General features: G+C 36.2%; 1 protein-coding gene across 1 annotated transcript; it reads left to right on the forward strand.

Annotated features, from left to right (window-relative positions):
• Window positions 1-22131: 22131 nt before the first annotated feature.
• Window positions 22132-93490, forward strand: CDH12 (cadherin 12). Its single transcript, XM_066326290.1, has 8 exons — window positions 22132-22291; window positions 41568-41755; window positions 54230-54483; window positions 77023-77159; window positions 83964-84085; window positions 84683-84800; window positions 88706-88957; window positions 92452-93490. Exons 1-8 carry the CDS (start codon window positions 22150-22152, stop codon window positions 92946-92948), a joined length of 1710 nt encoding a protein of 569 aa, XP_066182387.1. The 5' UTR covers window positions 22132-22149; the 3' UTR covers window positions 92949-93490.
• Window positions 93491-144179: the final 50689 nt, after the last annotated feature.

A 144179-nucleotide genomic window follows, 5' to 3' on the forward strand; every position in this document is an offset into this window, starting at 1 on the left:
AACGGCACCATCTGGTGGATCTATCCTTTGGAAAACTTTTCCTGGAGAGTGAAGTCATAACTTAGAGGCTGTTCCTCTGCCATAAAACTGAATATTTTGCAAGAAGTGCTAAAAGTTAAATAAAATGCAAAGAAATGTAACAGTTATCAACAACATAGTTTTCACCATTGTTCATTTTGCAAAATTACCATTATTTTTTGCATAACAAATGCCATGTGAATAATCAAGAAAACAAAGAAAATTAGTCAGAAACAATTTATTAAGTGTTTACTTGAACTCTCTGTTCATAGCTATGAGCATCTATTAAAGAACCTATTCTATAGTTCTGCTAAATAGTTTGCTGAACATGGTAATGGAGTACAGGAAACTCAAATAATATATGGATTCAAGGAGTTTTTGGGGGGATACCAATGCCCTCATTTACTCTTTCATTGCATTGCAACTCAGCTGATTTGAGGACGTCTGTATTAGTAGCTCTTGCTTTTCAAGTACAATGACAGTCATCGGTAAGTACATTCTGTTGGTTACCAGCAGCATTGGGAATCTCAGTTATCCAGTCAGTTGTTCCCATACAGGTTACACAGGTGACCTTTATCCATGGGAATCTTTGAGAACAGTGTGTGCTGGCACCTTCTGCCCATGGTATTTGCCCTGCTATGTTGCACTACTTGGAACTTACCAGGTAACTGTATAAACCAGATACACTCCCAGATCTCATTTCTGCCAAAGAGCATGCAGTCAGTAGGATCCCTTGGTCCTGTATGGTCATCCATGGGAAGAATATTTCAAGAACATGTAGTCTTTGTTTATAGTGAAAAGGAAAATATCTCAGGTGACTTTTCAAAAAAATTGCAATTATTATGAATAAAAATAATAGTCAAGACAACATAAAATAATATGTATAACCAAGCCAAATCTTTCTTTGTGTGGCCACAACCAGCATCAGATGTGTGTTTAAGAGTTTTCAGTGAGAAATTCTTAGAATTACTTAAGGACAGTAATTTTCAGCTACAAAATTCAGTTACCGTTGGGAACCCCAGTAGTCTCATGCATGTAATAGAAACTTATTGAAAGTGACAAAAGAAAATTAATTAGACATTTTTACAAAATGGTCAAAGAGCATATTCCTTCATTCAGTGTGGCCTTCACATGCCTACTGAATTTTAAGAAAATCAGACTGTGTTCTGCATTATATTTAGCTGCAGTAACAAAGAAATGAATGAGCCTGTTTTCTCCATCTTCCTATATGTTTCTCTTCAACCATTAAAGCAAATTACTATTAATTTCCTTTTGTAAAATTTTTGCTGATTAAAAAGGAAAATCATAGAGGCCTTCAGACTAAAGAAAATTAATAAATTAAAAACAAGAAAATCATAAGTGGCTTGACACTGCTTAGATTTATCTTCAAGGTTTCCATATTATTTAGTTAGCATATTTTTGTCAATATCTCGACATGAAGCCTGTTGTTTGCACTATGTGCAATGAGGCCAGGAAAAAACCTTGTTGTGATGCAGTGTGAAATATTTCATTTGCAATACATTTCTAGAAAATACAGTCTCACATTTATTCATCCCATAATTGATTTAAAAGATTGAAATATGTAAAAAATAGTTATTTTTTAATGCAAATTTATTTTATAAAATAAAATGGAAATTAGTATGAAAACAAGAGATGTAGTCTGGTTAGTGTTGAAGAATGAAAAATGACTGCAGATGCTGTATCCAGAAGCACTGTTTTGTGGGAAAAAGACAATATAAAATGGATTTTTTTTTTTTTTTTTTTTTTTTTTTTTTTTTTTTTTTTTTTTTTAAAGAGAGAAATCTGAGAAAAACAGAAGGTTCCTCAGGAACATTTTATCATTTTATCAAGCTAGATCTGGGCGAGGTTCAAGAGTGGAAAACCCAGAGGAGAAAGAAACAGGGGCACAAGGGAGATGGTTGCATAACAGGCACAGTAGGGTACGTGTCAGGAGAAACAGGGAGGGTAGGCAAATGTAGTAAGTAACTATGGGAAACTGCAGTTTAGACTGGATGAATTTCCTCTGTGTGGCTCGCTAGATGGAGACTGTAGGAATGGCACTAGGAATATGGCTGGAAATTGTAAAAGGTATGAGTGTTCTCAGCAGCCAAGGAGAAGAGCTGCAGTCAGTCAAGTTAAAGTATCACCCTTCTCTAAAGAAAGATTACTTCTAGCAGCTCAGTGGATGACATGGCATTTTTATTGTTTTGGATTGATTTTGCTTCTAGATGGTACCTTGTCCTATGACTAGAAGCCTTAATAAATTTGAGAGGAAAATTGAGAATTTAGTGCTTTCAGATGCTGGAAATTTGAGTACCTCCATGTAACTTTGCAGATAGAATGCTTCACTTCATCTGAAGGGTTTCAGAGTTGTACACAAATGAAAAACCAAAACTGACCAACCAACCAAATTAAACAAAACAAAAAACCCCACCCAACCGAACTAAACCAACCAATTAAACAACAACAACAAACCACCCAAGAAAACCACAAAACCTCTACAAACAAACAGTTATTCTGCTGCAGAATTATTCAACTAGACTGCAGTATCATCATATGATCTCATTTGCTGTAGATCTTTAGCAGTAAATAAACCAAAAATGAATGCTAAAGACAACTGCTGTCTTATGCCTGAGGCTTGCTACTAATTTTATCCCTGTAGATTTCGATCTCATTTCAGTGATCAGTTAAGTTGACAAATGTGATTGTGGCTCTTGGGGAAGAAAATTATGTCAAAATGTTTAGATCTGGGAAATAAACGATAATTTATTAAAGGTTGGGGGGCTTTTTTGTCTTCTTTAGCATCTGTGGCACACGGGTTGAATACATTTCTAAAAACTTTTGAAAACTTTTTGAGCCAGTTTCAAGTGAATTAGGTAAAAGAACCTTGGTTGCTATGTGTTTTTTTTTAAGTGCTAAAATCTTCAAAGTGATCTAGTATGTTACAGAAATGTAGCAAGAAACATAAGATCATAAATTACTTGAAATCTAAACACTCCTTTTTTTTGAAGACATTAAATCTTTCTTTTCAAGGGGGAGCAAAATATTTTAGATTTCTTGTATTTATCTGAGATAAGTGGCTTTTGTTTTTTAAGAATGTCCACAGGGTTCAATCACATATTGTGGATACAGAATGCATTGCCAATTATTTATTTGAAGAAAGGAATGCTTGAAGAATCATTCAGGTAATGCTTTGAGTCAGTATTTCCAACAGAAAAGCTGCTGAAAACCAATTGATAGCTCACAAAGTCAAATATGAAAATTTAATTTCTATCCATTTTCTCTGGGTTATTATCAACCTGATGGGAAAACATCTGGTTTTATCTAGAGTGATAGATTTTGAATTTCAAGAGTATTTAAATATATGGTCCTTTGCTATCCAAGGTAATGATAAGTTCGTTGACAGCTTTAGGATGAACAGGATCTCAGCTTTCCCAAACAGGACTTTAAAATGGAAAGTGCAGCATAAAATGAGCTGAAATAGTCTTAATTGGATAGAGGATAAGGATAATAATTACACTTTGCCAGAAGATACACTTTTTTACTAGCTACGAGAACAGTTTCTTTTGTCAATCATGGCTAAACAAGAACTGTTGGGAGTGGACGTCTGGACTTACTGCTGGCACAAAGGGAAGAATGGCATATACATGAATACAGCCTTTAATATCACCTGGAATAATCCCAGGCTGGCTCTTCATCTCATCTGGCATCCTTCCAGTTAGAACCTTTGCAGCCATAACTAGCCATAGCCATAACACAGTCAGACTATCCCATGAGGGTCAGGCTTATTTTTAGATATCAGATGAATGAAAATGTAATTGATAAATGAACACTGCCTGTATTTTGGGACAGGCGGGTACACTGACTTTTTGAGTGTTGAGATTGAAGTCTCAAGTGCCTGGAGTAAAACTTCAGTACCCACAATTAAGACACATTGATGAAAACAATAGTAATTTTAAAACAGAGCAATCTTAGAGTTATAGTCTTCTGTAAACAGAGGAAGAAGGGGTTTTGTCCCATACTTCAAACATCCTTCTCCATATTCTCCATCATATTTCTTAGTTGCCACAACACTGCCTTGAATCTCTCTTAAGAGGTTAAAACTGAGTCACAAAAGGCAAGACTGCTACTGAAGTCAATTTTGTGTCAGTGGAAAGTTCACTCACTTAAAAATTCAATTCAAGATGTCTTGGAAGTTTACCAGTTAGCCAATTATGTATGCATAAAAATATGTCAGGGAAAAAAAAATAATGCAGTAGTCCAATTTGTGTAGAAGACTCAACTTCTTTTTCTACCAGCAGTGTTCTTATTCCAACTATCATAGATAAATGTATGTCTTTCAGGCTCACAATAATATTGGTTCATGTTTCTGAAACCACAGATTTCCATTGATCAAGAGTGCTCGTATAGAAGAAACTGAGATGGAATATAATGAAAGAAAGAGTAACATTGCATGAGTCAGGAAGCTGTTTTAGAAAACAGGCATATACCCTTGTGAATCATTAAATGAAATATAAAAGTACATAAGCAGTTTCATGTACAAAATTTTCCAGAAAGATGGGTAGTAAAAATTTGAACTACCTCAGGCAAAAAAGAAATCATCTTAATTGACAACTGCCACAGACACCTGAGTGTCTTCCACTTCTAATACAACCTTGGAAACAAAAGCTTTCTTGCTCTTGCCTGTTTACTGTGAGCAAAACTGCGATGGTTTTCATGTATTGATAAGTGTTGTGTTAACTTAAAATCACATTTTTGCTTCAGGTTTTTTGTTTGTTTCAAAAGCCACGTATTCTTCCAATTTTTAACAAACTGACCAAAAAGAATATTGCATATTTGCACAGCCACAGGTTGCTTTCAGAAGATTTTTTTGACAGAATATATTTTCTTTCAAATATATGAATTTGAGGAATTTGAAAAATAGGATGTGTTGCTTTATGTCTTACTTTTGGATGGTGTGGTATTCTGCCTAATGCTGCATTTCCAAATTGTGCATATTATTATGTCATGATCAATGATGTAACAGAAGATATCTCTATTGCCATCACACTGCAGAGCACCAAAAGTCATTGCACATTAAACTGTCATAGAACAGTATCTACCACTGAGGGTGTGAAAGTTCCTGTTTTCATTTCCTCATGGACAACCTAAGAAATAGTAAAACTATTTTGTTGAACAACAGTCTGGTGTTGAATTAGGAACAGGACCAGATCTCTCTGTTACGATCTTCTGCTTCAGTCTTTTGTCATGCTGAGAAAAACTCTGCACACAGTATCTTGAAATTGAGTTGTGCTTAGTAAGGTAGAAAGAAATGAAAAGCATGTTTCTCTGACCTTTTGGCAAAGAACATCCTCCCAGTTATGCCTGGGAAGTGCATTCCTCCGGTGAAACACTGACATTTTCTTTGGTTCATTTGACTTTTCCTAACAAAACTGGATGTTAGTCCCTATTCTGGCAGCACACAGTCTAGAAACTTGCCTGCTGAGAAGGATGCTTGAGGTTTTGTTTACTAAGACTGTATTATCAAAGCATTATATTGAATTATGAAGCAGATTATGGAATTATGAAGCAAATACAAAATTTGATTTATTGTTCAGATCAACAGAAAAATCAGACTGGTATGCTAGAAGATTTTAATATGATTTTATAAAAATAAATCAAAAAACTAATGCAAGCACATGAAAAGGAGGGAGTTGTCACACTAAGATCTGAGATGAGAGGCATGCTCAGTTTTAAGTGCATATATTTAAAACTTTCGTATACGTCTATGTGACTTTGTGGTTTGAATTTCTTCTCTCCCCAATCACTAAAATGTTCTATTTTCAGTGCCATGAAATTAGCCAAATATGAGAAGTTGTAATACAATAGTATTTTCTATCCTCAGTTTAAACTTCATAGATTTTTTTTGCTAATTAAGTTGCAACTGCTCCTGATGTGAAATAATAATGATACTTATTATATGTAAGGCTATAGTATTTAAAGGCTCTGAAAATAATGTGATGTCATACTAGGCAGTAGCATGATACAATAGAAACAGAGATGTGTGAAGAAACAGTGTATGATGAGAACTTGGGATCCAGAGCATTTGAAATCCTTGTGGTTTCAAATTAGCTCTTATCAACTACCTATTAACAGTAGCATTGCATCAAGTGCACACCTACCCTCCACCTTAGCTTTAACCCAAAATAACCCAGTTCACACACTGAAAGAGCATACTGAGAGCAAGAGAAAGCTTTGCTTCAATAGTGCACTCCTGAGCCAAATTCAAGCACTTCTATCATAGCCATATAAACAAGGAGATAATAGTTCTTGGAAGGGAAGCCCGTTTATGCAGTACATGTCATCACAAAGCTAGGGCAGAAGGAATCTCAGATTCACTTAATGCATTTCCTTGAGGATCACCACATACATGTCATTCCTAATCGATGTCCAATTTGTTCTTGAGAACTTCCAAAGATAACCATCCCTCTAGTAAAAGAACAAAGTGGGATTAATTATGTGTTGACCATTAACATGAGGGCTCTATTTAAAGTCTGTCCACTCATAACCTTAATGCCTGCATGGTTTTCCGTTGTCAGTTGTTTGTTCCCACTCTCTCTCAAGAGTCTCTTCTGCAAGGATGATTCAGCTCCATGTTCAAGGTCCACCAGCTACTGTGAATTATTAAGGAAATCTGAATCTGACCTCAGATTCTACCTTTGTAAGTCATTTGGGAATTCCTACAAGAGAGCTGGGATTTTCTGAGCTCAGATGAGAAGAGTCAACACAGTCAGTTCTGTTTAAACTGTCTTTGTTCATCTATCATAAATTTCCGACTCTTTTCAGTTCCTTATACTATTCCTGTAGAAAGCGAAATTAGTTCATTAGCTTTTTTTTTAGGAATAATTTGTCTAGTTATTGTGATGAAAGGTAAGATGTATTTGGAAATTGTATGTTTCATGGTCTAAATCAGTCATGGGTAGGAATCAGACCAGGACTTACACAGGGGCTTATTATCCTGAGTGTTTTCTAATGCCAGATTTCTTCAAAGTAACAATCCCTCTTTTGCCATTTTTCTTAATCTTGCAAATGAGTTTGTATGAGGGGAACCTCTTGTCAAGCCTGAGGATATCCATATTGTTCCATGTTTTGGAGCCCCTATAGTCATACCTCTATGGTGGGTGTGAAAAACGAGATTCACTTTTCACGTAGATTTTAAGAAATTGGTTTAATAAAAGATAAGACAATCAGGAGATAAGGAAAAAAAGCAAAGTGTGACTGGCCAGGTGACTTGGCATTTAGCCAAGTCCATAAACTTCTATTTCACAGGCTTTCTTTAAATACCCTTTCTGTTGTATCAGTCTGTTGAATATTCATATTTTTCCATAAACTAGTTTCCATATTCCAGGGACTGTTTCGCATGGCCCTTACTTGGGCCCGCCTTTTTAGAGCATGCGTGTTTCTTGGCTGTGTCTTCATTATCACCTCCAGCTTGGGCCATGGTCCATGCTTTCTTTAGATGCTGATAGCTGGTGTATCAATAGCAGAGTCTTCTTTACATGTTCACTGGATGTTATCCCAGACAAAGAGACAGTTTAAGCAAGTAATATATCAATACTACCACTATGCCTAATTTTCTTTACTAACAGCAGAAATAAAAACTTATATCCTTACCACAAAGTTATTAATCATATAGCACACATCTTGAGAAAAGCCAACTTTATAATAGTCATTTAAAACAGTGGATATGTGGAGTTACTGTCTCCTCTCACCAGAGAAGGTTAGTGTAGTTGGATATTGATGTAGAGAGCTGTGTAGAATAGTATTGACATTATGAATTAAGTCACTGGCTGAATCAGATTATATTTTAAATCTCAATGTAAATGTATAGAGTAAAATTCTATGGATTCTTCAGTACTTTGATCTTCAAGTAGCAGGAAAGTCTTCAAAGCAATATTCTGATTAAATAGTTAAAGCCAGCAACTTTCACAGAGAATCTCATTGCTTACTCAGTTGCGCAGAAGTCACTGACGTATTCTGAAGTTCTTTTTGCATGTTATCATGACTGTCTAATCCAATATACAAAAAAAAAAAAAAAAAAAAAAAAAAAAAAAAAAAAAAAAAAAAAAAAAAAAAAAAGAGAGAGAGAGAAAAAAAAACCCCAAGCAAACAAAAACCCACAAACAAACACCAAAAAAAAAAAAAAAAAAAACCACACAAAACCCAACATTTTAAGTAGGTAGGAAGAACTATGATACAGGCAATGCAAACTTTAGAAGTACACCATCATCCACATCTCCAAATGTCTTTTCCTTGAAATGTTAACACACAGATACGAAATTGAGTTACCAATTCTTGAGCCTGAGTGCATGACTCTAAATATAACTGCAGAAAAGACCTTGATAAACTTCTTTATTTCAGTCAAAATTTAAAAGATTTTTTTACCAAATACTGGTGTGGAAGTTAACTTTCCTTAGTTAAGATACCTGGGTGAACATAGAATTAAATTATTTCTAAACAGGTCCCATATCTGTTGGACAAACAGCCCAGCCTCCATATACCAGTAGAACATCTACTGAGATTCAAAATCAGACCTCTTTATCTGACATTCACAATGAATGACATTTATTTCACAGTAATTTTTTTCTTGTATCCTCTGTAAAGCTCAAGTTTTCTTATTACAGCATTCTGAATAAATCATTTGACATTTGAAGAATTGATGTGTGAAATTCCAGCTCATGAAAACTTCAAACCATAAAATAGCAGAAGTAACACTGTGACTTGCTTTCTCCTGAGTTCTTTATGTGATGGCCATTTTTGGTATGCTTTCTTCTGGGGGCAAGAGGGCTTGGAGGCTGTCAGGAGGCGTGTCACAATTTCAGGTCCTTTGCCACACATTGAGAGTTTCCAGGAGCTCTTCCATGAGAAAAGTGAATGCTTAAAAAATCTTTATCTGGTACTCTTTTACCTGGCACGAGAAGAATCTATGTTGTTGAAAGGGCATGCAGCTGATATTAAGAAATCCTGTCCAAGAAACCATCATGACAACCATCAGGTTGCATCAGCTTGGAATCAATTCCAGTGTATCACTTTCCTTGCTCAAATTGAACTTAATACTTTGGATTTTCTTTGAACATTTGAATCTGAAAAAATATTTTGATCACACTGAAACAACTTTACAGATTAATAAATTAATAGCAACTCTTTGTGCTGTTATTCTAAGGTTATGTCATTTTTCTTCGAGCTTTTAAGATTTCAGTGCATTGAGTAGGGCTAAAATTTATTATTTTGCAATTCCATTGAAGAAGGTATTTCCCAGGACACATATAATTTCCTACAGTGTTTTTGGAAAAGTTGTCTGGTTGAGACATAGCATTTGATATCATAAAGGTTCTTCTAATATGACTTAAACTAAACTTCTAATACAACTTTCACCTCCCTGAAAAACATAAACTAAGGTAGCAAAAGCATATTTTTATCAGCACAGGAGCATCTACAGTGGGAGATTTGCCAGCACAGCTATAACGATTAGAGAGTGTACTGGTTATTTTTATCTCACCTATCCTAACCATAAAGGTATACTGGCACACTTAAGTCCCTGTAGAGTCATAACCTGAAAACTAATCAAGTTATCAAGATGATAAAAGCAGAAGTCAAAGCTAATTTTTTCTATTTGCTAAATTCCATATATAAGAAGAACTTCAGCTATATTGGTAAGAGGAAAACAATCTTAAAAACAGAAAGGAAAAAATTACTCTCTAGAGGTGAATTTCTCAAACAGATAGATATTAAGCCTAGTATTTGCTAATTGCTTCCTGCATAATTTCCAGCAGTTACTTTACCAGGCCACTCCTTATGTGCATACCGGGTATAGACTATTAGCTGCTGTTTCAATCTCCTAATTTTCTTAGAAGTGTAACCTCTGTAAACATTATCACAGCCTTGAGACTGTGTAAGCAGCTGAATGTCTTTATAAATAAATGAATAGCCTAAATTAATATAAATAAATAAATTAAATAAATATTCAGTGAATAACAAGCATTATTAGCTTAGCCAGACTGAGTTGTTTAACTCTGGCTGACCCCAACAGATGATAGTACCAAAAAAAAAAAAAAAAAAAAAAAAAGCTTCACCAATTTTTAAGCTGAATAATTAGCTCAAATCTCCACAGCAGGTTTCCCTTGTTTACCTTCATCATCCATGAAGGAGGCAGGGATGAGCAATAGGAAAAAAATAAAGTCAGCTTCCGCACTCCCAGGATTTTTGCCAATATAAGTTAAATGTTATTCTAGACATACTTGAAATATGCTTGATTGTGCACTAAATGCCGAGATTTTCAACAGCTGCTTTTAGCTACCAGCACAGCAAAACTATTAGTAAAAGGCTGCCATTCTTCATCAATTACAAAAGGGAATGGCAGTATTGCTTTTGTGGCCATGAGTGCTTCTGACAGCTGAGAGAAATATCTATGTTCAGGGTGATGTCTGGAATGCAAAACAGGAATAAAATGTGCTTCCCTGATTGTGTCTAGTGTTCAAGATATTGATGGAGCCAGCAAGCCTGTGTTATTATCAGGGCTGCACAGCCATGAATACATAAACTGGAAACTGACTTTTTCCAAGTAAAATATGTCTTTCTCACGTTACTTTTGTGCGAGTCAGCGTCCAGAATATATGTTCAAAACTTATTATTGGTAATTTTTCTATGAAAGATAAGCCCCAAAAGGGCAATGTCAGCATCTCTCTTTACAAATGCACATGTCTTCCTAGCACTAGAGTTTTGCTGAAACTACTAGTGGCAAGTCAGGGGAATATTTATTGAGACACGGAATCTCCTGATCTGAATTGCAATGTAGTGCTGCAGTGAGCCATAAATTAACTTCTATTTTTTTCTTTTTTAAACTTAAAACAAACAAACAAACAACAAAAACAACAACAACAACAACAACAACAAAAAAAAACAACAAACAACCAGCTATGAAATGTGTTGATTAGATTTTTACTTGAATTCTGATAAGAAGATGGATGATATTTGGGTTGCCATGGTGTTATTTTTAGAATTGTTTAGAAAGAATATTGCACAAAATAGTTTGTTTCTATGCCAGCAGCTGTGCTCTCTCTTCCGCCTGCCCATAAAAAAATATTTTCACAATCATCTAATTTCTTTCAAAAGTATTAAATAATGCATGTGGAAGAGGAGAGGTTGTGCAGCAAGATGATGACAGCTCTGACTCTACAAGGAAATCGTGTCTTTACTCATCATGAAGTAGATAAAAACACCTTTGGTAGTCCATTACAAAAAATAATTCCATGAAATTCACACACAACGTCACATACACATTTCCTACTTACAAAAGACAAGAAAAAGATGAACACTAAAAATGCCAAAATCAGAACCCTGAATTTCAAAGGAGAGCAGTTGAAGTAGGAATCTGCTTGACAGCATCACCAAAGAAGTGACGTCTTTGTTGTTGCAGAAATTCAAAATTACTGCTCCTATCCAGCCTTCTCTTACCTCTTCAGAGCCTCAAAGCAGGCCAACCTCACTTCCTGTGTAAAACAGTGCACTGTTACCACTTAACTGAATTTGGGCATTTGTAACAAAACTTAATGGGATTTGCATGTATAGTGTAAGCTGTTATTAACAAGAAAAGACATAACGTATATCACCATCTCCTTTCTAGTTTGTCTTTACAATTCTATTGACTGCACATTTTTTTCAGGAATCGTGTCTAAATAAGTATTCTCGTAGCATAGAATCATGTCATTTTCCTTTAAAATGAAATAACCATTTTATCTAGCCCCAGCTGAGTTTTCTGTATTCTTTGTCATGCTCTTCAGGTCAACAAACTAAACATAAAAAGCTTAGATGTCATGCTTTGAAATTGATCATTCTGAAAGGTAGCAATAGCTCCACAGAGAACAAGATATCCCACCCCACTGCCACTTTGGTGAAGGTAAAAGTTGTTTCCAGGTTGAAATAGCACAAAGGGCCAATATTTTAATCTAGCAAAAAAACCAAAACAAAACCTAAAAAACTCTACCACATGAAAGATAATCAGTGAATTAAATACTCTGTGTCAAAATTTTGGAGGGTCTAAACCTTAAAGTAATTTTTTAACGAGTTTTGAGATTCATAAGCAATTTGAAAATCTCAAACCGGGTATTAGAATATTTTGAAATTTCTTTCTAGTACTCCTTGGATTGGAGGAGATTTCATCAATATTGCTCTTCTTTCAAAGATTCTCTTTATTTTTGACAACATAGGATTTTTTACCAATAAGAAACTGTCAGGGGAAAAAAAAAAGGTAATTGTTCTAGAAGTCAAATCAATATTTCATAAACATTTCTATTCAGTTCCTTCCAGTTATTCTGAGCAACAAGGCTTTTATTAGTGCTATTTCTGTCAGTTTTGCCAACAAGTTAAAGATCTTAGACTCCATCCTATTTGCACTTATTGATGAACCTCTTTTAGTTTTAGCTAGAGTAAAATTCAGGTGAGTATGCTTGCTGTGATTTACAGTATTTTAGTCCTCAATACCGCTTGTATTTTTTCAAAGAAAACAGAATCTTTAAAATTCCACACCATTTCTTGGGCTGTGTGAATGGTTTAACATTATTTTTTTTTCTTTCTAAAACAAAAAATAACTAAAGCACATTTTTTTCCTGCATTTTATAATGCCTTACATAAAATATGTGTTGCTTGCACACAAAAAAATTAAAAATATATTTAAATGTTGACTAGCAAAACAGTATTTCCAAAAAAAGAAATATTGTATCTTTTTTGTTAATTTCATTTTTCCGTGTAATAATGTAAGTATATATTTTAGTTAAAATGTCATGAACTGTAGTTAATTTGATCCTTCCTCACTACCTTTGTGCATTAAAGATTTACAGCTCTGGTGCCCTGCATTATTGCCTGGAAAAATATAATTTTATTTTAGAGTCTACTTTTAAAAATATATTGGTTTCATGCTTTACAATGAAATAGAAAGCTTGTTAGATACAAAGAGCAATGCTTGATAATACTGAAAGGATGAGAAATCAATTTTACAAAGCCCATTTAAAACATTAAGTATGCATTTAAATAAGTAAATGACTGGAGGCATAAAAAAATACAAACCAACATGCCAGATCTCTCATAAAATCATAAGCTTTCCGTATTATCTGTAAGTTGAAAAAGGTCTAACAGATGAGTTAATACAGCTGAAGATGCTGTCAATGTGAAATGGATTCTTTTTCATATTCAATGCCAGCTATTTATCAGACATTTTATGTCTCCCTTAATAAAATTTGGTTTGTAAATCAACATTTCTTCCTCCTTTTGTGTAATAAGGCTGGACTACCTGGACCATGTACCTAGGAATATCCACACTAATAATCCATATGTGCAGGGATCATCAAGCACTTTGGTCAGTGACAGAATTTTCAGGCAGTTTGATGGCCAATGTCATCTTCAGTCACATTGCATCATCACGTTTTTGAGTGAGGAGTTAGAGATATGGATTCATCTGCGGTGTTTATTTTCATTCATTCAATTATTATTTGTTAATATGTTCTTTCTTTTAGAAATTGATTTTAATGAAATTTGCTGTCAGCTTAAGAACATGATGTGCCCATTAACTCTAAAAAGTGATTCCTAATCAAATAACACTCATATTTTTTGTATTTTCCTCAGGCGATAGAATATCTCTAGGAAAAGCTTTTCACTCTCTATTGGTTAATAAACAGTAACAGGAGAAGTCTGTTGCTGCCATCACACAGCAAGTGTTTTCACAATGCTAGTACCAGACCTTTCAGCATCATTGTCAGCCTGCATATTGACAAGATTACGTGGGCTGGGCACTGAAAAAAATATCCTCCAAACAGTTAACTTCACTGTTACTTTCCAGCTAAGTCATAGGACCTGTCACATGGAACATCTCTCAGTGAGAATCCCAGAACTAAACTCTGACAAGTCCATTAAGGTTCATTTTAAATTCTGAGCATTCTTTAAAACTTGCTAATTTTCACTGCAGAAAAGGTCTTGCAGTATATCATAGATAATCTTGAAAAAAAAAGTCAAATTACCTCCAAATACACAATGCTGCTTAAAACTGAAATAGTGGAGATAATGCACATCACTCTGCTGTTTCTCATGTAGGCAGCCTTCACTCCAAATCAGCACTGAAAATTCCAACATTGAATTTCACAGATCATAGAAAACATTTTTTCAAAGCTGATAGGAAAGTGTAACAACGTGGCAGTTTGTTTTGCTGAAGATTATAGTTTGAAAACCATTTTCATTATGGTGCAGTGAGGAAATGCAAGTAACTAGATTAGCAACCAGCAGGAAGAACAAGATATTGCTGCAAACTCTTGCCATTTGCAGTGAGTTTTCTGCTTTTGTGTGCATTTCTTTTGCTCCTTTGGTTCGTTTTAAGTTATAATGTAAAGAAAACTACACTAGGTCTGGTCTATAGTTATGGCTGAAAACAAAGTGACAAGGTGTATTTCCCCCACAGTACTTCTATTTCTTACTGAGCTGTATTAGAAGGGCAAGAGTACACAAGTCTGGATTTTAAAGGCAATTACCTGAATTAAACACCTAATTTCATTCTACAGTAGAAATATGAATTCCAAGTTGAGGAGATTGCAGTGCAGTTCTTTAATGTATCTAGAGCTTGGTTCACATGATCTTACCAAAGATTCAGGAGCTGATCGAACAAACACTTGTTTTAAAGTCAATTCTCATATTTTTCTTTCATGATTCTCTACTTTTTCACAAAGTTGTGGGGTATAATCCATTTACAAAATTTAATATTAAGTTTTCCCATACCTTCTGTTTGTGTTACATAAAAAGATTTGCAAATAATGCATGCATGATAAACTATTTATAAGTATCTTCTGATGGTGGATACCTTTCCCTTTCTTCCCCTTCATACCTCAGCTATTACCTAGATGGTTGCTAGCATGGAGCTGAAGAATTAACAGTTTTATTCTCATCTTTGTTCCAGTGGAATAAGAATTGCAACAGAATCCACTGGCAACTGGACTAACGTGTCTGAAATATCCCTGATCACTGCTCTATGACAAAAATATGATTACCTGTGTTTCTTTGCAGGAGCATATGTGCTGCAAGTAAAGGCGACAGATGCTGATGATCCTACTTATGGAAACAGTGCTAGAGTGGTTTACAGCATTCTTCAGGGGCAACCATATTTCTCCATTGATCCCAAGACAGGTAAATAGTTTATCAGCAACAGTAGAAGATTTAAGTTTTGGTTTTTTGATTCATGTAGGCAATATCAATGAATAAATATGGACCTGGTTGATATGACCAAAATCCAGAAGAGTAATTTTCCACATGATTCAGTTTTAAGCATTGACTAGCTTTTAATGAATTACAATGTGTTGTAGAAACAAAAGAAACATGCTCCTCCAATCAATCCTGGAATATCTAAAATATGTCTACATTGAATGATTATTTTTTTCAATGCTTTACCATTTCCCTATAGATAAAGCTTTATCTTCTACATGTTTGGTTTTTGTTTTGTTTTGTTTTGTTTGTTTGTTTGTTGGTTTGGTTTGATTTGTTTTGTTGGGTTTGTTTGTTTGCTTGTTTTTTCCCCAATGATATAGTTTTTGTGTGGTTTTTTTTTTTGTTTTTAACTTGGGTCTTCTCAGCATTTTTACTTGCTAAACATACAGTCAGAAATTCTCCAGCAATTATTGTTTTGTTACACTGAACTATTTTGAGACTGTGGAACAGCTAATTGTCTCCTTGCCTCCTCTTTTACTGGGTCGTATTATCTTTGTCTGGGGTTACTGGCTGGGTGAGCAGAAGAAGATAGTTTGCTTAAAGAGACTGAAGTATTTGAGAGGTTGGTAGACATGTTAATTGGGTACCTTGTCCTATATTTCTAAATGCCATTCTTGAGTCTATATTTAGTAACTCAGTTGATAAGTGACAATGTACATTGTGAATGGCATACATTGTGGCATCCTGAGTGTGCTACAGGGAAAGCTGTCCATATGCTCCCTTCAGTAAATAGCTTCACATTCTAATGTAGCTGTACTTGAGTGTTAGATTCAGGGCCTTTAGCCCTGATGGTGCATCATTGTAAGGCTGTGCGTGCACCATCTCCAACGTACACGTTCCTTTGCTCCATGCTCCATTTAGCAGGAGATCATACTGCAATTTGCAGTGAGCAATTTTACTTTGCAAACTGAACTTCAAAATGTATCTTCTTCAGGTGTCTGGGGAAATAAAAAGTAGTTGCGTTTATACTTAATTTTTCATTTCAGTTTTGTAAAGAATGGGTATAAATTCAGTGGCAAGAAAAAGCTTTACTGGAGCCAAAATTGGAGTTTTAGTACAAGTTCCACAAGAAAAAAAGCGTAGTTAGTTACACATGGGAAAACTGTTTTTCCCATGGCACTTCAAGTGGCTGTGTCATGCATTCTCATCTGTTACTCAGTAGTGAGTCAACCATAGCTGATGGCCTGCACCCTACTAGCCCTGGAATATCATACAAACCTGGCTATTGCCTTAAATTAATTACTCATGTGCTAGAAGAATGCACACAGCTGTAGAGGAAGATTGGTAAAACAGTAGTCCAGCATGGTTTAAAATCCTATACAAGAAAAAAAGCATATGTATTCATGCTTCTACATGCATCAATAATATGCTGTAAAGTGTCTTATGTTAGAAAGTTTACATCATGAGAATTAATCATGGGTCTTGCAATGACTCTAGAGATAAACACTATATGAATAACACTGCACAGGATGGTGCTTAATGATTTGTTCTAAAATCCAGAAGTCCAGGCTAGTACTACAGATCTGGTCTTTCCAATTATTTATTTTATAACTGAGGAATTTATACAGTAGTTTTTCACTGCAGCTTTACCGCCAGAAATCTGTCCTGAGTGCTTTTGACAGGAAAGGGGAAGAATGTTATTTTGGTACAATGACAAACTCAGAACTTTCAGCAGATGAATAAGCATTTTCTGTGTTGTTGTTCACTTGTTTTGCCATCTCTTGCATTCCAGAAACAATTTTGAGACATAATCTTGTAGATATTTAAAGAACCGATAAACATCTGTACTAAGTTTCTGCCCTGTATCATGTTTCCAAAAGTGATGGCCTGCTTAGGTATAGTAAGGGATGAAGAGTAAGTGTTTAGTGCTGCACCCCTGGAATACTCTTCCAGTTTTCGAAGAACTTGTCCTTACAAAGTTCTTGGGTGACTAGCAGGGTCAAAGTCTGAAAGTTTTTCTCCCCCACAACTTTTCTACTTCCCAGTAGATTTGACTTGTCTAGTACTACATACCTACATAACTGCATACCCACTGACTAGAAATTCCACAGCAAAAGTTTATTTGGTTAAGGACCATCTCCTCTTGCTCTTTTTCTGAAAGAAGAGCGTCTCTTAACTATATTGCATAAGACAATTAAGAGTTAATTTCTATTCATATTCTCCCTGTATCGATTCTTTTCTAGATTGAAGACTTTTTTAAACAGAAGCCATTCCATAGCAATAATCATCTTTCTCCTCCTCAGGGTGAGAAAGTGCACATGGTATTCAAGAAGGCAGCTGATATGGATTTATACAGCTGTTTAATAGCACTTCTGTTCTCTATTCCTTCCCAAACTGTTCCAAACACTGTTTGTTTCTTTAGCTTCTACTGCACAGATGTTGATATGTTTGTGGAAATTTCTGTTATTATCTCACATTGCATAGTAACAGTGAAACCACTGACCATAACTTTGTGTGTGAAATAAGGATTGTGTTTGTCAACCACATGACATTACACATATTCCTTCCACAAATCACTCCTAATAGGTGTTACACATTTGCTCTGATATGAAACTAGTACTCTTGAATTTTTAACCTGTATGGGCTTGAATGTCATAGCTGCCCCTTTTACTCTTTGTCTTTATTGACTTCCTAATAATTTTCCATGTTTTAGTTGGAGACAGGCAAATCATGTGGAAGCGGGGCAGTTTGATTGTGTTGCTATTTCAGGGAGGTTAAATGAAATACATTAGCTTCTAGAGAGCAACTGTTTGAATGGCACTTTCTAAGGCCTCCAATCTGATATATGGGGGGCACTTTTAAATGTTATAAAATGTTATAAAATTGTTATTCTGATTTTAATGTGAGGGTTTTTTAACATGAGAACTTCTCTCAAAACAGATAACCTCTCTTCTCTTTCCTCTGTATGCTCTCTCATCTTGTGAAAATGCCCATTTCCACCATTAAAATGTCCTTCTCATCCAATTTTCTGATATGATTATGAGGTCAATATTCTTATTTATGGCTGGAGGTCACCAAGTGTTGTTAAACTTGACATTCTAGTCCATCTTCTGACAGCTATACTGTGATATAATTCAGTTATATTATTGAAATCCAAATTGGTATCAGCAAGAGTATTGATGTTAATATTTATGCAGGAATTTTTCCTTGGAACCTGTGTTTTCTCTTCCACTCTTCCACAAAAGTGAGTCATCTCCTGCTGAATTATGGGTCAATAACTTTCAAAAGCAAATCTTCTGGCCCAAGTCCCATACATGTTATTTCCATTTTTCAGCAAACTTATGGAGTCCATATTTTTCTGCCCAATTGATATTGACGACATCTGAAAAGACAAAAAAAAAAAAAAAAAAAAAAAAAAAAAAACAAACAAACAAAAAAAACCCCAAAAACACAAACAAACAAACAAACAAAAACCCAAAAAAACCAAAAAACAAACAAACAAAAAAAAACCAAAGTTTGTTTGGTTCTGCAGTTGAAAAATAATGTAAAATCTCAAGGTAAAAGGATTTACAAAAACTCACTACACCATTACATGCACATAAGGCACTCTACATTTTAAATATCTCTTGATTTAAATTTAGATATTATTTGCCATGCTGAAGTTGAAATGCCAACATTTGTAGCCCTTTCCTTCCCATGGATTCTTATCTCTATTTTATTCTTCTATTGTGCTGGTAAGATAGGTTAAATTTACATTTGTTCTGTCCATATGAACCGATTTTGGAAGAAATTATATTTTGTCTAAGCCTTTGAAACAGAGGAGACAGAAAAAGGAATATTGTCCATGAATTGCCAGATGTAAAAATTATTTTCATTGATTTTGTTTTTTTCTGAAGATAAAAGTTTTTTTTCCAGAAAAATATATAGAATGACCTTACATTTCCAGACAAGAATAAACAGTGGGTGATTTGGAACTTTACTACTGGAGTGATAGCCCATTCTTCATTTTCTGAAAAACCCCTGGAACATTTCTGAGAAAGCCACTTAGTTGTACCCAGAACACCTATATCAACCAGATAAACTGCATTTTTCCTTCACAACCTGCTGTGTGCCCATGCTCAGTTTTTTCTGTCATCTTTTTTTATAATGTTTTTGAACTTCAGAAAAGCTTTTGATACCATCTCTCACAGGATCCTTCTGGACAAAATGTCCAGCACACAGCTAGGTAAACACCACATCATGTGATGGGTGAGCAACTGGCTCAGGGGTCAGGCACAAAGGGTTGTAGTGAATGAGGTGACATCAGAGTGGTGACTTGTCACTAGTGGGGCTCTGCAGGGATCCATCCTCAGCACAGTGTTCTTCAACATCTTCAGGAATTACTTGGATGCAGGACTGCAAGGAACACTATATTAGTTCACTGATGACACTTAATAAGGAGGAGCTGTTGACTCCTTTGGGGGAAGGGAGATCCTGCAGATTTTTGACAAAATAGGAGCTGGGCAATCACCAAACACATGAAGCTTAACAAAGACAAGTACCAGATTCTGCAGTTGGAATGGGGCAAACCTGATTGTGTATAATTTCAGGAATAAGGGGTTGGAAAGCAACACTGTGGAAAGGAACCTGGATATCCTGGTCAACAGCCAATTGAATCTGAGCCAGCAGTGCCCTGACAGCCAGGAGGGCCAACCCTGTCCTGGGGGGCATCAGGCCCAGCATGGCCAGCCGGGCAAGGGAGGGGATTGTCCTGCTGTGCTCTGGGCTGGGGCAGCCTCACCTCCAGTCCTGGGGGTAGGTTTGGGTCCCATGATGTAAAAAAGACACTGAGCTCTTATAGGGCATCCAAAGAAAGGCCATGAAATTATTGAAGGGCCTTGAGGGGAAGCCGCATGAAAAGTAGCAGAGGTCACTTGGTCTGTACAGCCTGGAGAAGAGGAGACTAATGGGAAGCCTCATCATGGTCTTCAAAATCCTCATGAGGGGAAGAGGAGGAGCAGATACTGATCTCTCATGACGAGTGACTGGAGGAAATGTCATGAAGCTGAGCCAGGGAGGTTTAGGTTGGATACCAGTGAAAAGTTTTTCACCCAGAGATTGGTTGGATACTGTTTTGGGCTCCGCAGGGAAGTGGCCACAGCACCTGCCTGACAGAGTTCATGAAGCATTTTAGACAATGCTCTCAGGCACAATGTCTGAATCTTGGGGTCTCCTGCCCGGAGACAGGAGTGCACTCAGTGATCCTTATGGGTGGCTTCCAATTAAGCATATTCTGATTCTATAATTCTGTGTTGTTTCATTTTGTTAGGGTAATAAAGGAGGTCTTTCATTCCCACAGATCTTTTTGCCTTGGAATGACCATACCAAGGATATTGTGAAATACTCTGGAACATATAGTCTCCACAATGACAAATTAAGCATTAATTAAGATCAAGAGGTTAAAGAGGAAACCTAGTAAATAAAGCTCATCCTATTTGCAAAAATTTTCTTTTTCAGAATGTCATGAATATGAACACATTTTTTGCAGTTTTATAATTCAATATTTCAGTTTGGAGCAAATGGCATGCAGTATAATGCATGCCATCCTGAGGCTGGAAAACAGTGATTCCTAATAATGTTGTCATTATCATCATGTTACAGCTGGCAAGAAAGGAATTTGTTATAAAGTTCAACTCAATGAGAATTCTTAATAGGTTCCAGAAATAAAAAATTTAGGTCAAAGTTATTACTAGACTCTGAAAAAAAGTATTATAAACTAGTGGTTCCTATTCTGGCTTGTTAAGACAACAGTGCTTAGCTGCTTTAAAGATAAAAATAGTCCTTAAAGTTTGCTTCTTGCCATTCTAGACCCATTTTCACACCAGGTAAAAAATCTGCTTCTAACATCAAATTGTTTAATACTAGAAAATAATACTTTCTAAAACCAAATAATAACCAAGAAAATCATACTTCCAGCTGGTTTATTTTTCAATTTTGCATGTTATCTGCACCAATATGCACCTAGACATTTTCTGATAACTATTGTTGAATAAATAGTGTTTTAGAATATTATTCACATTTGTAAAATTTTGATTAAGACAACTGTATTTTCTCTTACATATTTGATTTCAGGAAAAAACTTTCAGTACCCCAAACCTTTTAGCTTTATACAACCTCATCAGGTAATTTTTGTGTTCAGTAGTACTTCTCCTTTTCTCTCCCTCTCTTTCTCTCTACAAGTCTTCCTTTTATTCTATGTATTCTTAGTATATCAGAAGTGAGATAACGGCATGTCTGCTTAGACAGCTGTTATCCAAGGTCACTAAAGACTAAAAGTCATGTCTTACTGTGGTATTCAAATTACTTTTTAATAAAGAAAATTCCTCAAATTTTCACTTCATGCTCATGCTATATCAAGAAATCTTTCTCTAGGAAAGGAAAAGTCTTCTGATAAAGACCTCCTTTTGTACAGGGGAACATTGTCTTAGCCTACAGTAACTTGAATTTATTGTCAAGTGAATGGTTGGAAACAATTGAAGATGCAGGCTCTGCAATGCAATGTCACCTCCTCCTACACTGCCTTACTCAGTACAAGGCAGTGTTCCTCATCCCTGACGTGACAAACCTATGAGCACAGCATTCACATTCCTAATGAAAACACCTCATTCTCTTTAATCCATTCATGTCCTAATTGAAAAGACAAAACAGTCATTTTGAGTGGTTGAATGGCTGACAAACACCCTTTTGAAAAGCCTGAGTGATTTGCCTGTTTTCCTGTAACCTCCTCTCATCAACCCATTCAGAAGAATTCTATTCCTGGTTCAAGAGATCCAGTCTTAATTTGTAAGAGTAGACAATCACAGCCCTTTGTTTATTTGCTCCTTTTCTTCACCCTTTCTTCTCATAGGTGTGATAAGAACAGCTTTGCCAAATATGGACAGAGAAGTGAAAGAACAATATCAAGTTCTAATCCAAGCCAAGGACATGGGAGGACAGCTGGGAGGACTAGCTGGTACTACCACCGTAAACATTACTCTCACGGATGTCAACGACAACCCACCCAGATTTCCTAAGAGTATGTAACATTCCAAAACATTGATTTTCAAATAAGCATGACTAAAAGTATTAATTTGGACAAGTCCTGTGGGTAAGAAACTGAGATCCTGGAAGAACAGTATATGTTGAAAAAATCAGATATCCTGTTTTTTAAAATAGTATAAAACTCAATTTGAAAGTATGAGTTGAATGTTTAAGAGGATATATACCATCATTCCACAAAACCAGCCTGAGCCAAAGAGTTCATTTCATTTACACTATAAAAATTGTTGGGGAAATACTATTTTGTCAAAGGAAACTGCATGAACTCTTTCAAATTACAGAAGGTTACAACCTGAGTCTTCCAGGTAACAAAGGCAGATCTAGCTCATGCTAAGTGTTACTGTTATGATATTCAGGTACAGATTTTTATATATCTTGGCCCAGAAGATGATATCTTTCCCTCAAAACCCTTGCAGCCTAAAACAGTGATCATTTACTGATAATTTATTATGTTTCACATCAGTTAGTTTAAATTAAGCTTTTCAGAAGTATGCTAATTTAAAGAGTTTCATAGTCTGTGTGTGATTAGGATGGTTTTCACTTACTTGTCTCCATAAATTTACTGAGATTTTGTATATTCCATAGCTTCAAAATGCAGAAACTAATCAAGCATAAATCTTGATAACTATGCCAAAATAATTAGCTGCTAAAATTTGTTAGTAAGGCAAATTTGTATTATAATATATTGGATGAATCCAGAGTAAGATCACAGCAGCTTTTTACTTTACATCTCTCCTTGCCCATGAATTGAAATCCCACTGTATGTATTATGAATGCCCCATAGGTACAAAACCATATCTGCAACTGTGAAGTTTTCTCTCATATAAAAATTCTTCTTCTTTTACTCAGTCTGAAAATGTACTGTGTTTTTGCAGGCATGTCGGAAAGGTCTTGTGTACAAGAAGGATCCATTTGGCCACTTCTTTCTGTCTCTTACACTCATGTCTAGATGGTAATCATAAAACAGGCCAAGCAATACTTCATAAAACTTCCTTACTTACTAATTATATTTAGTTCTAATGGTGTCTTTGTATTTAACTACCCTCAATGTATTTTTCTTGCAGCAAGTTTCCCCATAGCTTTGAAACTTATGTTAAATTTCAGAGTCTACATCCTCTGTCAGAAGTACACAGATTAATCATATATAACAAGCAGCTTCTCTTCATTTGTTTCGTATCCGTCTTTACATAAATGCCTGCATGTTTACATCTTCAAAGAATTCAGAAAGTACTGCAAAATATCAAGGGGTTTTTTTGGTGTTTTTTTTTTTTGTTGTTTGTTTGTTTGGTTTTTTTAGTTTGTTTGTGTGTGTGTGTGTGTGTATGTGTGTGTTTTAGGTTTGTTGTTGTTGTTGTTGTTGTTGTTGTTGTTGTTGTTTTTTAGTATGGGAAATTCTCTCTGAGTTGAGAGAATCTGCTCCTACTGTTTTGCCTGTACGTGTCAGTCATATCTATCCTTAGCTCCCCTGGACTCCCTGGAGAACTTTTGGAGAAAAAAAAAAAATCTGTGTTATACCTCCAAGCCTTCTTGTGCCACAGTGGTTTGAAGCAAAATATTGCACATCATAATTGTTCCCTTATTTCATTCTTCAGGCTCTTGGGCATGTAGCAGCTAATCCAAATGATTTGTTACTGTTGTGTCTGTTTGTTCCACAACTACTTCTATAGCTAATTTAACCTTCTCCTGAGTCCCCTATAAAGTTCTAGGATAGAAAAAAAATCTACAGTTTTTCTCTACTAAAAATAAACAAAAAAATGTATTAAGTTTTACATTTGTGATCTTATCTTCTCTGAGCACTTCTGTATCTCAGTTTTGGGCTGTCTTTACACAGTTCCTCTCAGGCTTTTGCCTCCAGATGTCTTAAAAAGCAATTATTATTAGCTTGTTTGCAGAGATTTATTCAGACTCATTTTTTGTCTTCTTTATTGTGGTTTTATAGATAAAGCAGGTTTTATGGTTCTTTCTATTGTTCTTTCTGAGACACAACTTTATTTTTTTGAAAGATATGTTCTTGTTTTTATTAGCTATGCTGTTTGCCCTTACAGATTTGCCTTTTAATGGATATATGCATTTGCTGTGGGTCTTCTAAATTATATCCCTAGATAGCATACACACCACCCGTAGTGATTTAACAGTCTCAGCTATCTCATTCAGAATTTCTATAGCAATATCCTCAGGTTTTTTTATTTCCACTTTATTCTTATTATTTATTTAACTGAATACAACCATCTTATAATCCTAGTTTTTATTGCTCCTGCACGAATATTGTATTTAAACTAATTGTAGTTGTTGTAAAAATTAGAATAACGAGAGAACTTTTCCTGAATAGCTAACATCAATCCTATTCTCCTTTTTAAGTCTTAGTTGACAAAGATATCTTTTCAACCATCATTATTTCTCCATTGATAAAGTCTGCTGTGACCTTCCTGTGTATTTTGCTCCTTGATAATATGTTGCCTGACTGATTTTCTTCTTTCCCACAGATATTGAACATAGGTATAATGCTGATATCCTTGTTTAGCATTAGTCATTAAAGTTACCTATACTAGTTCCCATTTTAACCCTTGGCTTTATATTATGGCTTTCTTTCTCTTCTTTACTGGTCCTTAGTTTGATTCTGCATGAACTACCACTTTTGCATTTCTTACTGGGCTATCATCTCCTTTTGTAGCCTTCTCCAGTGGAGAATGCAGAATTCTCATCACTATACTGTTTCTCTATGTTTTTCTATGAACTGCATACCTTTGCATTTATTTTTTTTCTAATTTTTTTGCTTTCCAAAGCCTGAAAATTCTTCTGAACCTTTCACTAGGTATCACAACAGTCATAGAAAAGTTCTTAAACTTTCATAAGCCTATTTTTCTCATGGCCAAAATGAACTTTGCAATTTTTCTTATTCTTTAACAAGTGCTCCAACATTCCAATACTGACTCACTTCTTCTCACCACTTTTCTCAGCCAGTCATTTAAAGCTCTGCCTTTCAGTCTTTTTGCTCTGACTGTACATGGTGAGTTCAAACTGTGCTACTATGAATGTCCTTACCTTCAGGTTTCATTTGCTAGCCTAAAATTCAATCCTAAAACTTTTTTATTTTGTTAAACCTCCCATGGTATCTCCTTTTATTTTAATTAAATGCTGTCAAAGCACTTGTGGAATGCTCCAAATCTGATCAATAAGGCAATAATCCCAGAGGCCCCCTTTGTACCATCATTCCTACTGTCCTCATCCTCAGTGCTTGTTAAACTGCCCACGTTGGCAGTCTACTCCTTCCTTTCAGCTGGAATCTCTGCTCTTGGAAGGGTACCATGGGTGCCACAGGAAATAATGTAACTGTCTGGAGACTAAAAACTCAGTACATTGGCAAGCTTCAATGTGCCCAGTGCTCACTCTCATTCTGGTTTTCAGTTGCATATTTTACTTCCTTTGTTGTTAGGGGCCTTAGTATTTTATATTGTATGCTTTCATCTACCGTGGTGGTGCAAAAACGCACAAGTTTTACATAATGTCATATGGTTTTCATGAAACATAGAAACATGGAATATATCATCCTCAGTGAAGAAGATAGACTCCAGGTCTCACTTAATGCATGAATTGCAGTTATGACATCTTTACCCAGTGGTGTGAAGAAGAAGAAAAAAAAAAAAATCACACAAAAGCTTGTCCTGTACTTTGCGTGTTAGTAAGGTTGAAAACCTTTTCTTACTATTATATCAAATGTCACAAAAGACAAATTACAGCAGTGACTCTCAACGAAACAGAAAAGAATGGATTGGAAGTTTGTGTTGATATTAAAAGTAACAAACACTTGACATGGCTTACGAGCTGAAATGTCATTGTGGGGACTCCAGTGTATTGGTCAAGCCCTTTATTTTTTTGAATGGGTTACAGGCAACAGTCTCGATCAGTGGGGATTTACTTAGACAGCCCTGTTTGGTTAGGCACTATGTGAGTTGATATGTGGTGTGCCTGAAATTCACAGAGACACAAGGCTAATTAAAACTAAGCAAAATAAATAAGAGAGAAAAATTGCAGTATAAATTATATGTTGAACATAGCAGCTGTATTTTTCTTTTTGTGGTTTTTTTTTTTGTTTGTTTGTTTTGTTGTTTTTTTGTTTTTTTTTTTTGTTTTGTTTTGTTTTGGTTTGGTTTGGTTTGTTTTGGTTTGGTTTGGTTTTTTTGTTTTGTTTTTGTTTTTTTGTTTTTTTGTTTTTCCCCCTTGAAAGCACTGCAATGATTCGGAGTAATTACCTGCCAGGAAATGGAGTTTGCTATTTGCTTGACTGCCATAGCTAAAAGGATCCTTATGTAGAATTTTAGTTTATGTGAAAATAAGTCTTTTATATCTGGTCTGTGTAGGTGCCAAGTTCAGGCCTGGCAAGAGGTCAGAGCCTCTAAGTGTTGCTGGAATTGAGACCTCTAGGATCCCATTGCTCTTCATTGGTCAACAAAACCAGGAAATGCAGACTGGAAAAGAGGACCAAAGGTCTCTTAACAAAAACCGCTGCACGGTTAATGTTTTTGCATCACATAATGAGGACCACAGTTTTGCAATGGACTTATGCCAAAGAAGCTATGCTATAGACCACCCAATCAAATTAGACAATATTAAATTTCACAGGATAAAGCTTACATTTATTTTCTCAACTTAGTAAAGCTGGGAAAAAAAAAAAAAAAAAGATTTCACAGCAGAAGTAAGAGAACATATATTATTAATATTTGAAAGGAGCTACATTGATAAATAATACATTACAAGCTTGCAAAAAAAAAAAAGTATCATGAAACACCTTCATCTCATTGAGGGTCCTTTAAGGAGACAGGCAGGTTTGGATGGGTTATCAGCATCCAGTGATGAAAAACCACTGACTATCCTGCTGAACATGGAATTTTTTATTTAGAACCTGTGCTTTTGAACGTATTCAGTGGGGACCTCCCACCTTGCATGTCTCCTAGTAATGAGAAATGTAACAGAGAGGAATCCTCTGAACATATATTTCTGTCAGAGTTGTTTGACCTGGAGGTATCTATTGGCCCACATTTCAGAAAACTGACACTTCAGTAAACGGATATTTTCTTTAAAACTTGTAAGAAAAAACTAATCGGAATGATTTTATTAGTAAAAAATTATCTCCAGAAGTGTTTTCTGTCTTTCCTGGCTCTTCATTATTACAGTAGCTTTCTGCATTGCTGTACACGCTTCATTGTTAAGATAGGTTTTTTCCCTAAATATTAAAATAAAACTTTCATAACAAAGTTTGATTTTTACCAAAAGAGAAAAAAAAAAAAAACCCAAAAAATACTAAGGCAAAGACTGAAAAGCTAAATACTTTTCCTATCATGACAACAATGTTCAAGCAATTGTACAAAAATTTGGTAAAACACAACAGTGCCATTGAGCAGAGAGGAGTGGACAATAGCTATGTACATGTAGGCATGCCTCTTGGTCCAGAAGGGGGCTGATGGCCTTTCTCTCTCAGCTACTTATGTAAATGATAGCTGGCTAAGTAAAGAGATATTTCAGCACATCATTCCTGAAAGCTAATGGGCTAACCTTTCACTCATCAAGCAGTGGACCAGTCTGAGCAAGCTGCCAGTACAGCATTGGCTTGTTTCCGATTCTTAAAATAACCTTCAAGAAAAAATGGATGGGTTATATTTACTTCAACATTTAAATGACAAAAAACTGTGTAATTACTTGGTATAAATTATGCTTTGTGGAATCAAACCAATTAAGTGAAGTGGTGGATTAATATTTTGTAAGTTTATTATGCTTCAGTTTCCCAGTCTCTTTTGTTCACTGCTGACAGAGTGAGTGTGAATGTAATTTAGAGAAATAAACCCTTATATGCAGAGCAACAAAAGGATACGTGAATCATTTTAGTCAAAGGAATAGTATATCTTTTTATTTTAATATGACATAAATATACTTTTAGAGAATAAAGCACTGACATAGAAGAAATGTAATTGAATTTTATAATTTAGACAGTTTATATTCTGATATTAGCAAATCAAAGACTATTTCAAGTGTCTTATGAAGTCAGCAATAAGTTTGATTTCTTTTTAAGGTGTGTATTTTTTAAGGTGACACCTCCTGAGTTTGCTTTTTTGAACTCTAAAGAACTATTTGGATGAAGCTATATTTTCAGCTAACAGAAGTCAATTTTGTGTGAGAATGACTGAGTTTTTTTCTAATAGAAGAGAAATTAATCAAGGTTTGAATCCAATACTTGAATTTTGTCCACTTGAGCATGTCTTAGCTTTAAAAAAAAATGCATCTCTGATGGTCAAAAACCATTATATCAGGGCTGCTTTGCAACCACATTTAAAATATTCAGATGGCTGTAGAGCAAGGCCTAGACACTTTTTTTTTTTTTTTTTTTTCCCCTGCTGTCATTGGTCTTTCCAAAAGCACCTCAGTGAAATCCATCAAGATAGCAAGATAGTTCGCATATTTCCAGAAATGCTAATATGTTTGGAAACAGAAACATAACTATTTTTCTTTCTGGAAGTAACACCTTGAATAATGCAAGGTTAAAAGATCATTCCCATGACCTTGAACATCAGTCCACACTGCAGGAGTTTGCAGATAATTGGATTTGGATTTCACCAGTGGCCTGTACAGAGCATTCCACAGAATATATTAAATCCTTTATTGGAGACAGACAGCAGAGGAAACAATAATCTTAAAGAGAACAGTTAATAAAATAGACAATTCAGAAACAAACAGGAAAATACCTTTCATTCATGCAATTTCAGGAATTTCAGTATAAGAGAAAAAGACATTTGCAAACACAAACTTGCCCTTTATTCTCTTAGTTATATAACCTTGGCATGGCCCTTGAATTATCTATTAACTGCATGATCTATTATATAGGCATATTACGTATTGTATATTAGGAATAGTCTTTGCATATTATTACTTCTTAGATTGCATCTGTTTTGTGTGATCATTTATTGGTTTGCAGCTCATTTTAATAGGCATACTTTCAAGTACTACAATCTGTAGAAATATTTAAAAAGAAAGAACAACTAAGTGCTGAATTGGGAATAGCCTGCCTATATAAACTTATGCATACACACTTTGTAGATTAAAAATTCTTATTCATATATTATTAGAAGCTTAGTACATCACAAAAATTGCACATGCATTAATTATCCTAGGTTTTACTACATTAAATCTGGTCAATTTTTAACTCAGTAACCTAAATGTGGCTGATTCCATTCAAGTGGCTTTGAACAAGTCTAGCTCAGATTATGTTGAAAAATTAATTTAGAAGCAGACTGTGAGCAACAAATCTTCTGGTCCACAAGAGACAGAACGGAAAATATTTTAATCCATTGCTTTGGATGAGTGGTTTATGAGAAAAAATGGTATCTGCTTTTAAAGATTTCAGAAGAATGCAATACAAATCCCACCCCATAGTGCATTAGAAACCTAATAGAAAAGATCATGTGATTAATAAATTATTCTGGTCATTAATCCAAAAAAAAAAAAAAAAAAAAAAAAAAAAGAAGCAGAGATTTGGCTTAAAACTAAGTGAGGAAGATTTATTCCCTCCTTATTTGGACAATTTAGAACCAGAAAACTTACTTTTCTTTAGGTAGAAAACTTACTCAGAATTAAGGTTTAGATCTGCTAAATTAAGCACTTTAACAAGTCTGCACAGGTTTTTCTGGAAGTTGTTCTACCCCCTGTAATTTAGATATGGAAGTATAGATTCTCTTGGTATTTCTGTTAAAAGTTGTACTTTATATACAGCACTAGCATCTTTGTTGGCTCTCAGAATCAAAATGAGTCCATCTTTCCTTGATTAAAGAATTTGCCTGGCAGACAAGATGCCCTAATTCAGTTCCAACTAATTACTTATGTTATACCAATTGGGAAATACCTGCACAGGACAGGTGGACAGATTCATTGCAGACTAGCCTGCAGGCAGAGATTAGTTGAGAGACTGAACCAGAACTTGCTTTGAATGAGAAAAGGAGGGAAGGTCAAATCCTGACTTCTCCATCTTTGATTTTCTAACCTCTATGCCATAAGACATAAAAGGAAAAAAACCCACCACCTTTTACTAAGGTTACATACACCTTGGTCTTGTAAACCAAGACTAAACAAAAACTACATTGTTTGATATCAAAAAGTCTTATGGAAGTCTGATTTTCATTTACCTGTGAATTTTGATTAATTTTAAACTTAATTCATGCATCAAATGTGCTGTAACAAACCATTTCAAACAGTGATGGAAGATAGGAATGCAAAGACTCCAGAAATGGGCTCATGCAATTGCAAGCCAATCCCAAAAACAGAACCGGTTTTGGGTTGCAATACCTTTGATTCAGTACTACTTTAACATCAGTAAAACTACAGTCAAATCAGGCCAGTAATAAATACCCACTGAACAGCATTTGCACAGGATTCTTACAGGAATCTGAAGAGAACCAAGGGTAGGTCCTCTTTATTCTGAGTTGCTTCCAAGTCTCACACCTCTGTACTATTCACATTTCTTTCTCACCTGTCTTGTTCTCGTTTGATGTCTCTTTCTTCCTCATCCTGTATATCCTTATTTTCAACATGTATTCTTGTATTCCACTGTCCCATGAGAGACACATACTTATCCTTGATCTTATTTTCATCGTATAACTAGATTGTGGCCATCTCCTCCTTCAACTCCACAAGTAAGGTTTGGGTTTTTTGTTTGTTGGTTTTTTCCCCAATGGTAGCACTGTGAACTGAGTTTATATTTTGATGAACCACTTCCAGCTCTGACTTTCTCCATATTTTGCTATTCTGAAATCATGAGTCTTCACCATCCCATATATACAAACTCTTTACATCTGCATCTTACTTGTTTATGCCACTACCCTGTCATACAGCTCAGTGACCCTAGCCTGTTGTATCTATTTCACTCATTTGAGTTACACATTTGACAGGTAATCATAAAAAAGTCTCTGTATTTTTCTTTTCCCTGCACCACCATTTAATCAGTGAAATAACAGATATTTTTACATAGACTAAAAGAAGAAATATAATGGCTTATTGTATTTTGCTTTTCAAAGCAAAAGAAGAGCATGAGAATATCCAGGAAAGTTCCTGAAGATTTACATTTTCTGTTAGTCTTAAAACAGTCCAAGGCACAGGTTTGACCAATGCCAAGTAAAGCTTTCTCAGAGAAGTTCAGGACATTTGGAGAAATTAATACAGATCAGAAACTATTTTCTGCAGTCATTTTCCATAAAAATGACCTATTTTGGTGTGGATAAAGGAATTTAATAACCTGGAATTAGGCCATTTATATTGTCTGGCTTGTGGGTCACCAACTGTGGCTGGTACGTGAAATTTCTTTGAGCTTATGCTTTACAATCCAGGCCATGCAGCCCTCTTTGGGTCAAAGTACCCCACAGTTAAATAGCCTTCTATCATTATTTGTGTGATCCCAACATAAAGGAGTTATAATTTAACCTCTATAAAAATTTTTGTTTACACTTATGCCCACTTTCTCTTAATTTTTTTCTTATTCCTTTCCATATCAGAATTCTTCATGCACTTTTAGTAAAAACTGATTTTCCCTCCAAGGTGCATGTAACCTTAGTAAAAATTCCCTGGAAACATCTTCTCTTTTTTTGCAGCTGTCACCGTTGCATGTTCTTAATCATAAAGCATCTTGAAGAGTGAATCATTTTATTCAGACTGAATAACTAAATTCCCAGCCACAGCATACTAATTGGAAGAAAACTGAGAAATAAACTGGAGGGGGAGATATTCAATTACCACAGATTCTCAAAACACTAAATGTTTAGCAAATTCTTTGTCTGCTGCACTTATATTGTTTTTTAACTCTCTCAAGAATTCTTAAGTAGCAAAGGTTATCTGAGGACTGTTTGGAGCACATATTGAATAAAACAAAAAAACCTGGTTTTAGAACCTAAGTTCTAAACTGAGAGAGACTGAGCCCTTAGCTGCAAAGCAGATCATAAGTCCAAATATAGCTATTTCTTTATACTACTCCATAGCCAATGAAAAATATAAGCAATTTCTCACTGGCTGAAATGCAACACTCTGATTGTGCTGTAAACAATAGTTCAAGAAATGCAAATGAGCACAATAGTAATTAGAAGTTAAATATTATCTATTTGTCATAACATTCTATTGTTAATTAATTTCCTTCCTATCATAATCTCTAAGTGGTAATTGATCATTAACCAAAATATTAGGTAAATTGTTTTTAAACACTATAATTATCATCATAGTAGATTAATATCATTAATAATGGTACTTTACATCTGCTACCTTATGTAGAGAAGGTGCAAATAAATAAATTCAACAACCTTTGGCAGGAATCATGTCATTCATTCCACTACAATGTGTTTTCTGTGGGGAGTGATGTAGAAATTATTCATTCAAAACACAGAGAGTATTTAGATTGGATGCATGAAATTACTCTCAGTAACCTTGGTATGTCTTAAAAGCCCCATGCATCTCTGCCTACTCTGATATTGAAAAGTAGTTAAGGCTACAGATTTAACAGCATGGGATTGCCTTGCAATGCTTTGAGAATTGGTTCTGAAGTGACTCACTGACAACAATGTCACTTGCTGTGGCACTATCAGTTCTGGCAGCATCTGCCATTTTCCCTGAGGACTTCCATCCAAATAAGAAATCAACATATACTTTCTGCATCTAAGCATGGTGGTCTTACTTTCTGAAAATTTAGAGACTACAGGGCAACATAAAGTGAAACAGACCATATGTAATTATCTAATTATAATCAAAAGAGTTTAGGCTCATGCTTTTCAAAAATATCTAAGAATTGCAGTTGTATTCAAATTTTCAGCAGTGTTCTACTTCTTGTAAAAGCATTAAATGGGATGCCCAAGTGCTTGCAACAATTCACTTGCTCCTGGTGACATTAGGAGCTGAGCTAAAGATACCAAGCAGTTTGTAATTGTCTTCCAAGAGTCCAAAATATGTCTTTAGTACATTTGCATAGAGAAAGCTACAAAAAATATAAAGAAAAAGAAATAACAGAAATATTCTAGAGTGTATCTTTTAAGTTTTGTTTTGAATCCATGACAATTATTTTATTCTTGGTGACTTCTATGGAAAATTTGTTGAATTTGGAAAAGTCATTGCCTACTGCTCACAAGAGGACCTGTAATTAAGCACTCACTACTTTTGCATTTAATTGCAAAATGGGAAATATTTATACCTTACTTTAAACACTTACTAAAAGTTGTAAAACATAAAACTCACTTGTGATAAGTTGAGCATACTTACTATAAAGTATAAGAGAATACAAATGCAAAATATGCAATTGCTATTCTACTGTATCATTATTTTCTTATCCATATCACACACTACATCACAAGCATTTAAGGAAACTGTATAGAGTAAACCAAAACTTGAAACCAAGTATAGTAAGCTATTATGAACTTGTACTTGATGATTTCACTAGTTCATCTTTAAAAATTATAATTTTTGGCCTCAGCCTGTGCCTGCATGTGGAAGAAAAGTAATATGGAGTTTAAGGGGGAAAAAAAATTGCATGAAGTGTACCCAGTGAGTATATAAAAATCAAGTCTTCACAAAGAGTTTTTTGAATAATACAGATCTTAAGCAGGCTTTATTTAGGTGACTTTAGGGATACAACTGAGGTGTGACTTGGAGGACTTAAGAGAGAAACCTAATTTCCTTAGTCGATGGAGAGAAAAATTATTCTTCCAATACAGATGATTTAGAGCACCCGGCTTAGGTCCTAAAGTAAATGGTTTAACCATATTCTTAAGAGTGAATGAATTGTAGTAAAAGTTGTGTTATAATATCTTGTGCCAGAGTGATAAAGAAAATATGAAAAGGCTCCAGCAAGGTATTTAAGAAGCAGGAATGTTAAGCAGAGCATTACAAACTCTATGTCCCATCCTTGAAAATGTACTTTTTATCATGTTAATGTTTCACATGTATCCTTCAATTTAAATTTTATAGAGGGAATGAGTGTATTGATTTACTTCATGGTGACGGTGTGATCACCAGAGTATTACCAGCCGACCTATCTGACAAATGCCAATTACACGCTGCCTGGGATTCTGAAAAACAAAAGACATCATCTCCTGAAAACTTTTTTTTTGTCTATGAGGCATGCTACACCTTGATAATTCTTTATAACCACAATGCAATTTACGTAAAAAACCAATTGATTCAAGCTTAGAGACTATATACACAATTTTTTTTTTTCCATTGGATTGCTTTTTTTTGGTAGTAATTTCTGATTAGTAGACTGGATATTAGCAGAACAATTCTTTGTTTGTTATGATACATAATGAAACTGATCATGTGGCACTGGTTTTCCACATAAGACCTCAGAGTTGGCTCTAACACATTAATGCATTGGCAAAGTCAGATTTTTCACAAAAAGAAGATCTTTCATATACAACAATACCATCAGGATTAAAGCAGTTACTCAGGAACTTGATTAGTTCTCCTCACTCTTAGAATATAGAAACTCCATATTGTCTGGAAGAGACTCTTCTTTATAAAGTTGAGGCTTTTAAAGAACAGAACATATTCTTCCCCTCTTGGTAAAATTATGCTATCACACTAAGATGATTTAAGATCTTCAAAGAAGATTAAGTATTAAACTTGCCTCAGTATTACAGAATCACAGAAACACTAAGTTGGAAGAGACCTTCAAGATCATCGAGTCCAACCCGTGCCCTAATACCTCAACTGAACCATGGCACTGAATGCCACATCCAGTCTCTTTTTAAGCACATCCAGAGATGGTGACTCCCTGGGCAGACAATTCCAGTACTTTATCATCCTTTCCATGAAAAAACTTTTTCGCAACGTCCAGCCTAAATTTCTCTTGGCTCAGTTTAAGACTGTGTCCTCTCATTCTGTCATTTGCTGCCTGGAGAAAGAGACCAACCCCCACCTGACTACAACCACCTTTCAGTGAGTTGTAGAGAGTGATAAGCTCACCTCTGAGTCTCCTTTTCTCCAGGCTAAACAACCCCAGCTCCCTCAGCAGTTCGTCACAGGGTTTGTGTTCCAGATCCTCACCAGCCTCTTTGCCTCCTCTGGACATGCTCCAGCATCTCAATGTCCTTTCTAAACTGAGGGCCCAGAACTGGACACAACACTCGAGGTGTGGCCTCACCAGTGCCCAGTACAGGGGAAGAATGACCTCCCTGCTTCTGCTGGTCACACCATTCCTGATACAGTCCGGGTGCCACTGGCCCTCTTGGCCACCTGGGCACACTGCTGGCTCATGTTCAGCTGCTGTCACCAACACCCCCAGGTCCCTTTCTGCCTGGGCACTGTCCAGCCACACTGCCCCCAGCCTATAACGCTGCAGGGGGTTATTGTGGGCAAAGTGCAGGACTCGGCACTTGGACTTATTAAATTTCCTCCAGCCAGTGGTGGGGTGAATAAAAGAGGCTCTAGGGGGCATGGTGAGTGGGAGAGGACAAACATGTCTCTGAGGGCATGTCGCAGCAGTTTACACAGTAGTTAATGCAGGCAGGGCAAGCAGGCAGAGATGCAGGTTTCCTCCTGCTAGTGGGGTTTTTATTTTGTTGTTGTGATTTTGCTGGTTAGTTGGTTTGGGGTTTTTTAGTTAGTAATGGTTTTTACACAATCAAAAGCTGCAGTTAGTAAAAGTGTATGTAGCCAAATAGAACCCTCCAAGAAGGATGCATCTGCCCAGACCCCTTCCTGTGCAGAGTGTTTGAGTGTTGGGGGACACATCTGAGTGTGTGTGGCTCCGAAAAACTGCTTCTATAATTATCTCTGTATTATGTTGTTAAATAAAGCACTCTCTGTTGCAATAAGTGTTCTCTATGCAACAACCAGCACACTTTGGAGGCAAAAGCTGTGGGCTGACTATCTTGAGATAATAAAAATGCATTGGTATTTCCTGTTTCCTGAACCCTTGCTTCAACAAGGGAGATATTAACGTCTGTGGAATTATTCTCTGACATGCAATGAGGAGGTTTATTTTTAGAAAACTATATGATAACACCACCTTATCAGTAGAAAAAAAAACCAAAAAACCCAAAAAAACCAGCAAATGTTTATGCTGAATATTTCAGTATACAAAAATTACACCAATATAATGAACATCATTTTCTGTTTAGGAAGGTGGAAGGAGGATGGCCTCAAAAACACAGTCTGCTAGCTCACCTCAGGGAGTGATAGAGCTCTGGCTCAGGAACTGCCAGCTCTGGGGAAGCTCCATCATGTGATTTATCCTAAACTACAGAAGGATCAAACTCAAAATGGTTTTATACTTCTGCTCATTTTCCCTTAAAGTACAGGTGACCCTTGGACATCCACAATCTCTGCAGCATTGGGAGATTCATTTTGCTAGGTGTGGACTTCAGAATCCACAGAAGAGAACCAGAAAATTTTAAGCATGGTTATGTTACATCTAATGAGGCCATAAACCCTTACTCCGAGCAGTGTGTTAAAGACTGGAAAGATCCTTTCCATAACTGAAGATTTACAAGCCCATCACAGATCATACATGACCTGCACCAGGCACATGGTGACAAAGCCTGGCTTTTTTTCCCCACACAATTGTCCCAGCCCCTCTGCAGGGCATGGAGCCACATCTAGGAAAGACATGAATCATTGCTGTGCTAAATCACATCTCCCAGTTTTAGGAGCATGTGCATCAGATGCTGCTATTTGTTAGGCTGATTAGTTGTAACTGATGTAGCAGGTTTATTGAGTATATGTTTATATATTCATATTATGCTTTCCCTTGCCTATTGCATTGTAGTTAAAACAACAGTGGGGAAATCTGAGCTGTTGTCTTATGATTCCTGCTAAACAGACATAAATCCTTGCCTTTACAACTCAGGTCAAGATAAAAATTAAAATGCTTCGGTAATTTAAGATAACAAGGATATTACAATACACTATGGGTTTGGGTTTTGTTGTTTGTTTGTTTGTTTATTTGTTTTTCCTGAGGAAACATTAAAAAATTAGAAGAGATATAAATTATTTTATTTTAATGTTTTTGCTTTTAAGAATCATGCTATTATGATCCACTGCAATCCAATACTTTGACAACTGCCAGAAAGCTGAAAAAAGGGCAGACAAAGAAAATTCAGGAGAGGGTAATCTTGCACAGTAGAAGTATGGTGACAAGTTAGAAAAATTGTTCAAACAGCATTTACAGCTGTTTGATTGAAGGCCATTATGCATTTAGCTTAAATCCTTTGATGCTAACCTGGGTTATTTCTTAATGGTTGTTTGGCTGATAAGAAGCAATGATGGTTTTCATGTGCTATTCCTATCAGACCTGAAAAGCTTTTTTGGTAAATGATGGTGTAAGCTTCAAGTATGGAAAAACAACAACAACAAAAAAATCCTCCTTTGTAAGTAAAACAAACAAACAAAAAAAGCACATCTTTGTAAGTAAAAACCAAACCCCAGAACAGCTTTTGAGCCTTAAAAACTAAAACTAATCTAATCATGTCAAAGGAACTGTAAATATGTGCTGTATTTCAGTCAATATGACTGATTGCCTGTCACTTACTCAGCTCAGATTTCTTCCTACTGTGCACTTTGGAACCATCTTTGCTTTAGAAACTCAGAAGCAGCATATATGAATTGTTAGCTCACCTCTGCCTCATTTTCCTGAATGATTTTAGGGCTAAGAAATTACCCCTGTCAGTTATTTCTGTTTACAAGCTTCAACAGCATCACCACTCATTTATTCTTATCATCCTCACTGATGTGGCTCAACATGAAACTGAAAGTCCTGACCAAACAATATTTATTGCTACCAGCTTTTCTGTACAGGAAAATATCCCAACTTGCATGCAATATATGTGACTAAAATCAGCAAAGGGGGAAAATAGATGCAGTACCAGTTTTGTACTGCAGTTTGAGGAAAGTGAGAGCTTTCTGCTTTGGTATATCTCAAAAGACAGGAGCAAACTTAGAAAACACATTTTAAAGAGATTTATGCAAGTAGAAGAAAGGTTTTTGTTGGCAGAGAAGTCACTTCAACAAAATTTGACAGAACTGTTTGAGTGGCATAACCAGCTGCTGTGTAAGTTTGTCTGAGGTGCCTGTTCCATCATTCCTGGAAGCTGAAGAGAGCAAAGTTTTCAGGACCTTTGGGAGTAAAAGGCTATTACTCAGGCCTGTTTCAATTTACCTCTACAGCAAGTGGAGGTAGTAGTGTATACAGGCAAAATGGACAATAAAAAATGAATAATGCTAAACTGTCACAGCAAGCCCACAGCAAGAAGTAATGTCTGCTGGAAAGAGAAAAATAAAAATCTACAAAACTGTCTTTCTAACTCCTTCGATGTATAGCATATATTGATCATTTCAAATGTCCTCCCTACAAAGACTGAGCTTGTCTGAGATCAAGAAACATTTGGGCAACACTCTCAGGTACATGGTGTGGTTCTCAGGGTGTCATGTGCAGGGTCAGGAGGTGCAATCAGTGTTCCTGATGGGTCCCTTACAGCTCAACACTCAACACAGCTCAACACATTCTATGATTTTAGGATTCTATTACTTGAGGGAGGGGAGGAAAGGAATGAGGGTTTCATGCTATATATTATATTGTCTTGATTTTTTTTCTGTGAGCTGGCAACAAGATTCATTATTTGTTTTAATTTATTTTATTCTGAAAGTAAGTTGTCACAGTAGAACAGTAAACAGCTTTCATATGCTGTGAAAATAATATTACAGGAGGGCAATGGCTCTGTAATTACATACTATATATTCAGAAATTTGACTCTTGCAGGATTGAAGATTGCTTCAGAGTTTCAAATTAGTCTGGGTGGCTATGTCTTTACTGGTGTTGAATTTCTGGAAATGATCAAATACCAAGTCATTGAAAATAACTGATAAGTCCCATATGCCTTTCAGCCAGTTACAATATTTTATAGGGAAATGTTTGTTTTAATGAATCTGATTGATCTTCAGATCACTAAAAATAGAACAATTTGTCAAAGATGCAAAAATCTATGATCATGTGCTCTTACATTTAATTTTCAATAAAATTGTGGATGTAAATAGCAAATGCTGCAGCAATGATTTCTGCTGTCAGATAAAAGTACCTATAAAAGACCTGGACATAAGGGCTAGGACTATGTTATGGAAACTTAATATAAGATTCAAGTATATGTAAAGGCCTCTTTGGTCTCTTTTCTGCATGTAGTAAAGCAAGAGACTCAGTAATGCATGTGTTTGTAAATTACAATAAATAATAGGATGATTTGTGATTGTATCATGAATACCATGTTAAAATTTTATTCTTTACTCACAATCACTTCACAATCACAGCTAAGAAATAGCTGAGACTATCTTGTCATGATACCATTTTGTGTCACAATAACCTTTTCCTTCTGTTAGAACAACACTAAGAAGTAGAACTTCCTCTAGTGTGCTCCCTTGGAAAGGAAAGTAGTGAAATAATTGCTCAGTCTTTAGTTGCTCAGTCAAAGGATAATACAAACCTATACACTGTGATATCAAGAAGTGAATGCTGGTACAAGCAGACTTTACTTATGGGGATTTTCTCTAACAAAAAAAAGGCAAATTTTGCCTTGTGGTATACTTTGCATACTGAAGGGCAGAGGGGGAAAGCAAACAGAAGAAATTTTTTTCAGAGGCAATCAGACAATTATATAGGTACCATAGCCCAAAAGACTAGCTCACAAAAGATTGAGTGTTTCTCAGCAGTCCTAATGTAATTTTTTTTGTGGCTTGGAAATACTTTAAAGCTGAAAAACCTGATACAGCGTGCATTGTAAGGGGATAACGACAGGGAAGAGCATCTGCTATTTAATTCAGCAGCTGAATGTGAAAGCCATCTATCCTGCTGTTACATAATATACAGCTTCTCAGAGCCTCATTTTGTGATGTGTGGCTGAACCACTGACGGATGGAAACCTCTGAAACATCTCCCAACGTGCCTCCCAATAGGCACAGTTGCCTGTCCTGCTATGCTGTTGAAAAAGAAGTGCAAATTTCCTCCTACATGTCACACGTAGCAGAACCCAGCAGGCCATTGCTGATGTTTTCTGAAGGGTCTGCTCTGTGAGTGTCGTGGAACATGGACCCAGGAAAACAAAATTAACCAAGAGAAATAAAACGATGGGGCTCGCTTTGTTGAGAGGCAGGATGAAGTGAATCAAATATTCTGGGCTCAAAACCAGCTCCAAAAGTGTGTGGCAGTTTTAACAGCAGAGACTGCTACGTGAAGAGAGGTGAGCTCTGCCTGCCCACTGTAAATACTGGTCATGGAAGTGTTCGCTGGCAGCTGAGCAAAGTAACAACTCCAGCTAGAGGTGCAGCTAAACAGGGGATACAGGCACTTCAGGGGCAGTGAAATAAGTCAGGGCACCGTGTTACAAGCTCAGGCCTGCTGCTACTGCTGTTGCTAAAATCAAGGCTGCCTCAAAACACTTTGGACTTTTTTATTTAGCTCTATTAACTATTATGTCTATCATTTTCCAACATAGCTGTTCCCCTGAATGAAACTATTTTCTCCTTACATGTCAGTTGCAATACTTATTACTTTTAAAGTGTGGAATTTTTGGCTTTTATTTTTTTATTATTATTTTTTGTTATAATTTGTGGCAAATAATCTGAAAGCAGAAGTGTTCTAAGCTAAAAATTGTTTAGCTCTGAAATTTTAGTAAGAGCACCCTCTTGTGGCGCATGTGTGAACAATACTCTATATCTTCCAAAATTAATAGTATATATAATACTGGATTTTAAAGAAATAAGTGGATTTTTTTTTTTCCCACTTAATTTTTCCTTTCAATCGATGGGAAAGTCAGAAGTATATTAAAAAAATGCAAAACCAAACCAAAACCAAAACAAAAACAACCCCCACCAAAATAAACCCAAAACAAACAAACAAACAAAAAAAAGCAAGAAAATGCTTATAAATATGTGCTATCTATAAGTACAATTTAATTCAAAAGAGAGTAAATCAAGTGAAATCTAAAGATAGAAATATAGATAGATATATCAAGATATAGGTGCTAATGGCCTTTACAATTACAATGGACAAAATCTACAATCTAGGGTAAGTCAGTATATAAAACTGGAATATACATTTCAAAACCTTTTTTGATCTCATCTCCTATTTTTAATGAGATACTTTAAGTCTTTTTTTTTTTTTTATTTATTTTGCATAGGCTTCATGATTTTAATCAGAAACACCTGTATTGATTACCAAGCAATCCCAAGAATGACTGTCTATCACTTTGTCACAGGTATCTTCCATTTAAAAGTACCTGAGACCTCTCACGTTGGTTCTGCTATTGGACGGATCAGAGCTGTGGACCCTGATTTTGGGAAAAATGCAGAAATTGAGTATAACATAGTTCCAGGAGATGGAGGAAACTTGTTTGACATCACGACAGATGAGTACACCCAGGAAGGAGTCATTAAACTGAAAAAGGTATGTGCCACTAATGGGTGGATGTGCCTATGACTCAAGTGGTAAACTAGGTAAGGGGATTAAATGTTTTGCAATTTTATGCAATAAGTAGCACACAGTAGTAGTGCTATGTAAGTAGTTTATATCTCTATCTGAATCCGTGATTGTGATCTTAATTTTAAAAGGCATTGCAGTTTAGTCTCATTTCAGATACAATCAGGTGTGATGTTTCACAAATAATGTCGTGGTAAAGAAGTAATTCTAATCTCTGTCTAGAAAATACAATCTCTCTGTTATGGGAAGTTTTCTACCTAAAATCATTTTAGCTCAGAGCATGGAATGAAAGAGTCTTGGGTTTGGTTTTTTGCTCACCCAAGATTCAGGTGGTGGTTTGAGAGAGTCTTTTTCCCTCTGAAGGCCCTGAGCCAGATGCAAGAATAAAACAAACTCTTCAAGGTCTTGTTTTTCTTGATTTCTCACGTTGTTTATTAGTTCTTATCTTACAATGTTCTCTGTGCTTCACTGAGGTGTTCTGCTGCTCAGGCACAGGACAGCTCTCTCTTCGATGGGAAGTCACAGACTCTTTATACAGATAATTACATGTCTATTATTTACAGTTATGTGCCAGTGCGTATCACCTGTACTAACAGGGTCATCTCTACTCTGACCCAATCCCCTTAAACTACTTTGTGCCACCATCACAGCAGGAGATGGAGGCCAAGGGAGAAGAAGAAGAACCCAGGGCACCACCCAAAATTCTCCATCTTGTTTCTCTATTCACCTCCATACTAAGAACCCCAAAACTACACCATTTTTCACTCTGTGATAAGCTACACTACTGTCTATCACAACTTTGCGGTTTGTAATTTTTCTCTCAGTGTTAGAAGCTTTTTTCCACAGACAGAGATCAAAGACAGTGTCTTCCTGGACTCTGTGCGAAGGTCTCCAACCTCCCTGGACTGGCTCCACACCCCCCTGTCCAGGGCTCAAACCCTCTTGCTCAGGTCCCAGACCCCTCTGCTGAGGTCTGTGATCTTCCAGGGTGTCCAAAGGAATGCCCTGGATTCTAACAAAAGAGTTATATATATTTTTTAGATAAAATTTAATAAATTTTGACTTATAATCATTTTATTTTGAAATTTTTGACTTTGTGTTTGCTATTTTAATAATGAATATTGTAAAGTACTATGGTGAACACAGCTTTTATCCAGGGTAGAAGAGTCCCAAATGGTTGCAAATAGATTTATGTCCTACTTCCAGTCTTGTAATAGCGTCCCAAGTAGCTGGTTATCAGATACTCATGCAGGGAAACACACTACATCTCAGCCATTGATGTTGCTTTAGTGCACTAGAGTAAGTTCAAGATTACTGAATTAGTGAATTTCAATTTCATGGAAAAGGTGCATTTTATTTAGAATTTAGTGATTAAAGCACTCAGTAGGAGAAATCCAGAACAGAGTGTGTCACATTTTAACCAGTTATTATTTTCTGAGCCCAGGCATTTACATATATTGCAACTGCTTGGTGTGTTTCTCGGGGTTTTCTCCCACATTCCCTGGCTAGCTCAAGCACTGAGTTTGCACTAGTGGTACGATTCAGATTCCTGGAACACGTCCTCAACCCAATAGGCTCCTGCAGCGTAACAGTGTGAGAAATAAACAAATGGAACTTTGGTAGGAGACTTCAACTGGGTTTTATTAAAGCCACGTGACTTATTTCCATCCAGGAGTCAGCCTGCCTATACCTGACTTGACTTGCGGGGTTTCACCTTAAATATGGGGATGGGGAATTGGGAAGGATACAGCTTGGAATCAATCCAGAACGGGAAGGGAGTGACCCCGAACTTAAATGACAACCCATAGAACAAATCAAGAAACAAAGCGGGGAGGAGAACTGAGACCTTACCAATTACACAACCTCCCCACTAGAACCTTCTAGACACTAGGGTGAGGCTGTGGAGTGATGGACAAGACCCTTAATTATGATTGACATAAGACAATCAATGGGGTAGACCAAAAGTGGTTTTATATGGGGGTACAGGGAGAAACCATTGTGAAACAGATGCATATAAAAAACTGGCAAAACCCCAAAACACACCACAACAATATATGATCAACTTGTTCAGTAGAAAGAAATCTGAACCTCAAGTCATTTTGGAAGGCACAGTTATGTTTTATAAACAGGTCAGGCTAGTAGGTGTAAATTTTGTAAAAAACCCAAGCTGTTAGCTGAACATCATACAAGGATCTGGGAAAGAAAGAATTCTGGACATGTATACTATGATAAGCTTTTGGAAAAATGAAGCTTTAATTCTAAGAAAATTTAGAATGTAGGTGCTTAACTTCTCTCAGCTCTGACCATAGATCTATATTTGCATTATATTCATTCTAATAATGGAAGTGCTGGCTTCAACCTCCTGACCTGGGAAATAGTAAATTATCCATGGGTGCATTAAAGGACAAGATGATGTCAAGTCACTGACTCTTTTGCTGGTTTTAATGACATAAAATGGAAGCTACTACACTCACAGGAAATAATTTGTCAATGAGACACAAACTCTTTGACCTCTTCACACCCTCCTTCTTTTCTAACTAAAGGTTTGAGTGTTCTGTTTCCTCCTAATGGGTATTTGTAGACTTTGTTTCGTTTTTAAAAACCCTTCTGGTCACTTTTTTTCCCTCCATGCAGATGACTCAAAAATGGGTCCATCTGGAGCTGTCAGGCTGAGCAGCTGCATATGCACTGCCAGTCAGAAATTACAGTAAGTAAGAACCATTAAAAAATCAATATTTGATCATCAGGAGCAGGTTTTTGATACAATTCAGTTCTCCTTGCATTAGTCCTAAGTCTCCTCTGTGCTTCTTGTTTTTATGCACAATAGAATTTTCCATACTTGTGGTTAACTGTAGGCATTACCCACTGCTGGTTGTCCAGGTTGGCAGTGATTATATTGATAGGAAGGGTGCCAAGGTAATTAAAAAAGACTTCAAGGCTCTGGGTCGATTCATTGATGGGACAGGAGTGCAGGCAGTGTTCTCCTCAGTTCCTTCAGTAGCAGAGATGAAGGATGAAAGGAATAGGAGAACCCATGTTATAAATAAGTAGCTTAAGGGCTGGTGCCATTAGCACAATTTTGAGTTTTTTGATCATGGCACGACTTTTACTTCATCAGGACAGCTAGAGTCAGATGAGCTCCTTCTATCTAAAAAGGGCAAAAGCATTCAAGCCCGTGAGTTGGCAGGGCTGACTGAGAGGCCTTTAAACTAGTTTTGAAAGGAGAAGGGGAAGAAACCAGGCTCTCCAGAGATGAGCCTAAGGGTGGTAAACCAGAGTCGAGGGTGAACTCGCCCCAGCTGAAATGCATGTACATTAATGTACCCAGCATGGGCAATAAACAAGAAGAGCTGGAAGCCATGGTGCAGAAGGAAAGCTATGACACAGTAGTCATCACAGAAACATGGTGGGATGACTCACATGACTGAGATGCTGCAATGGATGGTCACAGGCTTTTTGAAGGGATGGATGAGGGAGGAGAGGTGGTGGGGTGCCTCTGTACATTGGGCAGTCTCTTGACAGGATAGAATTTGAGGTCAATGGTGATGAGGTTGAGTGCCCATGGGTAAGGATCAGGGGGAAGGACAACAAGGCAGACATCCTGGTGGGAGCCTGTGGGTATATTATTCTATGAGCAGATGGAGGACATTTCAAATCACCGGCCAGAGGTGGGGCTCTGCTAGCCCTTCTGTTTACAGACAGAGAAGGATTGGTGGGAGATGTGGTGGTCAGAGACCATCTAGGGTACAGTGATCATAAAATAATAGTTTTCAATGTTTAGCAAAACAAGGAGGGGTATCAACAAAACCTCTACACTGGACTTCTGGAAGGCAAACTTCAGCCTATTCAGGATGTCGATCAGAGAGTACCTGTTGGGAAACAGCTCTTAAAAACAGAGGGGTCCAGGAAGGATAGATGCATTTCAAAAAAGAAATCTTGAAGGTGCAGGAGCAGGCTATCCCTATGTGTCAAAAGATGAGCTAGCAGGAAAAACAACTGACCTGTGTGGGCATGGAGCTTTTGAAGAGAATAAGGAGAAAAAGAAGGGTATATCATCTTTGGAAAAGTGGGCAGGCAACTCAGGAAATGTTTAAGGATGTCATTATGGTATGTAAAAAGAAAATTGGAGACATGAAAGAAAAAAAATTAATTGACACAACCCCTTATATATCCAGATGCTTTAGAGTTGGTCATTGTATTTAGTTTTTCCAGCAACAAGATAGGGCATAATCTGAAGTAAGGAACTTTTACAACAACAGAACTTTGATCAGTGTTGGCTAATGTAAATGATAGATCTCTATCACTGAATATGAGAAAAAAAACTGTAATCCTAATCCTGCCTAATCTTCCTAATAGTGAGAGGGGACAGAGAGAGAATATGAAGATCAGGAAATACCTGCTTTGTTCTATGCAGGAGTATAGAAAGAAGATAAATTAAACACACAGGGCCTTCAGCAAAATATGCCTTTATACTGACCCTACATTTTACCTTTCACAGAACTTTCTCAGGAAAAAGATCTCTTTCACAAAACTTTAAATCATCCAGGTGTTTTATGGCATTTTGGAATCATCTAAAATCCATCCACTTAGGTTCTTTGCTAGATCTCAGGTTAAAAAGGAGCAATATGGATTCTTGAAGATATTGTTTACTCTTTCGTCTTTTTATATCTTTGCACTTGAAGCAATACAATTGTGTTTTCATGGGTTGCAGTTTTCAGATTACAGAAGTGCTGGACACTCACAGTTCTATAGACACCCATTAAAATGCATGCTACTTGTGCACTTCAAGCATACAGCAGCACTATACATTTGCCTGCACAGAAGCAATTTTACATTTCAAGATGTTTAAAACACTGATTTGACCTTGTGGGATTGTACAAAAATTTAAGTATGTATTGAAGTTTGTTTTTTTGATTTTTTTTTTTAATGAAAGTGGGTGAATTAATAAGACTGGCACATTCAATTAAGAATTATAAATAATAAACAGTGAAAGTCATTAATAAAAAGTGCTACATGCTTTAAAAACAGATTTGTGCTTTCTTTTCTTTATAGCATGTTCTGGTGCTGCAAGTGCTGCAGTAATTCAGTGCTGAGGCACTTCAAAACCATTTTTAAAATTTGCTTTTATTTTCCTTGAAAAATTTCTTGCAGCCAGAAATTGTTCATAACTGCACAGATGTTTTTTTGGCCTGCCGTTATGCAGAAAAACATGGAGAGGTTTCTATATAAAAATTGATAAAAAATGAAGCCTTCCTGGACTATCTTTATTTTTGGTGGAAAATACATTTGATGAGAAAAAAAAATTGCACAGTCTAAACTGTTCCTTTTAGCACACTAAGTGTGTTGATGGATGCAGAAGGCCATTCTCTGCCTCAGGGATACTAAATGGGTAAGAACAGCTACAGCTGGACAAGCTGCAGATCTTAAATAATTTGTTTTGGTTGCTCATTTGTTTTTGTGCTATGATCCTATATAAGTCTGATTACTACTACTCTGGTGCTAATTGCATATATTAAAAATGAAACATCTTTTCTTATATTCTGCTAAATAAATCATTCAAATACCATCTAGCACCACTTTGTGGTTAGTACTGTAATTTTTTTCTTTCAAAATAAAAAATCAAGAAAAATAGTATCTGTATAAAAAAAGGGGAAAAACTTGGCTTAAGGGTAGTGCTTTATACAGTTCTCTGTAAGAGTCAGAAATATTACTGTGTTAGGAATACAATTATAATTCCTCCCTTTTCTTGTGTTGTTTAATACAGTGTTTATTGAATTTGGTATTTAGATAGTATCTTCTATCGTGTGTGAATCTTTAACAAACCGCAGTGGGTGTAAGCTGTATGAAGTATGGTGACAGAGGGGGCCACCTCCTTCATGCTAGAGCATAGTGGCCTCAGATGTGTCAGTCCTAAGCAAGGGACTAATTTTGAAATCTTTAATGACCAGGCACAACAGTAAAGGAAATAGAAGGTTCCAACCTTCTCTGAAAAGTTGTCACTAAATTTATTAAACTAAGGATGAATGTATGTGATAAGCCCATTTTGTGCAGAAGATTTTTAATGGTTTCAGCATGTGCTAATCCAGAAACTGAGTAGGGTTCAGGCACTGAACTTGTTCTCCTTGAAGACATCACTTTACTAATTTGTGCAGTGTTTCATTAAAACCTTGGAAAACTTTCTAGGCTTCATCTAGAAGCCCTTTGGTGACTCAACACTGCTCCACTGTACTGGGTGAACTTCTCCAAATGGCTCTGTGGAAGCTAAGGGGGCAACCACATCTTGTTTTTTGTAAGTTGTGCGCCACTACTAAAGATAACTGATCAGATGACAAAGCTGTGGCCATGAAATCCCATCAGGTCACAGCATTGCACAATGAGAAGCAGTAACTTTAGTGATGATAAAAAAGAAGAAACTTCTTCTTTTTTACAGTGATCAGAACCAGAAGGTACAGGAAAGTATTAGAAGTGTGTCCTTCTTTTTAACCTCAGGAGACACTTTTTAGAGGCCTTTAAGTGCAGTTAGCAAGTAGTACTTTGACTGCTGGCTAAGCTCAGTTGTGTTTCCCTTGGGACAGCCCATGTATGTAGCTCTGAGATGTTGCTGTAATGCAAGAGCAGTCTGAGAACACCTGTACCACACAAGTGTAACCATGAGGCAGGATACCATCATCCTTCAGTGAGAACAGCATTAAAGCTACTCCTTGCATTACTACCAAAACTCTACAGATTGCTGATCACAGCCCACCCCTCCCATCCTTTCTCCAAAAGCAGGGAATTTCCTCTGCAAGTGTGACAACAGGCACTGTCTGCCTGTAATCACAACAGAGTTTGTGGAAGCGGAAATAGTTATGCCAGCTGGTGGATGGGGTCCGCCGCTTGGGACCCAGAGAGCCACAGCCACCCCAAAGGATGTCTCGCTAGAAACAGCTCCTTGGGGGGTCAGGGCGCTCTTCAGCTGGACAGAGAGGCTTCTCAGCATCAGGCAGAGCAGTGATTTTTTAGCTCAGTGATTTCAGCTTTCAGTGATTTCAGCTCAGTGCTCTTAGCTCATGCCCTTGTGAGTTAGCCCCTCTTTTAGCCGGCTGTGGTGAGAGAGAGAGAGGTTCTCATATGGAATTTCCGCAGGTGGTACTTTATTGAGAGGGTATCAGCGAAAGGGATCCAGGGACGAGGAACCTCTCCCGACCAGAGGAAACCCAAGGGTTTTTATGGGACACCAGGGTGGGAGGAAAAGGGTACAGAACCAATCAATTGTAACAGATCTACATAAAATCCCGAGGGGGCTTGTGGGTCTCCAGACACGTCGCCGTGGCTAGGAGGTTTGCCTTTTTGTCCTAGGGGCTCAGGGTGAAGTTGCGAAATTCTTCCTTAACTCCTCAGCTTGGCTCCCTCCAGGGCAAAGCAGCCGGGGCTCCGCCCACCCCCACAAATAGTGGTTGTGCATTTCGAGGAGAAAGAGCAAGTAATATTAAGTCCTTCAGTACAGGCAGAAAGTGGTGAGCTGTGTGCAAATACAATCACAAAGAACAAGTAAGGGGAGACACTCAGTCTTTGTAGTTTGTGGATAGAACTGTTTGGTTTTCCATGAAACAGGAAAAGACACCTTTAGAAATGGGTGAGATTTCATTTAGAGGATATAAAACTTATGGGAAACAGGAAAAGACACCTTTAGAAATGGGTGAGATTTCATTTAGAGGATATAAAACTTATGGAATACTGAGAATACTTAGACATTGGTGTACTGAGTCTGGCTGAGATGGAATTCATTTTCCAGCAGCAGACTTCACAGTGCTGTGCTCTGCATCAGCACTTAGAAAGGTGTTGGTAACACACCAGTGTTTTGGGTACTGTTGAGCAGCTGTGGTACAGCATTAACTCTGTGTCTCCAACATTTCCCAAGATCCTGGAAGAGGTCACAACTATGCCAATTAAATTAGCAAAAGGGATAGACCATATCCCTTGTAATATTGAGATTGAGATTGAGATTGAGAGAGAAGCAAACAGTTGAACTCCTGACACTGGTCAGCTTCTTTCCTTCTCCAGATACAGAACAGACCTGTATTTTGCCCACTTCCAATCAAATCTTCAAGTATTCACTAGAGATCACCTTTTTTACTGTGCATTCTCAACTCTAAGTAATGAATGCTGCTCCTGGTTGATCAAGAGCTTATTGAAACTTAACTGCTCATACAGAAACTGTGTCGATGCACAGCAAATTGTCTTATTACAATATTTCACGAAATGCATAGATGTTGAACCTATTTGGAGGGGAAAGTTTTTCCGATTCTTGAGACTAGTGCATGAGACCCAGAGCTATTCTATAATTGCTAGTATGAAGTCAAGTCTAAGTTATTATACACTTCCTGTCAACCCAGTCCTACCATCCATAACTATCCATGTCCTGGGGCTTAAAATCTCATCCCAGAATATAGCTTTTCCATCATTATAGGTGAAAGCCTCTATCAGAAACAATATTCTTGTATTTCTTATGTGTGGATTAAAAGCAGAAATTTCTGGAGTTTCCAGTGGTGCCTCTTTGTGAAGCAGAACAAACTGACAGGGTAATTCTTTTCCCACCCTTGTTGTGCCTGTCATTAGAATTCATTTTATCTTTCAGACCATTTTTTTCTTTCAATTCTTTAATTCTCTTTCTTTCTCACTATCTAATATAAAATTTTAGATATAGATGCATCTATATAGCAGCGTTTCTTAACTTCTGCCTTGAATGTGGAAAACAATAAGATTTTTAAATATGTTTATTTTAAATACGGAGCTGTTTTTGTGCTGTCCTAATCACAGTAAATAAGTCCATTCATGGTGCTCACAGAGTTACAAGGTAAAGTGATTTGTCAGTATGTATTTGATTTGGGGATTTGTAGAATGGCTTTCCTGAGCACAGGTGTGTATATGCTGATAGCACTTTACTAGGCAACTGTATAGAGCAGCTTGTAACCTCAACACAGGAAGAAGCAGATGAGGACAAGTTGAGGGGGCCAAATACATCTGTTCTGTCACTGGTACTCAGAATATCAATTAGAAATTCTCCAATTATTGAATGGCTCACAGTTAATAAAACCTCACCTCAATGTCAGCAGAAAATGGTTTTTTTGGTGTGTGTTTACTGCAAAAAAAAAAAAAAAAAAAAAAAAAGCCTTATTCAAACTTACCTTCTGTGTGTAATTACTTTTACAGAAGGAATAAATACCTCCCTTGCTTGTTGAAAAAAAAAATCTATGAAGTAATTTCATTAAAATCTTATTAACTGAAAGACATTTCAAGAGCTTTAATGGGCTGGTGTTGGAGGGAGGGGGGGAGTGTACAATTCAAACATTCTGCTGTGTTTGTATCAGCAGCATTTCAGATTCGAAATGAAAATGGGACTGAGCACCCTCAGACAGTTACTATATAACAGCAAAACATAGTGCTGGGTTTTGTTTTTGCTTGTTTGTTTGTTTTGGAGTTTGTTTTTTTATTTGGTTTGGTTCGGTTTGGTTTTAATACAAGTAAAATATTGTGTAAACCACTCATTTCCCTTGACAGATTTTTGTGATATCTGCTAAAAATTACAATAAAATGATGATTTTTTTAAACATGTATTAAACAAAAAATAAAAAAATCCAAAAGGTTTTTCCTGAGACCTATTACAATATTACTTTCTTCAGGTAGACTCTGAACAATTCAGACAAATGCCTAAATCTTAAAGTGTCAGTGCTATCTATATGACTCAACTGTTCAAATATGGGAAAAACAAAACTGGTCAGGAGATTATAGCATGCAATCCACATATAACCCAAGACAATAGAACCATACTCTTGTTACATGATATATGTTGTACAAAATCTTTTTCTATTTGAAATTAAGTCCTAGGTTGACCACTTGCAACATTTCCCAAATCTCTATACATTTCAGCTGTGGTTTAGTCTCACTTAGGCTAAAGGCTAATTTCTGCTATTTTGTGGGAGTTTGTCACTGATTTCTTTCTCTCATGATGGCTCATCACTTTCAGCCTGTCTCTTCTTATTTTGATTGCCATCTGTGCTTTGCACTGGCCTCATAACCTCTAACTATATTTATCATCAGACCCACAGAAGGACAGAAAGAGAGGATGAGTTGCTCAGAGGTTACAGTAGAAAAATGTTATCCCTTCTTCGGATCACAGTGCCTATTTAAAAATATACTTTAGTATTTCCCCATAATGTTGGGTGTTAGGGAAGCAATGCAGCCACTTTGTTTTCTTCCTGGGTATCTGTGCAGTGAAATACGCCAGTCTGAACATACCACTAGACAGGACTGTTTGAAATCTTACTGATTTCTGTTCCCCTTGCATCATGAAATGTTGTGACTGGGCAATGGCCATGGAGCATGTGGTATAAGTGCCTTGAAGAGTAATTTGGTGAAAGACAGCCTGCAAAGATTGCATGAATTATGATTCTTTCCATTAATACCTCTAGTTTGAAATATACCGATGTACAGGAGCCAATCTGAAAAGTTTATTCCAATTTTGGTGGTATGAAAGATACATACAAGGCATTACCCAGACTTACTACCTATGTAGGAGCTTAGATTTCTTGCTTTCTCTGTCTTAACCATTCATCTCTAGCTTGACTCCTGACTTTTTCTTCTTCAGACTAAGTCCTTTAACTTCAGATTTCTCCTCTTTTTATGTTTTTTTGAAAGTGTGTTAACAATTCATATAAATATTTGGAGAAGACTTTTTTGGGGGGGTTTGGTTGATTTTTTTTTTTTTTTCCTCTTGAGTAAAATTGTTTGGGCAATGCATAACGAGTGTGCAAGAGTAGTATGGAAAATGAAAACATAATATGGCAGCATTTTAGATAATGGACCAATGTGTCTATTTTTAGTGAAGGCAACATCTTAGGGTTTCACCACTGGGGCATGAGATCTGCCAGACTTAATTTTGTCTGTTTCTTCTCAGGCTTAGTCTTTTCCCTCTTTCTGTCAGTCCAGACACAAAGGTGTATTACATACTGGCTTTTCTGGTAATTTTGTCTGTAGGAGGATGGTTGTATTTGGTAGTGAATTACTTTTAAGTCTGATTATTTCTATGGCATTGATATTTACATGGCTAATTATAAGTCCTCAGCTCAAAAAAAGACTGAGTATCTTGTCTACTAAAATTATGAAGTCTTTCATAAGGATTTACGATTATGGTTGATGTTCAGCTGATGTAAGTCTGGGTAACTCAATTGATTTTATTGGAGCTACTTCAATTCACACCAGTCAGTCATTTTGCCAATTATGTCCTGTTGTGATAAGGACAGAAAATGGACGAATTTATATCTGTCCTGGCTGTGACAACTGAATGAAAACACTGGGGAAAAAATAGCAAACGTTGAAATATTCTTGTTCATACACATATAAACCTGCTATTTTTTTCCAGATAGCATATTCTTTCCCGTTAGCACATTTCTAGTTTAACAATTATGGATAGAAACCACTAGATGCCAGTGTTACCCAGACATCAGGAAAAGGCTTTGTTAGAAACGTTAAAAACAACATGAAAGCCAATGCAGATAAATCCTTTAAATGAAAATAAAACTTCTGCATCTTTTTCAACTAAATAAGACTGCATTAAGGGTTTTGAGATGATTACTTTTCTAGAAATAAAGGCACTAAATTGATATGCATTGACAGAAACCCACATCAAAACAACCTGATTGCAGGGTACATTCCATCAAAACACCACATAAGTACACAAAATCTGCTGTGTCATCTTTAAGACCTTATGAATTACACCTAGGATCATAGCACAGAGCCAAAGTCTGCATTTTGCAAAGTACATGCAGCTCAAACATATGGTATGAATAGCAGTTCACTGCTAAGATTGACATTTTACAGGAAAAGCTTGTTTCAGATTTCACATTCCAAGTCATACCTGAAGTTAAGTTTGACTTATGGGTATATATCAGAGTTTTCATTTGGGCCCGTCTTCATCACTGTCATGGTCTTCTGAAAGCTTTTCCTGATAAAAAAAAAAAAAAAAAAAAAAAAAAAAAAAAAAAAAAAAAAAAAAATCTTCTATTTAGGGAGTTGGATCAGCTAGAGACAGCTGATTGCCGGTGCATGGGAGTTGCAAATGCAAATCTCTGACTAATCTGTGCTCAGCTCATCTGCAAGAGATAAATCTCACTCATTTAACTTCAGACATGTACAGGGTAACTGTTTACATCCATGTCAGTCATCCTGATTTTTTTTGATGTATAGAAGCAGTAATTTCCTGACTATGATTCATCTGGCCTATTTCAAAAACCACCTTTGCATAAAATGAACTGCAAAACAAACTTAAATGACTGATTAGCTCAGGAGATGAGTTTTGCACTAAAGGTATCTTAAGTTTTGTCAGGTTAATCCAACCACAGTGATTTTTGAGCTATCTAATTTTTAGTCCAATCTAATGCTTTGCTTTTGCTCTTTCTACAGCCATTAGACTTTGAAACAAAGAAGGCATACACCTTTAAGGTGGAGGCCTCCAATCTCCATCTTGACCATCGATTTCACTCAGTGGGTCCATTCAAAGATACTGCCACTGTGAAGATCAATGTGTTGGACATGGATGAACCTCCAGTGTTCAGCAAGCCCATGTACACCATGGAAGTCTATGAGGATACACCCGTGGGGACCATTATAGGTGCAGTGACAGCACAAGACCTTGATGCTGGCAGCAGCTCAGTTAGGTAAGAGCTTTTCCTCCTTCAATAACTCTCTGAGAACCCAAAGTACTGCTAACAGTTGGATGCACTGGCAAAGAGCTTAGTAGGAAGGTATAAAATATACCAGGTCTGTCACTGTAGCAGATTACTGATGCTCTGAAGAAATATTGGAAGGAGATGCTCGTTTGGGTGAATTGTCTGGAAAAATACTCACATGCTCACAGCTTCTTATCATACTGATCATGTAAGTTACTACAGGAATGGTGTGTTAAGACTAAGGAATAGCATGGTGTCTGGTAGGGGACTTGATATTTGCTATAAATTCTCCTCCAGGCTGAACGAAGATACATGTCAGGGAACTCTCAGGCTTTTACTGTACAGTCACCATAAATCTGACTCACAAGGTGTTGGCTAACTAGCTCTTAAATTCTTAAAATGTACTTCCACAAGAGTGATAGCCCTTAATTTTGTAATGTACACTTCAACAAGTTTTCAACTCCCACAACAACCTCCTCAAAATGTACTGTATCACAGTCCACAACACATTTTCAGAGAGAGTGATAGGGACCAATCCATGGCTTTTATAGTTAACCTGGTGCACACCTCTTCCCTAAAGGAGATATTTCAAACTATTTTGTTAACACATGCACAGCCAGAGCTTCTCCAGGAAAGGAGTTGGCAGGTGGAAGCTGAGAATGAATCTCAAGGTGGAGCAGGAAGTTGGCTGAGAACAGCCCAGCCCCACCTCTGCAGGATCCTCTTTTCTGATCACACCTTTCCTGTAGCAATGCTCAGAAAGTTTGAAACAAAATGTGCTTAGGTCTGGTCCTCTGCTCTGGGGTCTTTCACAAAAATATCTCCTGAGTACAGTAGTGAGAAAGAAGGTTTTACATGCTGCAACTGTTTTAGACCTCAGTGTGTGGCAGAACTGCCCCTTTCACGAGAACAACTTACTCCTTTCATCTGGCAAAGAACAAATGCTCTGATAAACAATCATCAGGTGTTTTGGCTGAGGCTGTGGGGGCATAATTGTTGCATTCAGCCCAAGGAAGCTCCTGCGAGACAAGCCTCTCATCTATTGCTATAGCTTATTTTCATGAAATAAAAAGGAGGGAAGATCTGGTATACAAATGTAATGAATTGATTTTGACAACTTATTTACAGCCACATTAGAAATATTGAAGTGAGCCAGAGTCATGTACAGATAAGGAAGCTCTTTAAATCTTAGACTTGATCTAAGATACAGGCAGTTGTTAACACATACTTCCAGTACCAATTTGTACTGGGTCCACCTGACATCAAGATATGTTTTTACCCCCAGATTTTCATAAAAAGAATTTAAGACATGCACATCATCAATCTTTAGATATTATTTTTTATCAAATGGGACTATGACAGAGCAGGAAAATGCCACTAATGTCTACCAAGTGCACACACATTCATGCATATTTGATTACAAATTGAATTTGGACTTTTTAAATCCATGTTTGTTAATTATGTGCATTTTGGTTCAATACTTATATTCTCAAAATATTCAATAAACATCGTAGTTGTAATCATGCTCAAAAATTTAATATACAGTAGTGACTGTTAGGTCCCACTTTGTCAATTCACTGTTATTTTTTCCTAAAACTATTTCTACTGCTATTTATTTCACCTTTTTTTAATAGAATCACCTTTTTTTTTTTTTCTAATATAAAAATTTATTTGTTCACAAGTCTGTGACACATTCTTTCGCTGTCAAGGATCAAAACCTTTGCTAACAAAAACAGGGATCTGAGCCTTTTTCCCTGGTGGTAGCCAATGAAAATAGCCCCAGTGAAGTCAATATTCTGTTGAAAACCATACTCTCTTGCAAACAGATAGAAAGCCTTTAATCACACTGTTGAGCAGTTTTTCATGACAGTGGAATTATTTGAATGTATAAAAAAGTTTTCAGTGAGAGGTTTTTTCTTCATAAATGCTCCTAGAAGACTCAAATGGTTTTTTTTCTGATTCTGTATTTGCAACTACGCAAGAAAAAATTATTTCTTGATGCTTTATCCACATATTGTGTTCACACGAATATTGAATCCTAAGCCATTTTATAATGTCTATGTTTACATTTTTTAACCCTGAAATCACTACTTGAGTGTCCAAATGCCCATCTACAGTTACTACCCCTACATTTTAGTATCACTCCTTTTCTTGCTGTCCTCTTACACCAATAAACTGCGAAAGTCCTCCCAGGGTCTCGTTTATGAGTTGATTTGGCTGGTTCATGCCTGTGGATACTGAAAGTGAGAGATCAGGCAGAAACAGCAGCGTCTGAGTCTCTGTGAAATTAAGTCACATAACTTTCTCACACTGGCCTGAGAAATTGTAAGGAAAAATCCAAAACAATCCTCGAAAGGTGAAAAACACCATTATCAGGTGGTGTTTTTCCAACTTGTTGTTTACTTGTAGAAAATGGTCAAGAGATGCTGTTTCTGACTAGCCAATCCTGTCTCATTCTTTGGAATTGTCTATGAAAAAGGATGGTCAAAAATAAAAATTACTCTTTTTGCCTTGGGAGAGCGAAGAGAGTCATGTGTTATTATTAGTGATGTTCCTAATACGTAACAACACATGCCCACAGAAAAACATGAATTATGTCCCAGAAGGTTCTGGTGTTCTTCAGTGGCATGACTTTTGAGCATGTGTGCATCTACATGACTTACACTCAGAGTCATATTTTCCACCTGTGCAGTGACGTCCTGCCCCAGTAGAGCAGCCCAGATGGGTTTTCCCCTGTGTTACCCACCAGTCTTCTTCCATTGCTGCAGCCACCACCACAGAACATTAGGCACGATCCAGAGTCAGCGTAGAGATGGAATACAAGCCACTTTTGTTATTCAGCAATTTCTAGGGCTAGTTGGATGATTTTCACTTCTGCAAATAGACTTGACTCTCCTCGTTCAGCAGACTCCACAGAGCAGCTTTCCACCTCCAGTGGTTTTCTACCACACAGAAAGATCCATCAGTAAATAGAGCATAGCCTCTTTTGTTTTGGGACAACTTATACATGATGGTGCTTCTTGGGCACTTGAGCCACCTTCCTCCATATGGCCATTGTGCAAGGGGCATCCTCTGGATCTTTAGGGACTGTCTTAAGGTTATTCTATGATGATACATTAGTTCATAATTGTCTGCTTATGCCCAGAAACACCTGGTTTTTGGGGTTTTTTAATCTTTTTAACTCTTTTTTTTTTTTTTTTAATGGCCTATCTGAGGAGCTAGTGGGGAGGCTGCCCCAAACTTGAGACCTCAAAGAAGCTGAACAAGCATGAGAAAGGACACTAAAATCCACCAGCTTCTCCTGCTGTGAGGAAGAGACTAACCTCAGAAAAATTCCCATCTATTATGGACAAGTGGCTGTGCTAACTCCAGTTCCTCCCCTTTCCTGAGACAAAGAAGGGCAGCCTCCATCTTTGCCTCATGCCTATGCGGTCTGGGAGGGGGTTGGAGTTAATTTTTTGAAATTTCAACAACTAGCATTTATTCAATCCTTTTCTGTGCCTTGCGGACACACTTTTTTTTTTTTTTTTTTTTTTTTTTTTTTTTTTTTTTTTTTTTTTTTTTTTTTTTTTTCACTTTTACCCACTAGGATTGATTTCTCTCCTTGGCAAACAGAATTATCAAAGCCCTTCTCTTTAGAGGAAATCCTCTTTCCAGGGCATTTTCTCCTAAAATTTGTCCCTAAACCTAGACAGGGAGAGTATCACTTTTTGCTTTATTATAGACCACTTCCAGTACTTCTAATTCTCTCAAGTACTAGGCCTCTTCATCTGCAGTGTTTCACTTTCCTGGGGAATTCACAAGAGCTTCCTTAAATGGATATCATGCCCTCATGCTTTAGAGAGGCCATCTCCAGAGACTGCACATTGCTCCTTCTTTTCCAATTCCTCTTTCAATTTCCCCATCCCCAGCAAAGGATTTTAGCTGTTGTGGCTTCATGACCTTTTAATTGCTGGCTGTCAGCCCTATTATCCCAGCATCACCTGGCTGGCAACTGTAGTCTTTCTGCAAGTCTCAGGTCTTGGAAGAAGCAGGTAACTTCAGATTCTTGTTTGATTTGTCTCACTCCTTCAAATTTGTTTGTTGAAGGATCAGCTTTTATATCTGACCTCTCCTCTCCTGATTGTCCTCCTTCTCCTCCTCCTTCTTCTTTCCTCCCTTTCTTATCAATGATATGGACCTGTAGTTTACCTTATCCATTATTTTGTTTTCACTAGTGCAAGTAGTTGCTGTGGTTTGACTGTCAAGTGTCCTCAAATGCAGTTTGGGTTCCTGCCTCAACTACAGTCCTCTGTAAGGACTGAGCAGTGGCTCAGCAGGCACAGGTCAGGCCCCAACACAGGGCAAGAAGCTGCTGGCTGTCTGGGGTGGGCAAAGCACCCTTCCATCATTGATGGGTCAGTTTGCCAGGGCTAGTAACATATTCAGATGTAACTGGAGGTAATAACCACCTTAGGAATCTGTCCAAATCCTTCCACACACCCTGCCACCCAGGAACTGGATGCCTCAGGGCACATTTCAATATCTCCATACTTAAAGCTTGTTTTCTCATACACCAGGACCACACCAGATTCCACAAATCCCATAGTGTGCCAATAGTATTTGTTAATAAAATTAACAATATTAAGCAGCTTAAATAAGGATGAGCAATGACCATTGCTGCATTATAAACCCATTCCCATCAGTCTTGGGCAGGGAGGGTGAGATGTATTTCCTTATCATCCACAGAAGACAGCTCCCCCTGCATAACAGAGCAAAGCACAGAGCCATTTTTTGTGTTAACATGTTCCCAGCAAACTCAGCCAAACAAAGAGATAAGCCATGCAGCTGACAAATTTTGTGTCCCACAAAGAGGCTTGCTACTCACTAAGTGCTACTACTATAGCATGCAATACTGATAGATAGATAGATAGATAGATAGATAGATAGATGGACAGACAGACAGGCAGACAGTCAGAGAGAGAGAGAACTGCCTTTTTCTCACTCCCTGGCCACTAAGAAAAGGACTGTGGTGGGTTGACCTTAAAGAGATGCCACATGCCTACCAAGCAACTCTATCACACCCCTTCCCAGCTAGAATTGGGAAAGAAAATAAGATGGAAAACAACCCCATAAGGCAGTTTACTAAACCAAAAATGAAACTCTGTGCATGCCTAAGTGAAGAGAAAAAAAAAAGTTTATTACCTATTTCCCATCAGCAAGGGATGTTCAGCCACTGCCCAGGAAGCAGGCAAGATATGCAACCAAACTTCAACACACATAGTGGTTTCTCTGGAAGGCAAATGTTGTAAATGAAAAATGCCCTCCCCCACTCCCCACTTCCTCCTTCTTTCCTTAGCTTTTATATCTGGACTGGCATCATATGGTATGGTCTATCCCCTTTGCTAGTTTAATTGGCATAGTTGTGGCCCCTCCCAGGATCTTGGGAAATATTGGAGACACATTTGGAGATGTTGGAGAGTTAATGCTGTACCAGACCTGTTCAACAGTATCCAAAACACTGGTGTGTTATCAACACCTTTCTAGGTGTTGATGCAGAGCACAGCACCGTGATGCAGAGCACAGCACTGTGAAGTCTGCTGTTGGAAAATAAATTCCATCTCAGCCAGACCCAATACCCTAATGTCTAAGTATTCTCAGTATTCCATAAATTTTATATCCTCTAAATGAAAAACAACAACAACAATAAAACCCAACATAACAAGACCATAAGTTAGAAAAGTGTAAATTAGTTTGAAGGTGTTCAATGTGTTTGCAAGTTTTTACTGTATCTTAATCGATCATGTTCTGTTAGCTGTTTAAAATCTATGATCTCATAGAGCTAAAGAATGACTTAATTTCATCATATTGCAAAGAAGTCCAAGCAACTTCTGAGTAAATATGCCCCCTAAACAAATGGGAGAAAGCAAGTCATGCTCTTTGAAGACATTGCCCCTACAAATTACTGGATAGTACTGGTAATACTATTGGATGTAGTTTCTCTACAAATTCATTAATTTTCTGTGAAATGTTTTCCTGGGATGTTTTTGCCATTAAGAAGTCTGTAGCAGGAAAAAAACCAAAAACAAACCAAACAGAAAAACCAAAAACATCAACAGTCTGCCAAGCAATAAAGACTGGGATAAAATCTGCACTGTATGCAACAGAAGGCAAAACTCCAGAGAGCAAGGCAAGCTAGAATAGTTCACATGAAAAGAAACAGTATGTGTTCCAGCAACTAAATCCATGTTATCAGACAAAAATTTTATGTCTGTTATGTTAGGCACCTCAGGAAGGGGGAGATAATGACTAAGGATGAAAGCTGAATTCAGCTGTTAAAAAATAATATTATACTGGAGGACATTGAAAATGGCCAGGTTTATATATATATATTTTTTTCTTTTCTTGTGTTATTTGTGTCAAATTTTTAGACAAGTCAGAAGCCTTAAAATATTTGTTTTGTAAGAAGGTATTTGCTAGAAATTTTGGAGTGAAAGGGCAGAGAGCATACATTCAATAATGAACAGGAAATTAAGCACAAGGAGAAAAAGAGCTGCAGGTATTCAACACCTGCCAGGGTGACTGGCTTTGCAGCTGTTTTGGAACATTACCCCAGTGCACCTAATTTTAAAACTGTTAAATCTGGAGTTTATGTGTCTCAAGTGATCTGTTTTGTCTATTCCCATTTTATCCATAGTGCTTCAAGAAATGCTCAGCTTACATGTTAAGGTGATGTCCTGTGTACTTTTTGGCCATTAAAAATCCCAAAGCACTTGCAGAAATGGCTCTGATCTCATTTTCTTCTCAGACTACTCTAGATTACTACGGTTTGAAGATGACTGGGAGGAAAAAGAAGCTGCTGTTCTGTAATGTGTTACAATGTCTGTAATTTGTAACTATGCAAGTTTTTGGTAAAGATCCTTGTACTTCTGGACAAGGGGTTTTAGGACTTCCTAAAATCCCTGTTTTATGCGTCCATGCAGCATGAATGTTATAGACAAAGCTCTCTAAATAACAAGAAAGTAGAAATGGAGGGGAAGACTGAATTACCTGCAGTACCTACTAGTGAGCTCTGTAACAGTGACTGAGAAGTTCAACAACTTTGCACTGACACGTTTGAAGTTGTCAGATTTCCATGGAGATGATATTTCAGCATAAAGTATCATCCCTGATGTGAATCCCAGATGATGCTAATTAACAATGAGTTTCATATTCTGTTCCAAAACCCTGTCCTTCAGGTCTTCTCTGCTTGACTCTGGAGTTTTGCCTTATGAAGCAAAGGCAAAAAAAGAATCACTCAAAGCAAGAAAGCTGTGGGGACCGTGCATTTTCTTGACCAAGTCTAGGGTCATGGAATTGTGATTTTTAAAGTAAAAAGTGTGTCTCTTATCCATGGGTCAGTCCTGTCCTCAGTATCTTGAGGATAAGATTCCATTGCCTGCATGTGCTTCCAAAGGAAAAATCTTTTTTTTTTTTTTTTTAACTAGTTCACAAGGGTCCACACACTTTTATGAACAGTTCAGTTTTCCCAGAAAAATACAGAAGAATGTTAAGATTAAGAAAATAAAGATTTTTACCCTGAATCCTAGAACACCATATCTTAACGTACAACCACCAACAAGATAAAGTATGTAAGAGTTTGACTTTTCAGTCCCATAATTCTTACAACTTCTTGTGCCTATATTTTTTGAATTTACTTGTTCTTCAGAAAGAAAAATCCTGCCCTGTGATATTGACATGTACCTTACCTTTGCGCTCATATATAGAAAATCTGAGACATCTAGTTCCAGCATCTCAAGTGTCTTAATTTAATAACAGATTAAGTGACAGCTATTTTTCTGTGTATGGTATCATGTTGGAGAGAAAGGAGTCAGTTTTCTACAGATAATAGATGTTGAGATCATGAATTTTGGTTCCTTTTCAGCTGCTCTGGTGGTTTGCATACTTGCTCTGTTGCCTCCTGTCAGTTTCTGTTGCAATTTTAGCTATACTCCATCCTTTGCATTTTATGAAATCCTTGTCCCACACCCCACATTTAAAACCTCTATTCCAAGTTCTAGCTTATCCAAACTGTCTAAATCAAATCCCTGCAGAACTACTGCTCAGTTTCTGCTTCAGATGCCTTGGTATCATTTTCTGTCCTCCTACCAGCCCACTGTTTTCTTGTATTTCTTATACTCTGTCTAATAGTAGTCTTGTATTCCACAGTCTTCCTTCCTCCCACTGCTGGTTTCTGTATTTTTGGTGCTGAACCATCTGCCATTAGCTTCATTGGTGTCTTGCTCTTTTTTTCTTCTGCTGAGGACAAACACCTTTTTTGATCTCAGTGTCTTGATGTATTTGTTTCTTTTCATTCCAGCTATTTTATCTTCTTCTGAGAACTATGGAAACTAGCTTTCTCTCCAACATTTTCTCTGAATCCCAAGGTGTATTTTTGGCAGATACATATGCTCTTTCCTCACCATCCTCTCCTTTCCATTCTCATTTGGCTCAGTGAGCACCAAGGTACCATATACTCAACAAGATCCCCATCTACCTACCTTCCAGCAATGCTGGGTATGATACAGGGCAATGAACTCCTACTTCCAGCTCCCACTTCTCCCTGCACTCTGACTCTTCCTCAGTTCTCTGTTTTCTAGCTCCTAAACTTCATCTTCACAACCTCAAGCAATCATATCCTCTACTCCAGTGTCCTTTTCCTATAAGCTTTTCTCCTACGGTCCCATGTAATGCTCTGCCATTCTCTAGGTTTGAATGACCTCTATTCCTCCTCAGCGACTGGGTGATTTTAAAGAACTGGACAGAAAAGTCACTTCTCTTCAAACAGAAGGTAGAAAAATCTTACTCTTCTGTGTATAAATTGTCCATCAAAAGAATCTGTTTTCTAGCAGCACTACTTTATCTTTACCATGAAATATGGTATGAATAACAAATTATTGTGGCAATCCCCTTCACGGCAGTTTAATTTATTACATTTTGTTTTACACTTGCTGTGGATTAGATGCATGCAGACAGTTATCACAGCTCAGCTGGTAAGTGGCTCAGTCGTATCAATTCAGGGTCTGTGGTACCTTGATTCAGTAATCAGCTTGGAGATATTACAAGGAGAAACTACAAAAAAGGTGTGAATTTGTCTGAACCTTAATCTTAAATCTATATGCTTCAGGCTGAAGTGATCACACATGATCAGTGGGGAAGGCAAATGTAGTCACTCATTAGCCCTCTGTGATGCTGCAGCAGGTTCACTGGAAACAGATGGAGTCGTGCGTTAAAAATCCTTCTTTGCAATTTTGGGACACACGCAGACTGACATTTTGATCTGTGTGGGTTTTCTCGAGACTGGTAGGAACATGGAGCAAGGTAAGTACTTTCTGGCACAAGTCAGAGAGACTGTGCTAGTGAAAAATCAGACCTTCCCAAATAAAAGCCTGGTGGGATTCATTTGACATGTATAAATTTTCCTAGATCAACTCCTGGATGCACTTGAAGTGTGAAATATTATTTCATAAGTCCAGCAAGTAAAAGCAACTGAAAACAAAGTCTAAAACTGAGAGAGGCCAGTAACCTTTATTTACAGTCAGTAATTCATCAACTTACTGAAGCTTGTGAAAAACAGCAAGTGATCTTTCGTTGGCATATGCAGTCATATTGCGCTATAAAATGTCAGTTGGGAGATTGAGCTGAAATAGATGTGTAGACCTGAGAAGTTTATGGACTACTGCTCTCAGTGAATGGCCTGTTTGTGAAGGAAGTGGATGCTGAAAATCAAGAAGTATGCATTCAGGTCCAAGGAAAAGAACAACCTGGCAAGGAAAGCTTTTAAATTCATTGAGAACAGCTAAGTAGCCAAAATGAAGGGAAAGGAACAATATGATCATAATAGTTCATAATAGTTTCTGGTTTATTTCACAGCACTTGTACCACCTGGTGATGTGATTTTACAAAGTCAGCTCTCATCCCAGAGGCAAAACCAGTAATTTTATCTCAAACAATAGTCTTCCTAATTTTTCATCAAGGAAATTGATTTTCCAAATTTCTTCAGAAATTAATTTCTCAAGGATTCTAAAAAGCAATTGCAAGATTAAAATAGAGATTTAATGTCTAGAGCCATTATAATGTCACCTAAATTGGTGAACCTCTCAGGGCTTGACAAAGAATTATGTGGGCTCAGGACTTAAAACTATGTCTAAGAAGAACCTATGTGCTACAAGGAAGTGTTTTAGTTTGTAGTCTGCGCTTTGGTACACAAGTCAACCCTGAAGCTAACTCACTTGTACAGAATAATAAATAAGCTTCCCAGTCCTTTTCATTTAAGGTCTTTCATCTCCTTCCACAAACATAACTACCATTGCAACCTAGTCAGATTCCAAGTCGTTTCCTTCTGAATTTGTCCTTTAAGTCCAAGCATTGACTATATTTTCCTGTCCTAAAATACTCAAGTTTATTATTACGTTTAAATAGTTATTGCACATAGTTTCTTATATTTTATATATTATCTTCTTTTTGCACTTAGTTTGTTGTTTTCTGTTTAAATAATAAAGTTTAAAGAACAGGTTTTTGAGAGTTTTACACTTTTTGAGATCTCTCTGTTTTGAAGTTTTGGTCATATTCTGACTGCAGATACAAACAGATCTCAGATATTTCTACTATTACTGTGTCCTAATTCTGGCCTCTCAGTCCAAGAAAGACATGGACATACTGTAGAGAGTCCAGCAAAGGGCCTTGAAGGTGATGAAGGAACTGGAGTATTCCTTCTGTGAGGAAAGGCTAAGAGAGTTGGGAATGGTTAGTCCAGGGAAGGGAAGGCTCAAGAGGATCCTAACAATTACAAATGCACTTAGTGCACATAAGAGCACCTGAAGGGAGGGTGCAAAGAGGATGGAGACAGATTCTTCTCAGCAGTGTCTAGAGGAAGGAGAAGAGGCAGTGGGCACAAACTGAGACGTGGGTTTTCTCTGAACATCGGGAACAGGAAATAATTCTTGCTGTGAGGTTGACCAAGCACTGTCACAGATTGCCTGGGAAGGTGGTGGAGTGTCTCTCTGTGGAGATAAAAAAAAAAAAAAAATTACAGGTGTCCCTGCTTGAACATCGAGTTTGGACCAGATGACCTCTAGAGGTCCCTGCCAATCTCCACCTTTCTCTGATTCTGTGACATCCATCCTTAATAAGCTGGAACAGATACTATGGAAAATTAACCCAGGGAATCATCTATGATGGCTAAAAACACTACTGTCAGCATTCACTGAAATAGTATGCGTACAGATCTACAACAACAGATTATTTTAGAAAATAAAACCAAAAATAGTGTGAAGGAAACACAGAACAGAAATTCAGCTCAGATAGGAGGAGAGAGGAGCCAATTTTAGAAATAAGTGATGGGACCTGTTGTTGCCTAGGTCAGACCATCAGCATGCAAATGGGAGCAAGGAGATGCTTATCCAGCAACTTTTGCCTCGTGCCCTCATGAAATTCATAAAACCTTTGAAAAGGTGACTTCATACTTATACTGACCTCTGCAGATTATGCATTCCTTGATACATCAGAGGCTTGGGGAGGAGAAATGAAAGACAAAAATGCAGCAGCTCTGCAGCATCAGAGCTGTTCTAAATAATCTCTTATTTTATAACCACTTCACCAAATCGGCTTCAAAGCTGCACAAAGAACCCTCCAGTTCCTGACTTCACTGTTTCCCCTTGCAGATCCAGCTGACACTCCAAGTGGGTCCCAACTGATGATCTAAGCAAGCAGTAAATCTTTTACTGCGTGCTGCAGTTTTCTCTAGAGTCAGCATGGTTATTTTATTTGCTTTTCCTTTGATTGTCTCAGCATCAGCATTTTACTTCAGCTTTATAAATGGATAAAAAGCATAAGATATTTGTTCAGATTTTGGTTTCAAAAGATATAGAGCAGAGCTAATATTTATGTATTTACATGATGCAAAAGAAAACAATAAAAGATTATTTCTATTGGATATATGCCAGTAAGTCAGCTCTCCTTTATAGTACTTATGATATTTGATGCCTTAGCACTTTATCAGAAGGCAAAGCATTCCAGGCCAGGCCTGGGAACCGCAGCCCGGGAAATACCTCTGTCTTATCCCTCGAAGTTTATGTCAGATGCACCCAAGTGCAAAATAAAGTTTAATCTTCCACTGAGATTGAGTATCTGATGGAGTCATAGCATCTGCTATTCCCCTCTCAGCTTTCTTAAAGGTTGAGGTATTCATTCAGGTTTACTTGCTCCATCTTTCTATGCTCACTCTGCTCATTAATAGAGATATTCATACACATCCAGACACTCATCCCAGCATGTTCTTTCCCTACCTAAAACCAGCAAAGCAAGCGCCCTTCTCCTCTTCATCAAGTGTGAGGTGTGCCCTTTGCTGCCTGGGTACCTTGGTGCATGCAGGTGATGGGTTCTTCCTGCTATGAGCCAGATGAAAGGAGAAGGACCATGGGCAGCAGGGCAAAAGGCAAATGTACACATTTCAAAATCAGGGTGAGACAGTGTTCAGGATCTATAATGTGTGGTGCTGGTATAGAAAGTGTTCTACTCATGATAGCAGGATTGACTGCCGAGCTGGGAGTGATGGTGTTAAATCAAACATGCCCTCTACTGCTGTTCACACTCCAAAAACTGAGACTTAATTAAACTGCAGGACAAAGCTTTCCCTCTGCCTGGCTGTCTTGCAGTTCTGCCTGCTCAATGAAGCAGGAAAAATGATGTTGAGACTGAGCAAAAACAATGCATTTTCCAAATGACAACAGCTTTTGATAAGATACTCGGCTGGTAATGAGAAATGCAGAGCAGACAGTGGGGCTGGCTGGAGGGTCAGATAAGCAAATTAACAAAACCTTTAAAGGCAGAGGGAAGAGAAACTACAGGAAGTTGTAGACAGGCAGAATTGGCAGTTTAAAAGGGCTGATAACTGAACTGCAGCATATTTTAATTCTTATATTACCTAGCATGTTTTACTAAAATTCTTATGTAAGATTTATAAGGCTTATGAAAAGTTTAACAGCCTCCCTCGCTTGACTCTGACCCATCATTAGTTTGGCTGTCTGCAGCCACTGCTTTCCTGTCAATTAGTTTGGCATAATGGTTGATCTTCTCTGAAGGAGCAAAGTATAACTTATCTGCGCTGATACTACTCATTCCAGGCCAAGTGAATATCACTAAACCTTCAACCTCCTGATTAAAATCACAGAAGTAGAGAACCACGTATGAAGGACTGTGAATCCAGTCAAGCAGTATGCCAAAGACTCAAACCATTTTTTTTTTTTTTTGTTGTGGGAGATCAAGTGTTGTATGAAAGACATGGAAATGATAGGCAATGAACAATGACAAGACGCATTCATACATTCTCTCAAGGTGTAGCAGTCCTTGTCAAGCATCACCACCTGATGGGCAGCATAGACAACACTCATTGTGGGAAGGCTGAAATACAGATCACAGGATAGCAGTCTGAGAAATTCCACTGCTGAGCTCCTTTGGAAGAAGGTACAGACAGCAACTTATTTAGGCTGCTATCAAACTAGTCCCTGAATTCTCTGCTTTTTAAGGCAGAGAATATTTAAAATATTCTTAAAATCAAATATTATTTGTTTAAAATATGTTAACTATCCTTCCTAAATGACTAGATACATTACCTCACTGGGATCTTCAAAAGCACTCAGCGTGGCCTACAACAAAAGCTTTACCTCAGTGTTTTGTGCATTTGAAAATCTCTGCCAAATCATCTAGAAATATGGGTTTTTGTGTGAAATGTTGAAAAAAAAATAGTAAAACTGACAGAAATATTTAGTATGTCAGTAAACTTGAGGGTGTATTTTTTTAGATGTGTCAAGTGTGTGTGGTATAAAGAGAATTCTGCCACGTCTATAGCATCACCCATACAGGCATCTCTAATTTTTGATACCTTGGAACAAAGCAATGGCTCTAAAAACTTTCAGCATAGGCTCCCCTTATTGGTTGGGTCTTATTATGTGACTGCAAAAGCACTTAGAGCAAGTTAGACCAACTACATTTGTTGCTCATTTTTGGTTGCATTTTATTATCACATCACACTTGAGGTGGTTTTTGACATCAGTTCTGCAAGCACAACTGGGCAATGGCTCACTTGTGACACTGCTTAGGTCACAAAGCAGATTAAACCAAACAATATTTTTACAAACTCACCCTTTTCATTTGAAAAAGAAAATACATTTGGGAGAACTACAAGATAATGCTGATTCAAAGCAGGTAGAGAGGTCAGGATAGGAGATAGTTATTTCATGTGGAACAACAACAGAAGCCCTTCTGTGACTGTGTCTGCGTGGGCATTTTGGAGAAATGTCATACTAAGATTTAATGACAATAGTTAGTAGTGAATGGCAGTGCTGATTCTTTTTCATACTTCAAATAGAACTGGGGTTTGTCCATTGAGGGAGGTTTGTTTGTTTGTTTGCTTGCTTGCTCGTTATTGTTTATCCTCCATTTCTGGCATGCCCCCTATAAAAAAGAAAGCAAACCCAATGTATTTGAGATTATTATGTATTGGCATGGGCAGGATTCTTCTGGCATCTACTAAATATCCATGAGATTGTTGAAGGGTTATGATCTTACAGCAGACCAGTCCAAGTTTCCTTTGCTTTGACCTCTAATGCCTTAGCAGTGTTCTGAAGATATTCAGCAGAGGTACAGAAAATTTCTGCTGGCATTAAGGGTGATGGCTTAATAAATTATTTAAAACATATTAAGAACAAACAAACAAAAAAACAACCCTGGAACCTAGTGGAACAGCGTCTGCTACATAGGAGCATCTCTTTTTTTTGATCAATGACAAGCAAATTTTACAACAAAACTTCAAATGTTATTTGTGGTAGATTTTTCTAATAGCTCTTGATATGAATATATCAGATGATGGTTTTATGTGGAAATAATTAAGTTTGATTGCATTCACTTTCTTCAAGCAGAATATCACGATATTAAACCCAGACCATTTAAACTGGGTGTTCTGCACAAGAGAAGTCCTATCTATTTTCATTATACTAAGAAATTTATTTCTTATAAAATTTTATATTAACTGAGTTTGTCGAACAGGTACTTTTATTTTTGAAAATATCTAATATTTCACATATATGCATATGTGTGTATGCATACAGCACAATAGCTGCTGAGTTGTAGAGTGTAAAGGGTACTTAAAAATTACTGTGGTTGTATTGGCACAGGAGAACATGGATGATATGCAAAACCTGCCTGCTACTATTGAGCAAGTAGTACATGACACTTTATTTCATATTACCATCCTGAACAGAGGAGAAAAAAAAAAGATTATTTGTATTTCTGCTCCTGTAAAACTGTGTGAAACAATATTTTCAAGTTAATAGAAAACCACAAAAAACAGAATCAGGGGTAAATTTTACGTCAAAAGGAGGTATGGAAAAGAGACTAAATTAATATAACACTAATTCAAGTGCTGTAGCCCTGAGAAAGACTGGAAATTTAGTAATGCTATTTAGCTGTAAATACTCACAGGACTTTTTAATTTAGTACAAGTTTTTTTTTGTTTTTGTTTTTGGGTTTTTTTCATTTATTTATACCAGTTTGAACTTAATGACTTCTTTAGGCATGCACAGGTTACAGCGACAAGCAGAAATCTGTCATTGTTGGTAAACTTGCCAAAGTGGACAAATGTCTGGCAGACTGTGCTGACAAATTCTTGCAGCTGATGGGTCTCTGTGCCCTTGTGATGCAGTAGCTCATACAGAACATCTGACTTTTCCAGCAACCCTTTGTTCTGTGGGTGGCTGGGACTCTGAGAGGAGGGACCCATGTACTTTTGTACCTTTTTTTTTTTTTTTTTTTTTGCAATAAAAAGAACTGCTCACCAATTTGAAAAGCTTATGCTGGAGTATTTGATTCAATATTTTTACACTGGGGACTCATTTCAAAAATTCTTGATTGCACCTTAGCAAAATCACCGAAATCACTCCTCTGCGTTCACTGGAATGGAAGATATATCCAGTAATCAGCTGAAGAGTTTAGCACTTACCTTTGAGAAGAGCAATAAAATTATGATTTAGAGTTTCTCATATTTATGCATTTAAATATGGTGATAGGATTTGTTTGAATTTTACACAATGATAATTCAGTGAATGGATTTAGAGTTGAAGGAAGGAAATTTTGGTAGCAGGGATTTTGAAGGACACATAGCTTGTAACCTTCAACACATTTCATTCTCTTTCAGGCTTGACTTGAAGTCTGAATTTCTTGTTTCCCATTGTAGGAGTGTTTTTTCTGTTTTCCTACATTTTAGTAGTGACAATCTTAAAAATACCCAAAAGCCATTGTTATATTTTTAAAATATTTGTAACTGCACCTTATGATGAGCATGATTGGTATGATGACATTGCTTCCTATTTAGCAGAGCTTATGATTATAGAGACTATAAGGATTATGATTCCACTTTTCTAGAAATTTCCTTTACTGCACAATCTGTATTACATTTCCCAGCTTGCTTTTTTACTACCAAGCGGCAACACTTCTGTCATTCCTCTGTGTGTGCAGCATAATGTACATCACTGACAGAATTTGCTACAAAACATAATTTTTCCTTCTGAGTTTTGGCCCTTCTCTGTGTTGAAAAAACCCTCCCCTCCCATTTTTGCTGCTGAAGCTCTTCTGTTATCTCTAAGCCATTATCCTGTCTCCCTTTTTTATCTCTTATCAAAGGTAAGCATATGTTAGTTCTTTTAATATTCCCTTATAACTTGGAAATTCCTAGGCCAAAGGCAATTTTTCTTGCTTTACTGAAAGCTTCCTCTTTTTTTTTTTTTTTTTTTTTTTTTTTTTTTTTTTTTTTTTTTTTTAATATTTATCTATTGACATAATGCCCAGGACAAAATTGCATTGTAGACGTGTCATATTTTCAATACCCAGTTATATGAAGAGATTTAATAATTTCAAGCCACAGCACACAATTATTCTACTAATGAATTTTTGGGGGCTTTCAGGTAGTCTCATCACATCTAAAATCCCATTTGTATTCTTCCAGTCCCTCACCCCTTTTACCATTCCTGCTTTAATGCTTTTTTCATCTATTTAATTATATATGTATTGGAGTTATAAAAAATCTTAACTGATCACAATACCCGACTAAACTCACTTTGATTTCATTTACATTTGTAATGTTTTTAGGCTACCGTTTATTATTTCTGATATGATGGGTGGTATTTATATATCCTAAGTCATCATGGACCTTGAATTTAATGAAATTAAAGAAAATTTAATTGAAAAAAAGAAATCTTAAAGTGAATGCATTTTAAACTATTTAAGATCACGTACACAAATAGTGATCTATCACATTACAAAAAACTGTTATTTCATCCCTTACCTTTCTTCACAATATTTTTCTTTAAAAAAGCCAGTGCTCTAAGTCACTAGGTACTAGAGTAAGCAATGTGCTTTACATCAGCATAGTGTGAGTAGAGACAAATTAAAGTATTTTTATAAAGCTCCTCTATCACCTGGTTATTTCTCCCTATCAAACTAAATAAAATCCCACAAAAAATCAATAGGAATTTTTGAGGAAATGTTTTTTGAGCACAAAGGCACAATGATCAGAAGCCATTAATATTCAAATGCCTAATTTTGGTTGTGCTGATTTTATATTGTCACTGCTTTTTTTATCTTGTACCTTATCCATGGTCTGTGCTTTAGCACTCTTTAAAGTCAATCCTTGGATTTTACCTCTTTGGCATTTGGTCTTAATCCTCCCTGTGTAGCTTTAAAGCAGTCTTCTCCTCCTCTAAAACACACACAGTTTTAGATGTCTTACCTTGCTGATTTCCTGGCTTAAATAACATGATCATAACATCAAGAACAAGCATTTCCCATGATAGGCAGGTTAATCTTCCACTGCATATTGTTAAGACCAGAAAATACATCCTGACTCCTAAGCTTCACAGCCTCCTTAGCATCCTGCCACCTCCCACCCCTTCAGAGCATGCTGTCACACAGGTTTCTCCAGCAGCACAGGACAGCTGTCCACTCCTTTTATTCATGGCATAACAGTCTGAAGCTCCTACAGTTGTCTGCTCTATGGCTCAGGGTCCCTGTTATCCTCACAAGGGTGACCTGCTGTCGCTCATGTACCCAATAGCACTCCATCAAGCACTGCCATTTTCTGTGCTGCAGCAAGAGTCAACTCAGTCTTCCCTGTTGTCCTGCTCTCTTTGCAAGGAGATGAGCCCTCTTCCAGGGGAGTGCTCTGTGAGACCTCGTGAGAGACACACAGCCTCACTGTCTCTCGCAAGGGTGAATGTCCATAGCTCTTGGAGCTCCTAAGAAGTCAGTGTGGACTCTGTGTGAGTCTTACAGGCTTGAATCTTAAAATTTTATAAGCTGAATATTTCTGTCCTGTCTCTTCTATCCTACGTGATATCTAAATACAAATATTCTTCAGAAAACTCAGACAGTATTAACAAAGATATATCCTTCCACATACTCCCTGCCTTCAACAATATAACCTGGAATACACCTCTCTGTTGGAAAGAATATTCAGGCAGACATAAATGTCAATTATTTTTCCCTGTCAGTGAATACAAATTATATCAGTGTCTGGTACTGAGACTTGCCAGGAAGGCCTGTTCAGGAGTTTCTAAAAAATAATTCTGTTTTGTCCCGTATCAACAAGTAAGTTTTCCCCAACTTTTCAAGGAAAATGCCTCTTAGGATTAGTGTACTTATCCATAGTCTGTCTTGCAGGCACTCTGAGCAGTCAAATAAACCAACCTCAGCTGATTCAAACTGCTAGACCATGACTGGAAGGTCTAGACAGCTGTCCTAATACCAGTATTTCAACAGTGTTCCTCTGTGTATCCCAATTTCACAAGAAATGTCAGGCTTTACGTCCCAGATATCTGAGTTTATCTCTGGAAAGTTACTGATTTTTCTGGTTGGAGACATTTTTCCCATTTCTTTTCTTATTCAAAACATTATTTTCCACATTAAGGAGAGAGCTCAGGCTATGTAGTTGGCCTTAGAAAGGGATTAGCTGTTGCCGTCTTATTTACAAAAAATTGCACATTGACCATCAGTGTGTGAAAGAGTGATTTCTACCATTAAAAGGAAACTACATTTTCTTGTGGCCTTTGCCAAAAGCAATCTCCCCTTGAGGTGTCCCAAACAATCTCCATTTCAAGACCAGATATATGGGATCCCATTCACTATTTTCTTGAGCTTTATAGACTTACTGGTACATCTGGGAGCAATTCTGTGTCCAGAAGATCTGCCTGTAAGAGGATTTTCTGCTAGGTGAAACTAGGTAAACTGTATATGAAGAACCAATGAAAGGAGGAAAAATGGGTGTTTGTTTGCAGCTTTTCCTGTAATTTTTTCTTCTTTTGTTTTAGATAATGCATCTCCAATAATTCTGTCTATACTTCTCTCTTCTGTAGTCTAATTAAATATGTAGATTCTTAAAATGAGAGGTGCTGAAACAAGATGCTTAATTTAAGCTTACATGCAGCACATGGAGAGGGAAGGACAGGATGTCTCTAAAGATAGTGCCAAAATTAAAATAAGTAAATAGAAATACTAACAGTGTTAAAGGTGATGACATAATAGTTTTCACACTGTCAGCACAGTGAAGATGAAGACAATGAATTTGGAAGAACTGCTACAGTTCTGCTTTTACCAAATTGTTGAATTTCCATTTCCACAGAAGCCATGAGGAATTCTGCCATAACTACCAGCAGGAGTGGTGATAGTTTTGCAGTGCTTCCTGTGGACTTTGATCTTGTTGACATTTATGCTTAGAAATAGGCATACTGGGGCTGTGCCTGAAGTGAATCACCTGTGTGAATGCTTCCAGACAGACTATCAGATTCTGATTCTACAAATATTCATGCTTAGCTTCACTTCAAATACAACAGGGCTCATACTTAATATGTTTTCTGTATTTTCAAAGGCTCCTGGTGAAAGAGGCCATCCCCTACACAGTGCTTTGAATTAATGCCTGTACTTTTTTCCCTGGCTCATACTGTGATGTGCAGGGTACTCAGGCAAAGTTAGTCTTCCTAAGGGGAAATAAAAGCCAAGTTACTTTCTCATGCTTTGAACTCATTTATTTGTGTGTTGCTGCATATTTAATTTTGGAAGAAATTATAATTTATTAAACATGCAAAGCCTGACAGAGTAATTTTGCTGCTCCTGAGAGAGTATCTTTGGGTAATGATATTTCTAATAAATGGGTTTATATTTTTTTCATAATTCTAATGTCAAGCAAATTTTGAACAAAGAAATGGAAACTAAAATATGGGTAGATAATAATATCATATTCAAGAAAATGTGCCTGCTCAACTATGCAAAAGGATACATGCTGCCTTCAGCAAACCATTTCTGAGGCCTTTCAATTAAAGCTGTAAACTGGTAATGATGCCTGTCAATTGACAAAACAACCTATTTCATCTACAGATAGGATTATTTTTGTGATTTTGATTGAACAAAATGTCTCCAAATGAGCATATCACTTTATTTGTGGCTTTTTTACTCTCCATATCTTCCAGAGCTATTTGCATTCTTTATACCAAGTAGAAATATTTTCTTTGTGACTATGACATATACTCCTTTCTACCATTGCTTCCTTCTAGAGAGGTAAAGAAACATATTCTATCTATATTAGATACAAATATTATATTATATTCCATTCCATCTATATTAGATACAAAAAATATCTCTAATTAGAGATGGAAAAAGCAACTTTTATTCTTTTTCTCACTGGGTTATGTGAAATGACGTGCCACAGGAGTGGTTCTCTAGGCTTTATAATCTTCTGAATGTACTTGTTGTTGAGTGCCATTTTGTTCTTATTGCCTACTGCTCACGAATGGCTTTTTCAGTTTCATCTTGCCTAGTTTTTGAGAGACACTATAAAGGTATGAAGAGACTAACAATGAAAAGGAAATTAGATACTGGCAGCAATTACATCAGAAAAAAAATATTATTCTGTCATGACTACAAACAGTAACATCAAATGTGAAAATAGACTTTAAAATTAATTAGCATTTAAGGGAAATGGGTTTGGGAAAGTTATCACATTGCTTTTAAGCAGCTGTGTTTACAGGTGCATCTCTGCTTTCTATCCTTCACTAGAGAAAAATAAGCAATAAGTAGACATTTCTAGTTTTAAATCTGTTCTATGTTCATATTTCTTGACAAATAAAGACTCAGAAAAAACAAAAGAAAACAAAACAAAGCAAAAACTGTTGCGGTCGGCGGAAGAAATGCCGCAATCAATACGACTGATCAGCAAGACTCAGTTTATTTAGAAGTGTTTACAGAATTTATAGCACACCTAATAAGTTCATGCATAGTACTAAAAGTAAGCATGCTATTGGTTAAATGAAGAAGCGCGAAACTAACTCCCACCTCTGCATTCCTGTTGTTCCTGTTACACATTTTGATACTGTTCAGAAGCACCCTCAAGGACACAGTCTCTGACTATGAAGATAAGGGCTGCTGTAAAGATAAAGGCTGACCAGCCTCCTGTTGCTATCCAGCTGCAGATTGTTTATGTGACCTCTCGCAGCTAGCCATCTCCTACAAAAAACAACAAAATAAAACAAAAAAACCCAATAAAAAACAATGGCATATCCCTTTCTTCACAGGTCCAGTGAAAAATACTAATTCTTTACAAAGGCAAAGTGCTTTTTATTGATCCAATATATGTGTGGGAATAAGCATACTCTTCTCCATCTCCCTTGCTGTTACCCTGCCAAAATCCTTTAGCTCACCTCTTTGTGAGGCTATTTCCAACCCACTGCAGCTACAAATGGATTTAAAGACACTGGATTGTAGCCCTGGTTCATATCTGAGATGTTTGATTTTCTGAAATTCCTTTCCCATGGAATTTTCTGTAAACAAGAGACATGTTTTTGTAACAGCAAATTTCTGCACATATTTTCCCTAGGAAGGACTTCTTTTTGATGTCTCTCTGGTCTGACCAATGTGATTGAAGAGATTTGACTTCCTGTCACCAATCAAACTGGTCTGCGTAGAGTAGTATAAAAGGGGAGACACATCCCAAGAATAAAGGAGTCATTTTCAGCCTTCTGAAGTCAGAGCCTTTGTGGTGTACAACAGTGTCACCGGATGTCATCACCATCCCTACCTCAAGCCCTTTTTTACACACTTTTTCTCTTTTTTCCCTCTAAGCCTATATAGTGCTTCCAAAGTGGCTGATATATGTAATCAGAGTCACAGAAGATGTGCATCAGCTTCTTTGGACTTCAAGGTTTTCAAATAATCTGAACACTAGGAGTGCTAAGTCTTTCATTATGTCCTATTTCCCCTTGAGCATTCCAGCTTGGTAAAAAAAAAAAAAAAAAAAAGAGAGAGAGAAAGAGAAGGAAATAAATCATTCTTAATTGTCTTCATCCTGTGACTATGGTAATAGCTATGAAGAGAAATATAACAAAACTTGAGGTGGCTACACTGCTGCTATGATAAATGAGTAATCTTTACACATTTGCATCTACTTTCTTTAATATTTTTCGCATACAGATATTTCATGGATTGGAAGAATGATGTGGACAGCTATTTTACAATAGACGCCACTGAAGGAACCATTGCTACTAATGAACTACTGGACAGAGAAAGCACAGCACAATACAATTTCTCTATAATTGCAAGTAAAGTTAGTAAGTATGACACAAACTGAATTAATATGCTAATAAGGTATTTTTTCTTCAAATGTAATGCTCAGGTATAAATACAATGTGAAGAGTGCTTGAATTGCCAAGAGTTTATTTAAGAAGGTTCAATGAATATAATTTCCCAGAATTGTGAGGATAATTGTGATGTTCCATCAACCCTGTTTAGTAAGGTTTTGTTAGCAGACTTCACATAACCACAGCTCCCTTAGAAGCTGAAAAACCTTTTGTCAGCATGGAGAGCACAAGGAGCTGTATGGTGTCTTCAAGTACTGACTTTTGATTTTGTAAGTCGCTTCATTTGAAATTTAGTCAAATAACAGGTCTGTCAATGTATTTTTGGAAGGCAGAAAAATTTAAGAGTTGTTTGATACTCAGATAAAGAGTACTGTAAAATTAAGTTAAGATTTAGTGTCCTAAATGAACTAATCTGTGTGCTGCATCTCTGCTTTTGTCTCTTCTCTCTGCCCAAAATTTAATGCCTAATCTCTTCTTTTCTTTTCCTATGTGATTTGTGGTGGGATGATTTAATTTCTTGTCTTTGTGTCTTCTGCATAGGTTTTGGTTTGGTTTTTTGTGGGGTTTTGTTTGTTTGTTTGTTTGTTTGTTTTTGTTTGGTTTTTGTTTTGGTTTGGTTTGGTTTTTTTGTTGTTGTTGTGGTTGGTTGGTTGGTTGGTTCGTTGATTTTAGTTTTGGGGTTTTTTGTTTTGTTTTTTATAAGAAGTCCCTTCTTCCACTATGTCACGTACCTGTAACTTTCTTCATTGCCATCCTTGTGTGTGGCATTTCTCATTCACGGTCTTGTCAAACTGTAACTCTCATAAGAGTTATCTCACGCTTTGAGTACAAGTTTTTTGGTCAATCAGCAGTTGTGTAAAGGGCACAAAATTCTTTCTGTTGACATAAACAGGCTGTACTGTAGAAGAGGGTTCTGCTGTATTTCTTCTCCATTCTATGTTGTTTATGTTGCAGAAAAGGCAAGTTTCTACAGCAAGGAACATGTTTTTCTCAATGTATTTCTTGATTGAGTTAATACATGCTGCTAACAGGAAGAGGGAGATCTAGGAAGCAGACATGATATGTATTATTTGAGATAAAAAACAAAATTCTCATTTGTAGTTATCTTAAAAAGAACCATAGGCTCATTCCTTGGAACCTGAAAATGTGAAGAAAACACCAGTCAAATGAACCCTTGAATTTTACCCATGGATTGGAAAAAACATCCACTGACAGAGAAGCCTAAACTGTCAGAAGTGGTTGACTCCATGGAGACACTTATACAGGTGTATAGTCACAGAAAATCCAGCAGAACCTTAATTTGTTTCCAGAGAAACTGAAAGGCAGGCAGATGGAGAAAGAAGGTCTCATCATAGTCTATGTTTTAGTAAAGCTTAACTATTTAGATTTAGCAGTGGGCAAAGGGCATTTAAGATTTGTAATTTTTTCCTGCAGTAGGAAAACAGCTTTAGTAAACTTGATTTGAATCTGTTTATTATTCCCAAGTGTAATTAAAGATGTCTAAAACTCTGAAATTATTTTTTCATGGGCATATATATACCAGCATGACATTTAAGCAGAGCTGTATGAAACAGTATATATTTTGAGATCCCAAATTTTATCAATTGCTATGTTAAGAATCCGCACGTAAAACATATCTGTGTTTAATTGCAGCATATCCTGAAATATTTATATGTTGACTGTTTTCTATAACGTTAACAACAATTTGCATATCTCTGCTATACTAGTAACTGGCAAAATTGGGGAGGATTTGAGGTATAGTAACTGTCAAAGCATTGTGTGCAGTTGTGTGACTAAGAGTGTAGGAATAAAGGTGGAGGATTGAGGGATGACATGCTGCACAAAAGCAAAAAAAAAAGGTTAGACAAAAAAAAAAAAAGAATTGAGGGGAAATTGCTATATTTGAAGAATTATTGATAGAAAAATTTGCTGTCCAGTGCTGACAGAGAAACTGAAACTGTCATCCCTTATCACAGAGAAAAAACACACTGAGAAGCGCCTTGACATACACATAACTGTGTAAAAAAAGTGGTCCAATATTGAAATTTGCTGCATAAACTTTCTTCGGAAAAGAACAGACAGTATTGTTATTGTTATTGAAGTATTTTGACTTCCTGGTAACCTTATCTCTCTGTAATGGCATACATATATATATATATATATATATATATATATATATCTTTATCTTTATAAAATAAGAATGAGTAAGCAGACTCATAACTAGTAGCAGTCAGATTATGTTATTTAAAAGCTTCCTTGCTAAAATTTTGTTTTCTCATTGCGAGAGAATAGCAACAACAACACCTCCCACACTTTTTAGGCACATCCTAATGGTCATTCTGTAAACTATCTTTTCTTGAATTGTCTCTGAATGGAGATGTTTTTAAGCAGGGGATGGATGATTGTTCTGCAGACATGCTGATGATGAGACAGACATGAAGGCAGCTGAAAGCAGAACATCCCTAAATCATTCATAAGTATGAAGTTCAGGGTTTATATAGAACAAAGTGCTTGAGCAGGTAGAGGAGGTTTCAGAGTCACGCAGTTTTCCCCCAATTCGCTTCCCAATTCCTCTGTACTTCTTTTCATTACATTACTATATTTCATTGTAGATTGTTGTCTTGTTTCTTAATTTTTAGAATAACTCAGCATCCTAGTAGCCTGCATGGTTTCTGTTTTTGAACTTTTTTGATGTCACAGAACCTATTCAGACTAATATATTAAACATGGCTCTCATTCATTTCAAGCACAAAGGCTAGCTGGCATGAAGTAGCTTATTTCTATGACTTCTTACCTTCCAGAGTCTCCACATGTAAATGAATCCTTTAAGAGTGGTCCACAAGACACTGGTTACTCTAGGCCAAAACTGTACCAAGAGCTGCCATAAGAGCATAATGGTATAAAAAAAAATCACAGCCCAGTGTACAAAATTCCTCCATATGCTGCTTAGTATGGAAGGAATTTTTGGATTTTACAAAAGAGGAGATAGATTAAATGCATAAGAGCTTCTGCTTTCCTGTCCTCAAGGCATAATTTTAGGGTAAAAATAAAGTAATAATCCTTTCTGTCCAAAACATCTTCCCAACTCAGTTATGCCTAGCTGTCAAATTTTGTGAATGTTAGAGAAACTTCACCTTACATCTCAAGATAAGGTTATCTTCTCCTGTATACCATAACTGGGATTAAGGAATCAGCAGTTCTTCTCAATAGTCAATATCTACTTTCTCAGGTACCTTGGATCTTCACAAGTTCGTTATCCAAAGAACGTTACATGTTTTCTATTCCAGTAATAGCTTTGAACCACTAAGATGTCGACAAATTATGACAATTAAGCAAAAAATAGGAAGCAGGATGGTCACTGTTTTAGAGGCAGAAAAAACAAGAGAAGATGAAGTAAATTAATTAAGTTGATAAAATAAATTAACAAAGCTAATTAATTTTCCTATACCTTTCAAGTAGAATTGAAGCATGAAATCAGTTTCTTAATTTCTAGGCTCATGATTTAGCCAGTTTGTCTTCTCATCTGTGCAATCTGGGTTTAAAAGGCATAAGCAGATGTTTTTAGTGACTCACTCACTGATACCAGCATGTGCATCAGTATTGTGTTCACAGAGTTTATAAAGACTTGATTTTGAAAGAAACAGCAATCAAAAAGGCAGAGAAAATGGAGGTCAAGTCTGCATAGTAGTATTTTAAATGCAATTGTCCATGCTTGTTCACATCAAGTATTATAGGTCTTTGGTATTATATATGAATTCAAAGCTGTTTACAATCTTCTCCCAGTCTTCATTTACATGCACAAGTAGTTAAAGTGATGTCAGTGCAAACCAGAAAGAAAATCACACAAATAAAATGAAAACCTGAAATAGGTTCATCTTAGGCTCTAGTAATTCTGTTTGCTTTCATATCAGACTTTTCCAGACCATTTATGCAAGGTAAAATTCTAGTTTGCTGAAATACTTAGGAAGAGATGATTTTGGCTTCTAATGTATCTTTCAAAGAACCACACAAAATAAATCAGATACCATCAGTGAGAAATAAATGTAAAAAGTGTACTCATATTCACGTATATTTCCAGAGCATGCTGTCCCGTTGTGATTTTGAGGGAGAAAAAACAGCAAATCCTTTTGTTAATATTATATATATATATAGGTCACATACTACGTAAACTGTTGCCAAAAGCAGAAAAAAGTAATTTTTACAAGGTACTTCACAAAAATATGACCTAAAAGACTTCTTAAAGAAACTGACAGGTCTAACAGAAATTATCAAAATCATCTGATAATTCCATAAATGTGATGCATAAATTTTGAATACATTCACTGTTTTATTAACAAGGCATGGTGAACATATTCCTAAAAGGATATGAACATCTATGCCTGTATTATAGTGGCGATACATTAATCTCTAATCTGTTTGAAGAATATCTCCTGTACCCTGTTTCTCAGTGTTGTACCTTAAAATGAACATACACACACTAAAAACCATCTAAAACAAAACCTGAACTACTCCATGTGAGTTGATGTGTCCTTTTCAGCGAGTACTTCTAGGAGGGAAGTTTTAGGCCAGATTGTTTCTCCCAGTAGCTGTGTAAACTTGACCTGTTCAGGGATTTTCTGATCTCTCTATAGAGGTCCTGCCCTCTCCTGAATAAAATAACTTCTTTGTATTTTTCTTTTATTTTCTAGTATACAAAAGAACTAATTTAACTGTGAACAAGTGCTCTAGATTTCTTCCAGCTCTTCAGGCACTTAAAGAATCAGTGCTTAATTCCTAGTTGCTAGACCAAACTGTGCCTTTGATTGTACTGCACAATGCCTTTCTCCAGAGAGACATTCTGCAAGTAGGGATGATGTTGAATTGGAAAGGAATGAGAATTCAGACATGTCATTATGTATTTTCTCTATTAAATATTAAAAAAATCTCAATAAAATTCATAGGTAGGGACTACAAATGTGTAATCTGCTTATTGTATTTTTGTTGTCTTCTAGATTCCAAGCTGACTTTATAGCATGCTCAGTTTATCCACTACTTGTAAAAATGTAAAACAATGTTCATCTTTCAGCTAGTCTTATGTAACTAGGAAATCATTGGGCAATACCTTTGGTTTTGACAGAGGTCTCCTGAAACTACTACTGCATTTAGTAGTTCCCAAGATTAAGGAGGAAATCATGCATTTTTTTTTACAGTGACAAAGTGAAGAGACTTAGACCCTTGCTGTGCTAGTTATAAGCAAAAGAGATGTCAAGGATTATACAAACTGCAAAGAAAGTGCCCAATTCAAATAATGTGAAGTGTCCATTGAGGGCCATTAAGATGATCAGAGGGTTGGAGCATGTCTCCTATGAAGACAGGCTGAGACAATTGAGCTTTTACAGCCTGGAGAAGAGAACACTCTGGGATGACCTGATCGAGGCCTTCCAGTACCTGACGGAAGCCTACAAGAAAGATGGACTTTTTGACAGCAGCATGTGGTGACAGAACAAGGGGGAATGGCTTCAAACTGAAAGAGTGTAGATTTGGATTGGATATGAGGTAGAAATTTATTACAGTGGGGGTGCTGAGGCACTGGCATAGGTTGATCAGAGGGGTTGTGGGTGGCCCATCACTGGAAGTGTTCAAGGCAAAGTTTGAAGGGACTTTGAGCAATCTGGTCTAGTGGAAGGTGTTTGTGCTTGTGGCAGGGGGCTTGGAGCTCAATAATCTTTCAAGTTTCTTCCCACCCAAGCCATTCTATGACTCTGTGATTCTATGACTCTATGATTCTATGATTTATTCCTGAAGGTTCAAGACAACTCCTCTTGTACTTAAACATGGGTCCATGTTGTTATTCCAACACCACCCTGATTTATCGCACAGATTTTTTTCACTAGTTAAGTGTTTCTGCCACTCATCTTAGGGGAAAAAGGGTAAAATAATGACACTTTGACTCACCAGCTATACTATTTTCCATGTATTTGCTATTTTTCAGAAGGTCTTAGCATAAAGTAAAAGAGAACATTATCTTCTTTGTATTGAACTAGTGTCTCTGTTTTGTCAGACATTGCATTTGTGAGTAAACTTGTTTATAAAATACATCTAGTGTATTTAGTGATGAAGACTATAGAGGAAGGACAGTGGAAAGAAACATGGTGTATATTGTTGTTTAACATTACTTTTGAACAAGAGCTTTTGCTGCCTGCAAACACTTTTGCAGTTAAAGAAATACCTTCCACAACATGGACAAATAGTTGAATGCTAGCTGTGCATGTTTCACTGCTAAGTTTAACACTGACTCTCTCTGGCTTTCAGCAAGATTTTGTTTTTTCATATCTTTCTCTCTTTCTCCACCTTCTAAATTGGTATTATCTACTTGTCTCCTTAATATCTTGAAGATGTAAACAATGGCTGGGCAATAAATATTGATTTTCTGCATTTAGCTGTGGAAAACAGAATTCAGTTTTAATCATTGGAAGTGTTTTCCACAGGCTTAGTGAAAAGTGGTCTGAGAAAAGTTTGCATCCTTAATAACAGGTACAACTTCCCTTTTTTTTTTCTTATTTATGCTCTGATAAACATAATCAGGATGATTGATTCCTTAACCCACGAAGAGCAATGGATCAAGGTCTAGTACAAATTGACAAATTTGGTTCTGTTTTCTTCTTAGTTCAAATCAGAAATAAATGGAAGTCAGGGGCTTTTGGGAGTGACAGTTCTGAGGTCATAAGTTTATGACAGCTTATGAGACTGGTGATGACAACAAACATAACACTTTTCTTCTAAAATTATTTGTAGGTAACCCGTTATTGACCAGCAAAGTCAATGTTATAATAAATGTTTTGGATGTCAACGAGTTTCCTCCTGAAATTTCAGTTCCATATGAGACATCTGTATGTGAAAATGCCAAGCCAGGACAGGTATTTCAAATTTGTGATGCTTGCTCTTTTGCTCTTTCTTACCTTAATTTTTATAGCAGTAGAAATTTCTAGGTTTAAAAATTACATCGTGGTCAGAATTCTTCTACAAACAAAATGTCTGTGTTGGAAATACATATTGGAATTCTGTTTGCTGACTTTTATGGTCTATTTACAGCCTATTTTTTTAAATTTTCTCCGATTAGATGGCCTGAGACACTCTTTACTGTGTATTTAATAGCTATGAGAGGAGAATGAATCGTTTTCTTAACTGTGACAGAAGTTGTAGCATATAAAGTGAAGCATAACCATTCAACCAAAAGCCATCACTAGCATTTTAATATAAACAATAAATTATAAATACCATTAATATGCAGTAAATCTTTCTGATTTTCATCAGATATGTCAAAGAAGACCTTCTGAGTTCTCTGGTGGTTACAGGAGTCAGACGTTTTTCCTCCTTTGTCCAGTGTATTAAGGGAATAAGAGTAATTCAGCAAGATTTCACTTTCAACAGTTTAATTTGATGTTCACTTTGAACTTCAACGAAATTGCTTCTTTTAGAAGAGTGAATTGACTTCAAAATTGATCTGGTTTCAGGTGATACAGATCATCACTGCAGCAGATAAAGATTTGTCACCAGCTGGTCAAAGGTTTTCCTTCAAACTGTCATCTGAGGCTTCCAACAAACCAAACTTCACAGTCCATGACTACAGAAGTAAGTTGGTTACCCATATCTCTCTTCCAGAGCAGCAGGCTGTAGTTACAATGACAAATATGTTTACTTTCAATTACACTTGTGTCCACATACCTAAATTTTTTTAGACATTTCTAATTGCTAAACTCTCTGGGACTTTCATTAATATAAATTCAGGTCTTGCACCTTTTCTTATTTTTAGGGGCAGGAATTGTCAGAACACCAAAGGCTGAGATTTCCCTACAGGCCTTCAAAAACACTGCTACCTGTTTTATTTTCTTCCTTTTATCATTCAGTATCTCAGGAAGAATCCCTATGCCAATGCAGGTATACTTTTAAACAAGGAGCTATTGCTGTCTTGTTTAAATACTATGACGTTTCTAACCATTTTCAAAGTACCCAGATATTGTGCTTTCTTGAGGATACGTAGCCCTGAAGAAGAGTTCTAAATATGTACAATGCTGCTGAAGTAAAACCCCTTAGTAACTCGGAGATTTATACAACCAACATCTTTGATTTGTCTTCCAATTTTCATCATAAAGATTTTTTTTTCCCTATTAACTTGAGATTCTTTGTTTGATGTCAAAGAACAAGCCATGACCAAAAAAAAAAAAGATTTACATTGCACTTCAAAGAAAAAACACCTAAAACTATCCAAGAAAGTTCAAAAACATTTGACTGTACAGGTTATAAGTATCACTATCTAAAAAGTACATAATTCTTAATTGTTTTAATTGCTGTTTTCAATTTAAATTTGAGGCTACATTGATTGTGAGGTAAAGGTTATTTTTTCGTCTGTTTCCTAAAATATCCTTTAACTTCACCAAGGTTGTTTTTTGGTTTTGGTTTTGTTTTTTTTTTTTCAAATAATTACAAACTTCTGCTTTAAATAGATGTCTTCTCAGATAATTTTAACAGATTTAATGAATCAAAAGAATCTTTAAACTTAGTAAGTCTGTACAGTAATTACTGCTTTTGCAAAGTATGCTTAGCATATGAGTTTTGTGAGGAAATTGTTCAAATATTATTAGATAATTAAATTTCCCTGATTAAACCAATAATGTTGACACTGAGATGACTTTGAATCTCAGTAACCTGTTAATGAAGCTTTGTTACTGTATAAAAACAAGTGCAATATTCTGATAAAAAATGGAAACCACCAAGATACAGACTTTTAAAAGCATTTCTTAAGGCTTAAAAGAAAAGAAGAAAAAAGAATGTTATTTGTTACAATGTAAAGAAAGAAAACCCAAAAAAACATAAAAATAATATTTCATTATCCATGATTTACAGAGGTATTAGAAAAAGATCTGTCCAAACAAAAACTCTGTCTTTACTATGTGTTCTACTTTTTGTTTGCAAAAAGACTTTCCTTTGGAGGAAGGTCTGCTCTGCCCACAATTTAAAAGTGTAATAGTACAACCTTAGTTTTACTATGGAAATATTTTAAAAACAAGTACTATTTTCTTTTAAGTTAGCAATTATGTTAGTAACAAGCAGGTACTTTGCAAGGTACCTGCAATTTTTTTTTTCTATTTTTTGAGGACACAGTGTTGTTCACTGTGGTACAGTTAATGCTTTTATAAATAAAGGTGGTATTTAAAATTTTTAAATTAATCAAGAATCTCTAATCCCCGTGCTGTTCTATACAACTGAAAATCGGGGGTGGTCTAATATTTCAGCAGGTGTAACACTCTTGTGCTGCACCTAAGAGAAGCCAGGCCCCACGCTTCAGAATATAACTTAATGAGAACTGGAGAGAGACAGAAGCTCAAGGCTGCCCTTTCAGGAACACTGAGATCAATCCACTGTGTTCATAGAAGCAACGACCTGGTGGAGCTGGAGTGCTTCCAAACGGACTGCAGATTTCTCTCTTCCTGCCTTGCTGGTCTCACTCTGCTCGCTAAAGGGCATCTTCCACTGCTCATTCAAGAGACAGAATTTCCTTTTCTCACCCATATCCTATAAATTAACTTATTGCAAACAGATTGAAGAACCAGAAGCTGTCTCAGCTTCTCTAGGCTCTTCTGCGTAGAGTTCAAACACCAGCCTGTGTTCATATTCTCAAAAGAACTTTGAACAATTGGAAGGAGTCATAAAAGAGCAACAAAAACTGCTCAAATTAAAAGAGTTTAGAGGTTGATCTGTGTTGTGGTTTTGAAAACAAACCAAGTAAGAGGCTCTGAGTCAGAAATAAAATTTAATGAGAAGAAAAGGAAAATAAAATAGAATAAAATAAAATAAAATAAATACAAAAAGAAAAACCACTGACAGAGTCAGAATACAACCTGATCAGGGTGATGGAAACAGTCCAGACGAGGTGGTCTTCCTGAAACAGAAATCTTGTAGAAAGGTCTGGTAGCTCCAGTCCTCTGGGAATCCAGTGGGTGAGGGCTGCTTCTACTGTCCCAAATCCCAGCTTATATCCAGGTGAGAATGCTTGGCTCTTCCCCATGGGCGGAGCATCTCACAATGGGATGATGAGTCATGGAAGAGGGCCTTGATGGCCCATTAAAGAGAGAGATAACTCCCGGAGGGAGTTATCTCTGAGTCATGCAAAAGGCATTGATGGGCCATTAACTGAAGATGGTGATAGAATACATCCTAAACTACAACCCAGGACAATCTGACTGAGTCTTCTCAAAGGAGGATAGAAAGCAGTTTAGATGTGCTGTAAGAAATTAAAGTGATCTTCAGTGATTCAATTAGAAGAAAAAATAAAATAATATAAATAATTTAAATAATAAAAATACAGAAAAAATAATAACAATAAGACTGAATGTCTTCCAATTAGTGCTTAAACTTTTTATACAGTGTAGGTGATTAATCATAGAGAGAAATAAAAAGTTGAAGATGGAAGCTTGTTTGATTCAAACTATTCTGAGACATTTTTTTTTTTCAAAACTAAGTGTAACAGGACTTGACCTGTCCATGCCTGATTTGATAAAAAGAAGGTGTTTGAAGCATTTTTTTAGCTGTACACCTTATCAGTGATGTCTGATCATAGCATACTTAATTTTGGATATTTAGTGTTTCCTCTTATTGTTCTTAATCAGAACTCCATACCAGTATTTGAGTGTGAAATTCAGAGCCCTTAATCCTTCTATCTCATAACAAACCTCTCAGGCATGAAAACCATTGTGTGACATCTCATAAAAAATATAATAAAGAATATGGGTTAGATGGAAAACTGGTAATTGCAGCACGTTATTTTCATTTAGTTCTGTCATCTCATTAATTCCCTGCTAAATTAATTTTGGTTTTGCTTTTAATGTAATTCTTTTAATCTTTACTTCATTTCCTTGCTACTTTGCTTGATTCTGGAAAAGCAGAAATAACTAACTGGGAAGAAATGACAAAGTCTAGAAGTGGACTAATTGATGGAAACTGTACTGATTTTCAAGTACTCAGTTCATTTCTCAAGTAATTTTTGATGGGGCAGGAAAGCTAAAATAATTGCATATTGTCCACATATATTACTTTGTATTTTTAAGAAAATTAATTAGTTGATAGAGACATAATTCTAAATTTATATGCAATCAAAATCCTTTGGACCACAGGCTTGGAATATAGGGAGATCAAGGGAAAAGTACTGAAATGTCTTCAGAATCATACTTGTAACGTCTTATTTGGTTTTTTGTTTGTTTGTTTGTTTGTTTTGTTTTTTTACTTTTTTTTAAATATTCTTTGACATTTTAGCTCTTAAAAGGTTTACAAGAAAAGGTATATTGTTTAAGGCTCTGCAAAAAACTGTGCCAGTTGGGATACAATACCGTCCTGTAATGGCAAAGCATGGCAATTACATAATGCATGTAATTCATCAAGTTTCAAATATGAAATACCGGCCTATTACTGAAGGTGATACAAGCTACAATATGAAATTAAGTACACAATAAAAATCTGCTAATGACTGTCATATTTTACAGACAACACAGCAGGGATTGAAACCAGGAGAAATGGCTACAGCAGAAGGCAGCAAGAGCTGTACCTTCTTCCAATAGTAATAGAAGACAGCAGTTATCCTGTCCAGAGCAGCACAAACACTTTGACTATCCGTGTTTGCAGATGTGATTCTGATGGCACCATCCAGTCCTGCAACGTGGAAGCAATCTTCTTACCAGTCGGCCTCAGCACAGGAGCTCTGATTGCAATCTTGTTGTGTATTGTTATACTTCTAGGTTAGTCCTCATGAAACACTACAAAGTACTTTACTCTGATCATTCACTAGCTACACCTAGTTTTTAACAAAAGCTATGGAAAATGTGTGCCAGTTTATTTCTAGAAGAATATCCCAAAGCACTGATCATGACCATGAATCTGCTAATCAATACAATATCTCTTTATGGATTAAGAGAATCAGCTTTCAGTGGAACCCAAATAATCTTTTCTTTGAAATTATTTGAAATGTCTTTCTTGAAAGATGAATTTTTTAGATTATTATTAAGGTAGGGAAGTCCTACTGACAGTAACAGGAGTAAGGACATAGTAAGAGCTTTTATTTAATTCTTCATGCCCACTTAAGCAAAAGGAGAATGAAGAAATGGAAGAGAAGAAAATAATTTTAACATAGTCTGTTACTGGCCACATCCATATAAGGCTTCACAGGACATTTTATTTTATTTCAGGCAGACATGGATTTCATAAGGTGGCATTGTAATTTGTTCTACTTTATACTTAAATACTTGCTTACTTACAGCATATCCAAACCAGTTAGTACTCATTTGCATCTTACTTGCAATATAGCCTTAATCCACTGCTAATGAAATAAAACCAAATTTATAGCTGGTGCCCTCCAGGCACAATGGGGGCTGCAGAATTCAGACTTACAGATGCTGGCCTATGTCTCATTTTGAATCTAGTGGCTTCCAAGGTCCCATGGTTGCGTACCCAAAATAGCTCCTGACGCAGAATATAACCTGTGGATACTTCATTGTGTTTGGATGATGCAGGTGCCACTTAATTACAAAAGGATCAGGGTAGCATAAATAGCTTCTGAGTAAGAGTGGGTAAAAGGATTTCTGCTCTGTGACAAAAAAATATGTTGTGAGAAAAATACTTTTTTCGAATTCGAACAAGAATGGTCACACTTTCCGTGGAGTAGCAGTTAAATTCACAAATACACTCATTCTGAAGAATTTAAAACAAAGTCAAACCACCAAATAAACAAAATAACTTATGTAATTTTTTTTGAAGCAAGAAGGATGCTGTCTCCATTGCCATAATTCCAGTTAGAGCAGGATGGATACCCTACAGCTTCTCTGGGCAACATATTTCATTGCTTGACATCCCAATGATAAAGAAGCCCTTTTATCTTACATTTTAATGGAATTTTCCGCATTTCAGTTTGTGCCCATTGCCTCTTGTCCAGTGACACAATACCCCTCAGAAAAGCCTGCCTCTCTCTTTACTTCCATCCATCAGGTACTTATTCACATTGATAAGATCCTCCCGTGCCTTCTCCATAATGAGCAGACCTGGCTCTTTTAGCCTCTCCTTGTGTGGAAGATGTTCCCATCCCTTAATCATCTTTGTGATTCTACACTGGACTCACTTCAGGGAGTCCATGTCTGTCTTGTAATGAGGAGCCCAGAGCTGGGCCCAGAACTCCAAGTGTTCATAAGCAGAGCTGAGCAGGGAACAGTGACCACCTCACTAGACATGCTAGCAAGGTTTCTCCTAGTGCAGTTCTGAATGCTGTTGATCTTCTTTGACACAAGGGCACATTTATGGCTCATGGTGAACTTGTCCACCAGGATCACAAGGCCTCATCTATCTTGCTGCATTTTGGTCAGCTGGTCAATAGCATCTACAGTATTCAGTTACTCCTCTCTGTGTGAGGAACTTAGAATTTCTATTTGTTGAGCATCATGGATTTTTTTTTTTGTCCACTCCCTCAGCCTGATGAGGTCTCTTTGAACAGTGGCACATTCACTCTTTTTTATTGACTGAAGGATTGCTGAGGGTGCACTCAATCCCATCATCCAGGCTATTTAAGAAAATATTAAACAAAAGTAGTCCCTGGCCTCCATCTGGTCTTTGAAATGTTGCTTACAACCTTTACAGTCTCATCATTTGGCAGCTTTTCAATCCACCTCACCATCTGTTTACACTGCCACATTTTCTAAGGTTTTCCAAGAAGATTGTTATGAAAGGTAATATCAAAAGCTTGGCTAGAGTTAGAATAAAATTATTGCACTTTTCTCCCTTTATCAACCAGTCACCTCATTGTAGAAGGCTATCAAGTGTGTTAAGCACTATTTCACCATCATAACTCCATACTTGCTGCTCTTATGGCCCTTCTTAGTTTACAGAATTATTTTCTCCATCACTTTCCTAAAAATTAAGGTGAGTAGCTAGTTGACTGGCTGGCTGCTAGTTCCCTAGCTCATTCTTCTTGCTCTACCTGAAGATGGGAGTGGCACTTTCTTCAGCTCTCAGAAACTTACCCCAGTCCCCATGACCTTTCAAAAAGTATCACAAACAACCTCACAATGATAGCAGCCACCTTCCTCATCATTCATGTGTATATCTCACCATATCCCTTGCACTTGTGTGTCCAGTTTGTTCAAGTATTCCCTAACCCGATCCTCTTCCACCAAGGATAAGTCTTTCTTATTCCAGACTTTCTCCCTGGTCTCAGAGACACAGAATTACTGAAGGACAACTTTACAAAAAAACAAAACAAAACAAAACAAAAAAAACAGAGGCAAAGAAGCTGCTGACTAGGCTGGCCTTTTCCATGTCATTTGGCAGCAGCTCCCCTGCCCCGTTCAGCAGTGGACCCACCTTTAATCCACCTTTCTACCCTTTTTTTTTCTGTCTTACTTGTACAAGCCCTTCTTGTTGCTCTTCACGTCCCTCCTGAGACAGCACCATGTGGGCTTTGTCCTTCCTAACCTCATTCCTGTGTGTTCAGACTGTCACTGTATATTCCTCCTGGCTCACCTGTCACTGTTTTCAACTCCTAGATGCCTCTTTTTTTATATCACTGAGTTTAGTCAAGAGATTCTTATTCATCAATGCAAGCCTCCTGCTGCCTTTTCTTGATTTCCTGCTCCTCAGGTTGGACCACTGTTGAGTTTAGAGGAAGGATACTTGAAAATCAACTAGCTCTCCTGAATCCCTCTTCTCTCCAGACCCTTATAACATGTAATTTTTTGAAGCAGATCTCTGAAGAGGACAAAATGTACTGTATAAAAAGCTAAAGTAGGATTACTTTTTCTGTATGTAAAAAATTCCATATTTGAAATTATTCAAATTATTTTTTTTCCTGTAATATCTGTGTGTTGGGTTTTTGGTTTAAGATTTTATTCTTGTCTTCAAAATATAAATTTAGGATTCTTTTCTCTATTTTGCTGCGGAAAATATTTTTTTAAAAAATCACATTTCTGTCTCTCTGAACTAAAAGCCTGAAGTCCTGTTCAATTCTATTTATTTGCAAAGCAAGCCAGCAGGAAAATTATTTGGTACGTTCTCCAGCAGTACAGCAAGTACTTAGGAAAGTTAGACTCATATGTCAGAGAGCAAATAATTTTTCATTGACTGGAGCACTGCTAAGCACTGCTCTTTTTTAAGGACAAAAATTCCTTTGATTGCTTGTAGCTTTCAAAGAAAGATATAATGATGAAATTATTTCTGTGCATGCCTTAACTTCAGTTGTCTCTCTTTACAGTCATTGTGGTACTGTATGTAGCACTGCGGAGGCAGAAGAAAAAGGACACCCTGATGACCTCTAAAGAAGACATTAGAGACAATGTTATCCATTATGATGATGAAGGAGGTGGAGAAGAGGACACCCAGGCTTTTGACATAGGTGCCCTGAGGAATCCCAAAGTGATTGAAGATAACAAAATACGCAGGGACATAAAACCAGACACCTTGCGTTTTACACGCCACAGACCACCAGCGGAAGATAACACAGACATAAGAGATTTCATTAATCAAAGGCTGCAGGAAAATGATGTAGATCCATCTGCACCCCCTTATGACTCCTTGGCAACCTATGCTTATGAAGGAAACGGATCTGTTGCAGAGTCTCTCAGCTCTATAGACTCCCTCACTACAGAAGCAGATCAGGATTATGACTATCTGAGTGACTGGGGACCTCGCTTTAAGATCTTGGCAGATATGTTTGGAGAAGAAAGTTATAACCCTGACAAAGTCACTTAAGTACGACTACAATGGTGAAACAAAAAGAAAAGCAAACCAACAACAAATTTAAAAGATAAACCTAAGCTTTATATAAGACACAATTACTTTGATTATAAAAGACAGCAATTGTTTCCAGCAAGTTACTACATTTATCATACCATCAGTTTTGGTTTGATTTGCGAAAGAATGATAAATCCTGTAACATACACAGGTTTTTGTTGTTGTTATTTTGTTACTCTGGAATTACACTGAGACAAGCTCAGGCCTACAAGGTGCAGTTTACTGACCTGACTTAGAAAGAAGGTAGCTTTCTGGCATCACGGTGGAAGAGTGGTAGCTTTTTTCGTAATTCCACTAAAGTGCCTATTGAAACTTTTATCATTTAAGTGGTAAACTGTCTGCTGTGATGGTGTTACAAAACTGAATTGTAAATCAGACACGAACTTTAAGACAAGAAGCAATAGCAACATGCTGACTTCTTTTAGAAAAAAATGGATATCCCTTCCTGGAATATCTAATGACTAGAACTGTGGGGGACAAGGGAGGGTGTGTACAATGTGTTTGGGGGTTGTGTTTGGGAGTTATATTTGTTGTCTTTTTTTAAAAGAAAACAGTATGTCAAGACATCATATTTCCTCTTCCAAAGTTTCACTGAAAATTTAAATTTAAATTGCTATTGCTCACTCTGAAGATGTAAAGCCCAAATTAAAAGGACAAGATCTTAGCATCCATCAATGAATATTTAAAATGTTCATATGAATACTACATTTTTTCCAAAATAATAAAAAAGATGAAAGCAGCTATTCCTTGATGTGAAGGAAATTTCCCTTGTCTCTCCCTCTTCTTTTGAAATAAGACTATTATTAGAACATAAAAATGGAGAGGGTTTTTGAAGATTATTATTATATTTTTAGTACCAAGACACCTTTTCCATTGTAGGTATCACTAAAGAAGTACATGTAAAGAACTCCACACCACTTTTCAGTTTGATTGTTACTCTATAGGCACCATAAGCATATATAAATATAGGGTGTTCTCAATTGATCATCTGCTACAGTTCAGCATATCACGATATTTCACTGCCACACCCACAGGAAACACTTTAGAACACTTCTTGAGGCTGGACACTTTCTTGATTTTGTTCTCGATAAAATTTAGACAGAAGCAGAATAAATATATAAACCAGCACTTTTGTCCACTCTTTATGTACATATCCACGCCTAAATGTAGCTGTGCAGATGGCAGAAGTTCAGATATGCACAAGGCAGTATGACTTGGAATATGTCTTGCAAAACTATTTTATGTGACTTTTTCTGATGATCTAAGGCATAGACATTTTGTAAGACAGTGGTTTATGGTCCCCAAAGTGCATATATCCTTTTATTCTCCTTCAAAAGTCTCTGTAGTGCTATACAATCTGTTTGAGCTCTACTCATGATTAACGACGAAAGCCTGAGTCTTTCTTGAACCAGAAGTCTTTTATTTACCTCAGGTCAATAGCTTACCTTTTGTATAGCTAAAAAAATTAATAAATTAACTTATTTATCAGATATACTTAACTCACAAGTTTGATATTAGCATGCACATTTCCCTTAACCTCTGGGGGAAATGTAAAGATATTTCATTGTTATATAAATTGTCTCAATGAGACTTTGAAAGGTGCATATTTTAAATGAGTTTTGGATCATTCAGTACAATTGGCTGCATCAAGAGCACAACTGGCGTAGCTTATACCAGCAGCGTGCTGAGAAAGAGACACAGCACATGGCAAAGAGGAAATTTTGTGGGTTTTATTACTGTTAGGAAAAAGATCCTGTGTTCCCAAAGACAGGCTAAACCAATAAAAGCTCTCCTCACAGGACAGGGAAGCAGATGAAGTGATTTGACAGCATAGAAATTTTCATGTGGAAGATTATGTCTTGAATTTTCACACATCTTGACAGTATATCCAAAGCAACCTGATACTGTACAGTAGGCCTAAAACAGAGCACTGGATAAAAAAAGAAATATTCCTATTTTCTACTAGTCACAACTGAGGCTTGATTCATACAAAAGTCACACCTAATTAGAAAAGCTTCTTCACATAGCATGCACATGGTAATACTTCCTACCCTGTTGCCACAACTAAAACAAACATCTGACTCTGTCAATTTTCAGATGTGCAGTCTTGTAGCCAAACTGCTCTTGGCAAGTGTGTGAGTCCTTTATTTGCCTGTTAGTAGTAAAATCAACATAAGTGAGGGCAGTGTTTGACTTTTTGACACCGTGCAGCATGCTTGCTCCTGAGGAAATTCTCTGTATTTGTAGCACATACTGGCTGAACATTAGTTGTCTCGAGTAGGTAGGCATTTGTTCTAAACTGGACAGTCTATATGTGAGCCTGACTTCCAAAATGTGTGGACAGAAACTGTGATTTTTAACATGCTGCTACACACAATCTGTATGTGACATTGAGTGGCTGGATGTTAAATTAATACCAAATTGAATATCAAGTATTTTTGACATTGAAGATATTTGTAACTGAGATGTTGTTATCACATAATAATACACATGCAGGAAGATTTTAGGAAAAAAACCCAAACCCTTAATATGTAATTGCTAAAGAAATTGCCAAAAAAATATAATTAAAATATTTGAAGATCATTTTTAAAGAGTGATCAAACTATTTTAATATAATAGGGGTATCTTTTTGTAAGCAGTTCTGTAGAACTAAGGAAAGGAATTGCTTTTCATTTATTCAGAACCTGGGATTCAGGAAATTTCTATTTAATTCCGTGTTCTTTCACTCCTTTCTAGAAGGTGCTTGTCAGGTTTTTAACTTTTTTTTTTTCAAAAGATAATTAGAGAAATATGAAATTTACAAGAATTAAAATATGTCCGGGTATCTGAGACGACATGAAGTCAGTAGGATTAGGGAGCCCAATGCACATGCAAATTGTATCAGTTAATTACTTCTGGTTTTACACACCATATTTAAAAAAAAAAAAAAAAAAAAAAAAATCTTTACAAACCCTTGCACAGTGAAGATGTTTAAGTGGATGTCTCTCTTTCTGCCAAAACCTCAAATGCTATCAGATTGTCAAGAAGCTAAGAAAATGTATAAAAGGCACAGAATTGAGAGAAAGCTTTTATTTTAATTTCCAAAACTAGCTACTAGTTAACATCATCTCAAATGTTCCAACAGTGCATCCCATGCAAATCTCAACATTCTGTAAAGCCCTTTCTTAATATTAAGTAATTTAAATATTTCACTGGCACAAACAAATCCACTTTTTAAGCTAAATATTTATGACATACATTATTGGTGCTGAAATAAAGAGATAAGTGTATAGTATACAGCTAAGAGTAGAAGTATCTAAGGAAGGTCAGCGATGAAAGTTACATCGTAGACATACAGAATTGAAGACAAATATACAACAGAACATGTGAAGGGAATTTCAGAGAAAGAAAAAAAAAAATCTTCCCTACCCTCTCAAGAAAGCTGAAAGTGTCAATACTTACAGAAGTTCATACAGTTTCTCCATGGAGTCAGAATACAAAAGATTGCTAATATTCAGATTTAAGACCTCTACCACACAAATCTGAAATTCTTGTAACACAGATCTGCAAAAATGATAGTGAGTCAAAGAGTAAGGATTTGGAAAGCAATGACAGTAGATTATGTCTCCTGCCCAAAGATATGCTTGAATATTTTATACATCCATGATTTTTTACTTATTTTAGATATTGGCTAAATTTTGCTGTTCAAAATACAGTCACAGTTACTGAGGATTTACTCAAGGTTTTGGAAGAAGAGTTCATAATGAAGCAAATACCAATAAATGACTAAATAGTTTAATAATAATATTGTTCTAGAGTTTACCTTCAAAACATTCTTGCCTTAACCATAAGATTTCCATATCCACATAAACGCAGCCTATCCTTTACACTGATAAAAATTTGGTTCTGCAGATGTTATATTCACTCTAAGTTTACCACCATTGTTGATGTGAAAGTTACTAACACTGTCTTGCTATGGAATAACAGATCTCTTCTGAATGAATACAAGAAGAAAAGGTAATAATTCACTGGGTTAAAGACATTTAATATTACATGAATGACTGCATTTTACTTGTTGAGATTTGAGGTTGTACTGTTTTTGCAGTTATATTATTGCTTTTATTATTATGATTTTTTATCAGTACAGACATTTAAATACTGTCTGTATAAAAGCATATTTGAACCTTGAGAAACTTCATGAAAGCAAATAATGAAATGACCCCCAATATTAACCCTACTGAGATGACATTTAAGTGTGAATGAAAATCAAATTTTATATTACACTCATTCATAACCTTTTTGTAATGGAAAATCTATAATAATCTGAATCCATTTCTGTTCTTATTTAAATCAAGAAGCAAATAAGTTGTCATAACACCAACAACCACTGCTTTTTTCAGCAAAACTGAGATAAATTCCTTGAGGGGTTTTTTGGTGGGCCTTTGGAGTGTTTTTTAACCTATTTATTCAATTCAGAGGTTTCTTTTATTCGATTTTAGTTTTCAGCTAAAATCCCCAGGGTTTTTTTTTTGTTTGTTTGTTTGTTTTCTTTTTTGAATCTTACTTTCATGCCTGTTTTTCCAACGAAAGTGCTTCCCAGGGCTCAGGGAAGTCTTATCAATGTGTATAAATACCTCATAGATGGAAGTAAACAAGGTGAAGCAAGGTGTTTCTCAAGGTGCCCAGTGACAGGACAAAAGTTAATGGACTTATATGGAAATGCATGAAATTCCATTAAAATGCAAGAAAAAAGATGCTTTACTCTTAGGCTGTTGAACAGTTGACCATGTTTCCCAGAGAAGTCATCATGTATCCAACCTTGGAGATCTTCAAAACCCAATTGGATTTTTTTCCTCTAAAGCCTTCTGTAATTGACCCTTCTGTAATCAGGGAGGCTGGACTAGATAATGTACAGAGGCATCTTCCTGCCTCATCCACTCTGTGACTTGTAATATAATCATGCTTAGACTCCTTAGCTCTGGGAAGCTCAATAGCGCTAGGGAGCTAACTACAAGAGCAGTGTAGAATCATAGAATCACACAATGGTTTGTGTTGGAAAGGGATCTTAAAGAACATCTAGTTCCAATCCCCCTGACATGGGCAGGGACACCTCCCACTAGACCCAGTTTCTCAAAACTCCATCCACAGTAACCATGACTTGTTTCAGTGAGATAGCTGAGGTAGGAGTGAAGGAATAGAGAAGCACTCTATACAGTTACTAGCAACGATGATAGGATGGAGAGGGATAAATTATTTACTGTAATTTCCAGTACAAGAAGAAAGGGGCATGGCATGAACCTAGTAGATGTAAGGGTGAAATTATAAAAACCTGGATGTGGTTCTTTGTGTGATGACTAGCTGAGAGAGTCATAGAGGCTCAGAGTCTACACAGGTTGAAAAAGACGCTGCACAAATTGCTGAAAAAGATAGTTTGTGGGTTGCTTAATACATAGGAATCACATCTGGCTGAATGTGTTCTTGAATTGTGCTTGATTAGCATCTGGGAAGTTGTATAACCTGGTTGGTTCCTTGGAGTTTTACTGTGACCTCAGTTTCTGCCAGTGCTGAGTAAAAGCTTACTACTCAAGTTTGACTGATTTATTTTCTTATTATGATTTTATTCTAAATTTACTTGATTTTCATACCAACGTTCTCTGGTTCAATTTTCCAGATCACATAGATAAAACCTAGATAGTTTTTCTTACTTGTTACATATCACATGCTTTTATTCATGCATATTTTATCATTTCCTTCCAATTTTAACCAATGTAATTGCCATATTTCCTTAAATTCTGCACAACTTATCTAGAACTTACATTCTTCTTTCTTTAACAGGGACACTGACACCGATGTTAGGGCTGATGACACAGTTTTTCTTAGTCTATATTTAAAAAAAAAAAAATTTCTTCATAAAAAAGATAACCTCTACATGTCCTCTTCTGCATGTGTTTCTCTTTGTTAACTGTCTTGGTTACTTCCCTGTGTTCTAAGAACATCTGAAAAAGAGAGAGGAGAATGAAGTGACTGACTAGAAAAGGGACCAATATTAGTCCACTATTCTGGAATGCAGATTACTGCTCTCCTACAATGTGTTGTAATGTTAGAGGTGATTTATTGTTTTCAATTGTTGAACAGTCTGCATTTATGCTCAAATGCATGTTTCTCTACTGTATGCCTCTGTCAAAAAGGACAAGAAGCATACACAAAAAGGTGTATGGTGGGGAAATTAATTCATATTAAGAGAGATCACAAATAAATATGCCTTAAAAACTTGTCTTATATTATTTGGTCACATGACTGAAGAAAATTGTTATATTTTTAATTTTTCCTTGGAGTTTATTTTCTCAGAGCAGTAAGTGAAGGCAGAAGATACATTTAATATTATTCAAATGCTCCCATTGCCTTCAGCCCCAGCTGCTTTCGCTTGTTTGGGTTACTTTGAAGTTGGATTTTTTATCCTCCTGTGTATTTGTTATGTTCCCTGTTGTGGGTCTTGCTGCATAAATGACTCCAGCTGAAGTTTCACACTAGAAACATCTGACCAAAAAGTAAAGAACACAGGAGGATATATGCAGAACTGTAGTTTGGGTTTGCATAAGATGTTTCAGAATGAGCAACCATCAGCCTAATGTTCTGCCAATTTACATAGGCAAAAATCAGACAGTGAATGTAAAAAAGAAAATAACTAACTGCAATTTCAAGACCTGTAGAGTATTATTTCTTATTCTACTAGAGTATGTAAAACACCTCCTCTCTGTTAAGGGAAGGAGATACAAAGAGTAAGAGATGAAGGACTCTGGAGTTGCTACGTCCTTTTTTTTCCAGCTATTCGTATTTAGCATCCTTTCGTATATATAAATAACAAGCTAAATTTCTTAGCTCAATTTTGTTTCTTAGTCTAAATTAAGAAAAATATATTCTGTGAAATGAAGAGGGATTTTTCAGTGACAAATGAAATATAAATATTTCAAATGCAGTAAAATAAGATATTAATTTTCAGTACATTTGAGAACAGAAATTCAGTTTGTCATTTTTTCAGGTTTGATTAATTTAACTCACCAATGAATGTTTATTGCTTCTAGTAATGCTGTCCCAAAATTGGTAAGTGCTGCATTTTTCTTTCTAGGACTAATTTTTATAATTGCAATTGTTTTTATTTAAATTGAAATTTTATATCTCATACATTAGTTTTTGTCCTTGATCCAAATGATATGATTGAAAATGCTTAATATCATATGCAGTCAAGAGAACAAGGTAAGTAACCTCAGAAAAATGATTTAATGGAGGAATTTGCTGACCAGAGATGTTCAAAGACAGATACTGATCTGTCTGAATTGCTGCTTATATGGAAGACTGTGCTTTGTTCCCCAAGCTGACAGTAGTGCTTGAGTTTGCTCTTGGTGATTATGGAGAGGAGAATGCTCTCCCAGGGCTCAGATTTAATGAAACAGTGTCTTGACACCTCTGGGTAATTGCTCTAGAAAATTGTTTCCATGAGCAGAGTGAGATCCCCATTTCAAATACTGAGCAGCAGAAACCTCAGTATGTGGGAAAATCTAAGTGGGACCATTCTTCTCATTGAAATGATCTGCAGAGAACTGTAAGGCAGAATATTTTCCTTATAAATGGCCTCCACTGCTGTTCCATAGTTCAGAGACCATGCATGCATTTGCACTAAAGCATTGCAGGATTAAATAGAATAGCCTAACACGGATCAGAAAAAATGTTGCAAGCTAAAACAGTTCTCTCCCTCTTCATTGAAGTCTCTGAGCTGACCAGCCTCCATCATGCATCTTATTTTCTCTGCATGCAGAAATCTGCCCTTTTTTGCTTCATGTGACAGTCTCCACAGAAGATTAGCCACAGTGAGTAGCTAAGCTCCATATGTAGCCCCTCACTCACTCCCCACCTCAATGGTTTGGGGGACAGAATGGACAAGAGGAAAGTCAGATAACTCATGAAACAAGTTAAAGGGAGTTTAAAAAATGAAAGAAAGAGAAAAGGGGTGGAAAAAACATGTACCAAAGCAAATTGATGGACTCAACTCCTCTTCCTACATGGAGACCAATGCTTAGTCAATCTAAAAGTAAAGACTGCCTCCAAGAAAAACCTTCCCCTTCAGCTTTGTTTCTAAGCATGACACTATATGGTATGCAATATTCCTTTGGCCAGCTGGAGTAATCTGATCTGTCTGTGTCTCCTCCCAAAGTCTTGTGGCTCTCCAGCTTTCTCACTGGAGTGGCAGAGTGGGGAAAGTAAAACCTTGACTGCTCAGCAATGGCCAGAAGATTTGTGTTTATCAGTGCTGCTTTGCTCACAGGTGCAAAGGGTTGCAATGAGGAAACCTAATGCTGTCCCAGCTAGACTCAGCACAGGCTCCAAAGGCTAATCTAAAGAGCTAATCTGAAACTTTTCACAGACACCCACAAACCATACATGACTTCATTTACACACAATTGAAAACTTGTTCTGAAGAGTAGTTTTCCTTCCAAGATTGTGCCAGGTTCTCAAAGGAGAAGTTGTACGTAAGCACTCTTTACTAAGCAGGGGAACTTTTCTGTGGAGAATTTTCAGGTAAGGTAGAAAGCCAGTGACAGTGTTAACATATCTACATTCTGCTGGAATGCACTAGGAAATCCTCCCTTTTCTAAATCATCAGTTGAAATCCTACTTGCCACAACCTTAGTGCATCACACAAGCTGCAAAAGTCACTTGTAGAAATGAATCAAAACAGAAGAAAAAACTAAGTTTGCCAATGACAAGTAGCACACAAAAACATGCACACAAAATTGAAGAGCTCAGTTTTAAAGCACCCCAAAGGTTGAAGCATGTAAAATATCTTGCTTCTCAAAATAGCGTATTCAGGTCATTCTTGTAGCCTTCACACTATCTGCTGAAATTATATAAAAATTGTGTGCTAAAGAGTAGATGATTTAGCAGGACAAACCAATAAAACATAACCGACCCATTCCATAGAAAAGCTTAGGCTCACATGTAAGGCACTCTGCCCACTGAATTCTCCTCCCACAGCTGATACTTTGTGCCTGTTACAGGCTCAAATCCCTGGCAAACTCTTCTTCCCTATTTCTGTGTGGAGAAATAATGACATTTGATTCATTGTATTTCTTACAGTAATTTTTCTTCCTTCATCATGAAGACTAATATATCTATTTTATAAGAAGTTTGGACTCCACTAATTAAGAATAAGTACAACCTGGTCTTTGGATATCTCTTAGGACTGGGACTGAAAATGCTCCAGTAGATAAGGACCATAAAACAGAACTGCACAGGCTTGGGAAAAAAAGATGAAGGATGTAACTTAAGCAAAAAGGGTGCCAGCTCAGCTCTGCAAGGCAGAAAATATTGATCATTATTGATCTTACTCAAGAGCTGGGGTCAATGGATGACCACCTCAAATATTATGACACCAGACACTGAAGATAACCAAAGAAGATCCCAAAAGACCACACAAGGACTTCTGACAAAGGGTGTGACTACGTAAAATAAATTAATACATATACATCATGTTACAGGGAAAGAGTAAAGAATATATAATCAGTGTATATGATAAAAACTTCATTCACAGGATGTTGGGGCACTCAATTAGAGGAAGGATCCCCAGAGTGACAAATGAGCTACAATAAAGAATGCTCAATTTCTAATATGCAAAACTGTATTAGAAAGTTGTTACCTGGCTGAATTTATATCACAGAAAGATCTTGTCAGGTACATTCTAATTCCTCCTCAATGTTGGTCTCATGCATTGGCTGCTCTGACTCACCTAGACACAGCTAATCTTGAAGTATTGAGTTGAATTTTCTCTGGCCTAGAGTTGCTTTCTGGGACCATCCATTAAAAGAAAGTAAAAAAAGGTTTTTTAAGTCTGTAGCAGCTCTTCTTTTAGTCTGTGCTGCACTTGCTGAATCTGCAATATTTAACATAACTGAAGAACTTTGTTCTATTTGTGAAACAATAAAAAACAAAAACAAAAATTTTGTAAAAGAGACCACTGAGCATAATAATTACTAAAAAAATGCAGGGGAAACTTTCTTGCCTTTCCTCCTGTAATGCCCCAATACCAAGAGCTTGAAAAGTAAAATTTAGCACAAAAGATAAATCCATAAAAATCCATGTAAAAACACTAAGCAATTTTTAATGAGATATCAGAACGCTATTTTCACTGTGTGTGACAGGACATATGGGTATTCTGCATAACTGCTTAAATGTTAAAGCACTTTTAAACAATAAAACTTGATTTTTTAAGATGTTTTTGCCATATGATGTGTTTTGAATGCTTGACTTTGGATGTCTTGTGTTTTTTACAGTAATATAACACCTTGAACTCTACTGGAGATACTCCTGAATTGCAGTGGCACAAATCTTGTAAATTAAAATAATGTCTATTATGAGTTGAAAAGTGTATTCTGGTGTATGGAAAAAGTTTACACTGAAAACATGTATATTTTATATTTTTCTTTTTTTTTAATACATAAAATTTCATTTTAAAATTTTATAAAAGTGAGGTAGAGTAGTGTGGCAACTCTAGGCTCTAGCACAGGAAATATGCTTCAAACAGGAAATGTGTTTAAAACCAATATATGAAGTTTCCTCAACCATGGCTTTAAAGCATTTTAGCAAGTTTTAGTATGATTCACAGAACAAACAGAAGAAAAGACACTAAAATAAAAGAGGTACCGCAAAATAGAAAAAAAAAAATGTTAACAGGAACTTCTTTATTTTTACCAGTCAATATCTTTCAAAATAAATCCCATTAAAAATAGAAAAATGTGATGAACAATAGCACCCTTTTTTTTTTTCTAACTCCAAATTTCTTACATTGAAACTTTTTTTTTCACTTTGCATGCAGTTCACTAGGTAGGAAATACTTTTCTACACAGGAAATAACTTTATATATCTTGATGTGGTTGTGTCTAATTTTATTTATTAATTTTTTTAATATTTTGTTGATTCTTTTACCTCCATCCAGTTATCAAGAAGTTATTCTTAAAGATTGTTTTATTATTTAATTCTAGTTACTATGTTTAAAACCAAATGTTCATAATTTTCAATAAGTATTGAAAATGGTTGAAAAAAAATTAAGAGATTAGTATATTTCTATACATTGATTGATTTTTAAACATATGAAGGAGGTTAAGAAAATGAGTTCATCATCAATCCAGCAATTCTAATGGGATTAATCATACCAGTAGAGAGACACAGATTGAGATTATTCAATTTGCTGCAAAATCAACAATTTTGTGTTGGAAACAATCTCTGAAAATAAGGTTAAAAAGAATGAGAAGGAATTTGCAAAGACTTTAAAGCCTTTGTTGGTTTAAAGGCTCTGTTAGCACTACAGAGGACTCTATCACTGAATATTTTCACAGGAGTCAGTCACAACCCTTTCCAGCCTGACTGGCTGAGTCAGCATGACTGACTGAAAAATGTTATACTGCTAAGAAATTATGGCAGTGGCATGAAAACAGGTAGAAAAATAAACACAGGTGCAGCATTAATATACAGTTAGAGTTATTTTCATCTTCCAGCTCTCGAGTTCAGTTTATTTCACCAATTTATTTCAAGTCTCCTCTCCAGAATTATTTCCATTTTTATAGCAAATTGGGCAATGGATCATTTGGATACCAAAGTTCTGGTGATCTATGGGCAGGGATATGTCATCATTTCTATAGGAGGCAGCCACTTCTTTCCTGAATTGCTATTATATTGTTCTGTTCTGAAGTGTGAGTAGGTACTGCTGGTACTCTTGATCACTTAGAGGGGAATCATGAAATCATTCTCTCTCAGATATACCTTCCATACTCCAAAACAGTACACTAATTTTTTCCTGTCCACTAACTCACATTTTTGGTAACAATTTGCTGAAGCACCTGCAATAGTCCCGCCGCCCTTGTGAATCTCAATGTACAATCAATATGCTGCTTACCATCATTTTGTGGTATACTCTACCCATGCTACAGCTACTCACAGGCACCAAGATCCCCTTCTGCACTAATTGTACCAGCTACACTCTAGCCTTTGCCTCCCTCCTGTTCTTGATATGCTCTATCTTAGAGGAAGAATGTTTAAAGGGGTTTCATTAGTACTAAAAAACTGCTGAAGAGGATTTTCCTGGAGCAGAACACAAATACACATCTGAAAAACACTAGCTGCTGATAAGCAAACAACCTTTGTCCTTCTCCTTCTTCTTTTTCTTAGTCTTTTTTCTTCTTCTTCACTGCCTGAAATATAGTGAGACAGACATGTAGTCCTTTACCCAGAAAAATGGTGGGATGCAGTTAGAGATGGTTTATAACACATATTTATAGTAAGCACAAAAGGAGTACTTTGCTGCAAGGACTGGATTCCTTCACTCAACAGAACATCTGAGCAGAACTCCCTAAAGTACCCCAGGATGTGCAAGGCAACAGTAGTGTAAGCAAAACCACAAATTGCTATAAGACTGGATTCTGGTTGTGATCAGTCTGATCAGTTCAGATCAGGGATGGTGAAGGGAAGGGCACTGCAGAAGAGAGGTCTGCCATTCAGCTCTACTCACACTGTACCAGTGTCACACTCATTTGCTAAAAAGCTTATATTAACATTTAGAAAAATAAAAAAAAGTAATGGTGTTCAAGGTCTCTATCAGGATAACAATGGAACAGTAAGAAGGTAACCACCTGATCTGTTTCTTTGTCTATGTGAAATAGGATCAGCACTAAGATTTCAGAAAATTGAACTATCCCGCTTGACAGCAGCTGAGTGCCATATCAAACCACAGTGCTGGTAGATTTTAGTATCTTTTGTAACAAATGCTTTATATTTCAGGGAAACTTGTCTCCAGTTTGACAGAAATTTTGACTCATTTCATTGTGTGTAGTTATAAAATACTTTGTTCAGTACAAACTAAGAGGACAGCAGGCATTCATGCTTATTAATCTGAATTATATGAATTTCTATTTCTTTTAAAGTTCATTATTTGCTAAATAGAACAATAGAAAGTAAAATTACAGAAAGCTGAAATGTATACTCCTGCTATTTAAGCTAAGATTGTGACAATAGATAGAAGGGGGTTCTCTTGACTCAGATTACCTAAAGTTTCCATGGTGTGAATTTATAGAGAACTGAAACAATTTCAAAACTCAGGGTATTCAGATATTTTGTAATCAATGTGACAGAAAAATCAGCTGTGAAAATGACTCAAAAGAATAAACAGGACTCAAAAGAATAAACAGGACTCAAAAGAAAAAAATAATTCTAAAGCAGTGTACCATGGGAAAAATTCCATATTCTGCATTTTAGGAACAAAGGAAAAGAGTTCTGTTTTAATATAATGACTCAGTTCTTTTCATTCATAGTGTGGATAAAACAGGCTTTATAAATATGCTTTGGGATTCCAAAGTAATGCTGGAAGTTCCTGTTGAAAGTCGTTGAACCTTCCTGAAGGCAAGACAGTGCCATCAACTCTGTCCAACGACTACTGAAAGACTGCAGTGATGGAATTTCTGCCATCACTGTTATGATCTTCTTAAAATTTGTCTGAGGAAAGCAAAAGAGAAGTAGAAAGCAAAACGGAACTAGGAGGATCAAGAAGCCACTGGCATTTTCACTTGTGTGGATGGCTCATGCAATCGTCCCTTGGAGTCTGGGTCTTTGCTGCCCTCATGTGGTCCAGAGCTCAGGAGTCCTTCCCAGCAGGAATCTGCCTCACTGTGTTCACGCTGGACGAGTGTGCCTTTGTCACAGTACATCCAAACTTCACGGGATCTGATGGAATGGGGCTGCATTTGGAAACAGTACGTGTGCATAAAGAAACAAATTATACTAGGTACTATGGGGGATTCCTATTTGACTTCTTGTTTCTTTATTTGTTAAAATCTATTGCCATGGTATAGCATTAATGCATAATATTTTTTAATGCGTTTTCATCATAAAATAATATTGGATGTTGTCAATTAATTCTGGGGTAGTAAAGCTGATTGCTACTACTGGTAACAAAAAAAATATTATGTGCATTAAAAAAGAGAGATAAAAATGGCAGTCACTGCAGATATATATATAAATATATGTATATTTTTATACACGAACATCAGACATAATTGTTCCTTCTATAATTAAGTCATTTCAGCTTGCCCAGTACTTTACAGAAACAAGAATAAAACGATTTGACAATCAAATACTAGCTAACCGAGACCAACAGGCTGGGATCTCTTTTCAGGAGTACCACTAACTGCGAGGAAAAGCTTGAAACCCACCGAAACAACACGATCTGATGCGTATTGACACTGTAGAGGCCTTTGTGCACTTCAAAGCATAAATTAGTAGCAAGTACTCGACAATAGATCTCCACAGTTCCTGCATTTAGTGTAATGCCTCTCCTGCTAAGTGCTCCCAACATTATTAAGAGCAATGATTCAGCTAAGAAAAAAGCGCTGAACATTCCAAGTCAGCAAGAGTTGTGACATCTTACTTATGAGCCAGATTTAACTGTACACTTACTGGGTTTGCAGGGACAGGTTTTGGTAGCGGGAGGAGTCCGGTTGTAGTTTCTGGGAGAAGCTGCAGGAAACTTCCCCACAGGTGGCAGAGCCCCTGCCCGCTGGGCTCAGACGACAGCAGTGGTGACAGCACCTCCAGGAATGTGTGCTCAAGGAGGGAACAGCAGTGTTACAGCAACTGCTGCCAGGCAGGAGTGACAATATGTGAGCGGAGCAGCCCTGCACACGCCAAGGTCAGTGAAGACAGAGCTGGAGGATGTGCTCCGGGCACTAAAGCAGAGATCCCTCTGCAGCCTGTGGAGGTCCATGGGGGAACAGAGATCCACCTGCAGCCCACGGAGGACCCCATGCCAGGGCAGGTGGAAGACTGAGGCAGGGCCTGTGACTCAGGGGAGAGGAGAGCCTGTAGTGGAGCAAGTCTGCTGAGAGGAGTCGTGACCCTGTAGGGGATCGGCACTGCAGCAGGCTGCTCATGGGGAACTGCACCCCATGGAAAAGGACCCATGATAGGGCAGTTTATGAAGATCCAGAGCCCTTGGGAGGGACCTCAGGTTGAAACAGGTGAAAAGTGAGGAGTCCTCTCCTCAAAAAGGAAGCAGCAGCAGAGAGAACATGTGAGGAACTGACGGCAGTCCTCTTTCCCTGTCCTCCTACCCCTCAGTGGGAGACAAGGTACCGAATACAGTAATAAAGTTAACCCTGGGTAGAAAGGAGGAGGGGATTTTTTTTTTTTTAATTTCTCATTTCTGCACTGGTTTGATTGATAATAAATTCAATCATTTTCCCAAATCAAGTTTCTTGCCCCTTACTGCAATTGGTGAGCAATCTCTCCCAATCCTTCTCTCTCTCCTTTCCAGCTCGGGAGGGGAGTTATAGAGTAGCTTTAATGGGTGCTTGGTGTCCATCCAGGGTAAAATCACCTCAACTACTTAAGGCAGACAATTCAGTTTAGAGTTACACTTGTTTTTGAGTTAGTACTGGCTTTCTATTCAGACACTGAGAATACAGACTTTTGCTTATAAACTACAATGCAACTGTTGGACAGCTCTCTTAATACATTGCTCTGAATAGAAGGAACTTACCAATATTATGGTTTTTTTAAAATCCTAAGGGAACCTTTTTTTAATTTGGAAAAGGGAAAAATGCTTGATTTTATAAGAAGGGAAAGCAAAACATATAGGGAGAAATTATTTTACACAGATGCCCTCTATACAGCAATTTCAAACACCATCTGTTACTCTAGCCAGCCCCTCTTTCACTTTTCTGCTATTTTAATGTGTCTTTTTAATGTCATTTTCCTCAAATATATTGCATAAGCTTCATAAACCAATACATAAGTGAAGACATTTAAAATGTCTTTAAATCATTAATATGCTGAAATAATAACGTTTATTGAGTTCTGTGAAATGGACATAGAAACAGTTAAAATTCTCTATATTCTCTAATGTGTTAGTACTGGAAAATCGAATTACATCAGAACTCCTACTAAAGAAATATGAATATGAAAAAATTCCAGGAGAAATAACTAAAATATTTACTTTTGTAATATTGCCAGTATGTGATGATATTTTTAAATGAGCAACCTTATGTTATTTACCTTGCATCTTAAAGATTTGTATATATAAAAGAAACTAAACCAGCAGAGTCACTGCAGAATATTTTTTCACTGCTTCTTGCAAAGCAGCAAACAAAAGCTATCCAATGCTACTTGCTCTGTAATTTTTCCTGCTGTGAGCAAACAAAGCATCATCTAAGGAGATTTGAAGCATTTTGTAACTGTCTAAAAAATTCCTAAAATCATTATCAAACATTTTTTGTGAATGTAAAAAGTGGCAGCAACATGGCACCTGCTGTTGGTATGAGATTTTGTAGATATTCATGAGCTTGATTTGAGTGCCCTCTGCTCTGGCCAAAATCCGTGATAACCTTATTTATTTTGGCTTCCAATGAATCTGACCTTTAAAGCACTGTGTAAGAATTTATCTGGGAACCAATGAAAAGCCAACGCAGGTATCAGTACAGAAGTTTTTGTGGATTCTAACAGGAACTCAGGTTGCCAGGCAGCTACAACCTTCTCCACCTCTGAACTTCCAGCTGGGTCGTTTTATGTAGCCTCTAATAATATGTATCAGTAGTTGGCAGTGAGAAAGATAGAGATGGCGGCTGTTGGTCCCTGCTACTGAAATAATAATGATTTTTAAGAGCAAAGAAGAAAAGCTTTTGTAAACTTTCATTTTGGCTCCATTTTTTGAAGTGCTTTCACATAAACTTTTTAGGGCATATCAGTAATCTCTTTAATTCTCCAAGACAGTATCCTGTTGTTAAAGGCAGGAATTTGTCCATATTGAGCTGAGGCCAAGAATGGATGGCAAGCACAGATCAAAATGACCTTTCTCAACTCTCACATATTTAACTGTTCTCCATTTACCCCACTGGTAAGTTGGGCTCCATTTTAGAAGTCCCACTGACTACTGTGAGACTATGCACAATAGACCAGCAATCAGTGGCTCCATGTGGGAAGACAAGCTTTTGACAGATTTTACTATGTTAGAAAATCTCCTGCTGCCTGTTTTAACATGAAGGACAGGGAACTATAAGGATTACCAGCCTGAATTGAAACACAGAGATTTTTTGAACACTCTAGGCAGAAAGAATCCAGTTGTATAAACCAGCTGGATTTTTCAACATTCTGCAAGCAATTATCAGTGAGTCTATGTCTTCTGCATCAGAAATGACTCTATGTGTGTGAAAAAACAAGCTATTTGCTGTACCATAGTAAGTACTTAAAAATTGTAAAAAACCTGCTGTGTTCATGTTATAAAACCAAATTCGTATAAGTATTTCTATATTTTCTCCTTCTTTTTAAAGAACAGTTTCATTCCCTATTTCAGAAATTAATGAATCCATGATAAAAGTGTTTTTCTGTGGAGAATAAGATCAACAATATGCCAAAATGATGAATAAAGAATAATGACCTGCAGACTTTAAAAGCATAGAAAGAAAATGGATGAGGGGAACAAAGAGGGATTTAATTATACATAATGCTTTCCTCTATATTGTTGTTTCTCAGGATGATTTAGTCTCCTTCCCTACTCTGAAGTGTCAGGATCTTCCAGTGACTAATGCAGTCTCATTTTAGTCCAGCTGATTTCATTGATTATGGAGGGAATCTGAAGTGAATAGCTGAGTATCCTCGGTGTCACAGCTCAGTGCTTTAAACTAAGTGGAATAATTCTAAATTTTTGGGAACATTTTCAAAAGTTCATTAGTAGCTAAATAGCCACACCCCAAAGAAATGTCAATTGCCTTAATCCCTCTTAAATTTTTCTGTTTGTTGTAATTTCCTCATCAGTATGACAGAAATAATCCCACCAGTGTTCAGAGTAACTTTTTTTTTTTTTTAATGTACTAGTATCAGTATGCATAGTGCCCACCACCATAAGCACCCATCAGACAGCCCCAGTTCTACAGCAGTAACCATGAAATTCAGACAACTTATTCTATGATGAAAATATCTCAGAGGCTTTTTCTCCTTTCTAATTGAGAAACATAATACCATCCTACTTCAGGAGAAGGAAGAAAAACATACTAATTTTTAGGAGGAACTTACCTAAGAAACAGAAACTGTTACTCATCAGTGGAATTTAAAATCTATTTTTAATATCTATCTCCCTTTAGCTTTTCCTGATCATCAATCCCTGGGGTTTTTTTTAATTAAAAATATTAAAACAAATATTTAAACAAAGAAAAGAGATTAACTGAAAAAAAAAGTATTGTCCAATTTCAGAAAAATACCATGGTTATTCAAATTAGTCTGGAATGGCTTAGTTACTAATTAATTCCTCTCTGCCCTTTCCTGGAGGGCCTCAAGATTCATATAAATAGCCTTTTTCTTTTTCCAGATTTTTTAAGATAAATTTTCTAGGCAAGCAAGCACAAAATTACATTTTAAAGCAACTGAAATATTAGTATTTTTAAAAGCAAGGTTCCTATTACATACACAAGGCCATTTGACTTGGTATGACACCAAAAAGTAGGTGTGTATTTACACATGTAAAAACCATAACATACTTGTTTTGATGAATCCAGGGAAGAATATCACATTTGTCTGATGGGCTTTATCCAGGCTGGCATAATGTACTACAAAGTCATAAAATTGTTATAAAGAACATATTGGTCTAGAAAAGTTTTCATAATCTCAGATTTCCACTTACTGTCAAAAAGCTTAAACATTTTTAAAAGCAGATTACAAAGCTGCTGATTTTAAATGTTCTTCTGAAGAAAGACACAAGGCTGCAATTACAAAATGTTTTAGTTATGCTGCAGTTTCTTCAAGAAACAGAGCTTCAGCTTCCAATATTTCTACAAGAATGAGAAAGAGGCTATGGTTTTCCCTGTAATTTGTATTTCATTTGTCTAAACTCATTAAATAGAGAAGCCTTTTTCTTTTCATCCAGTGTTAATTTAATCACATGTCTATACAATGACTCACTTAAATATGTCCATCTTTAACAGAAAAATGTCAACAGTGAGAAATAGATAACAAGATCCTGTGTCTGCATTATTGTCAATACCTTTATCATGTTTCTAATATTTTTTTTATTAATGCAAAATGTGAAGATCAGTGGAGGAAAAGGTGAAAATATTTCAACTTTAAGAAACTATTCAGCAGTAGGTACACACATTCACAATATAATGGAGAAGAAATGTTTGTGATATATGTGGAAGATAGGCAGCTCCTTTAACTGAGTTTAAGGCTCATTTTGTGGATTAATCTGCATATAGAAATTCCCTGTATATTTTAGATATAAACCCATTTCTTGGTTTATAATGAAATTGTTAAGACTGGGCTATATACATTCTGTAGTACAGTTTTCATTCTTTTGTACTGTTTTCTGCACAGCAAATAGTGATGAGATGGCATGCAGGTAGTACTAGCAACATTAACTTCTTGATGGTGTCATGAAATTACTATCATAAAATAAAATAAAAGAAAATAAAGGAAAAATAAGAAATTCTGGAATCTTTGATTTAAGGAGAGTCATCCAGTCATTTGCTCAGTGTCCCACAGCAGCTTGGAAAAGTTCTTAAAAAGACCCTATTGTTTTGTTTGTTTGGCTGTGTTTTTTATTTGTTTGTTTGTTTGTTTGATTGTTTAGCAAAGAATGAAATATGGAATTGGAGTGTTCCTACCATGACTAAAATATGTTATATCATTTGTTTATCTCAGAATTACAGGCAAAAAATGAAGCCAACACATTATTAGCTGTGCTACTTTCTACTCTTCATGCCAACTTTCCTCATGAGTCAGCTCCCAGCCTAGATTCAGGACACCCTTTTCAAGATCTTCTATTCTTAATTACATTTTTTGAGAGTTTTACAAAGCAATCCTACCTTTCCCCAAGGTAAGTGTTGGGGGACTATAAGTAAAGATTATGTATGTAAGCCTTTCCCAGATTTTCTCAATCCGTTTGAAGAGGCTATGGAGATACCTGACAGCTTTTATCTGATAAAGCCAGCTTTTGGGAATATTCTAACTTATGAAAGGGACTGTGCCACTTGATGACAAGCCTGAAGAATGACAGGTACTCTTTTCTCCCTCGTCCCCAGATTCCTATCAGCATTTTTCAAACATATCAATGAGGGCATAATACAAGGATGTAAAGTCCTTAGTGAATAAGTTATACTGCTTCTAATAAAGCACTGTGAAAGGTGGAAGTCCCAAGTAAACTATCCTATTACTCTATTACTTCAGAGAACTGAGCTTTAGGCAAGAACTGCAGTTATCTGACAAAAAAAAAAAAAAAAAAAAAAAAAAAAAAAAAAAAAAAAAAAAAAAAAAAAAAAAAAAAAAAGTATTTGTCGTTTGTAGATGCAATGTTCTATCCATAAAGAGAATTTTTGGTTGTTTCTAGACAACATTTAAACCAATTATTATTCATTTTACTATTAACATTTCAGAGAAACTTATTTGGATGTTTGCTCAAATAATAACCCAAGGCAATATACTTAAACTGAAGAATGCAGCACTCAATTATTCTCAACTATTGTTGATAGAAGAAGCAGAAGTCATTCCCCTCTCTCAGAATGAATAGACTTTCTGAAAGAAAGATGCTGAGAAAAGCAACATCTTAAAGGTGTGTAGATATACAGCCCCATTACAGAAGACCTAATCCCATTTACCAGCTAACCTTCAGTCTGCAGTTATTGATTTGACAGGTGGCATGGACCATGTTATTCCTTTAGGGATTTATCAGCCTTGTCCCAGCAATAATATGGTCAACTTCACTTGAAAATGTGCTGAATAATGAAGAACATCACAGCAAGACTTTCAGCAAACCAGAAGGGAGAAAAATGTAAACTCAACATGATTTTCACATTTACAGAATGTTAAACAAACAATTAATTGAAAAAGATAGTAATTCTGCTCAAACATAGTTACCTTGGCATTTACTGTCTGCTTAATTTTCATCATCCTTAAGATGGAACTTGGCACAGATTTTTAACGGAGTGTAAAGAAAGAGTAAAGAAAATTTCCCTGACAGCTCTGAAAATTATTATCATCTTAACTGCTGGGAGTAGTTTAAAAAATTGTTAGGGTTGCTTGACATCAATCATAATTAATTCAGGAAAGAAACCTGAAAACTTTTTAATGCTTCATTTAGGCCGCTGAAGTTTCAACAACAATATATTATGGATAAATTATATTTTCTAAACAAAAATTTTCTTATTTAGGGAAAAGGTAAAAAGTAAAATTTATGACAATATTGACTTTTGCAACCGTTTGAAAACAACAGTTTCTAACTGAAAACTGAATTGAGAATTGTCAAAACCTTGGTTTCAGCATATATATTCTAGGATAGCCAAAACAAATACAGGAATCTGGCAGTGGAGGACAAAGGGACTTTCCCCACAATATTTAAAAAAAATCCAACTAGGAGTTAGGAAATAATGCATGTGCTGAAGTTATGTAAAATATTTTGGAATAGAAACTTATCTGAGTAGCAAATGGATTCTTGAAGACCCTGAGGGAATTGTGGAGAAGAACAAGTGTTCAGCAGAAGTCCCATGGTAAGCTGGGAGGTTTACACCAGCTACAGTGGGAAATGAAACCCTGCATGCATTTCCTTTCACAAACCAGGGAAATGAAAAAAACCACATATGATTAATGGATGGAAAAGGTCATTCTGTTTCCTACTCTCCTTGTGCACTCCCAGCTGGAAATTAATCACCACACTGCTGTTTGCTCACTCTGCCCTGGTGAGATGGGAGACAGAATTGAAAGGGTAAAAGAGAGAAAACTCCTGGGTTGAGATAAAGGCTGTTTAATAGGGAAAGCAAAAGCTACACATGCAAACAGAGCAAAACAAGGAATTAATCCACTGCTTCCCATTGACAGGCAGGTGTTCAGCCATCCTCAGGAGGTCAGGGCACCATCATGTGTAACAGTGACTTGGGAAGGCAAACACCATCACTTCAAACACCTCCCTTTCCTTCTTCGTCCCCCTAAGTTTATATGCTGAGAAGGATGTTTTATGATCTGAAATATCCTTTTGTCAGATGAGATCAGCTATCCCCACTGTGTCCCCTCTCAGATTCCTGTGCACTCCCAGCCTCCTTGCTGGTGGGGTGGTGTGATGGGCAGAAAAGTCCTCGGTGCTGCATAATCCCTGCTCAGCAATAACAGAAACACGCCTGTGCCATCAACACTGTTTCCAGCACAAATCAAAAACATAATCCATACAAGATACCATGAAGAAAATAAACTCTATCCTGGAATAGATCTGCATATATTTAAAGGAAATATTCTCCTTAAATACAGTATTCAAGCATCGCCTTGTGACAATTAAGCACAGTTTCTGTTTTATTGCCATTAAAAACCATCAAACAAAACCTTAATTTTGACAATACTTTAGTAAGGCATTTGGTTACTCAATGCTTCTGTCATTATTTTGTTGTGGAGACAGATGATGTCTCAAAAGGTGTATTTGAACTAGAGAAGTACAAGAAGAAAACTGTTTTTTTCCTATTCTCCTGGGACACAATAGAAAGTACAGGAAAAAGGGAAAGGCAGATCACTGCCTCAGTCACTTTGCAACATTATTCTAATTGCCTGAGAAATCATGCATGGGGACAAGATGGTAGGCAGGCCACCTCTGAATACCTGGACACATCTGGACACAAATGAAATGGGGAAAACAGAGCCACTTACTCCTTAACACTGCTAATTCAGCACCAGGTTGGACTCTAAGCAATGATGCAACAAGCCAACAGTGCAGGCACATTGACACTCTATAAGCTGCTCTCTAGATTGCCTCTGTGAAAAATGATTACTTTTTTTTATCCCCATCCAAAAATATTAAAGCAGTGAGAGTAGCATGATGAGATGACTCTATGGAGAAATTGTCTTAAGGCAACAATTTTCAATACCATTTCTCAGGTGAATAAAACTGCCAACTGAAATTCCAAGATTTTGTATCCATATAAATTTATGTAGCTTCACAGCAATTTATCATTTCAACAATTATAGCAAGGACAGCCTGAAGCTGAGCAAGGCTTTCTCTCATGCCTCAGACTTCAAGATGAGCATTTCATTTATGTGACACAACTTGCTATGAAAACTACAGTTCTGGCATTACGAACAAAACCACCTTTAATACTGTTTATAGATTATTTAGTAGGAAAGAGTTTATGGCACACTCTCATTCTGAATTATCACTTTGTTGCCAGAAAAATGACACAGATAACTAACTGGCTAGCTTTGTGCAATACTTCATAACCAAGCCAGTCTGTGTCTTTAATCATATAAAGAACTTGATCAAGTTAAATTCCAGATGCCACCTTTTAATTTATCATTGCTACCCTAACCAATTTTATGCTCTATGGTCTTATTAGGGATAATGTAATAAAAGGCAGCTTCTGACCAGAACTCAGGGCCTTTGCCCCTCACATGCTTTACATTTCATCTGAAGGTCACAGTAATCAGGACACTTTCATCAGATTATACCTCTAATTCCTTCAAAACTAAGCAGTGTTGCTACTACATTAATTTATATCTACAGTAAAATATACAACTTACTTAAATACATGGCTGTTTAGGAAGAAAGAGCTTTTAGTGATAAGATTTAGTGTTAAGATTACAAAATTATTCTGCAGGTAAGTCTGGGTTAATAATTGATTGTGTTGATATGTCTGCTGGAACAAAAACCATGAAAGGGATGAAACATTATTATTTCATGCTGATAGAAAATAGAGAATTTCCTATTACATTCATCTTATCCCCTCAAAACATAATTCTCAGTCAAAGGAAGCACTGTCTATTGGAACTAAAAATATTAAGTTTTGTTTTGTTTTCTTCTTCTTGACCTTTTGATGGGGTTGTTTATTTTGGTATTGAGTTTTGTTTGTTCGTTTTAATGTAACCAGATTTAGGGGCGAGACTTCATTTTGAAACAGGAAGTTGAAACATCAAATTGAAGAATGTTGGGGTTTCACACATACAGAAACACACCCATATCTCTTCTTCTTATCATTCTTCTTCCCATCATGTCCTCATCACAGATTGCTCAGTGAGCCTCGCCATAACTCAAGGAGTGAACATGGTCCCAAACCCAAATCTTGGGCTGTAAAGGCAAGTAAAACAAACCAATTCCATAATCTTCAGGTGGGGGGGGGGGGGGGGTGTTTTGGGTTTTTATTTTGGGTTTGCTGTTGTTGCTTTTTTTTTGGGTGTTTTGGTTTGTTTCCTTTTTGTTTTATTTTGGTTTGGTTTTGGTTTTTAGGCTGTGTAATGGTATGATACTCTGTAATCATTCCCATTAAAAATGTCTCAAATGCACATGCATGCATTTGTGGCAATTTTACAACACACACTCTGACTGCGTGCACAGGTATGCATTCAGAGCATCTCACCTTTCCTCCATCATCCTGCTAAAGGTTTTCTGAATGGCTGTTGTATCATTGCAACAAATCTGCAGCCAGAAATAAAATGAAGGAGAAGGTCTGTATACAGTATCTATATGAGAATGTAAAGTCCAAAAATCAAAGGATTGTGGAAGAAAAAGAAGATAACTAGAAAATGGATAACTTACCCATAAAACAGTTGAGAAACAAAATTCTGAATGAACAATAATTTGTGAAATTATACCAAATATATACATATATTCTGTCTCAAATTCAGCCAGTTTATGACTTTCTGTTTTTTTCCCCACCAGCTTTCAACCCTTCTTATCTCTCCTCAAGCCACATTTGAGTGCATAGCATTTTAAGAGCCCTAAGTACAAGAATTTAGTGTAGTCATTAATATTTTTGCACACTAGGTGTGCAACATTAGCAAAGGTTGCACCATTAAAGCTTTTTTTATGTAAAGTGTATAAATCAAAAGCAAAAATTGGCTTAGAAATATTTACACTTGTGTAACTGAACTAATCTGATTTCTGAGAACTGAAAGACTGATAATCATTATATAGGATCTTTTCTATCAAGCAATCGCAAATTGTATTTTATAAAGCCCCCAATGAATTTGTACTCTAGCTACAGATTTGTACTCTGGCTGTGGTGAATCCTGAATCCTGTTCACATAATTGGCTGTGGCAACGAGGTCATTTTGTGGTGTTTGTGTTTAAAGCATGAGATAAAAGGTAGTGTAGAAATCACATCCCAGCAAGAAATGTTCTAGCATTTTGTCTTGTAAAACATTCATCAGTATTGCAGGGGTTCCATTTGCAGGGCTATCTTCTGAAGTGTTACATAAGGCTTATCCAGCAAGTTAGAAAGAGTGGACACATTCTTGTGCTTTGCAATTCTGATCCATTTGGCCCTTCCAGGAAGCAAGGGAAAGCAAGGAAAATCAGCACCAGTGGTTCCCTGCAAACCAGGTCCTTTCAAAGTAAAAGCTGATAAATGTGGGGGTAACTGCCACATCTGCCTGCGCAGGAAGCAATAAAGAGCATAATAAGCAGGCCAAGGCTATGCCAAATAATAGAGAGAATAAAATAAAAGAGCATTTTTTTCCCACAAGATGTCCATTTGGCTTTACATTATTGCATTTAGCTGTGACACTAATTAAAACTAGTGCTGCTTTTAATCATTATAAGTTGTGGGGTTTTGTTTTGGTTTGGGTTTTTTTTCCCTCTAAGTTCTCTCCATGTCAAGCCTTCTGGGCACAAAACTTGTCTATTTTTTGTCTATTGAGCTTAACCAAATATATCTTCAGCTATCTTTCCTCATCCTCATTACTGCATATTGCAGTGAGAGCTTATCACCTGATTAATATTTTCCATAAATGTTTCTTAGCTAAGAAGAGAGTTTCTTTCCAGAACATTTATAAGTTCCTTGCAAATTTTGTTTCTAAATGAAAGAAGAAACAAAAGAACTTGTTTTGCTTTGCTATGAGTTTTTCTAATCCATTGACTTTTCAAGTTGCACACCCAATAAGGACCAGATGACTTCAGGAGGCAAAAGATGAAATATCGACCTACTTATTAAATCATTAGAAACTCAACCAGAGACTAGTGGAGGAATACTGTGAGTGAAAAAAAAGTCCATCTGAGTGAATTTTGTCAAGTATACTTCACCACTTCTATGTTTAAAATTGTCACCAAATTATTAAATACTGCATACTATCATCAAAAGTTATTTATCTTCCCATTCCTGAGTAAAGAATTTTAAGCATTGTCCTGTAACACAGTGCATGGGTTGCTACATCTGCTGAAAACAGAGGACAGCACTTTTTCAGAACTGGGGATTTACACATGTACTTATATTCTTCCACAGTGCGAAAACAATCCAAGTAGGTGCCCAGGCATTAAAAATATCCATGCATTTCTAGATGCTCTGTTTTGAAAAATAATGATACAATCTGATTTTGAGAATGGTTGCAATGAGGTTTTTAGGTGAATGCTTTTGTTATTAATATAATGTGTATTAAAAACAAACCCACAGGGAGGCACCAAATAAATCTCCACATCTCTCCCTTTCACCTAAGGATTTACTTATTCCCTATGAAAAGTTTAAATATATTTGTATTTTTCTTATCAGTTTATTTGTCACTTTTATAGTGATAGTTGTGAAATCTAGTTTCTGTATCTCCCATTGTGTCAGGATTTAATTTCTGATTTAAATGGATAGCCATTCTTTTCTTAGCCCTTCCTAGCATGATGTGGGTGAAATGCATGGCTACTTAGGACCTTAGAACATACTTTAATATTGACCTCATCAGCTTAACAAATTGTCTGCTCAGAATCATTGTTTATTTTTCAGGGGGTAAACCCCCCTCCTTTAGGCTAAATTATGCTTATCCACAAAGCTGGCCTGAAAAAGCCAGCCTTAGTTTCAATAAATGACATCGTTGCACAAATACTGTTTTCTCAGTTTGCCCAGTAATTCTAAAATTATGTACTGGCAGGATACTGGGCCCAGACTCTTCTTCTTTTCTGAGAACTGACTAATGATTCTGGTGAGACACTAAACAAATCCCTGCAGTGTAGTAGATGCTTGCAGCCATAAAGCCTTTTCTGCTCCATAAAGGATGATGTGATTCCACACAGCCCACAGTCTACGCTGTCCTGAAGTGACACTGCTGAGCCATTTGTGCACAGCAAGAAGTATGAATCTGTCTAAATGACTGTTATTAAAAGTACAATGCTGCTTCATGAAAACAGTAGTTTCACTCCACATGAAAACAGCTCTTAAGAACAGAAAGAAAAATAAAAGTAATGGGGACTATTAATGGAGTGAAAAATATTCAGATCCTTTCTCTCTTAACTATGTAAAGCCAAATTATCACAATAAAACATGATGCTATTTGCAATAAGTATGCAACTTCAAAATACCTTACACCTGTAGACTAGTTTTAACATCATAATTAAGACTACACAGTTTCTTCCTTCCTTTCTCATGTAACGTCAGTTTGTATGGAAAAAGAAACAAAACAAAAACCCCTCGAGTATATAAATCCCAACTATGAGTCTTTAACTTCGTTTTCTCATACAAAATGAAAGTTTGATCATATTATCCCATATAATAAATGTTCTAGTTTAGTTCTGCCAATGGGACCATTTTGTCGGGTGCCATACAGTTGCTAGGCAGGAATTCAATTCTACACATCCTCCTCGTACTAATAATCAAAAAAAAAAAAATAAAATAAAAATTTAAATATTTGCAACCTTAATATTCTTCCTGCCAGAAATTAATTTCCCATCTTCTCTTGTCAGTTATCACATTAACATAAACTGATCATCCACCAATCATCAGAAATTTGTTGTTCTCAAATGAATTTTCCCCAAATTAACTTTATAAAACTGCACCTGGAATTCACTTTTTGCCAAAAAATACACTGTTTATATTTTCTCTGGAGCAAATGCAAACTGCATAGAGGAAATTCTCTTAGGAGTATTCAGCTTGTGCAACTAGGGGCCATCTTTGTGAGATTTATCTTACTAAAAATGTATTATAATATGAATAAACCCTCACCATATTCAAGGTACAGTACAAAACCCCAAAAGTCTAATCTCTTTCTGCACCACACACTGTATTTGTGATTCAGCTTGTTTCATGTGGTAGAGGACTCAGAATGCAGGGATCAATATAATAACCTAATCTCTCCAAGTATCTATTTCTATTTACTTGTCGTAGTAGGAACATCTGTATGGGAAGCAGAAAATAAATAAATAAAATGTCTTTCCAAAGGCAGAGTATGCAAGTGTTGAGAGAAAAGGTCAATAAGACTCTGCAGGAAAACTATGTAATCAGAAATGATAATTGAAAGCATCAGTCTGATCAATTGTTAGTAACTGTGGACACAGATTGTTTGATAACACCAGGGAAAGGTTTTGTTCCACAGAACAGACTGAAGTAGATCAGGCAAATTATAATGAAAGACTACAAATGTTGTAATGAAACAAAATGAATGATTACAAATTCCTTGTAACAAAAATCTAGTAGCATGCTATTAGAAAGGAAAAGCACTTTTTAGAAAGTTTTTGCATCACATAGTTGTGTCATATGATTTAACAACAGTGTCTCAATCATTCCTGGCAGGGATTTTTTTTTTTTTTAAGGATTCCTTACAGTTCTGACAGTACAAATCAATCAGTACTTGATATAACAATTTTATAAAAATAATAATATATGTTGGTATTTATTTACACAAAATTGCAAAACCATTTAGGGTGAAAGGGACTTCTTGAGGTAACCTACATGAATCCTATGCTCAAGCAGGGTCAGCTACAGTGGGTTTTCCAGGTTTTTGTCCAAGCAGGATGCCAGTATCTCCACAGAGATGCCATAAAAATTCTGGGAAACATGATCTAGTGTTACTTGAGACTTTGACCTATTTCCGATTCCCAGCTATCACACAAACAGAATCACAGAATGGGCCAGTTTGGAAGGGACCCCAGTGGGTCATCTGATCCAATCTCCCTGCTTCACTAGGATCATCCTAGAGCAGATGGCACAGGATTACATCCAGGTGGTTCTTAAATAACTCCAGTGAGAGATTCCACAACCTCTCTGGGCAATCGCTCCAGTGCTTGTTCACAGCCACAAAAAAGAAGTTCTTCTTCATAACTGGGTGGAAATTCCTGTGCATCACTTTCTGCCATTGCCTTGTGTACCATTACTTGGCACCACCAAGAAGAGCCTGACTCCATTCTCTTGACAGCTTGGCAGCTTTGTACGTCTTGTTTTCTTGCTGCCTTCCCAGACCTAATATAACTAACAAACTTCATGTAACCTTATTCACTCTCAATATAATGTTTATACCATCAGTAGGTATCACTAACAGGGTTTAGTTTGCATTTGTTTTATATGTATGCTGCAAAAAAAAAAATCTTAATTTGAAAGAATGTAGCTTCACTATGAGCAAATTGTGACTGAACTGTATAAAGATATTTTACAGTATTTCCTTGCACTATATGTAAAAATGCTCAGAAAATTGCTAGAGACAGGGTGGGAAAATTTGCAACTCTCATTTCAATCATAATATGGTGCATTTTCCTGTATGTCAGAACAAGATCTATTCCATCATCAAAATTCTTTACATATGAATACATCTTGGGAAACGTAAAAGTAAGTTTATCTACTGCTTTATCTAAGGCTCTAAAAAAATTATTTTTTTCTCTTTCAACCCTTTGTTTCTTCCATTAAACAGGCCTCTATTTTATTGTGCTATCATTGGTGGAGATTCTATGGAAGAACAGAATAATAAAATAAGGCTGATACACAAGTTATATTCTGCAAACAGCTTTTTAATTGTTATCTTCAAGCAAGTGTGACAATTTTAAATGTCTAAGCTAGTCTTTTCTGAACACTATAGCTGATGTTCTCTCAGGTAATTGTTATGGCATGGTATAAAGGGCACTTAGTGTTTTCTCATTCAGGTGTTCTATGTGATTTTCCACTTACTCTGTGTTTTCTTTTGTTTAAATTTGAATTCTTGCCTGCTGAGAACACAAGAATAGATGGAAAAAATGCTGCACATCTTTGGCAACCGTCCATCGTAAGAAATGAAAAAGCAAAGAGTCAGGAAGAGAATAATATGCTGACATGCAATCTAAATCTCATTAATATCTCTGCTGTCTGATGAACACAAAAAACAAGATCAAGAGGCAACTCTTCTGGCATTCAGAAAAGCCATTACAAACTCAGTCATTTTTTTTGTTAGGCCACAGAAGTAGGAAACAATGCAAGCAAATTTTTCAATCACTTACTATAAAAAGTAAGTGCTCAACGCAATTAGGTATTCTTTTCAAGGCAGAGAATGCACTTGTGCAGTGAAGGGTGCCAAGGCTTAAACTGATGGAAAGGCTACAGGTTTTAATAGTTTGAAAGAAAGTGTTAATGCTGCAGACCTTTACATTAACAACTGAGCTCTCCAGGTGCTCCACCAAACCACTTTTCAGAATGTTTTCTCATGGCTAATACAGCAAGAATCTTTGAATGCTTTTTAATTACAGCACTAAACTCCACACTTCTCCTCTCATCAACAGACTTCAGTTGTTTCAGGGCTTATGATCTCTCTTTGCCCTTCTCTGGTCTACCAGACAACTGATAAGAAGTGTCTCAGAATACTTTCTGGTTATTCAGTTCTGAGGCCTCTGATTTTAGCTAGAATGTTTGTACAAATATGGATCTGCAGATTAAAGTGGGAAAGGAAGACAAGTTTTATAAACTTGACAGTTTTAACACTGATAATTTAATAAAATACTTATTTTAACAAAGAGGTGCATTTTTTAAATTTTTTGATAGATAAACTGTGGATCACAAACTAAGACTTGTGACTCCCTAAGAGTATACGAAGACATCTCAGGAGACATGAGTGGAAAAGGCTTTAAGTAGTTCATGCTCCATTCCACTATTTAGCACAAGAATTAAAAATGTTTACAATTTAAAAATAATCTACACTTATGAATATTATAAATGTTATTTCAATACAGAATCCATTTCTTTTCAGTTATACCTTAACTGTGATTTCTTATTTTTAATTTTTGTCAGAAAACTGCCAAGTGTAATTGACCAAAGATACAAATACCATAGAACTAAAAGTGAAGATGCTGAGTTTTGCAATGTAATTGTAGGCTCCTCTAGCATGCAGGATACATGTTGAGCCAAAATCCCTTATCAGAATACTTTAGAAGACCTCGTTGCCAAGGACACATATTAATGAAAGAACCCAGAGTCACATCCAGCTGACAGTACTGCAGTACGTCTGGAATTTATCTGTTTAAATAGCTGAAGTAGCTCTGCAGTTGTTCTTTCTCATTTCACAGCAGAATCTGGCACTGTAATAGACTATAAGTCAGGATTCTGTTTGTTTTAAACTCATGGTACTTTTCCACCTATAAAGAACTACTTCATATATTTATCCTGCATTTAAACTAGAACCCCCCTTGAGTTATCAAATTTAAATAGAATATTTCTGAGACTTCAAAGAAAGTCCGAGAAAAATGATGGCCCATTTTTTCACTCTAAAATTACTGAATAGAAATTGGTTTGGTTTTGATTTCCTAGGCAAGATAATGAATCAGAATGGAAAGTACCATTTAGAAAAATCTTTAAAGAATTACTCTTTCATGCTCAATACATGAAATAAAGTGTAAATACCTGCAACAGAGAAGAAATAGATAATGCAGATACTCTTTGGTGGATGAGGAAAGCCCTTGTTTTTCTCAGTCATTGCACATGGAAGCATGCTGTGCACTGCTAATTAGGAACCTAAGACTTCAAAAGCAAGTGAGAAAAAGCTAATATCAACCAAACTTGTTTCGACCCTTTAACTGAAGATTCTCTTAATGAAGAAGTCCAGTGTTGTTGATACAGCAGGAGGTCTTTGAATTTGTACATATATGGAACGATCCTCCCAAAATATAAAAAGTTTTAATTGATACTCTTTTGGCAATTAAAGCACTAGCTCCATACAATTTCAGTTTTGTAAAGGTTGTTGATCCTGGCTGGACACCAGATGTCCACCAAAAGTGTTTTCTCACTCTCCTCATCAGCTAGACAGGGGAGAAAAAGTATAATGTAAAACTTCTGCTGGATAGAGACTAAAGACAGGGAAAGATCACTCACCAATTATGCCATAGGTAAAACAGACTTAATTCAGGGAAATGAATAAAATTTATCACCAGTCAAATCAGAGTAAGATAATGCAAAATAGAATAAAAATCCTTAAAACACCTTTGCCCCATACCTCTTTCTTCCCAGATTTAACTATATCTCAGATTCTCTATCTTCTCTCCCGCAGACGCGCAGCAGGTGGTGGGATTGGGGGTTTTGGTGAGGTCATCATACATTGTCTCTGCCACTCTTTCCTGCTCAGGGGGAGAGAGGACTTCAAACTCTTCCCCTGTTTCAGCTTGGGGTATCATGGGAGAGAGCGTTCCATGAACTTCTCCCATGTGAGTCCTTCCCGTGGGCTGCAGTTCTCCACAAACTACAGCAGTGTTGGTCCTTTCCAAGGATGCAGTCCTTTAGGCACAGCCTGCTCTGCGTGAGCCCCTCACTGGGTGACAGCTAGAAATCCTGCTTCAGCATGGGCTCCTGTCCCCATGAGTCATAGATCCTCCCAGGAGCCTTCCTACATAGTCACAGTTTTCTTTGAGTATCCACCTGTTCTGGCTTGGGGTCTTCCGCAGTCTGTGAGTGGATCTCTGCTCCCCGGTGGACCTTCATGGGCTGCAGGGGTACAGCTGCCTCACCGTGGTCTGCACCACGGCTGCAGGGAAATCTCAGCTCTGCTGCCTGGAGCAGCTCTTACCCATCCTCCTCCACTGCCCTTGATGTCCACAGGGTTGTTTCTCCCACAGAATTTTACTCCTCTGGCTTCATGTTGCGCATTTTGCCCTATTCTAAGATATGCTAACACAGCGATGTTAACACATTATTGTTAATGGACTTGGCCTGGGCCAGTGTTGGTCCATCCTGAAGCAGGCTGGGATTGGCCCTGTCAGACAAAGGGAAGCTTCCAACACCTTCTCACCTTCTCCAGAGGCTCTCTGTATCCCCTTTGCTGCTGAAACCTGGCCCCCAAACCCAGTACTGAGGTTCATTTTTCAATGGGGGCAATACCAGGCCTTGGTTCTGGATCCCAAAGTAGTAGACCTGTGCAGAACTGCAATGTTCTGTTTTGTGCAGATGTAACAGCTTGTCTGAAGATAAATTTAGCATTAGTGGACCACGCAATTAAGTCCTAAGACTCTGTTTATCGGTTTATCAGTTCTGCAACATATACTTGCCAAAATATTAAAAGTATCTTCTGCTACTTACAGAAAATGGAGTAGTTTCACCACAACAATGTACATTTCAGCAGCATTTAGTTAATATCTATTTTTTAATCTTTATAACTTGTACAAAATACTGTAAAAGCAATGGAAACCAATGGAATAAATTTAGACATGAGTATTTGCTGAGCATTTCTGGCTTTCAATAAATTTACTAATTTGGTGGTCTCCTAATTTTATCTGGCTATATATCGGTTTCCAAATGGTAATATATTCAAGGCTGTAATTGACTTTTCTCCGCCATACAAATCTGTAAAACTACTTCAAATTGCTTCAGCTAGATGATAAAGTTCAAAAATGAGAAAGCTGTGCCCATCTAATAAGTTCTCAAAGGCTCGTAAGGTTTATCTACAGGTTCCTAGAAAATACATGTTCAATTTCAGCAGAAATGATTTTTCACTTGCATTCCTCAAGGTCAGCAAAACTCTTAAAATGCAATTGCAGAGTATAAATGCAATACTTTGAGCGACTTTCCATTATGCTGATTCATATTTCAAAATTTACATTCCACCTTCCCAGCAAAAGAAGTGACAGGATATACCAGGGGTTAAGAATGAAGTTAACTGCAAAATGACAATTATGGTTATAAAAAGGAAGGCATGCATCTGATTTGTAGAGGTCAAGTCATGATGTGGGCATCTCAAGTGGCAGCTGAGGCTCTACATCACTCCCATAGGAACACACCTTTCTGCCCTATTTTTAGAGCTTCTGATAACTCTGCCACTAAGGGATATCTTTTATACATTAAAAATTTCTTCTCCAATTTAAGTTTTAAGAATATTAATATTTACAAACTAATTTTAAAAAATCTTGACGGGAAATGTCAGCATTAACAAACTTTCTCCAAATGCTGAGTGTAGTGTTCCACAAAAAAACATAAGGATCAAAAAGTTTTATGAGAAAGTACCTTAATTTTCCAGGTTATTTCCTTTCTAATAGAATTTATCATTATACAAATTTGGCTTTCATTCTTCATATCATATGCATAATAATTGAGCTGATGCAAGGTGCAATACCAGAATGTGTTAAACCCCAAACTAATCTCATCAAATTCCTCACACTCAGAGCAGGAAAATTCCTCAGTTTCCAAGAGAACCTGCTTGAGAATATCAACTAGTAAAACTGGTTGTCAATTCCATGACAAAATATGAATATCTCAGTATTTTGGAAGAGGTTTGTTGCAACAACCAATAGATATTCACCAAGAATATTGGGTAGCGTTTAAATCTAATTCTCCTGGCTATGCTATTATATCAGACACTTCTGCTTATTTTGTTGTTGTTGTGTTTGTTGGTTGTTTTTTGTTTGTTTGTTTCTTTTTTTTTCTTTTGGGAACCATTACTCTGTATGCAGGAATATTGAAAAGAATGATGCAATTTGTACAAAAAATCTGTAATACATGGAAGATACCATTGCCATGCTAACCTATAACCATCAATTAAAGATACATATCACAAAATGCAAGACAAAACCTACGAGCTAATCAAGTCATTCAAACAATAAAGACAAAAGGAATTCCTTTGTGTCTTAGTGCCTTCAGCTATTTTCTCCACTACTCAACAAAGCTTTTCTAATAATATCAGGATGAGTTTAAGACTTATTTTCCCTGCAGTCTGTAGTCTTCCTGTGCCTGCATTACTGGAAGATTTAGGTTTATATGCTGGAGAAATAAAGGAATTTGTGCAAAATATTTTTTAATGATATTTGGAGGTATCTAATCTCTTTAGATGTTTTCTGTTGTTCATGAAAGACTGAACCAGTCAGATTCTACCTTTCATTGAGATAACAGTGTTTATTTGAAGGCTGTTTTATTGAACAAAGTGCTAAACTAGTATCCTTCTCGTCTAAGGTATAAGGTTAGATTCAATCCCCTGGTAGGGTTACTACTGAATAAGAATTGTAGAAAAACACTGGAGCATCCTTTCAACTGACAGGGAAAAGTAAGCTAGGAAAAAACATTGAAAATATATTAGTGAAGAACAGCATAATACAGCCATGTGTCTCTACACTGTTGCCACCTTCACATCTCATTGAAAATCAATATTCTGCTCTAAGTCAGTGTACAAAGATTCCTGCATATTGCTTACTCCACATTTCTTGTGTAAATAAAGTAATTTTGCACCACTTATTATTACTTAAGAAGTATTGGGTGTAGCAGAGGATGCTCACCATACATTACTGTAGGAAAAGGTAAAACATTTTTTTTTTCATTTGCCTGGGATTTTAGAGGTGATGTTCCCGACTGAGGAGTTATACAAATGAGCAGCAGATCCTCCACGTGTTTGTAGAATCATGCATGTAGAGCCTGCAGAGATGTAAGCTACATTTCCAGCTCTGTCATGGGTTTGCTCATACTAATCTTGGTAATTTATGTGACTTTGCTGCCTCCTTGATAGAGTGCATTATGTGGGAGATCATGTGCTTTTATTACAGCAGGTAAAAGACAGAGTGTTATTATGTTAAATAGTGTATGGGTTTCAAGAATTTTGAAACAGATAATGGGTTTATGCATGCTCATTCAAAATATATTTCTATTAGAAAATATTAGAAAATGTTTTTAATGGCAGCTTTAGAAAGATCAAAAGGAAAAGATTTTATCTTTTTCTATGATTCTGCATTTTTTCTGTGAAAGGGAAATATTTCAATACTGAAATATCTAAATCTACAGTTATTGTACATTTTTCACAAAAAAGGGTTATTTGTAAATGACAGTATGATTTACAGTATCTCACACTTGCATATTCCTGTGTGTGACTGCTACTTCCTTTCATCTACTGAAGAATAGGCATAAATATAATGTGTAATTAATTTTTCTCTGATCAGAGATGGTGAAGCAGATCACTGGAACTTTTTCCCCCATAATCCTTCAGATTATGTGATGGTTCATCAATCCTTATACTGCCCTTGTATAGTGGCTGTAATTCTGAATGTGAATGTGATATAAAGATTCCCTGGAAAAATAGTAAGTAGAGACCTCCATTTAGGCAACACAATGAGTAAATTAAAATCATTATGACCCTGAAAAAATACTAGGAATATTTTGACTCATTTATGTCATCCAAAGTAATTCTGTACTCTATTTAAGTCATATAGAAATTATTATTTCACAGAATTCTCATGCAATTTATATAATCCTTTCATAAAATAAGAAGCGATAATAAAAAATTATAAAATAGAGAGCTATAATGAAATAAGGAGTTGTAATATTTTCTCATAAAATAAGCTATAATAAAAAGTAAAATCTGATTTTTTTTTCCAAACTGCAATGCCAACAATCTAAAATAAACTTCCTAATCTCTGAGAGACTCTTTACCATAAAGCAATATGGTATAAACCAGCAACTTTGCTGCACTGCAGGTGCAAATGGAGTAACTTGGAGTCAGCTCAAGTATGTTTATTTAACATTGGTATGGCTAAGAGTTACATTTTGAAAGGACCAAAGAAAGTTCCCAGCTATGACTATGTCTCACTTTAAATAAGCTAAGCAACACTTTATAAATTGTCATTTCGGCCAAAAAAATCAGATTTAATGGCTAAAAAACCCATGCAGGCATTAATGTATTAAACACACATATTCATGAATAGTACATGTACATGCATAAACAGAAAGTTTATCCCTTTCCTACTTACATGTGTGACTTTAGAAGTCACTTAATTTGCTCATGTTTACTCATCACTCCAAGTAGAAAGAAGTAGAATGCAGGCAAACAGATCTATCTGTCTGTCTATCTATCTATCTATCTATCTATCTATCTATCTATCTATATATTGATAAAAATTAACCTGAAATCAAATCCTTCATATGAGCACAGGAAGTTTTATCACAGAATCACTGCATATTTTGAGTTGGAAGGAAAACTTAAATTATATTATATATATATATATTTAATTAGCTAATTGGCCAGACTTGAAGCAACAGCCAAAACATCTCATCACTGAAATATTTTGGTAATGTGTGCATCACTTTCAAGTATTACAAACTGAAATAATGCTTTTTGGATCAGATGCAATGCAAAATTACTTTTTTATTTGGGATCATTTCCTATGGGTTATTAAAATCGACACAGGTTCTTCTTCTGATCATGAAAGTTGTACAACAGAATTCCACAGTAAACTCCACCCAAACAATCAAATATCTAACAAACCAAAGATAAGATATTTTTCTTTGTCATTTGATCCACAATTATTTTTAAAAATCTTTGCAGAAGGAAATCTACATTGAAAATAGCACAGGATGCTCAGACTTTGAATAGTTAAAGTATGAAATAATTACTATTATCTATTATAATGTTCATAGTTTAAACTTGCTGGTCTGACAATTACAGTCAGTTTAAATCCTTTCAACTGAAATCTTGCTAAAATTTTAGAATGATTTATAATAAACTGAATTAAATGAATAATTAAACAGCTGTCATTATTTCCTTTATGCAGGATGTTAATTGTGGTCAAAGGTCACTTAGAGCACAGCTACTAGACTATGTATATATTAACAGAAAGAATAGAAAAATATGCTTTGATAGCCTAATAGATATGTAATACCTGGACAGAAGTAATTGTGGAAAACCTTAAATCATCCCTATTAAAGTTTTTTTACAACAGATCATTATTTATGAGTCACACAAAGCCCAGCTATTCAACCACAAATTCCATCATCCTAATATTGCTGGAAGCACATTATAGTTGAGCACATATATTCCAGGAGATATGCAGAGTGTCCTGACAATTGATCCTGAATATATATGTCTTGACATTTGTGACCTATCAACCAAAATCAGGAGATACTCTTCTGAACTGGATACCCCAAAGGAAGGAGAACTGGTCAGGTTGTGAAAGCAAGCAGCAAATACACATCAGTGATGGAGGACTAAAAGCACTGACAAAAGGTATCAACACAAATAGTGGAATATCATCAATCAGAATGGTCCAACTGCAAAACTGAAGTTTCCAGAAAACTACACTTTCAACAGTGTTTTAGGCCTTTTGATATTACAGGGTTTTGCTTCCACTCCTCAGCACTTTCTTATTTATATTTTAAGGCTAGATAGGAAACAGGTTACCTCTCCTCTGAGATGTCAATATACACTTGCACAAAAGTTTGTCAACTTTGTGGAGAAAAAAAACCAAAACATTTTCTTTTACTCCAAAACCTGTAAGTCTTGTAGTTAGAATTCTCATCTAAGTTATAAAAGGCTCATTTGCTCTCATAAATGCTCTGTCATACAGAAAGCCAGGCTTTGAAAGGTAAATTCTCAGGCTACTCCCATGACCCATGGGATTTCTAGATTACTGCCTTAGTCTCTCCCTCGTATGTCTCTGTACTAAAATTATCCACTGAGTCCAACAGAGATGACAGGGATGGTAAGGTAATGATGTGTAAGGACACGACACCAGTGCAAGGGCTTAAATACTACGTAGCTGAATTATAAACTTCAGTACTAAACTACCACTTCATTGATCTTCTGCAAAAGTGTTTTGTTTGTTTGCATTTTGGTTTTGTTGGTTTTGGTATTTGTTTGGTTTTGTTTTATGTTTTGTCTGTTCAGATTTTTTTGGGTTTTTTTGGGGAGTTTCTTTTGGGGATTTTGTTTTATTTTGGTTTGGTTTTTTGGTATTGTTTTGTTTTGTTTTTAATCTGTAATTTTGAATAAATATTCTCCACTGAATCCCAGGAATGTCTCTCAGGTTAAATTCTGTTCAAAGCAGTTTAACCTTGTGAAAACCTTTCTGAGCCAACTAACTGACACTGGTATCCAGCTTTATCCGAGAATGGAGTTAACAGAACAATTTAAAAGAAGATTCTAGGGCTCGAAGTGTTTGGGAGACAGTGGGTTTAGGGGAGAGGGGAGAGCGTGTTGGGGATGTATATTATATATATATTTTTTTTTTTTTAAGAAAGCATCTACAAAGTGATCTCTCTAATCTTTACCCAAAAATAACATTTAAAATACTAGCTTTGCTTCAGATCTAGGGATATCTCAGGCTAGTATTTACATACTTAAAGTTAACAAAATGCTATTTTGAATTATTAAACTCAAAGTAGTTAAATTTCACACTTTCAGAAGTGTGTAGAATGTCCTTTATAGGTACTATTGCCATTCTGGGAATGTGACAGAATTTCTTGGCAAAATGATCTTGTGTTAGAGAAAAAAATAACATAATGTGCCAAATGACAAAAGGAAGACAAAAGATTAAGGAAAGATTAGTGAAAAAAAAATACTGGAATTTTCATTGAAATTCTAGTATAAATATATAAACTTATTTACATGCTCATTATAACAGGTGACAGTTTTCAGAACTTTTTTAATATCAGAGCAATTTTCAGCTCACAATTTCTGTTTACTACTTAGTTAAACATGTACTTAGGTTTGGAAAGAGATATCAAGATGAAATATATAATCAAAATAACATCTCATTCCTGTACATAAAACATAATTTATATGGCAACTTACTTAGCCATTAAAACATTTAAGGGGTTTACAGCACAAAAAACTTTAACGAAGGTTCACATTTAAGGCATCTTGCATTTAACATATTATTGTGCACAGCTGAAAATTTTGTTTCAAGTTGGCCCAACATAAATAATTCTAAAGACAGCTTTTATTTGTAAGGATATACTAGGCTGTAAGATTTTCCATGAGAGACATATGGGGTGTTATTTTAATGAGCTATAGTAAATTCAAAAGTTTGCATATATTAAGTCCAAACACTGTTTTGGCAAGAGTCAATGCAAAGCAAAGTTCAATACTTTGAATTTAAATTTTTCTGGATAATGAAAAAAGAAAAAACAACAACAACAAAACAAACAAACAACCCTTACATCCTCTCAAACAAGTATTCCAGTTAATTTTGAAAAACATTCTTCCTCCTTTTTAGAGATCCCCTGCAGAATCATGCTGTTTAAAAGCATCTGACTTCTCTCAAAATTCACAGGTTCCCCATTATAAATGTAGCGAGATAATATGCTTTAGCTTCTGCTATATAAAGGCAATGGTGTACATAATGAGAAATTCATACATTGCATCATGTTTTCATATAGAAAATAATTCAAATTATTTACAAAATATGTCAGTGTTATAGACCTTAATGTGTAATTGTCTACATTTTTGCTAACTAAATAAATGTTAATGATTTGCCTACAGTTTTCATTTTCTTTTCAGTATAAATTAGTGCAGCCTTCAAGGTTTTGCTGCTTATATAAATGGATGTGGTTCAGATGATGTATAACATCTTCCTTTTCTGGAGCACAAATTTATTGAGGTTAAGAAGAGTCTTTCAGAGTGTCTGTTTTATGTTTGAAAATCACACAGGGCCATAAGGATGCCTGCAGAAGGTTGAGGAGAAGTATATATATCGTTCTAGAACATATTAAGAATAAAAATAGTAAGTGTTGACAGGAGTGCTATATAATAAATGTTCTTCATAACTAGAAAAAATTATGAAAGAATTTTTAGTTTGTTCTTTGAGAAAAATAACTCAAAAATGGTAGACTATACTACTAGTGCAAATTGATTTTTTCTTAACTTATAATTTCTTTTAAGTCAATAGAATATGAGTGGTAATTAATAAAGATGCTATTGTAATAATTGTATACTTTTAAATTGAGATAACAATAAAATAAATATGAACCTGCTATTAAGAAAAAGCCCAGACCTTATGATAGTTCCTACTTGATATATCATTTATTATGAAATTCATTCTGCTAATAGAAAATTAATGGGATTTCTATATTCCAAAGGAAATAAAACTGTTCAACAATAAAGTCTAATATATAAAATAATTCAAACAGAATGAATAACAGATGTTTAAGTATGCAAAACTACTCAGAGTATGCATCTCAACTGTAGAGTGATATTTTTATTTTTTATGACCTTTGGTTATGATAATAACCAAATAATACAATAATATTGCATTTGTTTTCAGAGAGTCCACCTACAGTTCATCAAAATGATGATATAATTTTCTGTGCAGTTGTGCATTGATCCATTTTATTTGGTCCTTGAACCTTAATCTGAAATGTTAACAAGATTTTTCCAGCACTTATTTATGCAGAAGGCAGAATCAGCTAACTAATAAAAAGAGTGATGTTACAATCTCACAGGATAGCTAAAAATATTCCTGGGTTTTTTTGGTGGTGGTTTTTTTTGCCTTTTGTTGTGTTGTTGTTGTTGTTGTGTTGTTGTTGTTGTTGTTGTTTTTTGTTTTTTGGTTTTTTTTCTGCTTTCCTAGGTTCTCTAGAAGACTGTATCTAGAAGACAGAACAGGATAGTGTGATTTAGTGAAAACCAGAAAAATTAAGCCTTTCTATTGGTTTGCAAAAACACAAATCTCTTTTTGCAAATGTTAAAAGACATTTCATGTGAGCTTTAATTAGAGAGATTAACACCAAAGATGTTTTATTTCCTTTTGAATTTATGATTTGCTTGAAAAGAATTAATGGGAAGCCCTTAAAATACTAATAAAACCCAAATATTTCAAGTAATTTTATGGATATGTAGTCACTGATATAAACTAAGTTATTTACCTGCATTGCATAGACTGATTTAGGTTGCATATAATTAAATGCACAATTTTTGCACCTTTTCATCCATTCTGCATTCCTTGTATGTTCTTTAAAAAATATTATGTTAACCAAGACAGTAAATGTAGGAGTGTGACTTCAGGGATAGTGATAAACGTGTCTCACTGACACTTTCTTCTCCGTTCTATTTTAATATTTTAAATGCTGTGCCAAACTCCATTACCACCACTTCTTCGAATGGTTCTCACCTCTCAGAATAATTTGAAGAAAATAAAGTCTTTCTCCTCTCGATTCTCCACACCTCACTTGTAGGAAAAATCAGGTGAATTTTTTCTTAAAAGTCGCAAGCAAGGAGGTGGTTGCTGGTATCACTGAATTTTACAGTACAGATACAGCTGCTGAGTATAAGATCATGTGCTGGTTTCAGCCAGGGTAGAGTTAATTCATTCACAGTGGCTGGTGTGGGGCTGTGTTTTGTACTTGTGCTGAACACAGAGTTGATAATAGAGAGATGTTTTTGTTACTGCTCAGAAGGGCTCACATAGAGCCAAGACCTTTTCTGCTTTCCTGCTGCCCTGCTGGTGAGGAAGCTGGAGGTGCACGGGAGGTTGAGGAGACACAGCCAGGACAAGTGACCCAAACTGACCAAAGGAATATTCCAGACCTTATAAAGTGGTGGGAAGAGGGAGAAAGGGCAAGGGGGTGGACACCTTTGATGGCTTTTGTCTTCCCATGTCACCATTACATATGGAATACATCCTGGAGATGGCTGAACACCTGCCTGCCCACGGGAAGTGGTGTATGAATTTCCTGTTTTTCTTTGCTTGTGTGCACAGCATTTGCTTTCCCTACTATACTCCTTTACTTCAACCCATGAGTTTTCTACCTTTTACTCTTCTGACTCTCTCCCCAGTCCCACTGGCAGGGAGTGAGCCACTGCTGGCTGGGGTTAAACCATGATAGATCATAATAAAATTCCTAATAATATTATTGAGTTTATCTACTTCTGGCTAAAACTGATCTCCAAAATATGTCAGAAAAATATGTTTCGGTAGGCCTTAATCACACAGGAAGGAAATGCAAGTAGACAGTAAATTCTTATAGCAGCCTTCCAGTACCTAAAGTGGACTAACAAAGAAGATGGAGTGGGACTTCTTACAAGGGCACGTAGGGACAGGACAAGAGGCAGTAGCTTTAAAATTAAGCAGTGTATGTTTAGAGTAGATTTCAGGAAGAAATTCTTTACTGTGAGGATTGTGATGCACCAGAAGAAGGCTGCCCAGTGAAGCCAGTATGTATTCCCTGGAAGTGTTCAAGGCCAGGATGGGCCATTATTTTGTCAATAATGGTCATTGAGCCACCTGGTCTAGTAAAAGATGTCCCTGGCAATGGCAGGGAAGGTGGAACTAGATGATCTTAGAGTCCCTTCCAACCCAAGTCATTCTGTAAATCTCTGAAACAGCTCTGAATTCCAGCTGGTAAAAATATACCTTTGGCTTGAATATTTGCTTTAAATGTGTTCCCTAGTTTTGCATATTCTAGCACTGGTTGCATAAACGAACAGACAGTGCCAAAGCAAAACAAAGCATGTGTCATCTCCAAATTAAAGAAGAAAAAAAGATTTTAATTCCATGGTCTTGTCCTTCAAATGTCAGACTGGATAACTGCAACACCTGGACTTTAACTACATAACACAAGTGTCAGTCTAGCAGAGATGAGATGAAAACTACAAAGCATGAGCTTGGCACAAGATCATTGGAAAATCAGACAACAAACAAAAGATAAAATGGTGACCAGGGTATACAAACTAAAAGCTTACAAAATACAAAACAAGCCACATAGATATAAAATAAATTTAAAAATAATATACTGTAAGAAATTGCAAATTGATGCTAAATTTATTTTTATTAAAACTTTTTTTTTGTTTTCTTTTTTGAGGGGATTTTTCTGTTAATGTTTTTGTTGGCTTTTTGTTCCCGTCAGCTAGCAATTAGCAATTTCAATTAGCAATTGCTGCATAACTAATTTGCAGTGATTAAAATCTATTCACAAGCAACAATTTCAATGCCACTGTCTGTATATTCATACTGTGGCACAAAACCAAGTTAACCGTTTCCCCTATACTTACAGAACATTAATATCTCTCTGTTGAACAATTTCTGAATTATGATAATGCTATCAACACCAAATTATTTTTATTTATCACTGAATGTTCAGGGGTTTATAACACGGTGCATTAGGATATAGAACTTGACAAAAAATCAGTACACTAGAAATTACATCAGATGTAATTTCTACAATCAAAAGGATAGATTTTAAGAAAACGTAACAATGACTAAAGCTGTACATATTCTAATTTTTTGTATGCTTAGTCAAATCCAGTATTTGGAACTGTGAAGATTTTTCATTACTGTGCCCTAGTTTAGAGAATTTTTAGTTACACATTTCCCGCTAACAGGCTCCATTGCAGAAATAAGCTTGTCTATATCATGCAGAATCATGCTCAAGTCATGCAAGCAACAGTTCTTGCCTTCATTAGACAATATTCATTTGTTGCTAGAACAACTAAACAAAATCAAAATTGAGACTAATAAACATACCTCCATTGAATTTTAAAAAGCACAAAGCCTAATACTAAAATTTTGTAAGTGAGGTTGCACTACACAGTGTGATGTCCCTGCTAGAACACAAGAAATGAGAATGCATTAGGGACAGCAATTCAGCAAAACAGAAATGTTGCACCAGAGGAGCCATGTGATCATTGAAAGACCATAATAATATCACTTTTTGCTTGTCTTGTGAAGCCAGAAGGAAGGTAAGAACAAGAAATTAATAACAGGTTCTCCGAATGTAAAAAATCGTACATATCCCTGCTTTGTATCTACACTGAGTGATGCAAGAATATAACAATTAGAAAAGAACCCGCCACCATAGTATTTATCTCTAGGACACAAAGAGTTGATGAAGTTTCAGATGACTAATTCAAGGACTTATAAATGCTATCCTGAAAGCTCCATGTATAAAACAGATTAAGTGCTGTATAATGGAAGTACATTATCAGCTTCACAGCTGCAGTTGTAATGAGGGATTTTTTTCACAGCTACCACAGATATTTTACATAACTCCTCACAAGGGCTTGCTAAGAGCTAAGAATGCTTTTGGTTGACATAAAAAGAGCTTAACTGTTAGGATGACCTGGAGATCAAAAACAATTATCACTTACTAAGAAGGTGAATGAATGATGGAATAAAAGGTTTCATATTCTAAGTATTTTCAGGAATTAACATAGCTATCTTTGACCCCTGCTAAAACATAACCTAGCCCTCTGTATTTAATTCTAGAGCCTCAATTTTTTTTTTTGGCTCACTTCCTACCAAACCATTAAAATTTATTGAATCCACTTGACAACAGTAGAGCCCTCCAATGCATGTTCATGTGCTTCAAACAAATTTCCATCCTCACACAAATATCTAGAAACTGTACAGATATATTTTTGAATGACTGATTTACTTCAGCACATTTTGAAAAAGCAGCAAGTCAATAGTGAGATGTTGAGAAGCTATAAGTACTTTAGGTATTAGCTATATGGTTTTGGTACTCTTATCTCAGGAATATAACTCTCAGCTGTCCAAGTGAGACAATTTATTTTTAATAAATGTCCAAAAGCAATTGCTCTCCTCAGTCAGAAGACTGGTATTCACTACCTCTCCCTAAAACAAAACCATGAAAAATCAGCAGAGCTATCCAGGTGAGCAGTACCATTCATCCCTATCAAAATATGCAGTTAACTGAACACACCACGTTACATCTGAAGAAACTGTCAGATCCAATGAAAATACTCAGCTAAATAACTATCACAGTCTATTGCCATTCCTAAGATGGCATAGACTTGAACTTGCATGGAAAAGGACTAAGTTCCGCACCTTACGTTTAAAAGCTGTCCAGTTATGCATTTTTCCACTGAGTTTTAACAGAAGGGAATGTCATTTGAAAATGTTTCAGTATTAAGAGGAAGTTTCCCAAATGTTGACTGTGCAAACAGCAATTTGACCACTGTCAGAATTTTACACTGAAATAAAATGTTTGAAATATTGAAAATAGAAAGTAGCAGGAAAAATCATGTTTTCAAAATGGGTTAAAATTTCAAGTAAACTTAATTTGCTCAATGTTTTGGTTTAAATCTTGGAAAGAAAAATTTACTAACTCTCATTTCCTGAATCTTTGTTTCATATGGATTTTTCACATAATCCGAGAAGTCTTCCAGCATAGCACTTTTTTCTAGTATTTTTATTTGCTTGTCCATTTGAGGAGGGGAAGTAATAGAATTCCTTGGTTAGCACCACTTGTACAGCAAAGGTAAGCATCTAAATAATGGACACTGAAAATCTTCAAGAATCATAGATATTCCTCATCACACTGTTTCAGCATATAAAAAGGCAATTAATAGGCTAGATGATATAGGTCCTAGATGATAAATGTGAGCTAGATTAAGAGTAGTATCATAGGCATCAGAAGAGGAGAAAAATACTTTTCTGTGGGAAACAGAAAAAGCAGAAAGCTTACATAGCTGCGCAGATGTAAGACCTAGAGTCAAAAAGATACTAGATTGAGGACACAGCATAATAAGACTGTGTTTTTGTGCTGTGTGGAGTTAGGCCTTAGGAAGTAGAAAAATATGTTAAGCAAGATAATAATAAAATTTAATAATGGGGCTCTGTGCTTTGTTTACAGAAGAGTATAAAAAGTTCCTGAGTAGCAAGAAATATGAAGCAAGAACCTATTGTTAGATATAAGGTATATATGTAATTTTAATGATTGTTTTATGCAGATGCCTGTAGCTCATAACAATTTGGTCAGAAAACTTTTAAGAGGCCTTGTAGCATAGCAAATTTCAGCTGCTTTTTGGCAAGACATGAGTTGTTGCCATCAATTTTCTCACCCTGTACCGAGGCTGATGTCTCAATAAGCTCATAGAAATGTCTCCTGGCAGTCCCATCCTGTTATTTGTAAATATTTATTATCCAACACCTTTCCATTGACACTTTAAAAAAAGCCTTTTACATGCATTGAGTTGATGAGGATCTCACTTAAAACTGAAAAATACCTCAGTTTCATGTCAGTGGGTGACAGCAAAATTCCTCTAGCAGTATTAGATCAATAATCTCACTTTAGTAATAAGAATTTTGAAAACCCAGCCACTAAGTCTACTCTTCCTCTGAGAAAATATTATTATGAACAAAAAAATTGTTTTTTATTAGCAGTCCCTCAGGCAAAATTTGTTGCATTTACCTTTCACTGACTATTTCTGAAAGAGGGCTAATGGTAATGTGATTGATAAGTTTTTCTCTCTCACCCTTTTGATCTACACATCAAAGGCAGGAGCTTTTACTGGTATATTTTAATTACTTTCTGTAAGTATTTGTCATGTCACTGTGTTTCTGGAGCTTTATTTTTTCTATGATGAAAGGTAGAGTGTTTAATTCTTCTTCCTTGCTGACCATCAAAATATTAACTCTAATTTTCCCTTTGTTAATGTCTTCATATATAAATGCATATATAGATATGTAAATATATATATATATATATTCATATATAAATGCAAAACCTGCAAGAATGAAAGAATTAACCAATGGCAGAAAAAAAAACCAAAACAAAAAAAATCCAAACCAAACCAAACCAAAAAAAAACAAAAACAAAAAAAAAACAAAAAAAAAAAAAAAACCCAAAAAAAACCCATGCTGAATAAATGGTAGAGTTGCCAAAGTCCAAAGTGAATTTAACGTAAATATTTTTGGAAAAAAATTTAGAAATAATTTTTACTTCTCATCCATCTAGTCCATACAGAAAAAACTATTACATGTTCTCCTAAGCTCTTGCAGGAATCCTACTGGAAATAAAATGTTATAATTTTTAAATGAGAATTTTCAGGACTTATGGCAGCAATCACTTTAAAGCAAAATCACTAACAATCTGATATCTGCATAATTTGATTTTTAGGTATATTAACATGGTCTTTTTTTCTTTATCATGAGCTGGCAGATGGACCTTACCCTTGGTTTAGTTTGTTTTCCTGTTACATCACTTGAGCCACAGAGGGGTTTCTCTTAATCAGCTAGCACCCTACACTGTCTTTTAAGAACAATCCCTACTTATCTATGGGAAAAATCCTGAGTTTTGACTCATATTTCTTTTTTTTAAGCATTTTGGATGGCTTTTTTGAAGACAATAGAAGGTGCTCTCAGGCAGAAGGGAGAAAGGACAGCCTCTGAGTCAGTCTTCATATGGAAACAGAGCCAAATCCAACCCTGACCTTTTGAAACAGTCATGAGCTGCTTAGCTCTATTCTGTCTACATCTGACTATATTTTCAATTATTCTCTTGAAACTTCTCCCTGATACCTGACTTCATTAATCTCTATAATAGTTTCACCCCTTCATTGAAAGTGTTGTCAAGGGAAGTGGTGGAGTCACCATTCCTGGAGGTATTTAAAAGACACATAGTGTGACACTTAAAGGCATGGTTTAATTTTGGACTGGCAGTGCTAAGTTAATGGTTGGACTTAAGGATGATCTTAAAGATATTTTCCAACCTAAAGAATCTTGTTATTCTAATTTTATAGCAATAGCTTCTGTTTGTGAGGTTTGTTAAATAAAATAATATAATAAGCATGAAGCAGTCAGATGTAGTGATGATGAGGGTTATGTTAATAATACATAATAAAGGGGAGGATTGTACAGCCTCTGTTTGGGATAATGAATACTTGCCAACATAAACCATTCGTATTTTTTTATAAATTCTTATGTAAAACGACCTTTCACCCATGACTGTTATACATACCAGCAGGAATAAAAACCCTTATTGTAAACCTGATGTAAAAAACTCACAGACTGCAGTTAAGAAACTCAAGTAGAAATCTCAAACAGAAAAGGAAAAACAGTGGAATTCTGTATCACTTTACCTGACCCCTTTAGATGAGAGAAACGCTAGAAAAGTACAGTATCAAAATATTGTGAAGAAAGAACTGTGTCTCAGAGGAGGTTGGGCTATATTATTCATCAGTGAATCCTGCACTGAATATTTAGACAAGCTTAAACATGAAACAGTTTTATTAGTTAAGTAAATTAAGCCCAAATAAATTTTATTCCATGCAAGATTCCAAAGAGACTTGAGATTCCTTCTTAAACAATAGAGAATATTTTGAGTGCAGCAGTAACATTTTTAAAGGCACTGTATTTTACATTTAATAACAGGATTTATTCATGTGACAGTTGTGACCAAATAAAATATGTTAATCCAAGCCAATGTGCCAAAAGGTACTTATAAGTAGTTTTTTTGCCTTAGCCAAATATTATTGGTTTATTCAATGTAATGAAAGATATGGTGTAGTACCTCTGACACTCAGAATTCAAGCAAGGGAGCTAAGAACTTCAGAACCCTTAATCTTTAAGAGGAAATTTAAAAAGTGGGAACTGAAAATCAAAGAGCTATTAAAAATAATCCTGACACAGAATTAAACTACATTTCTGTTGTGATGCAAATAGAATTTGGGAATAGAACATCAGATCAAGACTATTAAAAAAAAATTCTAAAGATAGGAAATGCATGTAACCAGAGACTGATAATAGAAACTCTAAATTTTTCACACTTTCCTTGAGAAATCTGTTACTGTCACAATAAGTAAGATTTCATCATTCAAAATCAAGACGGAAATATGAGCAACCAAATACTTGGAATTCTGCCTTGCTCTCATTGTTTGTGACAGTAATGGATTTGCCTGTCTTTCGCTTGACCCAGAATCTTTTTCCATCCTATTTACTCCCCTTGTCCTGGTGAGAATGGGGAATGAGAGCATGGCTATCTGGGTGTCTGACAACCAGGCATGGTCAACCAGAAAGACAAGCACAGATAGCTATAGATGATGCAATTTGAGAACAAAATAGACCTCAATATCCTGTTACATGTTTGGCTGACATGTATCAAGACGGTGATGTGTGATCAGCACATCAGGAGGATAAAAAACAGGAAAAGTGAGAATTGTGATGCTACTCCCCCTGTAAAAGACATGGAAGCAATACAGGAATTAAAAAAAGAATTCAAGATCCAGTGTGTTTTTTCTGTCTGCACACAGTTCAGATGGTTTCCTCTCATTTTCATCAATGCAATTTCTCTGGTTCATGTATTGCAGAAGTATATTTGCTACCTAGTCCAAGCACAGCCTGCTTTTTGCATAATAATTGTAAAATATTGTGATATTCTCCTTAAATCAAAATATGCTCAAAAATATGCCCTTCAGTTGTATCTATCCCTCCACAAAATTTTTTTGAATTTTAGGGATAATAGGAACACATTCATATGCAGAATGAATAGGTAGAAAGGCACCTATCCCACATATGTATATGATTTTCTTCAACACAGTAGCGAAGACAGTAGGACAGTTACAACTCAGATTGTGTCCAAGCACTATTTCTGGAATAAAGTATTGCTACAATAAACTATCCAATATTCTTGAAAGTCTAATCTTCAGAGATTGCTAGTTGACTTTAACCAGAATATATGTAACCTTAACAATAAATGACTCAAATACGTTGAATATTTCTTTCTGTGTTAGGCAGTGGTGCAATTTGGAAAAAAAAAAATATAGTTCTCATTTTTCTTCATTTAATTTAACTGAAAGAGCTTCTTTCTTTCTGTCATGATTCTTACAGTACTTTAATACTACTGCATATATATTATCTTCTGCCTTTCATCTGCCAAAAATGTCACCACTGAAATAAACATTTTTTGACCATTAGCTCGTTTAAAGCATTTGATCTTGCTTTCAATAAAAAATCCAAAGGGATGAGTCATCTCATAATGCTCTGAAACTGAAGGGGGAGCTTTCACCCTGTTTAGAGCTTTGCTTTAGTGTTTTTAATTATCATTCAGGAAAGTGTAACTGAGCTGAAATACATTGTAGAATAGATTTTTAGAAGCATTAAATGATTTTTGATTTTATTCCCAGGGCTAACACCGTACCAAATCCATAAATAAACACAAACACAAAAAAAAAAAAAAAAAAAAGCCAGACCCACACACCACAACACCACACACACACAAAGCCAACTCTGCTTCTTCTTTCACGGGCAGTTTGGTCTTCTGGGAAAGGGGCAAGAGTTTCAAATCTCTTGATTGGCACAATATTATGACACTCGTCTCACAGTTGGATGCATTCTGCATGTCACAAAGGTGTTTCAATGGTAATAAAGCATTTAACAACAGACCAAAACACGTAAACTGGTTATACTTGGCATGTATCAGCTGAAATACAAAGGGACATGACATGTGAGTCTGAAAAACTGCAGCAGATTTATTGTTCCTAAAGTAACTGTTTCTGATTCTCAGTATAGTAACTGCTTTTCCTGGTAGCTTCTATGGA

The sequence above is a fragment of the Sylvia atricapilla genome, chromosome 1 (genome assembly GCF_009819655.1).
Source record: "Sylvia atricapilla isolate bSylAtr1 chromosome 1, bSylAtr1.pri, whole genome shotgun sequence".
NCBI lineage: Eukaryota > Metazoa > Chordata > Aves > Passeriformes > Sylviidae > Sylvia > Sylvia atricapilla.

What these genes read in the sequence shown, in the direction of transcription:
- CDH12 (XM_066326290.1), top strand. Translation starts at nt 22,150, where the DNA reads ATGGACAGAGAAGTGAAAGAACAATATCAAGTTCTAATCCAAGCCAAG. An exon ending in TATAATTGCAAGTAAAGTTA is followed by an intron (nt 77,160 to 83,963) that starts GTAAGTATGACA and finishes AATTATTTGTAG; the next exon opens with GTAACCCGTTATTGACCAGC. An exon ending in CACAGTCCATGACTACAGAA is followed by an intron (nt 84,801 to 88,705) that starts GTAAGTTGGTTA and finishes CATATTTTACAG; the next exon opens with ACAACACAGCAGGGATTGAA.